The sequence below is a fragment of the Bidens hawaiensis genome, unplaced genomic scaffold (assembly GCF_021521415.1).
Source record: "Bidens hawaiensis isolate Kalapana, Puna unplaced genomic scaffold, B.hawaiensis_p1.1 tig00022872_1, whole genome shotgun sequence".
NCBI lineage: Eukaryota > Viridiplantae > Streptophyta > Magnoliopsida > Asterales > Asteraceae > Bidens > Bidens hawaiensis.
Genome location: NW_027493567.1, coordinates 50,022 through 194,200, shown reverse-complemented (window position 1 = coordinate 194,200; position 144,179 = coordinate 50,022). Strand labels below are relative to the sequence as shown.

The 144,179-nt window shown below is 37.5% G+C and overlaps 9 protein-coding genes, 1 non-coding gene and 5 pseudogenes across 13 annotated transcripts; 6 read left to right on the top strand and 9 right to left on the bottom strand.

The window, feature by feature from the left end:
* Nucleotides 1-31,031: 31,031 nt before the first annotated feature.
* Nucleotides 31,032-33,975, bottom strand: LOC143566348 (fructose-bisphosphate aldolase 1, chloroplastic-like; annotated as a pseudogene). Its single transcript, XR_013141219.1, has 6 exons — nucleotides 33,784-33,975; nucleotides 32,946-33,215; nucleotides 32,755-32,864; nucleotides 31,831-31,921; nucleotides 31,475-31,744; nucleotides 31,032-31,385 (listed from the first exon to the last, which is right to left on the bottom strand). The product of XR_013141219.1 is annotated as a fructose-bisphosphate aldolase 1, chloroplastic-like (transcript).
* Nucleotides 33,976-38,856: 4,881 nt separating this feature from the next.
* LOC143566347 (uncharacterized) lies at nucleotides 38,857-45,534 on the top strand. Its single transcript, XM_077053078.1, has 10 exons — nucleotides 38,857-39,424; nucleotides 39,573-39,652; nucleotides 39,766-39,944; nucleotides 40,020-40,848; nucleotides 40,921-41,048; nucleotides 41,114-41,173; nucleotides 41,247-41,297; nucleotides 41,751-41,821; nucleotides 41,916-42,067; nucleotides 42,144-45,534. Exons 1-10 carry the CDS (start codon nucleotides 39,153-39,155, stop codon nucleotides 45,356-45,358), a joined length of 5,037 nt encoding a protein of 1,678 aa, XP_076909193.1. The 5' UTR covers nucleotides 38,857-39,152; the 3' UTR covers nucleotides 45,359-45,534.
* A 1,357-nt stretch (nucleotides 45,535-46,891) lies between these two features.
* LOC143566327 (uncharacterized) lies at nucleotides 46,892-52,027 on the top strand. Its single transcript, XM_077053066.1, has 5 exons — nucleotides 46,892-47,121; nucleotides 51,003-51,172; nucleotides 51,251-51,311; nucleotides 51,483-51,552; nucleotides 51,662-52,027. Exons 1-5 carry the CDS (start codon nucleotides 46,926-46,928, stop codon nucleotides 51,831-51,833), a joined length of 669 nt encoding a protein of 222 aa, XP_076909181.1. The 5' UTR covers nucleotides 46,892-46,925; the 3' UTR covers nucleotides 51,834-52,027.
* Nucleotides 52,028-53,326: 1,299 nt separating this feature from the next.
* On the top strand, nucleotides 53,327-59,527 carry LOC143566326 (protein FMP32, mitochondrial-like). Its single transcript, XM_077053065.1, has 7 exons — nucleotides 53,327-53,568; nucleotides 53,756-53,887; nucleotides 53,984-54,043; nucleotides 54,631-54,707; nucleotides 54,809-54,865; nucleotides 58,915-58,981; nucleotides 59,080-59,527. The coding sequence occupies exons 1-7, from the start codon at nucleotides 53,377-53,379 to the stop codon at nucleotides 59,197-59,199; spliced, it is 705 nt and encodes a 234-aa protein (XP_076909180.1). The 5' UTR covers nucleotides 53,327-53,376; the 3' UTR covers nucleotides 59,200-59,527.
* Nucleotides 59,528-61,837: 2,310 nt separating this feature from the next.
* On the bottom strand, nucleotides 61,838-67,828 carry LOC143566346 (uncharacterized). 2 transcript variants are annotated; one of them, XM_077053077.1, is made up of 8 exons: nucleotides 67,540-67,828; nucleotides 63,138-64,370; nucleotides 62,941-63,057; nucleotides 62,798-62,846; nucleotides 62,559-62,707; nucleotides 62,400-62,486; nucleotides 62,183-62,308; nucleotides 61,838-62,109 (listed from the first exon to the last, which is right to left on the bottom strand). In XM_077053077.1, exons 1-8 carry the CDS (start codon nucleotides 67,609-67,611, stop codon nucleotides 62,026-62,028), a joined length of 1,917 nt encoding a protein of 638 aa, XP_076909192.1. In that variant the 5' UTR covers nucleotides 67,612-67,828; the 3' UTR covers nucleotides 61,838-62,025. The 2 variants fall into 2 exon arrangements, with proteins under 2 accessions (XP_076909192.1, XP_076909191.1); XM_077053076.1 differs by having other exon boundaries at nucleotides 62,559-62,846.
* Nucleotides 67,829-70,402: 2,574 nt separating this feature from the next.
* Nucleotides 70,403-72,073, top strand: LOC143566336 (monothiol glutaredoxin-S6-like). Its single transcript, XM_077053070.1, has 4 exons — nucleotides 70,403-70,569; nucleotides 71,528-71,601; nucleotides 71,681-71,779; nucleotides 71,868-72,073. Exons 1-4 carry the CDS (start codon nucleotides 70,403-70,405, stop codon nucleotides 71,921-71,923), a joined length of 396 nt encoding a protein of 131 aa, XP_076909185.1. The 3' UTR covers nucleotides 71,924-72,073.
* A 184-nt stretch (nucleotides 72,074-72,257) lies between these two features.
* On the bottom strand, nucleotides 72,258-77,433 carry LOC143566345 (uncharacterized; annotated as a pseudogene). Its single transcript, XR_013141218.1, has 12 exons — nucleotides 77,371-77,433; nucleotides 77,094-77,234; nucleotides 75,943-76,193; nucleotides 75,743-75,862; nucleotides 75,127-75,207; nucleotides 74,952-75,047; nucleotides 74,763-74,858; nucleotides 74,646-74,699; nucleotides 74,366-74,575; nucleotides 74,158-74,280; nucleotides 73,281-73,346; nucleotides 72,258-73,186 (listed from the first exon to the last, which is right to left on the bottom strand). The product of XR_013141218.1 is annotated as an uncharacterized LOC143566345 (transcript).
* A 3,413-nt stretch (nucleotides 77,434-80,846) lies between these two features.
* On the top strand, nucleotides 80,847-83,844 carry LOC143566325 (D-2-hydroxyglutarate dehydrogenase, mitochondrial-like). The gene is made up of 14 exons (XM_077053064.1): nucleotides 80,847-81,140; nucleotides 81,215-81,364; nucleotides 81,456-81,526; nucleotides 81,674-81,792; nucleotides 81,861-81,956; nucleotides 82,053-82,162; nucleotides 82,256-82,336; nucleotides 82,476-82,576; nucleotides 82,672-82,780; nucleotides 82,843-82,948; nucleotides 83,045-83,130; nucleotides 83,206-83,331; nucleotides 83,410-83,504; nucleotides 83,651-83,844. The coding sequence occupies exons 1-13, from the start codon at nucleotides 80,904-80,906 to the stop codon at nucleotides 83,497-83,499; spliced, it is 1,482 nt and encodes a 493-aa protein (XP_076909179.1). The 5' UTR covers nucleotides 80,847-80,903; the 3' UTR covers nucleotides 83,500-83,504; nucleotides 83,651-83,844.
* A 690-nt stretch (nucleotides 83,845-84,534) lies between these two features.
* Nucleotides 84,535-86,348, bottom strand: LOC143566324 (putative F-box/LRR-repeat protein At5g15620). Its single transcript, XM_077053062.1, has 3 exons — nucleotides 85,175-86,348; nucleotides 84,909-85,106; nucleotides 84,535-84,822 (listed from the first exon to the last, which is right to left on the bottom strand). The coding sequence occupies exons 1-3, from the start codon at nucleotides 86,333-86,335 to the stop codon at nucleotides 84,544-84,546; spliced, it is 1,638 nt and encodes a 545-aa protein (XP_076909177.1). The 5' UTR covers nucleotides 86,336-86,348; the 3' UTR covers nucleotides 84,535-84,543.
* Nucleotides 86,349-89,178: 2,830 nt separating this feature from the next.
* LOC143566335 (uncharacterized) lies at nucleotides 89,179-94,118 on the bottom strand (annotated as a pseudogene).
* A 5,151-nt stretch (nucleotides 94,119-99,269) lies between these two features.
* Nucleotides 99,270-107,962, top strand: LOC143566334 (TMV resistance protein N-like; annotated as a pseudogene).
* Nucleotides 107,963-108,980: 1,018 nt separating this feature from the next.
* On the bottom strand, nucleotides 108,981-112,133 carry LOC143566333 (folate transporter 1, chloroplastic-like; annotated as a pseudogene).
* Nucleotides 112,134-115,927: 3,794 nt separating this feature from the next.
* On the bottom strand, nucleotides 115,928-116,580 carry LOC143566323 (uncharacterized). Its single transcript, XM_077053061.1, has one exon. It carries the CDS (start codon nucleotides 116,491-116,493, stop codon nucleotides 115,939-115,941), a length of 555 nt encoding a protein of 184 aa, XP_076909176.1. The 5' UTR covers nucleotides 116,494-116,580; the 3' UTR covers nucleotides 115,928-115,938.
* A 19,599-nt stretch (nucleotides 116,581-136,179) lies between these two features.
* Nucleotides 136,180-137,351, bottom strand: LOC143566322 (uncharacterized). The gene is made up of 2 exons (XM_077053060.1): nucleotides 136,996-137,351; nucleotides 136,180-136,611 (listed from the first exon to the last, which is right to left on the bottom strand). Exons 1-2 carry the CDS (start codon nucleotides 137,212-137,214, stop codon nucleotides 136,405-136,407), a joined length of 426 nt encoding a protein of 141 aa, XP_076909175.1. The 5' UTR covers nucleotides 137,215-137,351; the 3' UTR covers nucleotides 136,180-136,404.
* A 1,920-nt stretch (nucleotides 137,352-139,271) lies between these two features.
* TRNAH-GUG (transfer RNA histidin (anticodon GUG)) lies at nucleotides 139,272-139,343 on the bottom strand. The gene has a single exon. It is a non-coding gene; the product is annotated as a tRNA-His (tRNA).
* Nucleotides 139,344-144,179: the final 4,836 nt, after the last annotated feature.

The following is a 144,179-nucleotide window of genomic DNA, read 5'->3' as shown; positions in this document are numbered from 1 at the left end:
CACATCCATTCAATTCTTCTAAAGTGTATGTATGTTTCTTCATACATTTTTAATGTAACAATTTATTATCTTTTTAACGTCCTTTTGAATCACCAACGAGCCACTAAAACACTCAATCATATTCATTACACTTTCAAGAAGAAACTACCATATATGAGAAAACCCACCCGATCATATACAATTTTTGTTTTTCACGTTTTTTTATTTGATATCAACCACTAAATTAGGGCCGTTTATATAGCTTTGGCTCTCAACTCGCTTTCGACTTGTATAGATTCTGGCTCAATAAATCTAGAATTGATTTGGTTGGATCTTACTGGCTCATATTAATGTCCAAATCAAGTACGGGCAGAAAATAGCTCGCTTTTTATAGTAACGCGGTCGATGGCTTGTAGTTGACCTTTTTTTTTATGATCCTTCGATAAAAAGATTCATTCTCTTCATAAAAAATAGGAAATAGAACCAATAAAACCAATAAAGATGTCGTTTTCCATTCATACCTGGAGTTGAACATAGTAAAATAAGAAATTGAAAGATTTCGTTGAAATTGTTCATTTGGAAATTTCCCGAAAAGCTAATCATAGGTTCCTCTCTCCATCAGAACAATAGGGCCGTTATGCTCATTACTAAACTTGTTGTAGAGATGAAATATAAACAAGGTATATCTTTTTGATCAGAGGTTGAATTGATCATCAGAAGAAGAATTAGGCCAAAAATTAGGATACATTCTAGGAAAATCAAACTTCCATCGAAGAGAAGCAAATGAAAGGCTTTCATAAAAATTCTCGTAGAATCGAGAATGAAGTTTTCATTCTGTACATGCCAGATCATGAATTAGTAATTGCATCCAATTTCTAATCTGTTGTCCGTGATCTGTAAATATCCATGTTATATGCAAGTAACCCGATGCACACATGTGCTGTCCTACATCCCAGTTTAGGATAAACAATAAGGAAATGGGGTATCAATTAAAGCTATAAAGAAATAAAAAGATAAACTCTTTGGTATCATCTTTTTGTATCACTAGGCAAATGAACTCAAAAATAGGTTAATGTTAATTGATAAAATGAATATAAAGAAATTATGATTGTTGTGTATACTACATTAAAATTTATGACATTATTATTACTGATCAATAAAATCAATATCTGCAAAAATGGGAGTATCAAATTATTTTATGGTAAAAAATTCATCTATTTCAGTTCTTTTGAATGAACAAGAAGAAAACAAATAAAACAGAAGATCTGTTGAATTTCAAGTAGTAAGTTTCACCAATAAGATACGGAGACTTACTTCACATTTGGAATTGCACAAAAAAGACTATTTATCTCAGAGAGGCCTGCGGAAAATTTTGGGAAAACGTCAACGGTTGCTGGCTTATTTGTCAAAACAAAATAGAGCGTGTTATAAAGATGGAAACCGAGCGTTTGGTGGTTTAAAATGCAGAATCTCGTCTCGATCATCATTTATCAGGACTCTTCGGCGTAAGTTCCTTGGCTTGGACAGGGCATTTAGTCCATGTCGCTATTCCTGCATCCAGAGGGGAGAACGTTCGATGGAATAATTTCTTAAATGTATTACCACATCCCCAAGGGTTAGGCCTACTTTTTACAAGTCAGTGGAATCTTTATGCTCAAAATCCCGATTCAAGTAGTCATTTATTTGGTACCTCCCAAGGAGCAGGAACTGCCATTTTAACCCTTCTCGAGGGATTCCATCCACAAACCCAAAGTTTATGGCTAATTGATGTGACTCATCATCATTTAGCTATTGCATTTATTTTTCTCATTGCTGGGCATATGTATAGAACACATTTTGGAATGGGGCACAGTATGAAAGATCTTTTAGATGCTTACATATCCCTCCGGGAGGGCGATTGAGACGTGGTCATAAGGGCCTTTATGACACAATAAATAATTTGATTCATTTTCAATTAGGCCTTGCTCTAGCTTCTTTAGGGGTTATTACTTCTTTGGTAGCTCAACATATGTACTTTTAGATAAACCTCTTAACGAATTAGAAGACCTAGTATACTGCGGTGTGTGATTTGATCGAAATTCTGATTTTACAGATTCGAAATGAGAAACTGTCATCCCATTTAATCCAATCGGGATGCCCTTACCTAACTTCTTTTTTTGAATATTTGAACGATTTTAAAAAGACTCAGAATAAATACTAATATAAAATGATTCAATAAGTTAGTGCATATCTTGATTTTTTATTAACTTTTTTCGAAATATGCAAGATCCGGTGAATCGGAAACAATTAATTAAGAATAATTTTTTTTATGGAACAGACATATCAATATGCGTGGATAATACATTTTCTTCCACTTCCAGTTCCTATGTTAATAGGGCTAGGACTTCTTCTTTTCCCGACGGCAACAAAAAGTCTTCGTCGTATATGGGCTTTTCAGAGTGTTTTATTGTTAAGTATTGTCATGATTTTTTCTATCAATCTGTCTATTCAACAAATAAATAGTAGTTCTATCTATCAATATGTATGGTCTTGGATTATCAATAATGATTTTTCTTTATAATTCGGATACTTTATCGACCCACTTATTTCTATTATGTCAATATTAATCAGAGGAATTCTTCCAGTAGTATCGGCCATTTCCGCCACTTCCCTCCACATTTCATCAAGTGGTCATGCTAGAGACATAAACAGGCATGGATAATTATGAGATGAGATCCTTTCGAATGGGCTAAGAGAGAGAATACCTAGAATGATTAGTCTATTATTTTAGTTCTTTCTCGTTTTCTTAATTGAAGAAATAATTGGAAAATAAAATAGCAAGTACAAAAATGAGTAATAACCCCAGTAGAGGCTGGTACGATTCAATTCAACATTTTGTTCCTATTATTCGTTGTTACTGGACGACTAACCAATTCCTTAAAAGATAAAAAAAGATTTCAACAAAAAGCGCTTATACAACTATGAATAACAAAGCTCAAATCTACTTACATTTGCGGTAACATTCTAATTCATTTCATGAATTATTAGAAACTCACTTATCAGATTCACATTTTACCTTATCCTTAGTTTATAGCCCTAAACTCATAATGGCGATAAATAGATTATTTGAAATTCAATAATTTTCTATTGAATGTGACATTATTTACATCGACAAACAACAAGTAAAGGAAGAAAGAAATTATTTAGCACCTTTTTCCAATACTTATTGAAAGTGCATTGCTGTGTCAGAAGAAGGATAGCTATACTGATTCGGTATACTCTAAAGACGCACTCGGTACAATATTGACGATCTCACAAAGATTTTTTTCAGTGAATTTACAGTTACTAATCCAATCTTTTACGGAATCGGTCCCCTTTTGACTGTACAAGAATATGTGGAGCTCAGCATGTCTGGAAGCACGGGAGAACGTTCTTTTGCTGATATTATTACTAGTATTCGCTACAACTCAATTCCTTGAATGTTGGTAGTTTGTTACTTTATCATTTGGGACTTGCATAATTTGGTAACATTTGGTATGACTGTTAAACTATTACTCATTTTTATTATGAAACGAAATATAAAAATCGAGAAAACTGTGCCATGAGCTAGAGCTAGCTAAAGCTATATACGAGCTCAGTTTAAAATAATCAAAATATCGAATCTTAGATCAAGTGTCTCGTTTAATAGCCCTACATTTCCAAAACTAGAATAGACACAATGGAGTTAATGGCCATTTTCGTCCCTGTGGTTTGCTACTTTCGCCACTTCAGTCCAAAATTTGTATTTTTGTCAATTTAGTCCTCATAGTTTTAAATATTAGCCATTTACATCCTATCCGTCTAACGGCATCCAGCTATGCCGTTAGTTTAAGGGTATTTTTGTCTTTCTCCTTTTTATTTTGAGTTATTGGTCATTTTCGTCCCTGTGGTTTGATACTTTTGCCAATTCAGTCCAAAGTTTGAAATTTTGTCAATTTAAGTCAGTTTTTTTCTATAACCCTTGAGAGCATTATCCAAGCCCAAAACAAGTCTGCATTTACTCTGTCGACAGCAGTAATCATACCCCCTCCTCTCGTATTTAGTTTCTAGACGGTTCCTAAACTCTCCCCCATGGTGGAATTCAATGGTAAAGTGGTCAAAGCAATTCCGTGAAACCGAATTGTACGGAAAAAACTAAAAATCGTTTCTTTGATGAATGCATAATATTTAGGGTTTAGAGATTAACATATCATAACGAAAATTTGGGTCGTAATCAACTTTTATACATTAATCAACAAAACAATTTTTAGTTTTTTGTGTATAATTCGATTTCAGGGAATTACCTTGACCACTTTACCATTGAATTCCACCATGGAGAAGATTTTAGGAAATGTCTAGAAACTAAATATAAGGGGGGGGTATGATTACTGTTGTCAACAGAGTAAATGCATACCAGTATTTGAGGTTGCTCGATGGTTTTGGGCTTGAATTATGCTCTTTAGGGTTATAAACAAAAAACATAAAAAATAAAAAAAACTGAATTAAACTGAACATTAAATTGACAAATTTTCAAACTTTGGACTGAATTGGCAAAGATATCAAACCACAGGGACTAAAATGACCATTAACTCAAAATTAAAAGGAGAAAGACAAAAATACCCTTAAACTAACGGCATAGCTGGATGCCGTTAGACGGATGAGACGTAATTGGCTAAAATTTAAAACTATGAGGACTAAATTGACAAAATTAAAAATTTTGGACTGAAGTGGCGAAAGTAGCAAACCACAGGGACGAAAATGGCCATTAACTCGACACAATGGACCAATTACTAAAAACAGCTAAACATAAAGGAAAGCGTATGTGAACTGAACGTGTACATTTTTGCTAGACCATTCCCATCCCTTTATATGTACTCTTGGTATTTTCCACAAATTAGCTATACGGATTCAAAACCAAGTATAATTTAATTCAAGAAATCATCTACTACAGCCTCAGGTGGCGAAGAGCCGACATCGAGGTGCCAAACCTTCCCGTCGATGTGAGCTCTTAGGGAAGATCAGCCTGTTATCCCTAGAGTAACTTTTATCCGTTGAGCGACAGCTCTTCCACCCGGCATCTATACTCTCTAATAAAAGACTACAAGTTGTGTCACTTGTCACTCCTGCATTAAACCTCATCCATTTTAACGAATTTATAATAATAAAATAATAGTTACCATTCTTAAAATTTATGGTTCAAAATTTGTTAATTTAATATATACTTCATATTTATTTTTAAACATTTGATATTTATAATTATATTTTACTTTAAAATTGTTTTAAAGACTATTGTACAACCAGTGTTTTAAAAACCGGTTCAAACCGGCCGGTTAAACCGGATTTCGCACAGCAGGCCGGTATTTTGAGTCCGGTATTTTTGACTGGTTTGCTAGAACATCGTACCGCCGGTTTTTGTCTAAAATACAAGTTTTTACCGGCAAACCGGTTTTGTGTCCGAGAAATTTTTATTTTCGCGGCCCGTATTTTTTCGAAATAACTTTTAACCCAACAATAAACATTCAAACGTGTAAACTTTATGACTATTTTTTAATAAACTAAGTGCTTTTGCATTATTTTTTTAATATGGATTAACTTTTTGATTATTTTTTGTTATGGAATCATTTACTTTTAGGTTATTTTTGGATGAAAATTATATTTATATAAAATTATAAGGTAAACTATTTAACCGGTTGAACCTTCCGGTATAACCCGGTTCAACCGGTTGTACCAGTTTTTAGCTTAATCCGGTACAAGTAAAATACCGGTTTTTAAAACATTGTGTACAACGACTGTATTAATAGTGTTTAACAAGTTGTTTATTGTATACTGATTATATTTATTAAATATAGTATTTTCAAGAATTACTCATATAATACACGAACCTCAAATTAGTGTACCTATAAAGTTAAATTAACTGACGATAGCCTTTTGCCCTCTTGGCCCAGTGACACTATGTGTGTAACATATTTTCCTTATTTTCCCTCGTAGACTATTAAATTGAATATTGGGTCATACATTTAAAAAGAAAGGGTGGTCTATAGTATTCACTAAATTAACCTCGTAAACTTACAAATAACTAGATGAAATATTTAATTATATAGTTTGAACTACAATATTTATATAATAAAAAAGTAAAGCTATAAAATTACTATAGTTAAAAAACTAAAAAGTAATAATAATTACTATGATACAAGCAATTAATTTGTACAATACGTTAATTAGTTTGTATTTGGTTATAAGAAAACCATCCATTTTCATAAATTATTAATTTGCTTTAAGTTATCATCATCTTTGTTTTCAAAATAGGGACATGAGGCTTTTGACTTTCCATGTGGAAGCCTTCCTGTTCACAATGAGCAAACCATGCATGTGGAGGGAACAAATGTTCCTTGGTATTACTCATGTTTCATGATTAGAGAAGAATATAATTTAAATCACAAATCATACAAATAATTGTATACTATGTATTTAAAACTAAAGAGAATATATATTACTAATGAGAACAAGTGAACAACATAGTTCTAACTTAACTCTTAGTGCAACATAGTGTTGTGATTCTACAAAAGACACTATGTCATCACTAGACAAATTTCATAATATATGATGTAATTTTTAATCGAAGATAATGTTGGTAAACGTAATTACTTGAAACATCTCAAGTTTTAATGAGTCAAATTGTGTGATAGTTTTATTAACATCCATTTAAACAATGCAAATGTGTATCACCCGTATTAGTTGAAGACTCAAGATTGTATATAAAATTAGTTATATACAATCTTCAGCTAATAACCCTTCATTTTGTAAATTCTAATGAAGTGTTTCAACATTAGAACCAGTTTCTCTTTAAACCCCTCGGTTTATATTTGAAAAATCATATCCCAAATTTTATAATGGTGAACTATAAGTCTATAATAGTGAATACTCAAGGAAGAATGTAATAAATGACGCACATGATTTTAGCTCGGGATTTTGACACACACAGAGATCGTTAGACAAACCTTGTAGTATTTGCCTTTTTGTTACGTTGTGTTAACTTATGTATATGTTTTAAACGACATGCAAGTACGCTTGTAAATTAATTATTGTTTTTCAAAATTTTAAGAGATATATTGATTAGTTGCGTTAATGATACAGGAATCCTCAATACGAATGCAACTTCACTAATTAAAAAGAATTTATGACTACTTGAACTCTTAGGCTATGCGTAGTGGAGCCAGTGGCGGCCCCAGAAGTTTTTTTATGAGGGGCAGGAATTTTTATATGTCGGTTGTTTTCAACTTAACGGTAAGTAAACTTCGATTCGGGTTGGATCATATAACAAAAATAATAAACTTAAATTAAATTTCAAATACATAACAAAATTTCATCAATCATCATATTATATATATATAATAGATATGCAGTATTCGTAACTATTAATTAACAATGTAACAAATGCAAATAAACAACTATTCTATAAACTATTAATTAACAAATACTAATATAAGTAAGTTAAATATTTTTTTCTTAAAATTGTGATTATTGAGATTAATTTATAAAATGATTAAAGTGTTTATGATAATTGATGAAACTGGTTGGATGAACCATCATATGAATTGGTTGTAGTTTCTTTTAAAGATACTTTTTTATATGAAATAATGTAAATGAATTGAAACTTTTAACGGCTAATTATATAAACTATAAGTGTTGTATTTAATTTTTTTTTTTTGAACGATAGCAAATGAATTAAGATATTCTAAAGCCAAAATCATATTAGCTACTAAAATTAAGTTAGCATACGATAATTTAAATCTTATCGGGTGCAAAGTATAAACTATAAAACTAAGAGGAGTATATGTGCATTTTTTAATCTTTTACTGATAGCAAGAAAAGTAATAAAAAACTGTCAGCAAAGTACACTATTACTTAAAAGTTATATGAGTGAAACTATTTTTCACTTCTTTCTTCATCTTCCACCACTTCTTTCTTCTTCATCATCTACCTTCACATGATAGTTGCAGAGCTCAAAGGTTTTGTTGAAAACTCAATAATTTATAACTTTTTATTCTCTTTTTCACTATGATCCTTTAGTAGTTCCGTTAATGGAGGCGGTGTCAAAATTTCAGGGGGGGGGGGGGGGGGGGGGGGGGTTGGGAAAAATCGCATATATACTTGAAGAAGTTTAGAATTTAAGGTGGGCGGCTGCCCACCCTCGCTACACACTGGGTCCGCCTCTGAGTGGAGCGGCTACAAATTGGGATGAATTGCGACATGTGGCGCCCAGTTAGCAAGGGATGAGAATTTGGTTTTGGGGTGTAACGGCGTAGGGACTACAAATAGTAATATATATATATATATATATATGATTTCTTTTAAGAACCACTCCCACTTATAAGAACTTGAGAACCAAATGTGTGATCCAAATTTAACCACATCATCCATACATAAAAAAAACTAAAGGGTACCATGGTCTTTTAAACATGTCTTCTCTCTCATCAATAATTACCTTTTTATTGTGCTAATTGATGTACTTACTTTATTGGTAGTATTATTTTTAGGCCATACGTAATGGGCGGTAATATGGGGCGAAATGGGCGATATTTTGGTTGAACACCGCCCACCCCCGGCGATAATTGGGCGAAAAGGGGCAGGGGCGGGGTATTATTATCGCCCGTTGAAGATGATAATAATAATAATATTTTAATAACATGACCGTTGTCAAACGGTCCATTTAAAAAAAATTAAACAATATATATATATATATATATATATATATACACCCTTCTTCTCCATTTTATATCCATTTTATACACAAATCATACCTAATTTCTTACAAAAAATAAACAAAATGAATCCTAGAAACAACCCGAACTACCAACTCCCTGCTTTCGGTCAAGCGTATGGTTCGCAATCGAGCCAACCGAACTACCAATTCACTGGTTTTGGTCAAACGTATGGTTCGCAATCGAGCCAACCAAACCAACCGAACTACCAATTCCCTGGTTTCGGTCAAACGTATGGTTCGCAATCAAGCCAACCGAACCAACCAAACTTACAATGGAACCAACTGAGCCAACCGAACCAACCGAGCTATCCGTATCAACTTTCCGACCCGAACCTAAACATGTATGCCAACTTTCTCAGCCCCCAAAACACAATGCCGGCGTTCGGGTCTACACCACCGGAGTCGGAGCCGGTGACGGTACCGGATACGCAAACGTCACGGGCCTCTGGTTCAAGCAAAAAGCCGCCCCGTAAACACAAAAAAAAAACAACCGGGGGAGACGACGGCGCAACGTGATCCATACAAGCATTGGAACGAGGAGTTGGAGGTGGCCCTTGCAAGGGCTTGGATCGTCATTTCGGAGGATCCCGACGTCGGTAAATTTTTTAATATTAAGTATTTATTAAAAATGTATTTAGAGTTTATTAAAATATATACTAACTGTTACAAATAATTTTAATTTGTAGCTAACTTTCAAGCCACCAGGGTGTTTTGAAAGAAAGTATTTGAAGCTTGGCTCGCGATAACCGGTAAACCCGAAGACTACCGGGGAAAAGAAGCGGTTCAAGCCTACTGGAAGGGGCTTAACGCCGATTGTCAAAAATTTGCCGGGATAATTAACCGGTTGCAGGGGTCCGGATGGCGTAGCGGGCATAACGACGTCGACATTATAGGTCAAGCCTTGAGCGACTTTCGACCTCAGGGTCACACTGTTGAGCGGCCCGGGAAACCGTTCAAGTTTTTGAGTTGTTGGGAAAAGCTACGTCGTTGCTCGAAATGGAATGTGGTACCAACCGTTCCGGCCGCCCGACGAGCCGGCTCATCCCGGCCTTCAAAAAGGTCGAAGACATCGTCGTCAACAAATCCGTGCACACCAAACATGTCACACCCCCCATACTAGGCCTAGGCGTGTGACTCGATAGTTGGTACCGCATTTGTAAATAAATCAGAGTTACGGTTAATTAGCGGAAGACTTATAAAATATAAGGATCAAAGTTATAAAATATTTACATTACAAAAGATGGAAACAAGTTCCATTTGTGTTTACTTGTTTTAAGTTTACAAAACCACCATTTTAGTTATATTAACATTTAACACAAATTATCCGAGCCATCGGATTCTTGAGCCTTCGTCCCTTAGCTCTAATCTTGGTTACCTGCAAAATGTTATAAAAATACGTCAGCAACGAATGCTGGTGAATATGCTGACGCGAAAACATTTTATTTTACTTTGTTACCCCTCGAGGGTTACGTGTGCCTCGGCCCATCTTGGCTTAGGAATAACAAAGTTAAAACAACATCATTATAAACTCGAGCCTTTACCTAGGTCACCCCAGCAAGACACCGCAGCGTCCCGACGTACTTAGGTACCATAAATATACACAAGGTCATTCTCTGTAACATCCTAAAATTTTAAAGTTGAATAAAGAAAGTTATGTTTATTGATTTCGCGTTATTGATTATTTAATATCGAGTAAGGAGCGGATCATGAACTTAAATTAATTGAGATGGGTTAAATGAGAATGGGCCTTAGGTCCATGGGCTTAAGGGATATAAATATCCCCTAAACCCTAAAACATCACTCATTCCATCTTATTCTCTAACACTCCAAAACACACCCACACCACACACACCGCCGGCGGCCGAGGGAGAGGAACGAGCATGATCCGAGAGAGAGTGAGCGATTAGTTGTGATTAAACAAGTTAAACGAGATCCAAACAAGCACAAAAAGGTATGATTCTTGATCTTTGAAGTTTAAAGATCCAAGCTTTATAGTGTTTATACGACTGAAAACGGTTGGGGAGCGTAGTAGGTGATGTCGAACCATAACAAGGGTGTTAAAATCGCCAAAAATGCTTGATAGAAACCAAACAGCGGCTGAACTGGGCAACTTCGCCTTCAAAGCGATAACTTCGCCTTCAAAGCGATAACTTCGCCTGAGGCCAAGTTCGCCTAATTGATAACTTCGCTTACGGCCAAGTTCGCCTAACTGGTAACTTCGCTTACGGCCAAGTTCGCCTAACTGGTAACTTCGCCTGAGGCCAAGTTTGTGACATCTGCCCTGATCCGACCCGACCCAGGTACCCGTTTCCCTTATCCGATCTCTTTCTTTTATGATTTAATATTTATTTATACTTATATTTTACTTTTAATAATAATATATATTTTCCTTCCCGCCTTTTTCTCTCTCTTTCTTTCCGCCGTCCCCTCCCTCTTCCTTCTCTCTTTCCGCCTTCTTTTCCCTCTTGTCGCCGTCCCGCCCTTAGCCTTGTTTCCCTCAACTCTTTGCTTGTCCTTTGGTTCTTCCCGCCTAAGGATGTCTGCAGCTCCACGCGCCAGACTCCTTACATGGAAGCCTGCGTGAAGACATCTTGTTCCTGCGATGCGTGAAGAGAACTCTTCTCGCAGCGCGCTAAGAATGCATGTTCTTCCCGCGATGCGCTAAGAATGTATGTTCTTCCCGCGATGCGCTTAGAATTCTAGTTCACACAGCACGCTAAGGATGTGATTCTTCCCGCAGTGCGCTAAGGATTGTTGTGCCAGCCTTCGCGCTCGCGCACTCAGCCTTCCCGCGCTTAACCCTCTTCTGTTTATTCCAGCCTGTATGCTTTTGTGTTGTCTTATCTGTTGTGCTGTTGACCTAACCTATCTAATGTCTGAATAGTTACTTTCGGCGCAGCATGCGTACCAACCCCCATTGGTTGGTAGAAAAAGTGACTGACATTATCTTTTGAGATCTGCTTTTGCCATGCTTGACCAGTACCTTTATCTGAACCGCCCATGCCTTTTTCTGAATCCTGTCAGCCTTTTTCTCTTTTTCCCTGCTACCATATCTTTTGATATCTTTACTTTTCAGAACTTTTTACCGTTGATATCTTTTCTTTTACTTTTTGAGATCTTTTCCCCTTTTTCTAGGGTTTATGTCTCCTAGGGTTTCTCTATAAGTAATAATAATATTTTCCTAACACTTCACACACAAAACACTTAATCTCTCTTATTATCTCTTCCTCCCTTTTTGCTCTCTGCCGTTGTCCTCCTGCCGTCTCCTCTCTTGCCTCCGTCTTCCTCCTTGTTCTTCCCTGCTTTTCCGGTAATATATATATATTATATATAATAATTTACTTATTAATTATGCTAACTTATAATCAAGACTTAAAACAGATCATTAAAACAATAATCTTATTTATAGGTTAACTTGTGCTTGTTTAAAGTTGGTTCTTGCTTTATCTTACACCGCATCGTTTATCAAGTGAGTTATCTCGTATCTAATCCCTTTTTATTTTAAATGCTTTGGGATGTTCATGTGTTCATACAAAACTTGAGTCTTAAACTGTTTATGAACTTTAGTCGCGCAGTATCCCATGTGTTGAGGACGTAGACTTGGCTGTTTATTTGTATGTGTGGATCATTAACCGTATGGACGGTCTATTCCGCAGTTTTCATGGTACCATTAGATGAACACGGGAGAACTATCGTTTATGATTTTCTCTTTTGTATACACTTGCACAGTTAGTCTTGTTTGTGAGCTCAATTGTGAGCACTGGCAGTCTTGTCTCTTAGAGTTGGTCCCGATCAGATTACACCCTTGTTGAAAACCAGACATACACATGTTGCGCGCAGATTTTATTGTTATCTATGTATTGTATTAAACTTGATTTCTCACCAACACGCAAGTGTTTGACGTTTATTTTAACACATGTTCAGGTTTGCAGTAGCTGTTTTGGAGCTTGTGGACACGTAGGACGTTTTTACTTTTGGACCTAGAATTAAAATGTATCAAGACAAGTTAATGTTGTTTGAATGTTATAATTTATAATATATTGATTTATGTTTGATTTATGTTCTTTATTTTCCCCGCTGCGCGTGTGCGATAAAATGTGTATTAATAAATATTGACACCAATAGTGTCGCGAGTAATGAAGCAATATGTGGCGCCCCGATGTATAATCCGCCTTTGGTCGGGGTGTTACAGATTGGTATCAGAGCTCGTTGACTTTAGGATAGGTGGTTAGACGTAACGGCCTAGAATACCTAAGAGTCTCTTCTCGCGCATGAGAGAAATCTCATGTTTGCGCGCTTATTGTTAATTACTCGTTATTTATAAATATGCTCGCACTTGCGCAGTATATGATTTTATGTTTTATTTCGCGATATTTCGATTTTTGTTGAATTTCGATTTTTATTGATTTTACTTACATATTCGTTTGTTGGGTTTGAAAATCCGAAAAGTCATGGTGATACATGAATAGTTGATTTTCAATTTCCATTTACGATTATGTTCTGAGGTTGGAGACTTGAAAAGTCATGGTGATACATGAATTGTCAACCTCCAATACTCATTTTCTTGTATGTTTTATATTGAAGATTGAAAAGTCATGGTGATACATGAATCGTCAATCTCCAATACTCGTTTACTCGTATATTTTAAATTGGGAATTCGGAAAGTCATGGTGATACATGAATTGTCGATTTCTGATTCGAATTTGTTACCTTTATTAAATCTGCATTTTGGGTCATTTATTTTACTTTAACTTTTGATAGCATCTAACTCCGTGAAACCAAGCTTTATAAAGTTATACTTTGCGATAAAACCAAGATATTAACTAAAATTAAAACTTTTATAGAATGCCTCCGCTATCTCGCCGATTTCAGAGAAGAGAAGCCTCGCGCATGCGTAGACAGCAACGCCCAAGCTTTGAGCCAAAACAATACCAACACCTCGAGTTATAACATTAAGTCCTTTAACGCGGGTAACCCTCCAAAGTTCACAGGTCTTGAAGGAGCCACCGTGATGCTCCAGTGGCTTGAGAAAATAGAAAACACTTTCCTCCATACCCAATGCCCCTCAGACAGACGAACCCTATATGCTTCCAGTGTCCTGGAATCCAGAGCGCTTACATGGTGGAATGGAGTAGCTCATGCGCGTGGCGCAGAGGCTGCTTCTAGCATGACATGGGAGGAATTCAAGGAAATTCTTACGCGAGAATTCTGCCCTCCCAACGAAGTTAAGCGCCTGGAGGAAGAATTCTGGAACTTGAAGCAATACAGCGGTGAAGCGCGCGAGTACGCGACGCGCTTCCATGAACTAAGCCTGCTTGTCCCTCACCTTGTTACCCCTTCACGCCGAGCAATCGAGAAATTCCTTGGGGGTCTCCCCATGGAAATTCAAGATTCTGTATGGGCCAGAAACCCAGTTACCCTCTCTGACGCCATTGAGTTGGCCGCTGTGCTCAGCGACAACCATGTCAGAGCAGGAACCCTGTCCCTGCGGGGAACTGAGAAGACCAAACCCAAGACTGTCCCTGAACCAACAGAAACCAAACCTGAACCCTCAAACCATAACCAGAAACGTAGGCGCAGACAAGCTTACGCGCTTACCAACCCACCCATAGTCCCGCAACCCGCTTACCAACCTCTAGCTTACGCCCCTCAACCCCTGTCAGCCTACCCAACACCTATAGGCCACAACTATGTCATAACCACTCCCGCACTCCCTGCCCCGCCTCCTAAGAAACCTTACACAGGAAACCATCCCTTTTGCCCAACCTGTAGATTTCACCACCCAACCCAGACCCCGTGTCGACTTTGTACCCGATGTGGCCGCACTGGTCACCTTGTAGAAAACTGTAGAGTCCCTCTCGCCAATCCAATTGCGCCAACACCACCAGTCTACCCGCAGAACCCACAATCAACCTACCAAAACCCACGACCCAGGTCGTGCTATAACTGCGGTGATCCCAGTCATTTCCGGAACGCGTGCCCGAGACTACAAGTTCAGATTACACAAGCGAATCCGGTAAACCAGATTTCAAACCAAGTGACGCGTGGACGAGCTTTTAACATAACCGCGCACCAAGCGCAAGCGAATAATGACGTAGTTAATGGTACATTTTTGCTTAACGGATTTTATGCTTCTGTACTTTTTGATACTGGCGCCGATCGAAGCTTTATCTCTCGCGCCTTCGAGCAGAAGCTTGCGCGACCGCGCAACGATTTAAAAGAAGATTTTTCAGTTGAATTGGCTAACGGTGAAACTATATTAATTAACTCTGTGATAAAAGATTGCACGCTTAACCTTAACGAAAACGATTTTCTGATCGACCTCATCCCTATGCCTCTTGGAAGCTTTGATGTTATTATTGGTATGGACTGGCTCTCGCATAATCGCGCCGAAGTTATTTGCGCCAAGAAATTGATTCGCCTACCTCGAGAAAATGGTGATCTTTACATTTACGGCGAAAAACCCTCCAGTGGTCTTAAACTTATGTCTTGCGCCGAAGCCCAAAGGCTCATGCGGAAGAAGTATATTGCATTCCTAGCCCATGTGGTTAAGCCTGCTGAAGAGAAGAAGCTTCGCGATATCCCTGTTGTGCGTGATTTCCCTGAAGTTTTTCCTGATGATCTTCCTGGTATCCCTCCCGCTCGTGAAGTCGAGTTTCGTATTGATCTTTTCCCTGGTGCTTCCCCCGTAGCTAAATCTCCTTATCGTCTTGCACCCGCTGAGATGCAAGAATTGGCCAGCCAACTTCAAGAGTTGACTGCTAAAGGATTCATTCGCCCTAGCTCTTCGCCCTGGGGTGCTCCGGTGTTGTTCGTTAAAAAGAAAGATGGATCGTTTCGCATGTGCATTGATTACCGCGAGTTGAACAAACTCACCATTAAAAACCGGTATCCCTTACCGCGTATTGACGACCTCTTTGATCAACTCCAAGGTGCCTCTTGTTTCTCGAAGATTGATCTCCGCTCTGGCTATCACCAGTTGCGTATCCGCGATGAAGATGTTCCGAAGACTGCTTTTCGTACTCGTTATGGCCATTTTGAATTCTTGGTCATGTCCTTCGGTCTAACCAACGCACCCGCCGTTTTCATGGATCTTATGAATCGGGTGTGTAGGCCTTTCTTGGATAAATTCGTGATCGTGTTTATCGATGATGTTCTGGTGTATTCTAAGACCAAGGCCGAGCACGAGCAACATCTCCGATTGGTATTGCAAAAGCTTAGAACCGAGCAACTCTATGCTAAGCTTTCCAAGTGTGAATTCTGGTCTAATGAAGTACAGTTTCTTGGTCATGTTGTAAACAAGATGGGTATTCATGTCGACCCATCCAAGATTGAAGCAATCAAGAACTGGATTACGCCATCCTCTCCTTCTGAGATCCGTTCCTTTCTGGGCTTAGCTGGTTACTACCGGCGATTCATTTCGAACTTCTCGAAGATCGCTTTGCCTTTAACAGCTCTGACGCACAAAGGCAAACCGTATATTTGGGGCTCGAAGCAAGAAGAAGCCTTTCTGACGCTCAAGCGTTTGTTGTGTGAAGCTCCTGTTCTTGCGCTACCTGAGGGTAATGATGATTTTGTCGTGTATTGCGATGCATCCAACCAAGGTCTCGGTTGTGTTCTTATGCAACGAGGCAAGGTTATCGCTTACGCATCAAGGCAACTCAAGGTTCATGAAAAGAATTATACAACTCACGACCTCGAACTTGGTGCAGTTGTTTTTGCCTTGAAGATCTGGAGACACTACCTTTATGGTACTAAGTGTATCCTTTACACTGACCATAAAAGCCTTCAGCATATCTTTGATCAAAAGGAACTTAACATGAGGCAACGCCGATGGAACGAACTCATCAGCGATTACGATTGTGAGATCCGGTATCATCCTGGTAAGGCTAATGTGGTAGCCGATGCGCTCAGCCGAAAACCCTGCCAACTTAACTGTATCTTGCCGCGCACCCAGCTTCACTTCGCGCCGATTCAAAGCAACCTTGAATCGCGTATTCGTGACGCGCAGCGCGCATCCATCAGTAATGGTAATCTTCGCGCCGAGTTAGCGTGTGGCGCGGAAGCACTCTTTGTCCCTAATCTGAGTAGAATTCTCTGCTATCTCAGTCGCATCTGGATCCCTTGTGATGAGAATCTTCGCGCTGATATCCTGAGTGAAGCGCACAAATCTCGGTATTCTATTCATCCCGGCACTGATAAGATGTACAAGGATTTGCGCATTACTTATTGGTGGCCTGGCATGAAAAAGGATATTGCTGTGTTCGTAGCTAAGTGCCTGACTTGTTCTAAAGTTAAAGCTGAACACCAACGCCCATCTGGTTTGCTCGAACAACCAGAAATTCCTACGTGGAAATGGGAAGGTATAGCGATGGACTTTATTACCAAGTTACCTTTGACAGCAAGCAAACATGATAGCATTTGGGTAATAGTGGATCGATTGACTAAATCTGCTCACTTTCTGCCCATTCGTGAAAACTACCGTGTTGAGCATCTCGCGCAGCTTTATGTCAAGGAAATCGTCTGCCGCCATGGTACTCCTTTGAGCATCATATCCGATCGCGATGGCCGTTTTATATCTCGCTTTTGGAAATCTCTCCAATCTGCGTTAGGAACTCGCTTGGACATGAGTACGGCATATCATCCTCAGACTGACGGTCAGTCTGAGCGAACTATTCAAACTCTTGAGGATATGCTCCGATCTTGTGTTCTTGATTTTGGAGGTAATTGGGATTCACACCTGCCTTTGATCGAGTTCTCTTATAATAACAGCTATCATTCCAGTATCGGTATGGCCCCATTTGAAGCACTTTACGGTCGTAAGTGCCGCTCCCCGATTTGTTGGAGCGAAGTGGGTGAAGCTCAAATCACAGGACCCGAACTTGTTCAAGAGACAACCGATAAAATCGCCAAGATCCGTGATCATTTGCTGACTGCCAGAAGCCGACAGAAGAGTTACGCAGATCGTAGGCGAAAGCCTCTCGAATTTCAAGTTGGTGATCTTGTTCTCCTCAAAGTGTCGCCTTGGAAAGGTGTTGTCCGCTTTGGGAAGAAGGGTAAGCTTGCTCCTCGTTATGTTGGTCCATTCAAGATTCTCGCGCGCGTGGGAAAAGTTGCCTACAGACTTGACCTGCCGCCCGCGCTCAGTAATGTGCATCCAACGTTCCATGTATCCAATCTCAAGAAGTGTTTAGCTGACGAGAACCTTCACATTTCACTCGATGAAGTTCGAGTTGATGAATCTATGCATTTCGTTGAGAAGCCTGTTGAGATTATGGATCGCGAGGTTAAGCAAACCAAGCGCAGTCGTATCCCTATCGTGAAAGTTCGTTGGGAGTCCAAGCGCGGAGCCGAGTTTACATGGGAAAGGGAAGATCAAATGAAGATCAAGTACCCGCACCTGTTCTCTGCGCAACCTACTTCGAGATAAATTTCGGGACGAAATTTCTTAAAGTAGGGGAGACTGTGACATCTGCCCTGATCCGACCCGACCCAGGTACCCGTTTCCCTTATCCGATCTCTTTCTTTTATGATTTAATATTTATTTATACTTATATTTTACTTTTAATAATAATATATATTTTCCTTCCCGCCTTTTTCTCTCTCTTTCTTTCCGCCGTCCCCTCCCTCTTCCTTCTCTCTTTCCGCCTTCTTTTCCCTCTTGTCGCCGTCCCGCCCTTAGCCTTGTTTCCCTCAACTCTTTGCTTGTCCTTTGGTTCTTCCCGCCTAAGGATGTCTGCAGCTCCACGCGCCAGACTCCTTACATGGAAGCCTGCGTGAAGACATCTTGTTCCTGCGATGCGTGAAGAGAACTCTTCTCGCAGCGCGCTAAGAATGCATGTTCTTCCCGCGATGCGCTAAGAATGTATGTTCTTCCCGCGATGCGCTTAGAATTCTAGTTCACACAGCACGCTAAGGATGTGATTCTTCCCGCAGTGCGCTAAGGATTGTTGTGCCAGCCTTCGCGCTCGCGCACTCAGCCTTCCCGCGCTTAACCCTCTTCTGTTTATTCCAGCCTGTATGCTTTTGTGTTGTCTTATCTGTTGTGCTGTTGACCTAACCTATCTAATGTCTGAATAGTTACTTTCGGCGCAGCATGCGTACCAACCCCCATTGGTTGGTAGAAAAAGTGACTGACATTATCTTTTGAGATCTGCTTTTGCCATGCTTGACCAGTACCTTTATCTGAACCGCCCATGCCTTTTTCTGAATCCTGTCAGCCTTTTTCTCTTTTTCCCTGCTACCATATCTTTTGATATCTTTACTTTTCAGAACTTTTTACCGTTGATATCTTTTCTTTTACTTTTTGAGATCTTTTCCCCTTTTTCTAGGGTTTATGTCTCCTAGGGTTTCTCTATAAGTAATAATAATATTTTCCTAACACTTCACACACAAAACACTTAATCTCTCTTATTATCTCTTCCTCCCTTTTTGCTCTCTGCCGTTGTCCTCCTGCCGTCTCCTCTCTTGCCTCCGTCTTCCTCCTTGTTCTTCCCTGCTTTTCCGGTAATATATATATATTATATATAATAATTTACTTATTAATTATGCTAACTTATAATCAAGACTTAAAACAGATCATTAAAACAATAATCTTATTTATAGGTTAACTTGTGCTTGTTTAAAGTTGGTTCTTGCTTTATCTTACACCGCATCGTTTATCAAGTGAGTTATCTCGTATCTAATCCCTTTTTATTTTAAATGCTTTGGGATGTTCATGTGTTCATACAAAACTTGAGTCTTAAACTGTTTATGAACTTTAGTCGCGCAGTATCCCATGTGTTGAGGACGTAGACTTGGCTGTTTATTTGTATGTGTGGATCATTAACCGTATGGACGGTCTATTCCGCAGTTTTCATGGTACCATTAGATGAACACGGGAGAACTATCGTTTATGATTTTCTCTTTTGTATACACTTGCACAGTTAGTCTTGTTTGTGAGCTCAATTGTGAGCACTGGCAGTCTTGTCTCTTAGAGTTGGTCCCGATCAGATTACACCCTTGTTGAAAACCAGACATACACATGTTGCGCGCAGATTTTATTGTTATCTATGTATTGTATTAAACTTGATTTCTCACCAACACGCAAGTGTTTGACGTTTATTTTAACACATGTTCAGGTTTGCAGTAGCTGTTTTGGAGCTTGTGGACACGTAGGACGTTTTTACTTTTGGACCTAGAATTAAAATGTATCAAGACAAGTTAATGTTGTTTGAATGTTATAATTTATAATATATTGATTTATGTTTGATTTATGTTCTTTATTTTCCCCGCTGCGCGTGTGCGATAAAATGTGTATTAATAAATATTGACACCAATAGTGTCGCGAGTAATGAAGCAATATGTGGCGCCCCGATGTATAATCCGCCTTTGGTCGGGGTGTTACAAAGTTCGCCTAATTGATAACTTCGCTTACGGCCAAGTTCGCCTAACTGATAACTTCGCCTAAAGCTAAGTTCGCTTAAGGTTTAACTTCGCTTAAAGCTAAGTTCGCCTAAGGTTTAACTTCGCTTAAAGCTAAGTTCGCCTAAGGTTTAACTTCGCTTAAAGCTAAGTTCGCCTAAGGTTTAACTTCGCTTAAAGTCAAGTTCGATTAGGAAATAAATTAAAAACCTAATGAAAAATGTGTTAAGACAGTTAATGGAAATAAAATTTTTCCAAGCTGACCTGGCAGCTCGACCCCAGCCAGGGGCTCTGCCCCTTGGACCCTGCTAGGGGCTGCCGCCCCTAGACCCCGCTGCCAGGGGCGCTGCCCCCGGACCCCCGTTCGTTGTGGGTCATATAAAGATAGAAATGCAATATGAGAAGTGATAGTTAATTGATACGTATACTTGTTATACAGTCAGCCGTGCACAACTGAAGAAAGGGATTACGATTAACGGTGAACGTAACCGTGTTCAGGTGAGTTTCTAGCCCCATTCCTTGTTATGTTTTCGGGGCTGTGTGCATACTCGATGTGTTGTTAATACATTTATCCTAAGTGATAAGTGTATGCCATATGTGATATATGTGATATGTATGAATGATTGCTTGATGGTACGTGAACGATCTTCGGGTATTGCACGTACTGTCAGGTTGTAACGCTATGTATAAGGTAAGTATGATATGTATGCTTATGTGTATGAACGTAATAAAGTTAATAAAAGAAGGAAAAGATGGTTGTATGGTAACAAAGAGGGAATCGAACCCTACGAATATTCGAAAACTAGGGACCAGACCCTTATAATATCTGTGATGTTAGGGACCAGACCCTTATAATATCTGTGATGTTAGGGACCAGACCCTTATAATATCTGTGAGGTTATAGGGCGAAAGGCTCTTTAAAACGTATGATTATGTATGTAAAGAAAGTACGAAGGTAAGAATGAAAGTATATGCACTTAGGTGTGTACGAAAGAAAGTTAAGAGGTTAGGTATGAAATGTAAGAATGTATTGTATGATTATGTGATTAACTAGAACTCACTCAGTAGCTGACTTTTAGTATGCACGCAGGTGAGTAGGATGAGGCAGCTTGCTTGAGGAGTCACGTGGCACTGAATAAGAGGCTGGCATCGAAAGACTCAAGACGTTTAAGTTTAATGTTTCGTTTATTTTGAAAGACGAAATGATGTTTTATGACAAGACGTGTTTTGTTATGAAATGTTTTATGAAAGTTTTTAAATTCCGCGAATGTTTTAATTAACTCTGATATTTAGAACTGCGTTTATGAGTAAATCCAACACGAAAGTAGGGTTACCGGTGACGGGGCCTTACATTCTCACTCGAACATACTTTGGTTCGGCCCATCGTGGCTGGAGGTCGTGACCAGGCGTGGTGCGATGTGCCCATCGCATTTTACCACATATGTAAGGATCCAGACAAACGTATACTACAGCCTGAGGGCTAGGCTTTTACTCTTATTAATAATGTTTTTAGAGATACTTAGTCTCATGTAAAGTTTTACACATAACACGTTTATTTATTTGAAAACAAGTTTGTAAAAGTGGGGCGTATTCATCTTTGATCGGGACCGGTTTCCAACACCGTCCTTGCGTAATCTTTCTTGCTATCTCGCACCTATAGTACGAGTATAACTTTTATTAGTCGGATATACAATCCGGCTTAAAAACTTTAGTCTTATTATCTCGATGAACCTTTAGTTCATTTCTTTTACTTTAAAACCTTTAGTTTTAAAAGCAATATTTATAAACCTTTAGTTTGTTATAAAAACCCGACGTTTCTTCTTTTCTAAGAAACGTATTCTTTTCTTTTATCATATAAGAACATCTTTATTACTTATATAATAATCATAACAAAGAATCATATATATATATAATCACATACATACATACATATATGTATACCTCTACTTTTATATTTCTTTTCTTTTCTTTGTTATATATTTTCTTTTCATAAGCATCGAGTATAATTCCGACTTAGGGCATTAAGCTTTATAATATTTTATTATTATTTTAGTCAGGTAGTAAGCCTTACCACTTCTCGGCTTATTATTCCCTAGATACTCGAGCAGCACTTCTACGCCGCTTAGCCTTTTCAAAACTCGCCTTGATCGTCACTTCACTTCGGCACGCAAATCGAGACACCCAATCTTCTCGGCACACACTTCGAGGTGATCGTCGGGTTGTAAGAACGACACCACCTTCTTGCTCGAAATGTCGTCGGGGAGTGGTACGAATATCGAGGTATGGCTCGTTTATCGAGGAATCGGGGCACGGTTTTCGAGGTGGATCGTTGGCACGAATTTCGAGGTTCAGAGAGATGTTTAGAGAGAGAGAGTTGTAAGCTGAGTTTGGTGTGAATTGTGAAGATCCCGGACCTGCTATTTATAGACAAAAATTTGGATCCTATCGCGATACGCGATAGGCTCCTTGTCACCCATCGCGTAGCGCGATGTAGCTTTGCATCGTCACCACGTAGGTCTGCCACGTGTTGCTACGTGGCAGACGGTGTGCCACGTGTTAACACGTGGCGGACGATGTGCCACGTGTCGGGACACGTGGCGAGAGATGTGCCACGTGTGGACGCGTGACAGTCTTGTGCTAGAGGTGTCGGGACACGTCATCGCGATACGCGATGACATAGGTTCAACCAGCGATCGCGTATCGCTGTTGACCCTTCCAGAAGGTTTGACCAAGCCCCATCGCGATACGCGATGGCTTGTCCCTTGTGCCCATCGCGTAGCGCGATAGGACAAGAAAACAGATTTTTCATTTTTAACTTTGGAGTTTGAATTTGGCAGAATTAGTCCCTTAACTTTGAAGAGTTGTCATTTTTGGCCCCAAATTCCCGTGATGTTACAAAACACACCCTCCGATGCTCGTAGCTTCTTCCTCGACGACACGGTCATTTTAGCCGACGATTTGAATACCCCCGACGACGAAGAGGTAGATGAGTTGCCTCGACCACGCGAGAGATCGAGGAAAAATAAGGGGGAAGGTTCGTCGTTAACACGATTCAATACGGAGCAAGTTGAAATAAACGAGTTGGTCGGTCGTTTGGAAACAAATGCCACCGTAATTGGAGCCGACCTTCGAGCATCCAACAAACAACAAGAAAAGCTGAACCAGACGTTCGAATTAAAACAAATGAACGACAACTACGAATCCCTCAAAGCGGAGGAGTTTCACGAGGAGGCCGCATTATTGATGCAACGCCGACGTGAAAAAATGCGCGAATATTACGGATATTAGTTTCTTTTTTAGTTATGTTTTTTTTTATTTTTTTCTTTAGTTATGTTTTTTAATATTTTTAGTTATGTATTTTTTTTGTTATGTTTTTTTTTTCGTATTTCTTTTTAATTTTAATGCATTTTTATTTAATTATTTAAATAAATTGGTTTTTATTTAATTAGTTTAATTATAAAAAGAAAATAATAAAAAAACACATTGTGGCCCCAACTTGTAGACCCTACACCATTACACCCCAAAAACAAATTTACACTCCATGCTAACTGGGCGCCACGTGTTACAATTCGCCCCTAATTGTAGCCCTCCACTACACATAGCCTTAGTTTGAATAAATTATTTTATGTTTGGAACGACATTTATATCAACTATTAGTTTTCTTATTTATATATATTTTATTTTCAATTCTATGTCTTTACGTAAATACTAAAGTTAGCATCTTTATTTTGATTTTTGGTTTTAATATTATATAATTTGGGAAATGTTTCTTTATCACAATATTTTTCTTGATTGGTTTTGTTTTATGAATTTCACGTTTATATATTCTATGGCTATGGGGGATTTTGATGTGTATCAAGCAAAATAATTATTAGTTTAATTTTTCTATATTATTATCATTCTATATTATTTAGAATCTTTGTTATGTACTAGTACATATATCATCAACATTTTTATATAATTTTTTTTTGGGTAATTGGTGTAGATATAATTGGGTAATTTTATATCATTTGTTAGTAATTGGTAATTTGTGTACCCGAGGTAATTTGTGTATCTTGGGTACTTTATGTACCTTTTGTAGTATATGTAATTGGTGTAATTTACGTAATTTTGTGTATTTTGTGGTTGCGTAATAAACGTAATTTGGGTAGTTGGTGTAATTAACGTTAATGCAGTTTGAGTAATTTAAGTCATTTGTGAATTGTGTAGTAGTTTGTGTATATTGACTGTAATTTATGTAATTTCGTAGTTTTGTAATTTGTGTAATTTATATTGTTCGTATGTTGAATGTAATTCACTACACTAGGTATAGAGCAAAAAGGAAAAAACATGGATCACTCAGAATCTTCCTAAACGGTTTTGAAAATATTGTTAGTTTTCTAGAATTTACAGTTTTCTAAAATTTGATCAAGAAATGCTGAATAATTAAGTTTTAGAAGTTATTTTCATTTTTCTTTAGGTTGTAGTATTTTTGGTCAAAAGATCTGATTTTGGATCAATTATGTAATAGGATATATAAATATATTACATAATTATAATAATAGTAATGTGATATTAATATGTTAATAAATTATGTGATGTTAGGATATTTACGTTATTGTGTGATGAGAATTACATAAATTTTTAAATAGATTTTTTTAACCGTTCAGCTTTCATAACAAGAATTTTTTTTTAACAATTAAAAAGAAAAGAAAAATTAAAAATAAGAAAAAAAATAAATTGATTTTATAGATGTATGGTATTTTTACCAAATAACCTTCTAGCATTTAATATTATTTTCTCTCTCTCATCTATTAATATTTTATTTGAGTTTAATCATAATCACTAATTCCTTAACAATTAACTAATTGTGTGGTTCAAAATCAATTTCTAAAGTTCTTAAAACTCAATGAGTTCTCAAAATATTTCTCTCCTATATATATATATATATAAATATTCCTCCCCTATATATATAGGGAATATATATAGGGAAGAATATTTTGAGAACTTGATGAGTTGTAAGAATTTTAAGAACTCAATTATGGATCACACATTTAATTAAATGAGTTTGAATATGTGGTTGAGATTAAATTTGATTAAAAATGAATCAGAAGAGAAAATAAGTATTTTTGATAATTATACAAGTTTAAATGTTAGTTACACATGTGTAATAAGTCGATTCGATGTGTAAAAAAATACTGTAATTTTTTGTACATTACTTACACTTACGTATTACACATGCGTAAAAAAAATTCGAAAAATCAATTTGTTACGTTGAGTTCTTTCGAGTTCTTAAAGCTTAAAGCGGTTCTTAAAAGAAATCAATCATATATATATATATATATAACACATTAGAATATAATATTAATATTCTTTTCCTTCATCCATGCGACGAGAGCCTCTCGCCCTAAGCCCTAATATCGCCCCCCAAATCGCCCCATTCGCCCATAACATTTCGCCCACTACGTTAAGCCTTATGATAAATAGTTCGAATTCATTCGACACGTGTAATTAATTAGTTACCGTTATTTAGTTGGAATATCCTCATATTATTTGCTTTGTCTCAAATTCAATAACATATTGTTTTCAATCCACTAAATTATTAAAAGATGACTTCTTGTTTGCTTCGATTACAGTTAAAAAGAGTGATGGATATGATTACATGTTAACAAGACAATTATTATGCACCCATTGGCCATTACAATGACTGTTATATTACATACAAACTAATACATGATGGAAGGAAAGAAATGTGGTTATTCTTTATAGCAAGCCGGTCCTGTTTCTATATCGTTGGAAGGAAATCAAGTCTTTGACTTATTTTTGAAAAAAATATATATATATATATATAGACCGTCCTTTATTTTTGTAAGTTGGCGTTTTTGGTTTAATTTTTCCTTTTAATTGTTTGTTTGTTAGCTCTCTCACTAGTTCGCTTTGTTTGAATGAAAGTTGTTTGAAAAAAAAAACAGATAAAATGTGGAGGCCGGTTCTAGCAAAAACTAACTTTAACTTGAATTTTTTTCCCAACTTTTTATTTGTTATTTATATTTGTGAAAATTAAAAAATTAAAAAAACATGTAGATCACAGAAGTACATATATTATATGTATCTTGCGAAATTACACACATAAATCTCAGATGAGGTAAATATATGTAGATTACGAGCTACATATAATAAAAAAATAAGATTAAAAAAATAAGTATTTAAAAATGGTTCTCACTATTTTTCAAATATCTTCTTGGTTGTTGTTTGAACTCTCCCCTGTACATGTATGTGTCTGGTATATTTTAAAACTCAAAATATTTTATGATATTAAATTAAATGAAATTGTGGATTGAGACTTGAGAGGACATGAATACATATGGATTCCTGAATTTGGACGGGAGAAAATGAGACAATTCACATTGTGGTAACCTTGTTGTTAACTTGTTGAGGTCCACCCTTAGCCGCTTGTGGGTCTATACCTATTCATTATTCAATGTTGTATTTCTATGGTGTACAATCAACTTCACTTTAGAAATTATTTGGAAACATTGAGTCCTAGCTTTAGGTGGAATGCCATTTCATATACTTAATGACAAATTTTCTATGAACATTGAACAACTAAAACATTACATGTGATCGTTTTTTTTTCTAGTCAAACATGATTTTAAGTAGTTTAACGTTATTTGTATTAATAGTATTTGAATCTATGATTATATATAATTACTTGTATTATTGAATGTTACATCCAAAATTCCCAACTTTCTTATTAATATCCTAATACTTTAGTTTCTCATGCTATAACTGGACTATAAAGAATAAAATTTTACCTCAATTATGATTAAAAGAGAAATCTAGACATATATGATGAAAGAAGTCATTATCGAAGGTTTCACCCTCTTCAGTATCCTCAAGCTCGGTGAATTGAAGCCATATCCTCAAGCTTGATGAATAAAGGCTTCAAATGTGGGAATTAGGGTTTCTTGAGGAGAACGTCAACTCCATAACATTGGAATCGATCCTGGAACAATTGTCCTATACTGCTCTCATTTTCACTTTGTACTATTTCACACTTTCAAGATTAGTCGATTGCTGACTCACAGTGTCAGCCACGTGAGTGTTTGAAAAACGTTGCATTAAAGATTTTTAAAAAATTAATGTATCATTGGTTGCAATGCAAATATGTAGCCATAGTCACTCATTTAGTGTATACGAGATTAGTATGTACTTGAGTAGACAAAGTGAAAAATGTCACATCTATTGTGCTAGGAATTGTTGAGAAGACTAAGAAATCATAACTGAAAGCATAACTAAAATAAACATGAAAAAGGACTAACCCACATTACTCAATCTTAAAAACATTAATTATGAATGCCTAGTGTAACTAGCTAGAAATCTAGTGACTTCATTATTACAATTAACATAATTGCGCATGCCTAATCAGCCAAGACAATTTGTGGAACATAGCGGTTAGACAAGAGAACCACTCTTTTCGTTTCTTTTTATTATAATTATGGAGACATTACATGTGGCCACAAATGAGTGCTTGCGAATTGGGGATCTTTAACGAGATAACAACGCTAAACAGTGAGCCATGTTTATCTCATTTATTCTATGCGGATGCTGTGATTTTTTAATTCGAAAATCAGTCCGCATCCACCTTCTAAAACTTAACAAGATTGAAATGCTTTTAATAATTGCCATCAGCGGTAAAGGTTAATACTTGTAGAATCAAGATAAAATTGTAATAAAGCTGACAGCGTACAAGTTGATAACATGGCCAACATCCTTTTATGGCAATAGACTTCCTTCCCTTTCGATTTACTAGCTTTCGTTAATCAAAGTCCATCAATGATTATAGAATAACTAGAAAGGACATGAAAGACATTTTCTTCGGAGGCGTAATAAATCCAACTCAAAGATTCATGGGTGACATAAGACAAAGTACTTATGCCCGGTCTCCCCCCCCCCTTCCCCTTCTTTCCCACGTTGTTTTGTCCAGTAGATTTGTATGTATTGGAAAGGTACCACAAAATTGAAACCAATCTAACCAAGTGATAGTATTATAATTGAATCTATTGGGAACATGTAAGTAAACAAGGGACTTTATATCTTCCAAAATATTCCTTGGATTTGCAACCGTGTTTGAGAAATGCGAGTCATTCCTAGCCTTTCAGATGCACTTACACGCTATGATCAAAATACCATAATTCTTGATCTTGTGTCCTTCCTTTGGTACCTGTTTATAGAATTCAAAGATATTTCTAGTCGAGAAAAAAAAAGATGGGGTTTAATTTACATCAATTACTAATGTAAAGCCAAATAACCGATATGTTGCATTTGCTAGGGATCCAATTGCATCATTTGAAAATGAATAACGTCATTGACCCATCCTCTTTGGCTAGGAGGTTTTACATGGACTTAACCGAGAAAGTTCGTGACAAGTGGGTTCCATCCAATTTTAATTTTTAAACCAACATGGCGATGTCATTCCAAGCCCCCCGTAAGAGACTTTTTAAGAGGGACCTAGATTCCTAGTATATTAAATTCCTATAACAAACATTTTTAAAAGAAGATACTCTCTCAAAATTAGTGAAAAGTCACATAGCAAATATGCATCGTCCAATAATTTTATCATTTTTAATAAATTTCAACCAAACTTTGCTCAATCTTGGCCTCAAATTTATAAATAAATTAGAGATTGTTTCAGTTCCTTCCATGTTCTTTGTTAATAAATTTGTTTTTTGTATTTATCTATACAACAAAAAACATGTGATCACATGCTTTTGGATTTCCTTTTAAGCCAACTAGATGCATGCATGAATTGCAATACTTTTTATATTTCATCTCGTAAAATCGCTCAACAATATATGCATCAACCGTTTGAACACGTGATCATTGATGATCATAACAAAGTGTTAGATGTGTACATGAATATATTGTACTACTTTATTAAAGTATTTTGTGTATTTAAAGTGGTGGACATGGATATTTTTTGGCATAATGCTTCGTATCAAAGATGGCAATCTAAGCGAATTAGATTACGGGTCAAAATATAATAAGGTTAAAACGAGTGATTTTCAATTAATCTTTAAGGAAAAAATGTGAAGCACTACGTTGTTAGAGTAGTAACGCTGTTAAATGAAAAAATGAAACCCTATTAATCTTTAAGGAAATTAATACTTATTACAAGTCACTAATCTTTCATGTTAAATAGGAAAAATATTATGACATGTGATATAAACATATATTATTTTCTGTTATTTAATCAAACCAAATTTTAAAAGTTTTTTTTTTTTATTTTTTATTTTTTAATTTTGTATTCTAGCTTTTCAATTATTAAAATTTTTAAATTGTAGGTTGAAGTGGATTTGGTGAACTTGGTTGCGTAGGATAAAGATATATATGGTTAGAGTGTCTAATTCGGTAGTAACAAATTAATAACTACACTTCATCATCGTATCCAAATTAATAACTACAAATCATCATCATATCCACCATAATCCAACTTTATTTTATTTAACTATTTTTCCTTTGTAATTAGACAACCAAAGGATTGTAATCCAGTTGTGTCAATACGTATTTCTTCTTAAGTGGTTGATAGTGGACATCAGTGTAGGTTTAAGACTAGATTTAGATGGCATGTAAGTTAATTGTTCCAAATTTGTACAGCAAACTGAAATAGTCGATTATACAAATAATAGCATCAAATTTGAAATATATAATTATATTAAGAGAAAATCACCCAATTAAACAAGTTGACCAAGCTATTTTAATAAAGCATGCATTGATTTATAAAACGTCGAGGTAAATCTTAGCGTCTAAAAGTACAATAAGGTCCAAAAAATAACAAATTAAAATAATACAAGTGTAAAGTGTGGCTTAGCTCATGGCTAAAATTTAACCAAACCAATACAAATTTATTTATTTGATTGTTGTTTTTTTTAATCCGCGATACTTTTCATGATTTAGTGCGTCGACTAATTTTTAGCATCTCTAGCTGACGGGCCTATCATACATTGTGTGATTGATGTATTGGATGTCTAGACTGAGTTTCCATGTTCGTTTTGGTATCTTTATTTTGTTTAAGCTGTCCATTTTGATAAGTTTATTTTATACTAATGCATATACTATTTTTGAAGAATTCAGTTCATGCATTTGTAAAAAATTTCAATTAAATTTTGTTTAAAGGTTTTACCATGCATCTCTAGAAAACATATATCCTAGAAACATCTAGTAGTATTGTATTTTTCCTTTTACTTTTATTGGACCCACAAAGCTAGCTTTCTCACGGAAATTATTTTATGAATATATAGGTTTGTTTGATTGTGGTGGTTTCCCGCCAACTCCTTTCAACTAAACCACTACACTTTTTACTTCATAAAGGAGTTAAATATAATGATGTAGCTTTTATATCAACAATACTTTCTTTTTTTAACAAAATATATATTAATAAAGTTTGGATCATTTAATTAGTAAGATGATAGTTCCAGACACAATTCCAAAACACAAATTGTTAACCTGAATTAAATGTGAAATGGGTTGGTACGAACCTGACCTGAAACTTAGGTCGAAAATAGATCGACGCGAAGTTAACAAAAAAAAAAATGGATCGAGTTTTTGTTAACATCTAACCTGAAATTGACAAGTTTGACGAATTTATAACACTTAGCCAAAACAAAACCCATACATATATTATAAGTTGAGTTGACATGATAAACGACCCAAACCTAACACGAATGAAACAACAAACCGAGCATAAGCTATCAATCCAAATACGACTTGATTTGTCACTTGCCATCCTTATTTTTAGAATAGTGGACAATGGATAGTGGGCTTAAAATCCCGAGTCCCAATCCTTAACTTTTGGGCCATATTCAAAGCCACATTAAACTTGATAGGATTGCTAGAAGTAGATATGCTATGAACAAAAAGTAGCAGTCTCAAATTTTCATTGGGCTTAAAACATTTAACACAAGTTCATAATTATTTTTTTAATTTAGTACACATAGCCCTTAACAAACATGCCCTTTTTCGCTTCCTCGGACTCACCCTCGCCGGTGTATTTCCCGAGTTGGGCCAGTGAGTTGGCACTGGCCCTGAGCAACAAAGCCTCTTGGGCCGCCTTAACATTCTCAGGCCTTCCTCCCCATGTCTTCAAACAAGTGTTTTGTAGGGCCCGCGCGTATGAAAACGACACGTGCCATGGGTTCGGGCTTTGGTTCATTGCATTCAAGTTGAGTGTAGCCTCCACCTCAGATTGTCCACCCGACAAAAACTGCATTAAAACGGGTTAGTTTTTAATTACATGTCAAAATGGGCCGGGCTGAGTTGGCCCGTTAACACTAAAGGGTTAGGGATACTTGCCATGATTCCAGGAACTGCAGGTGGGATTCTTCTCTCAAGAAGGCTAAGAGTGTAAGTAGCAACCTCTTCGGGGGTGGCCCGTTCTTTGCAGTCGGCTCTGGGTGTAACCATGCTCGGTTTCAAAAGAATGCCTTCGAACAACACGTTGTTTTCGGCTAAGTAAAAGAACACTTCAGCCCATACTTTAAGTGCAACCTCAAATGTCTTGTCAATTCCGTGTTCTCCATCAAGCAATATCTCAGGTTCAACAATTGGGACCAGCCGGTTGTCCTGCAAAACGGGCCACATAAGATAAATATTTCAGACCTGGAACCGTACCGAACCATGTGGTGTAATGGTGTATGTCAGTTTGGTACCTGGGAAATAGCAGCATAACGGGCTAGACCCCAAGCTGCTTCCTTCACTGCAAGCGCTGATGGGCCATTGGGAATGCTCACAACAGTGCGCCTACGTGATAGGGAAACTGAATTTAGAGGTTTTAAATTTAGCAAGTTTGGTTATTGATAGTTTATTTGGGTTAAGTTTTATCTCACTAGCCAAGCGGGCCAAATGGGTTAAATGGGTTGAAAGTGAATTTAAATGTATGAATTTTTACACATCTCAGTATCTCACTGGTCAAATGGGCCAAATGGGTTGAATGGGTGGAAACTAGATTTAGATGTTTTAAATTTGACCCGTTTGCTTATTAATAGTCTATTTGGGTTATGTTTTATCTCACTTGGTCGAACAGACTGAAACTGAATTTAGATGTTTTAATTTTTGACCGATTTGCTTATTAATAATCTGTTTGAGTCATACTTTATCAGTTTATCTCACTGAGTCAAACAGGCCCAGTGAAACTGAATTTAGATGTTTTAATTTTGACCCGTTTGCTTATTAATAATCCATTTGGGTTATGATCGATCTCTAGGTCAAACGGGCCAAATGCGTTGAACGGGTTGAAACTGAATTTAGATGTTTTACTTTGACCTGTCTGCGTATTAATAATCTATTTTGCTTATATTTTATATCACTGGGTCAAACGGGCCAAGTGGGTTGAACAGGTTGAAACCGCCCGAGAGGGTTTTTAAGTCCACACAACCTTTTTAACCGGACTATTTTATAATCCAATTGTAATGATATGGTTTTTTCAATCACATTAAAAACAGCTAATTATTTAAAAAAGTTCAAGAAAATGGACAAAAGGTGGTTGCGGGTCAACTGGACCCGGCCCATTAAGCCCCACACTATAAAGTTACCAATTTCCGCCCAAACCCATTTTAGCCCGTTTATGAATTTACCATTTGGCGAAATGGGCTCCCTGTTGGTAGTAAGCAGCAGAGCGTGATGCGAGCCCGTCAAGACCTTGGCACCATGACTCGTCATTTGAACCAGCCAACGGGACTAGACCCTATCAAACAAACATTTTTATTAGCCATTGCATCACTAGCTTGTACAACCCATAAATGCATGTCGGGTCTAGATACGCTACCTTGTCAACCTTGATACCGGGGACGATTCCTTGTTCCAAGAGGACATCAACGATCTTCTTGCCATCGGTTGTGGATTGGTACAAAGTTTCCTCAAAGAGGATGGCACCCGAGATGTAGTTGCCTAGGCCTGGTGCACTAACCAGGAGGGTCCGGTAAGCCTGGCGGTTAGCCTCAGTGTTCTCTAGCCCGATTGAGGCTAACCGCTTTCCACAAGTGGCGTTTGACTCGTCCATGGCCAGGATTCCTCGGCCCGGGGAGGCTATAGTATTCTACATTATACAAAACCACTCATTAGATATGTGTTTCATGTTATTTGTCATCTGACTTTAGTTAGGTTTCTAAACGGGTCGTGTTCGTGAGTTGGTGGGCCGAACCCGACACAAACCTGAAATTTTGACTTGCTAACAGAACAGTACATGAATATTCGTGGGTTGTCACGAATACCGGCCATTTAACCTTATTAAATATGTCAGTTTATTTTAATTCGAAATTTTTGGCATAAAGTACCTGGACATTCCAAGTTAGACCATGAGAACAACACATTTTAAAAGAATTAAAAAATAAATGAGTTAAACGGGCCAATCCGCCAATCAACCAACCCCAACCACTTTGGCTAAACATGCTCACAGGTTTGACCCGAAACTGGCCTAAACCTATTTAGCTTAAATTAAGCTCATGAATTTTGTGTTAAGTTTGTATCGTGTCATAAATCCACAGCCTTAAGGTTAGTAGAGTTGACAATGGGTCGAAAGCGGGTGCCTAAAGTTTTTATATTTTTCTATCCAATATTCTAAACAATGCATAAAAACATGAAAAAAGCAACACAAAAACACGAACCGCGGTTTTGACGAGCTCATCGCCGTATGAACTAGCACGAACAGTTAACGCAGAAGGTGCGGTCACGTTTGAACCGGACCGCGAACACGGGGGCTTGTCTAAGGGTCTGACCCTTGACCCATTCAGACTTATCAAGAACAGTTGCTGAAGTTGGTTTGAAAAGAGAAGCTGAGGCCATAATTAGTTACAATGAACTCACAACTTCTATGAGTCTATCCTATAGAATTATGCACCACTCATATGTGTTTGTGCTCACTGATTATATGCTTCTAGTTGGTGTCACTTGTGATATGCATTTTGAGGCCATAATGGGTTGGCCAATGACAGGTTGCCACGTGGGTTGATAACCTGCTGACATGGCAGTGGGGATTGAGTTGTTGACTTGTTGTGTCAAGATGATGTGCGATGAAGGGTTGAAGTTTGGCCCCTTGAGGGGACTTATGATTGCCATTAATTGGACTTGGATTTATGATTATGTTACATTTTTGTTTATTTGAATATTGTTGTTTGACGATGAACAGTCCCTTTATTAAACTGGGGTTTCTTCGCGTTCACTCGTTTAACTTAATAGACTAACAAACATGAACACTTAGATGTAGGATTGACAATTTATAGCACAACTTGCGAACAATATATTTTGTAGCTCTGTAAGCAAATAAATATACTATGATAAAACATGGAGTACAGATAATAATTATGATATAACTGTTGTTACTTTTTGATCAATAATCGTGTTAAACATTTCATGTGATGACGTCATCTTATATCATATTAAACTCATTTAGTTAGCAATTACAAAATCTTAGTGGGCTCAAACAAGCATAATTCTTGATTTAGATTTGGGCACCGGCCCAATGTGCATAAAAAACTGAAACAAAATGGGGGCAAGCCACAAAAACTTTAAATAACAACAAAAGTAATGGGTCATAAAACATTAAAACCCCTTGAAACAACATTATAATGTGCAAAAAAAATTACTCTAAAACTAACCTCTATAACATAATAACCACATTCTTATATCTTAAATACCAGAAATTTTGCTCTTCATTCCAACAAAGACTTGATTCTATTTAACATAAGGAGAAGAAACCCACAAAAGCACATAAGTCACCAATGTCGTCGTCACTTCAAAAATCATTGGCCCTTTAAGTATCGATGGGATAAGCGACATCATCAAAAACCTCCCTAACAACCACGACACAACCAAACTTCCAACCCTACAAGTCGAGTAATATACATAAATCATGACACAATAATACTATTGTCAAAGACTACAAAAGGTATGAAGCACACCCCTAAAGAAAAGCTTTGAGTTTGTTCTTGAGCCGAACATGAAGTACTAAAAACACAATAAATGTTTTGATAATAAAGTTAGTAGTAGTCTGGGTTTTAAATATGCATATCTATAATTTGAGCATGTCTTTAAACCGTTGTTGCATTTGAGCAAGAATCAATAGGAATGATGGCTTCAAATGTCCCAACTAGCTTCTTTCGTTAAGATATCTCAAGCTTAACAATTGGTTTATATTTAATTACTCATCCGAGATGGTGTGAGTTGCTACTATTACAAAAAAAAAATTAAACACAGAAGACATAAATTCATATATTCAAAAGTTAAGGCAACAAATCAGTTATAGAATATCAAAAATCATTATACTAGACGTTCATTACATTATTGCTAACTTTTAAATACGAAAACTTATGTGTATGATGTTTAACCCTCTTCATGTCTCGAATTCATCGAGACTTGTTTCGTATAAAAAAACGCCATTGAATCCAACTGTTGTAATGATTAGCGAGAGGCAAGCTAAATGAGCAAGATAACAATATGCATGTTGATCTAACACATAAGTACACCGTACATACATAACAAGCCAATAATGTACCCACCCTTTATGATTATATTGAACTAGTATTTTGACCCCCCGCAACTGAACTAGTATTTTCTCCAATGCTTAGCAATAGGAGAAAAAGAATGTAGGATAGACAATTAGCAACAATTAGTCAGAAGACTTAACTACTGACCATATTCCACAACACCCATGAAGGAAATAAGGAGATACAGAAAAAGGTCAAAAACTACAATACTAAAAATTATGGTAATAGTAGAAGAATAAGAAATTTGCCTCACTTCTTGAAGTAACCAAGTAGGCAACTGGAATACTGGCGACGTCAAACCAAACCGTTACCACGTATAGAAACCAATTTCTGAGTGAAAGTAAACACATGAAAACCCTATAAGAAAAGTAATCCAAAAACAAAGTAAACATGTGTAAAATAATGAAAAAATAGTGAATAGATTCGCTTGGCTGCACATTGATCGGTTGCCATGTGAATGCAAAGAAACTCACATGACCATCTCGATTTCCCTGCCATGTTTACAACAAATTTAATCTTTGTGCAAATTCAAATCATCACCTTTTTTTTTTTTTTTTTTTTTTGTTATAAAATTTTATTTATTTCTACTGATGAAACATAGATATTACATCAATATAGCAGGTAGGCGGGCAACAAGCTGCGCCGCCACCCCTTTCTGAATTGCAAACCCTAACCTGCTAAAGACATACCCCTGCCCCTTTGGAGTCGACACATTGCTATGCACAACCTGTTGGACCCTGGTTAGAAAACGGATAGCTTCCGGTGCCAAGGAGCCAAATGTATCAAAAGCCAGAGGGACAAAAACATGTTGGTTCTCTTCGCAGGCTTTAGCATGTTTCATCACATCTGAAAATAACATGTTTAAAGATAAACGCTACGTGATAAAAGAGAATTGATGGATGCAACAATAAGCTGTAAGCTTCAAAACTTGTACAACACAAAGCAATCAAACAATATTGTCACAAACATTATTAAAACCATATATGAGGCTCAAATACAACTCACACAACCATCTTGGCTGCTAGTGGTTGCCTTGTGAATGCAAAACTCAATTACATGACCATCACAGATGCCAAGAATAAACGACAAAGCGTTAACGCGCATAGCAAATAAAATGGTGGCTCAGATGAGGCAAGACCCATCATCATATCCCAAACCGTAGCGAACAAAATCACGGCTCACATGAGCCGAGGCCCATAATCATAGCCTTGAACACCCAAAAAAGGACAGGGTTTAGCAACGAAAAAGCTATCAAGTCCATATACGAAAAAATCCCTACACTCACCATCATTTAGATAACAGCCAAAATCCCAAGGCCATATGGTTTTCTGAAGACATAGACGTCGAACAACGTTTGAGCACCGCTAATCATCAACCACAATAGACAACTGCCCACAAACAATCCACCACCACCACCTATGGTTCCGATCATAACCCGACAATGAGCTACAACAAAAAATAATAATAACAGATGTGACCAACATTGAAAAGTAAATCACAGCCGTAACATATCATTCTGTCAAAATAGGTATCCAATAATTACAAAAAGAGCAAAATAAGACTTTGCAGATAACTTTGGGAATAATTTGAGACACCACTCCCCCGCCACCCACGGTTCCCAATCCGAAAACAGAGAAATAAGAGACACGACACCTCCCCAAGTAGAGAGAAATAATAGAGCCGGTAATGATCATTCGTCGGATAAAACCACTGCCACCAGACCAGGAGTCGATGTGAGAATACATAAGCTACTGAAGACATACACGTAGCAAGTGCAAGGACACACGAAGATGAGAAACACACAGTAAAAGGGATTTCATACTACATTAACTTCTTAAAAGACTGAAAATCATACAAACAATAACAATAAGTATAGAGGGTGTTAAATTAATTATGCATTGATTGTTCGGTTACTTGTATTTTTGGGTTCTTAATTACCTTGGAAAAAAACAAAGAAAATATGTTATATACTTCGAAAATCAAATCAAAATATTAATAAAGAGAAGAGCGAAAGAGTAATCTACATAAACTATAATTTTCATGTTCTAAACTGGTAATTTTTGTATCAATACGGCCATTCTCTTGAAAGTAAGAAGTTAGCATTGATTTATTCACGGCGTAAAAAGAAATAAATCGCTATGATCTTTACAGTTTTAGAAAGAAGTATATACACAATATTGACTTTATTGAAAATAATAAATAACCAATACCTTATCAGTGAGACATTAAACCTACGATGAAATTGGTTATTTATTCATTTTTACTAGTTAATGTCCATTTTTTGTTTGTATCATGTTTAATTCTAAATATCATTAATAAATGAGTTTTCTTGCCATTCAATCTCACTTCTTGTATCATACGTAGTGGCTCGTTTTAAACTCTAAAACAAGCTCAACACCTCCCCCACCCTAGGGTGAGCCAAGTTTTGTATTAGCTCGTTGTGTACACTAAGGAGAGTTGTGAGACAAAATGTAACTATTACAAGGGATATTGAGGTTTTTTTTATTATTATCACAACTTATTGCAAAACTTCTTATTGTTGTTTGGGACGTCTAGTGTCGTACAATGCCCCTGTGTGCTTAGTTATCACCATTCACCATACGTCGTCTCATACCATAATAAATATACGTCTTTAACTCATTTAATTTATATCTCTAATAACATGTGTACGTTAACTTCATAAAAGAAACTAAATACGTAGTTGTGCTTAATCCCCCTGGACATTCCAACATAAATTTAATTGAAAACGAGCTGCATTCACGATAAAGTATACTTTTGATAACACAAGTGCCGGTAGCGTACCGAACTACCGATACCATCCAAATAATCAATACCGACATGCATTGTTATCAGATGCACCACCAATATTTGTTTATATGGTTTTGTATTTTTGTAAAACACGTGTTATCATTCTTCTTTGCACATCATAACTTTACTTTTATGATTTCTCTTTCCAGTTACCACACCAAATGCCTATATCGTACCAATATTCTAACGATCCAAAACGAACCAAAACGATACTACAGTTTCATTGTTTAGGTCTTTCCTTTTAGTTGCTATACCGAGTGCCCGTGTTGTAACGAAACCATAACAAACCAAATCATATCTCGTTACATGTTTCTCTAAGTCCAATTTATGCCGTAACTATTCATCTCAATGTCATACTTTTATTATTATTATTATTATTATTATTATTATTATAACTAACCAAAAATCAGTCACCGTGTTTGCTGATTGAATAGAATACCATCATCATCAAAATCAGCTGCAGCTAACAACACTCACCACCGCTCCGGTGATCGGCGTTCTTCATATACTCCGATTAAGCTCACATATCTCCGGCCACCACAAATCCTTCAACCACCACCATTAATCACTCACTTCCCCCAATCAATTTCCATTTTCAACTCGATTTCAACTATTAGGGTTTCTTCATGACCTAATTAATTAATTACTTAATTAACTTCAACCTCAGCTTACTTAATCAACTTATGGAGCTTCGGAATTCTAGGGTTGAGACTTCAAACCTTGACCAGAGTCAACAGATTCAAAATCCTGACGGCGGCGTTGCGGCGGATGCTCCGGCACCGGCGGCGGATGCTGGTATTGCAAGTGGAGCGGTGAAACGGAAGCGAGGGCGGCCGCCTAAGGCTCAGGTGAAAGCTGTACAGCCTGCTGCTAAGAAGAGTAAGGAAGAAGATGAGGATGAGGATGTTTGTTTTATTTGTTTCGATGGCGGGAGTCTCGTTCTCTGTGATCGCCGGTTCGTCTTCGTTTTGGTTTGGATTGTGATTCTGTTTGTGTTGCATATTTTGGGGGTTTTATTAATGTGTGCATTTATTGAAGTTAATGTGATAAGTTTTATGTTATTTGAGCTGATTAATGAGTAATTAATGTTGCTTCTGGTATAGGGGATGCCCGAAGGCGTACCATCCGTCGTGTATTAAGCGGGACGAATCGTTTTTTAGATCAAAAGCTAAATGGAACTGTGGTATGTAGTATGTTGACTGGAAGATAGAATTATTACATATAAGTCCAAAAGTTAACATCTTGATATCTAGTGCAATCAAACTTATAGTATCTTGATGTTTATATGGATTTCAGGTTGGCATATTTGCAGCATGTGTGAGAAAACGGCACATCATATGTGCTTTACATGTACTTACTCATTGTGCAAAGGGTGCATTAGAAAGTCTGATTTTTTGTGTATGAGAGGTGATAAAGGCTTTTGTACAGTTTGCATGAAAACAATTATGATGATTGAAAACAGTGGAGATGCAACGGTAAGCTGATTTGCAAAATAATTATGTTTCTTTCTATGGTCTTGTTATATTTTTTTGCTTATGTGCCACACACAGGTGGATTTTGATGACAAGTCTAGTTGGGAGTATCTTTTCAAGGTGTATTGGGTGTACATAAAAGGAAAGTTATCTTTAACTGTTGATGAAATAACTCAAGCCAGGAATCCATGGAAACTAGCTTCCATTGAACCAACGAGTTCAAATATTATTGGTAGTGGTCGAAGAAGCATTACAGCCGACTTATCTTTAGCTAATCTTGAGGCTAATGAATCCAAAAGAAGAAAGACAGATGAACAGACCAATGGGCCTGCTAACGAGCCTTCTACAAACGGGCCCAGAGAATGGGCCAGCAAAGAGTTAATGGACTTCATTTCACACATGAAAGATGGCGATACATCCGTTTTATCTCAGTTTGATGTACAAGCTCTTTTGCTAGAGTACATAAAACGAAATAACCTCCGGGACCCACGAAAGAATACTCAAATTATATGTGATCTAAGACTAATGAATCTTTTTGGGAAACCGCGTGTCGGGCATATTGAAATGTTGAAGCTTTTAGAATCTCACTTTTTGGTTAAAGAGGATGTTCAGAAGAATAGCACTGTAAAACAGGGGGATACTGATGTTAAAAGTGAAAATATTGTGGTCGGTAATAAGGAACGTAGGACCCACAGGAAGAGTGAAAAACGCATAAAGAACAAATTGGATGATTATGCTGCTATTGACGTGCATAACATGAATTTGATATATTTAAGGCGGAACTTGATGGAGTTGCTTATTGAAGATAAGGAAAAGTTTAATGAAAAAGTAGTAGGGTCGATCGTGCAAATAAGAATATCTGGTAGTGATCAAAAGGATGATATGTACAGGCTTGTACAAGTAGTAGGTAATGCAATTTTAGTACTGTTTTCACCTTTTTAAGGCGTCGGTCGTTATTTACCGTTAAATTATTTTACAGGGACAACTAAAGTGGATGTACCATATAAAATTGGTGATAAATTAGTGGATGTCATGCTTGAAGTATTGAATTTAGACAAGAAGGAGACAGTGTCAGTTGATACAATTTCGAACCAAGAGTTATCTGAGGTGACATATTAAATCTTTGTAAAGCTATTGTAAAGGGATGATTTATGTTATCATTTACTTTTCAGGACGAATGCAGACGCCTGCGAGAGAGTATAAGATGTGGGCTTGTGAGATGTTTTACTGTAGTAAGTGTGCATGGTTTTAATAATAGTTATTTTTATTTATGCTTGCTGATGCTAAGTTTTGTGGTTGATTTAGCGTGAAATACAAGAAAAGGCAATGGCTTTGCAGTCGGTGCTGATTGATGATGTGAGTTACTCGGTTTTTTTTTTCTTATTTAAAATGGTTTATTAAATATGTAATGTCTTAACTAAGATTACAAAAACAATATTCTCTTGGAATAAATCAATTTAGAAGGTTATATGCATCAAAAATAGAATTTAAGGGACTTTCAAGTTTCAACCCGTTTAACCTGTTCCAAGTTAAAGCCTTTGAACTGATTTTATTTGGTACTATGATTGTAGCAAATTAAGCCTTTGATATAACTTAGTAAAATAATAAGTATTAGTCATCTTGAGGATTTCTTTTAAAACTTAGATAAAAAAGTTTATAGTTAAGTTTTCTATTTGACCTGTCTGAGATAAAGCTCATTCTAAGTCGACCCATTTATAAGCAAATGGGTGGAAATGCCACATCTGATAAATAATGTAGGTTTATTTATTGCTTTATTTAATTGGTATGAACCTTTCATATGTAAAACAGAGAATTGAAACCGAGGTGTTGCGGCTCAGTCAGCTTCGTGATCAAGCGAGTGAAAAGGGGCAGAAAAAAAAATATCCTTTGCTGACAATAGATACTTATTTTCAATTTGTTATTTTCTTATTGTTTATGGAGTATTATATATTTGAATTTCTTAACAAATTCCACTGTTAGAGACTGTGTGAAAAAACTCAAAATTCTAAAAACACCAGAGGAGCGTGAACGCAGGTTACGTGCAATTCCTGAGGTTCATTCGGATCCAAAAATGAATCCTGACTATGAATCCGATGACACTGAAGAGTACTTTAACAATGAACAAGGTCTGTTTTTTCTTTTTCTTTTTTTGTAGTTTTACAGCACATTCATTATATTGACTTGTGTTAGACTATTGCTCAGGAGAACAACATTTAAAGCCAAAGTTTCCTTGGGCCAGTGGCACAAACACAATCTCTCCAACGAAAAAAGTTGATAATTTAAATGATCAACCGATTGGCTCAGGTGTTGCAAATGTCGATAACGATTCTAGCAAATTAAACACGGAAAACGACGTTAGTGGACCGCAAAATGAGGCTGATTGTAACGGTTCTAGCGTCCCCAAAATCAACACCGAACCTGCTGTGGGCTCATCGTTATCAAACGTTGAATCAGGTTCAACCTCAACTCCTTCGTTTCTCTCAATGATGAAAAACGGGTCGGTTGATTATAATATGTGGCATTACCGGGACCCGGGTGGAAACGTTCAAGGCCCATTTTCTTTAGTACAGCTGCAGAAATGGAATACGAGTGGATACTTTCCTGTTGATATGAGAGTATGGGCGGGTCAAGAAGCCGACTCATTACTTTTGAACATTGTGTTGCGAGAGCGGTTTCACAATCCTGATGCTCAACGGGCCGAAAATGAACGAGTCAACAAAGATAATATTCAAGTTGAAATTCCATCATCTACCGTTCTTGCAACTTCATATAGTTTAAATAGTTCTGTTAATCTTGAGAAGATACCCGATGATTTAAACAGTGATCCCCAGAGTGTTGCATCTTTGACCAAGGTCAACAAGTCAACTGAACACTTTGGTATCCAAAACATGCCTGATATCAACCAGCATTTACTGAAAAAGGAAACTCCTGAAAACCAAAAAATTCAAGATTCTGTAAAGCAACGGGCAAAGATTCATGTTCAAGATTCCGGAATCCAGAACATGCCTGATATTAATCAACAGGTTTCTTCGGTTTTCACTGTTGCAGATGTACCTCTTGTGAATTTACCGAACTTGTTTCAGAAAAAGGAAAGCCATAAAAACCTGAAAATACAAGATTCTGTGGCCAAGGAACGGTCAAAGACTCCTGTTCAACATCCCGGGATCCAAAACATGCCTGATATCAATCAACACGTTTCTTCGGTTTTCAGCGTTGCAGATGTACCTCTTGTGAATTTACCGAACTCGTTTCAGCAAAAGGAAAGCCATGAAAACCTGAAAATACAAGATTCTGGAGTCAAGGAACGGTCAAAGATTCGTGTTAAAGATTCTGGGAACCAGAACATGCCTGATATTAATCAACATGTTTCTTCTGTTTTCACTGTTGCAGATGTACCAATTGTGAATTTACCGAACTCGTTTCAGAAAAAGGAAAGACATGAAAAACAGAAAATACAAGATTCTGGAGTCAGGGAACGGTCTAAGATTCCGGTTCAACATCCCGGGATCCAAAACATGCCTGATATCAATCAACACGTTTCTTCAGTTTTCACTGTTGCAGATGTACCTCTCGTGGATTTACCGAGCCCATTTCAGAAAAAGGAAAGACATGAAAACCTGAAAATTCAAGATTCTGGAGTCAGGGAACGGTCTAAGATTCCGGTTCAACATCCCGGGATCCAAAACATGCCTGATATCAATCAAAACGTTTCTTCAGTTTTCACTGTTGCAGATGTACCTCTCGTGGATTTACCAAGCCCATTTCAGAAAAAGGAGACCCATGAAAACCAGCAAATACAAGATTCTGTGGTCAAGGAACAGTCAAAGATTTTGGTTCAAGACCCCGTTATCCAAAACATGCCTGATATCAGTCTACATGTTTCTTCGGATTTCAGTGTTGCAGATGTGCCTCTTGTAGATTTACCGAGCCCATTTCAGAAAAAGGAAACACATGAAAACCAGAAAATACAAGATTCTTTGGTCAAGGAACGGTCAAAGATTGCAGTTCAAGATCCCGGGATCCAAAACATGCCTGATATCAATCAACACGTTTCTTCAGTTTTCAGTGTTGCAGATGTACCTCTTGTGGATCTACCGAGCTCATTTCAGAAAAAGGAAACCCATGAAAACCCAAGAATACAAGATTCTGTAGACAAGGAACGGGCAAAGATTCCGATTCAAGATTCCGCAAACCCGCCTAGCTGGAGTACAACTTTGAGTCTAGTGGTTGGTGGGACCCAGCTTCCCGAAACGGGTGACGAATGGGGTAGGTACCCTCCAACTGTAGACCACCAAGTTGCTACTACAAACCCGACCATCGACCAAATTACCAGTATGCCCTCATGGCACGGGCTCGGTGAAACGATTGAGTTTAGCACGTTGGCGGAGGAGTCGGTTTCAGATCTTTTAGCCGAAGTTGATGCAATGGAGTCGCGAAACTGTGCCCCATCACCTACTTCTAGAAGAAATAGTTTTCTTGAGGATTTGTTCAATGGTTCGATTGATGATTTTAGCCCGACTGCGGATCAGAGTACACGAAGTGACGGGTTTAGCTCCACTGCAGATATTCATTTAAGCCGTCAATCAACGGGCTTACAATTCTCTTTTGGGCTCGAGCCCAAGCCCGCTTGTACCGTTAGTATTCCTCACACATCCGAGTCGGATAATATCGGGTTTAAGTGGGCGGAAATGGGTGGTTCCGAGCTCCACCCGCCCCGCCAAGACATGATTGATTTGAATCATTCCACTCGTGCCGAAGCTGACGAGTCAGAAAGAGAAATGTTAATCGAAGAAAAGTCAAACCGCTCGGTAGGACCGAAGTCAAAAGAGAGAGTGAGTGAAAGTATAAAACCTGAGACAGCAAAGATTGCTCATGGGTTTTCAGTAATCGGTGAGGAAGAAGGCGAGTTTATCCAGCCAGAGGTGGTGGCACCGCCACCATCACCACCACTGCCGCCACCGCCACCACCACCACCACCGTCACAACTGCCCCCACTTCTACCGACTCCACCGACAATGGGATTGGACACGGTTGATTCACGAAGAGTGGGATCGGGAAGACCGGCTCAAGGAACCTCAAGTACGGGTCGCATTCATTCACACACGAGCGGTAGTCGAAGCGTGAATGTAGGGCGGGACCCGCATCACAGTCGGTCTGGTGGAGATAGAGATAGAGATAGATATTACAGTAGCAGTAACAGTCCGAGAGAGAGGAGTCATCATGTTGAAGATTCAGGATACAGTAGAAGCAGTAAAGCTGGATGGAGTCGGCAGTCTTCATTCGGTGGCGGCGGCAGTGGTGGTGGAAGTGGTTATTCAAGGCCGCCGTTGAAAGGGCAGCGGGTTTGTAAGTATTATGAAAGCGGGCGGTGCCGGAAGGGATCTGCGTGCAACTATTTGCACCCACAAGACAGGTAATTTGGGATGTGGTTGTTTTGATTGGTAACATGTTTTTTTGTATGATGATCAATATATAGTATGATGATGATAATGATGATGAATGATGCCTGTGATTCAATTTACCATATTTTGGGTTTATGAAGATCGATATTATGTTGATAACTGGAAAATTGAAATTGTAATAACTCATGATTATATTATTGCTTTATGAAGATGGGTTCTGTTGATACCTGGAACCCATGCTATATTAAATGAATCAACAATCCATGAAGCATAATCTGCAAAAGACATCATAATTGATACATTAGTTATTATTATTATTATTATTTTTTCAGTTTTATTGTTTCTTTTTGTATCTTAAAAGAGGATTGACTTTTACTAGATATTGTTTTCATTTACATCTTGTTATTTTAGCTATTGCTCTTAAAAACGTAATTCTATTGTAATACATGTTTTAGAAAATGAGTGGAAATAATCCTATTATTAAAAGTTCATACATGATCAAAATATATTGTTACAAAAACCTTATAAGGTACTTAAAATCAATTAGGTACTTAAAATCAATTGCCAAAATTATTTGCTTAACTCATTCTTTCCATCATAATTACATATCCGACTTTAATTGGTTTTCAAAGTGTTGTACATATATATTTCAAGGCCAAACATCCTAAGGTAAGAAGGTAAGACATCATCTACATAAAGTGTTGTAAATAGATAAACTGTACTGAATGTTGGTTAAAATGAGTAATTAGCTAGTACTAGTATGTTTGGCCACCATTTCCTAACTGATTGCATTACACAATGCCATTCACTTGATTGACATGACGAACAGACTATAAATGACAGCCGATCTTACCCTCCAATTATGCAATAGACTTTTTCCATCACTTGAAAACTATAACCTTCGAGTCACATGACAACAACATTACCTTCGCTTCAATGCCTTTCATTATTTCCTCGACACGATATACATGTTTATAAGGGTATCTATGTGACAACAATAATTAAACTTGATAAAACCATTATACATTTTAATGGTTCATGTCATTTTAGTATAACCGATATAAACCGAATGATTTGTTCTTTAACTTTTTCTATTTTTTTACGGTATAGTTTGTTAGGTATATGTAAATGAGTCGAGTACGAGCTCGACTAGGCTCGAGCTTGACTCGTTTCGAGCAATTTTTTAAAGCTCGAGTTTAGCTCGTGAGTTGTTTTTCAAGTTCGGGATCGACTCGTTTATCATTTATTAGTTAATTTATATATATATATATTTTAATTATATTTTATATATTTTGAGAAAAATCTTAAACGAGCTTAGGCTGGAGTCAAGCTCTAAAAAAGGTAAAATTTAGAAACATACAAAACAAACTTCTTTCAAACTTTTTATTGATCCGATCTCGAATAGCTCGCGGGTTCCCGACTCATTGCACCATTTGTGACTTGTTTCGAAGTTTTACAATTTTATTCTCTTCACCAACAACAATATCGTTAGCATCATCTCCTCTCCGACGAAAGTAATCGGAAGCAAAATCATTATATTATCAATAGCATAGATATAAATATACGGTTGGAGAAAGAATCAATGGCGGTAGAAGACGAACGAGCAAACCCTAGCTCCAAAAATCAGAGTAATAATAATAATAATCCAGAAGAGAAAGGTGTTGGTGGTGGTTCGAGATCAGGTAAATCATGCAAAGGATGCTTGTACTATTCTTCAACTCTCAAATCCAATTCTCGCAATCCTCTTTGCGTTGGCATCACTCGTTCTCTTCCCAAAGGTATTATTATTACTATTATTTGAATCCTGATCTGCGAGTCATGTTAGGTTTTAATTGTTAGCAATTGTTTATGTTTATTGTTATACTTGTTCTCGAAGAAATTAACCTAGGTTTTGATACATAATATTACTGTTGTGTTCGGAGGGTAAATAAGGCGCATAGATTTGTGTTATAAGCTAGTCTGAGTTTAGGCACATAGTTGTGTTCTTTTGTTTTCAAAAGATGATTTAATTGTAAACATGCATCAGTTTGGGGCTGTAAATGTTCGTCCGTGCTCCCAACATGCACATGAACTAGGAATTTCGTTTGATTGACTGAATTTACGAACACGAACAAAGGCCATGTTTGTTTAATTGTGTTCGTGAACGTCCGTTTATGTTCGTTGATATTTATTTGTTCATTAAAGGTTTTTCACTCTATGATTTGGATTGTTGTTCTGCGAATATGTTAAGTTTTGTGTTATCTGATTTTTGTGGAAGTCATACGCATCTAAATTATACTTGTTCTTGAAGAAATTAACCTAAATTCTGATATCATTATTACTCTGGTAGACCGTGTGCTCGGATGGTAAAGCATGAGTTTATCTGATTATTAAAGTTTCCTCTCACATTATCATGCAATTCTGAATAACAATTCTTCCTATATCAGATCACCACTTTTTAATTTTCTTATGAATTAGGGAAATGATTGTGCTATAATCTAATTTGAATTTAGGCACATAATTGTGTCGGTTTGTAGTTCAACTAATGAGTTCGTTGTAAACATTTATCAACTTACCGCTGTAAAGTGTAAACGAACCGAAACGCTTGGCAGGAAGTTTGTTTTTGTTAGTTCGTTTAATAAATGAACGAACATGAGCAAGGAGTTTTGTTTGATTAACTAATGGAACGAACACAAACTGTGCTACGTGTAACACCTCGGCTCAGTTAGGACTCAATACGGTAAATCAGAGTCCGAAATAAATATTTAAATTACAAAACAAGAATCGAAAGAAAATATCTTTCAATAGAAATCATACAGCATTAATAAAACCCTAACATAAAATCGACATCATTGATCATTTCATTTCCCTTATCCCTCAGCCCGATTCCCTGTTTCTCTTCCGGCTATCATCAGAACTACCCAGAAATGCTTGTCTTTCCATTTACACTTTCTTTACAGCTCTAGCAGCTTCTGCAACAGCAGAGAAAGTCGAAGAAATGATTGAACTACGAATTTGGTTTCATACAGCTTACTGTTATATCTTTGCTCGTTCCTCAAGTGTTCCAGAAAATGATTCATTGTTTCATTGACGGAGACTATGAATTCCCGAGTATAGGAACTCTTATGCATGCTAGTAAGTTATTTTTCAAAGAAAATAGAATGAAAATCTCCTTAAGGAAAGTCTTCCACAAATGGGTCTCCTCTTTCTTCTAATGCACCCTTCCACCAAGTATGTGCATCTTCTTCCAGCGTATACGATGCTAATCTCGACTTGTATAAGAAGACCAATTTTACCGATTGATTGGATTTCTTGGATCAGCTGCTAGAACACCTCACAAACAAGTAGAGAAATATCAAGCGGACTGTATGTGACCAAATCTGTAGGTCAATCATTCATTCTACTTTCTCTACCATTGCAGAAGTGCAAAGAAAGCTGATGTGGAAAGACAAACATTTCTAGGTAGTTCTGATGATAGCCGGAAGAGAAACAAGGAAACAACTGAGGGATGAGAGAATTGAAATGACCAAAGAAGTTAATTTTATGTTATGGTTTTATTAATGTATTAAGACTTCTATTGTAAGAGATTATTCTTTCGACTCTAGTTTGGTAATTTAAATATTTATTTGGGACTTTGGCTTACCGTATCAAGTGACACGTCAGCCCTAACCGGGCCGGGGTGTTAAACCGCGTTTGTTCAATTGTGTTCGTGAAATGTCCGATAATCTGTTCGTTGATGTTTGTTTGTTTAATAAAGGATTTTAATATTCTTTTCATGACTTTTCTATTCTTATCATATAGGTTTTAGCAAAATTATACCATAAATCAAAAGGATACATGAGTATTATGTGATTAATTTATATGCAAATTGACATATGAATGCTAAAACCAACACAAATTTGGAGGCCAGGCCGAACCGTTGACACTGGCCATTCTCGGTTTGCCAAATCAACTAAAACATTGTTTGTGATTGTGATTTGTTCATTTTCTTAATGAATGAACATGGACAAGAAATATCGTTCGGTTAGGTGTTCGTGAACCATTCGCTTGTCTGATTAAAGGTTAACGGATGAAAATGAACAAGGCCTGGTTTGGTTCGGTTTGTTTACTGCCCTATTCGTCATTGTTCGTCTTTGTTTGAAAACACAGTCAGTAAACAAAATATAACGAGACCACTTGAAGGATGAAATTACTTTTTAAATAATTCATAGATTCTTGTATTAAGAATTTCTTGCATCAATGAAACTTTTATTGCACCCACATATTATTATTATCATATCCATGACTTCAATCTCAATATATTTAGCTACTTTGATGTTTTTGATCACCTTTACTGCTCTCGTGGCAATAGGAGGAAGACGGTTAAACTTAAATCCGCTGCTCATTTTCTCTCCAAAATCCCTAGGTTCAAACTCTACCAAATCCCCAGCGATCAAGTTATAAGTTCTAACAACCTCATTGAATTCTGTGAAAGCATATTAGTTTTGAGGGACAAGTTATAAGTTGTAACAACTTCACCGAAGTGTGTGTGTGTGTGTATATATAGGTCTTGTATGTGAGCAAACTATACAGTGAAAGTCTTTCCATCTGTATCGTTTACCAGTTCAACTTCGATACGTTTACCTAATGTAAAGATCCGCCTTTGCAAGTCACTATTACCTACATGTGGCACATAGTTATTAAAAGCCCTCGCTTTCTTGCGCCTAGGCCCGGTTTCAGGTGAGGCTCAATAAATGCGCTTCTAGTTCCTAGGTGAACGCTTTGGCAATATCTACGACAAGAACATGTGAAGATAAAAGCCGAGCAAAAGAAACACAAGGAGTGCTACTGAAACTTAGATCTAGGAGAGGTCAAAGGCATTATATTGATACATTTTGTTATTCAAGTTTGGAATTACATTTGAATCTTGACTATTTTAAACGTTTTGGTACTAATTAGATGATATTAAATGCTATATAACAACTTTCTTTATTTTATTTGAAGAATAACATATATTTTTCATATACATAATATATTTTAAATTTTTTATTCTAGTGCACTTCTTTTCTTCATCCCTCGCTTTTTGTTGCGCCTTGCGCCTAGGCCCAAACGAGGCCTATGTGCCTTGAGTGCGCCTAGCGCATATGATAACTATGATGTGGCATTAATTTATCATTCACGCGTTGGTAAAATAATTTCAATAGAAGACGAAGATATCGATGCACATAAAACTATGTCAAGTATATAGGCACTATATGTCAAGTATAAAAGTTTAAACCATGCCTTGATCCTTATATAGGCACTATATGTCAAGTATGTGTTGGTGTCTATTTCATTGTCTCACAAATCCTAATTTGATGTGTCTTTATAGTTCATTTGATTTTAGGATTGTTAGTTTAATGCACGAAGTATAGCAATATAACTTTATTTTTTTACACTACATAAATATCATGGCAAATCGGCAATATTACCTTTCTACATCTGCAATTGTAATTTTGGCAGATATATAAGTTTTTCACACTAGCAACTTCTTTTGAGTTGTTGGTGCCTCGCTATATTAATGTGCGAACAGTGTGATGTATAATACAATATTATTGCTAGTCTATATTCTACTTATAAAGTGTCAGGATGCACCTTATATTACTAGTTAAAATGTTAAATTAAAAATTATGTAATGTTGAGTTTTAACTCGTGTGGCTAGTACCTCGATACTATGTTGGAGAATCTGAGATGGAAGCTTCAAAAGAGGGCAGGAGCCTTGCTGATTTCAGATACGGGTGTGTCGGTTATTCTGTTTATTCAGATATGAAAAATCACAGTGGCAATGTAGATGAAACACAAAAGGAGTTGCCAGTCTGTGTTGGCCTTGAGGTTCTCTCTCTCTCTCTATACACACACACACACACACACACACATAATAACGTCACTTACATAATCACCTGTTTGCAGGTTCTGGTAGACAGAAAAGTTACTAATGCTAAATCTGCTCCGATTCATGCTCATAACAAAGGTAAATTATTTAGTTAGCATCATGGTTTTTGCAAGGTTATAAAATTAATAATTTATTATTGAAAAATAATTTAAGTCAAGTTATTTGATCTTGATTTTTTTTTTTCTGTATATATCACAGGCATAACATAACAAAACTAATGCATTGTTTTTTTTTTGTTTTTGTGTGAAGATAACCATATAAAACCACAACCACGAGTAAACAGGCCAGCTCAATCTACATCAGATGATTTTTTTAGCAGGTAAGTAGTTATGTGTTACATTTTGACTTTTGAGGTCAAATAAGATAATGGGTTGGACCTGAAGTGTATGTATGACTATTGACTTTGATAAATTTCTTGTTTGAAACAGATTTACTAGAAACGCAAACATAGTGGCATCAGGTGTTGCAAAGAACGTACGCAAATTCGGGAATCATATAAAGGAAAGTGTTGATGATATATTGTATCTTTATCGAAAACCACCGAAGAACGAAAATTTTAGTAAGAAGATAAAATCAAGTTTACTGGAAGATCAAGAATGATAAGCAAGAACATGAACCGGAACATCAAGCAACAAGTTTAAGGATGCAAAATTTTTAGTAATTTTTCTTTTAATAATGGAATGTATTTCTGTTCCCTGATGAATCAAATTGACAACATATATATGGTCTTAATAGTTCGATTTTTGAGGAGTTCAAACCCATATATCCCATGTAAAATAAGAGATCGGGTACGTGGGTCGGGTGAGTTTTAGATTACTGGGTATTTGAATTTGGATTTGGATTTGGATTTGGTCTATTGAATCACTCAGATACCATAACTCACATTGTCATCTATATTGATTACAATTATCATACAATTATGCTTGCAATTGTCATTAAGTTGGTGTCATTTGTCTTTGCATAGCTGTCTCCATGTGAGCCTTTGACAACGTTTCTTGCGTGGATATAATGCATGAAATCTGCCACGATTATAAATTTATATTTTATCGTGTTTTAATTATTTATATTCTTTGATACTATAGCCATGCTATTGGTTCACTGGTTGGAACGAACTCAGTGACACTTGTTACAACCAAGTTGGGTTGGATATTACCACATCAAGTAACTGTTGTACAAAAACTGCACAACAAGCCCGTCTAGCTCAGTTGGTAGGGCGCAAGGCTCTTAACGGTGGGCGCATTACACTTTTTGAACTAGAAACTATTTTCAAAATCGTGTATGAATGGAGGTTTACTTACAGTCACCAAAAAACGATTAAAGTATTTTTTTTCCTTGGTTTAACTTGAACATGATGTTTCAAGATACAAGCATACAAGGTTTAATGAAAGCTGATTAACCGAATTATAACCGATAATTATATTTGCTTAACCATAACCATCAGTCTTGTTCAGTAATTATTAATTTTGATACACAGTTTGTTTTTCGGTTATTGTTCGGTTTTAACCCGTACTCCAAAACCTACTATTATTGAGCATGTTTGGGATTGAGTTTGGAAAATGCTTATTGGCTTATTGATGTTTTCAAAAAGCCAAAAATAAATGTGTTTGGCAATCACAAAAAACTTTCTTATATTAGTTTTTTGAAAGGTTAAAAAGCAGTTTTTCAAAAGCCTCAAATCCTGGGCTTTTTAAAATGACTTTTTGAAAAAACAAATAAACCAAGAAGGCATAAGTTGGTTCAATGGTAGAGCACTCACTTTACAAGTGAGAGGTAGGACGATCAAACCTCACTAGCACCAACTTATATGTGAGATATGAGGGATGACTCTGGCTTGCCAGGATTCGAGTCGATACCCGACGTTAAAAAAAAACGTCAAACTCAATCCCAAACATAATATTAATATATATTAAAATAAACGAAAATCAAAATCCAGTTCTTCACGGCTCCCAAAAACAAGCGATAAAAACCCAGAAACCGAAATTCAATCTTTCTTTCTTTCTTTCTTTCTTTCTTCAAATCAGTCTACATTCAATCAAGATTCTTATTCCTTTAATCTATCCATCTGGGTTTTCATTCAGTTCAGTTCAATTCAATTCAATTAAAAGCTTCTTTCTTGATCAATCAATCAATTGCTGTTTATCTAATGGCCTGCATCCGTGCCGGAACGAAGCTCCGATTCGTTCAGGCCACTAATTCAGCTCAATATTATTATTCTTATTATCATAATAATCCAATCTGCAGCAGCAGTAGCAGTAGCAGATTTGATTCAAGACAGATCTCTCAGCTCGTTCAATCCAACGGCAAGCGTTTGTTCCTCGTTGACACGCTAGCCCTTGTAAGCATCTCAATTTCAATTTAACGAAATGAATTAGATTCGAATTTTCCCTGTATAATTTAAGGGTGCTCTTCGGGTTTTCCGGGTCGGGCTCGGGTTATTTGGGTATTCTGGAATTCAGGTCTGGTTTTGGATTTCAGATAATGACAGCCCTACTAAAAGCTAGGATTTGGTTTGATCCTTTTAGGTTAGAAGATTAGAAGGACAAGGCGTGCCGTCGAAGCAAGCTGAAGCGATTACGTCAGCAATTACGGAAGTTTTGAATGATAGTTTGGAGAATGTGGCTCAATCGTTTGTTACAAAAGCAGAAATGCAAAGGGTTTGTTTTGTTTTCTTGTTAATTGAATTGAATTGGGGGTTTTTATATTTTGTTGCTTTTTGGTGATTGTTTTTTTTTATATATATATTTGTTTAGATTGAGATGACTCAAGATGGTAATTTGGGCAAGTTTAAGTCTCAAGTGCAGAGCTCTCAGGTGATTGATTAACTATTTTTGGTAATGTATATGGTAATTTTGAATGTTATTAGATCAAGTTGAAAACTTCAAATTATCAGTTTTACTGTATTAGGACTGACAAACGGGTCAGAACCGGTTGATTCAAAAAAGGGTTATTTTGGTTAATTGTTCGGGTTGAAATGGGTCAGCATAGAACGATTGGTTTAAAAAATGTTTTTTTTTTTGTGTTTTTTATTTCAGCTTTACTTCTTGTTTTCGGCACCGGTTACGCGCGTTCATGTGTCGGTTACGCGTACTGGGGTGGGAAAACACGCATAACCCGGCCATGGTACGCACTTAACTCAGCGCTTCGCGCGAGTATCAGGCGTTGGATACGTGTGTTTAATATTCCAAATTAAGTTGAAAACTTGATAATCGTGTGTTTAATATTCCAGATTAAGTTGAAAACTTGAAATTATCGGTATTTGGTTTGAAATGGTTTTGACTTTTGAACCTGTGTTATGGGTATTTATATGATTTTATCTCGCAATGGTACCAATGCATTTGTTTGAATTCTTAGAATTTGTTCATGCGGTTATTTGAAATTTTTTCTAAACTTTTTTTAGGAAAATCATTTCTCTTTATTGCAACGTGAGACGGAAAAGTTGAGGAATGATATAGAGAAGATGCGCAGTGAGTTGAGGTATTATCATGCTTTTGTGATAAACAAACTGTTACATTTTCATTGCAGTTTATAAAATTTTATGTACAACTTGAAAACTACTAACTTTGATTGTGACACAGGTATGAAATAGACAAAGTTACTGCTGGACAGCGTCTGGATTTGAATCTTGAAAGAGGGTAACAAGATCGTCTTTTTTTTTCCAACTTCGAGAAAAAACTAACCATTGTTAATAAGAATTGTCGAAGCACGAAATGAATCTTACTTGATCCATGACGATGTTTCCACGGATTTTCGAGATGAACGAACCACGTCTTGATCTTCTTCTTCTTCTGCGGCTGCGCCGGCGACCTGCAATGTCGAGACCTGCAATGGTTTCGGGGGTGTGGAGGCGACTGCTAAGATATCCTGAGGATTTCTTGTTCACAGACACAAAAAGTGGTGGTGGCTCTTACTGAGCATGACCCATGATAAGGAGGTGGAGACCTCCTTATATAGAGTCTCATGGCCACCATCATGGTACTCTAATGGGCCTAGCCCAGTTAGGGTTACCTCCACAAAACCCCCTCGGCCCAATAACATCGTATTAGTCCATGTAATGAAATAAGCCAAACATAATAGATTTAGGGTCGTAGAACCGGGTTTTAGTACCATACCCCTACAAGCCCCCCCAAGTCCAGTGTTGCTCCTGGGCGCGCAAGCGTCTAGGTGGAGCGCTGGACTTTATAAGGTGTGAGGCGGTTTTTTCCCTTTTCTTTGGCCTTGTCTTTATTGTCTGAGTTTTGAGAGGCTTTCTTCATGATGGTGACATGTTGTAATAAAAGCCTGCGCGCGAGGCGACTTACAAGCTATAATAATAATGAAGCTCGCGCGTGAGGCCACTTACGAGCTATAATAATAATGGAGCTGGCGCGAGAGGCGACTTACGAGTTATAATAATAATGGAGCTGGCGCGAGAAGCGACTTACGAGCTAAAATAATAATGGAGCTAGCGCGAGAAGCGACTTACGAGCTAAAATAATAATAATGCCTGCGCGCGAGAGGCGTCTTACGAGCTTAGAATAATAAAAGCCTGCGCGCGAGAGGCGTCTTATGAGTTTTGAGAATAATAATTGAGCTGGCGCGTGAGGCGACTTACGAGCTGTGAAAGTAATAAAGCTTGCGCGCGAGAGGCGTCTTATGAGCTTTGAAAATAATAATTGAGCTGGCGCGTGAGGCGACTTACGAGCTGTGAAAGTAATAAAGCTTGCGCGCGAGAGGCGTCTTATGAGCTATAAGAATAATAATTGAGCTGGCGCGTGAGCCGACTTACGAGCTGTGAAAGTAATAAAATTGGCGCGTGCGGCGACTTACGAGCCTGTAGAATAATGAGAGCCTGCGCGCATGGCGACTTACGAGCTGTAATAATAAAGAAGCTGGCGCGCGAGGCGACTTACGAGCTGTAATAATAAAGAAGCTGGCGCGCGAGGCGACTTACGAACTTGTAGAATAATGAAGCTGGCGCGTGAGGCGGCTTACAAGCTGTAAAATAATAAAGAAGCTGGCGCGCGAGGCGGCTTACAAGCTTGTAGAATAATGAAGCTGGCGCGTGAGGCGACTTACGGGCCGTAGAATAATGAAGCTGGCGCGCAAGGCGACTTACGAGCTGTAATAATAAAGAAGCTGGCGCGCGAGGCGACTTACGAGCTTATAGAATAATGAAGCTAGCGCGTGAGGCGGCTTACAAGCTGTAGCATAATAAAGCCTGCGCATGAGGCGTCTTACGAGCTAAGAATAATAAAGCCTGCGCGCGAGAGGCGTCTTACGAGCTGAGAATAATAAAAGCCTGCGCGCGAGGGGCGTCTTACAAGCTGTAGCATAATAAAGCCTGCGCATGAGGCGTCTTACGAGCTAAGAATAATAAAAGCCTGCGCGCGAGAGGCGTCTTACGAGCTTTGAGAATAATAATGCCTGCGCGCGAGGCGTCTTATGAGCTGTGAATAATAAAGGCCTGCGCGTGAGGCGACTTACGGGCTGTAAGAATAACAGCTTGCGCGCGAGGCGTCTTATGAGCTGTGTGAATAATAAAGGCCTGCGCGTGAGGCGACTTACGGGCCATAAGAATAATAATAGCTTACGCGCGAGGCGTCTTATGAGCTGTGTGAATAATAAAGCCAGCGCGTGAGGCGACTTACGGGCTGTAAGAATAATAACAGCTTGCGCGCGAGGCGTCTTATGAGCTGTGAATAATAAAGGCCTGCGCGTGAGGCGACTTATGGGCCGTAAGAATAATAACAGCTTGCGCGCGAGGCGTCTTATGAGCTGTGTGAATAATAAAGCCAGCGCGTGAGGCGACTTACGGGCTGTAAGAATAATAACAGCTTGCGCGCGAGGCGTCTTATGAGCTGTGAATAATAAAGCCAGCGCGTGAGGCGACTTACGGGCTGTAAGAATAATAACAGCTTGCGCGCGAGGCGTCTTATGAGCTGTGTGAATAATAAAGGCCTGCGCGTGAGGCGACTTACGGGCTGTAAGAATAATAACAGCTTGCGCGCGAGGCGTCTTATGAGCTATGTGAATAATAAAAGCCTGCGCGTGAGGCGACTTACGGGCTGTAAGAATAATAACAGCTTGCGCGCGAGGCGTCTTATGAGCTGTAATAATAGTGGAGCTTGCGCGTGAGGCGGCTTACGAGCTACTTTATGTCACGCGCCACGTGCAGATGTTGCATGCACGTGCGCGTAGACTTTGGTTTTGTGTTATGCGCCACGCGCAGATGTTGCGTGCGCGTGCGTGTAGACTGTGACATGTGCGAGCATGTGATACGTAAGCATGTGTAATATGCGTGAGCATATGTGATGCGTGAACATATGGTATGAGGATTCCCAACCCCTAAGTTTGGCGTGTAGCCATATGGGATCTTAGGAGGATTCCCAACCTTGCAGTTTGACGCGTAGCCATATGGGATATTAGGGGGATTCCCAACCTTGAAGTTTGGCGCGTAGCCATATGGGATATTAGGAGGATTCCCAACCTTGGCGCGTAGCCATATGGGATATTAGGAGGATTCCCAACCTTGGCGCGTAGCCATATGGGATATTAGGAGGATTCACAACCTTGGCGCGTAGCCATATGGGATATTAGGAGGATTCCCAACCTTGAAGTTTGGCGCGTAGCCATATGGGATATTAGGAGGATTCCCAACCTTGAAGTTTTGGCGCGTAGCCTGATGCGCGCATGCACGGCGATAGAGTGGTGACTCGCAAGTGCGTGTGCATGGCGGAGGTCTCTTGCGCAAAACCCAGATGGCGGTTTCCGCGGCGGCACATGCACGGCTGCGGAGTGAGAACCCCCGGGCGTGCGTACATGGCGGCGGAAGTCTAGTAACTTCTGGATCTGCAATTTAAGAGTCAGATCTGCAACTTTAGACCTAAAATCCAGGTCTGTAATCTAGACCTAGATCTGTAAATCAGATCTGGACAGATCTGAAGATTCGGAGCAGATTTAAAACCATCACAGATTCGGAGATCCTGAATCACAGATTCACAGATTCGGAGATCTGATCATTCGAATCACGGATTTTCCTTCTTGCCCAGATCTGGAAGCCTCTTTTTAGATCTATGGATCTTTTTGAGCTTTAAATAGAACAAGCTTTGAAGCCTTTTTCTGTAAACTTCCAGATCTGCGTTTTTCTTGGGAGAGATCTGACAGCCGAGATGAAGATCGAAGGGCAGTTCGTTGCCGTCCCACGGATGGCGCCAATGTCGAAGCACGAAATGAATCTTACCTGATCCATGACGATGTTTCCACGGATTTTCGAGATGAACGAACCACGTCTTGATCTTCTTCTTCTTCTGCTGCTGCGCCGGCGACCTGCAATGTCGAGACCTGCAATGGTTTCGGGGGTGTGGAGGCGACTGCTAAGATATCCTGAGGATTTCTTGTTCACAGACACAAAAAGTGGTGGTGGCTCTTACTGAGCATGACCCATGATAAGGAGGTGGAGACCTCCTTATATAGAGTCTCATGGCCACCATCATGGTACCCTAATGGGCCTAGCCCAGTTAGGGTTACCTCCACAAAACCCCCTCGGCTCAATAACATCGTATTAGTCCATGTAATGAAATAAGCCAAACATAATAGATTTAGGGTCGTAGAACCGGGTTTTAGTACCATACCCCTACAAGAATCATCATTTTTGTGACAAGTTTATGTAAAATTTTTACTTATTAGTGAGTGATATATGCAGGAGAATTCGGGATGAACTAGCAAACCAAAACCAAGAAACTGCTAACCTCACAAATAAACTTGACAGGGTGAGTACACGCCATCTTTTTTCTCTGCATTTGTTAAAAGGCTTTGACTTTGACCAAAATGCTGAGGTTTTATTTTCGGAAATGTTCAATAAAACCAGGAAATTCATTCATTAAGGGCCCAACTGGAAGCAGCAAAGTATGATGTGATCAAGTACTGCATAGGTACCCTTGTCTCGATTTCTGCTGTTGGTTTGGCGGTGCTGCGGATACTCATGTAAACTGCAATCTTGGTACTTGCAATGATTAGCATTAACACACATAGATAAAACCATGGTTAGCTTCACGCGTGTTTTATGTTGCTCGTGATCGATTGGTCAAATATGTAGCGTAAGTAAACCGATATAACCATGGTAGGTTGGTTATTATTGGTCTTTACTTCACTTATTTTGGCATGTTGAAGTAATTGCACCAATATGACCATAATGAGACAGTTATCACAGTGTGTTTGTTTGTTTGTTATGTTTGGTTTATTTATTTTTGTTATTTTTAAGCTTAATGTGAAGCTAAATGCCATTTTTTAGGATGTATCTGAGCATAAATGCTTAAGCTATAGACTATTTTGTAACGTATCAACTTAAAACTTTATTTATTTGTTGATTTATGCATAATAGATAATCATTCTCTCACTTTATGAGGATAACACGTATCTTACTACTTTACTTAAAATTGATTCTTTACCAGACACTAGCTTCATAAATTTGTCTTATTAAAGTAGTTTAATTGTGCATGACTCTTTACACACAATAAGCAAATATGTTGTCGTTTATCGTGAGTATTGTAAGAATAGTCTGCAATACATTGTGGATTATTATTGTGAATGGTTTTTTAAAAGAAAACGTAGTGATATTGTGAATGGTTTTTTAAAAGAAAATGCAGTGATATTGTGTATTATCGTGAATGGTTTTTTAAAAGAAAACGTAGTGAGACTGATGTCAAGTTAACGAGTATAAATGTGATTTTCATGGTATTATTCGTTTGATTAGTAACTTATCGACTAAGTTATATCTTAGAATAAAAAACGAGATACTTAAAAAGCATGATTATTCATTTTCATGATATTATTCTTATAATCAAACTTTTTAACTACAAGTATATACGTAATATCAAATTTGTGGTTTGATATTAAAAATTTTAGTTCACGCTTTGGTTCTTAATGCCATTATAAGTACTAAAATCAATCCATGTTTGACTGTATTATTAAAATTAAAAAGAAAAAGTAAAATAGGATTTTGTGATGGTTCAAAGGATAAAAATAAAAAGTTTATATGCACCAGCCGGGAATCGAACCGTGGCAGGGTACTATTCGTTTAGATAATACTGTTTTAATACTTACAACTAATAATAACTGTGTTTTCTTTGGTTCGTGGTATCAAATTTTTAAAAAAGAAGAGAAATTTTTAAGTTCATTCTGATTATTGTAAACTGGTTTTAATAAGTCATAATGATCTGAGTTTGTTTGGTGGAAAATCAGGAATGATCTAGCTAAGCGACCGATTGCCCTGGTGGCTAGGACCTTCGTCACAAGGTTATTGTTCAGTGATCAGTCGAAGATGGACAAGTCTGTTATGAATTATGATCATTGATCAATAACCCCAACTGAACATACAAAAATGTATCTTAGGAAAATGATATGCAAATGAAGAAGTTACTACATGTCTTGTATGAGACTATGAGAGGTGAAAGAAGAGTAAAATCATGTTTCCAAAACCTTACACCCTCCATGACAAGTTCACTATCGGTCGATAATTTGTTAAACATACCAAATTTGCGTGCTTTTTACGGTCATTTTTTACTTCTTCAATAAACGTTGACGTATTTGAAAAACCAAAGTTGACTGCAAGTGTAGGATATAATTCTCACATTTTGAATCTGTGTTTAAAACTCCATTCAACTCTTGACATGGTCGATTACAATTGACTATATACATTGTGCTTAGAGGTTCACAAATCGGGTTTTTTCTAATACCCGGGTTCAGGTGTGGAACCGGTTTCGAGTACGATCGGGTATTGAGAGAAACCGGGTAGGGTATTGAGGAGAAAAACTCAACCCTATGTACCCGGTAGGGTATGATCCGGTTCGGTTATTGGAACCGGGTACGACCGGGCATTAATACCCGGTTTTGAATTTGTAATTTTTTTAAACATTTTTTATTTGTTTAATATTTAAATTTGCTTTGTAATTTATAAAAATAATTAAACGATATTACAAAAACCATAAATCCACTTAATTACAAATTATTTACTTAATAATATGCATTTTACAAAAACTTAAACATAAAAGTTGTGAAGTAAACCTAAAAATATACTATAAAAACTCATGTATTATTTCGGGTATTAGAAAATTGGTATCGGGTATCGAGTATAGGGTATGACCGGGTCCGGGTATAAATCGGGTACGGGTATTGACCTCAAAATGCATACCCTATCCATACCCTACGGGTAGAGTCAGTTCCGATTTCGGGTATAGAATACCCGGGTATTAAAAAAACCGGTTCCGGGTATTTTTTTCGGGTCCGGTCCCGGGTACGGGTTTTTTGTGCACCTCTAATTGTGCTTGTTTGATATTTTGGACATTTTTTGTTATACGAAAAGGTAGGATACAAACACGTGAATAAGAAGCATGTTTCACAATGTATAACCGGCTTTAATCACCGTTTAAGAGTTTTTTTTTTCTAATCACATCTAAAATCAAACGTAACAATCTTAGTAAAAAAAGGATCAAGGATCCATGGTAAAAGAAGAGATCAAATTTGGAGTAAATAATAAACTTTGTTATAAAAACGAAGACATGTAATAACCATACTTATGTTATCTTCATAAAAAATATCAATAACCATATCATAGTTGTATTCAATTAATCACTTATGTCCCCAAAACTGAATAGAATGCAGCAATCATGATTATACATTACATATCTACACAATTGCATATTTATGGGGTAACATACATCCTAATAAAATAATAAATATGAGAAGGGCACACTAAAAATAGATACTCTTCCTCTCACGGTTCCAAAGTCATCCAAACAACCGGTCAAACATTCTTCTACTGAACTGCTTTTAACTTGTTAGCCAAGAAACGTCTCACATACTTGTCGTTAATCTCAAACATAAAAAACATCCCCCTCATCTACCAATTCAAAACATAAAACAAGTTAGTTTGATAAAAGAAAGAATGATGCAAAAGTAACTTTTAACTTTACCTCAATTAAAGAATTTGAAGCAAGTGCAACCACCTCACCGTGAGTAACTTCTATGCCGTTTAATATGATTGGATTGCCAAGGTTTTTGAGAGTGAATGATCCATCGGTTTCCATCTTAATAATAGCCTGTGAACATAAAAAAAATGTAATCTATATAATAAATAACATGCAGTAGCAACAAGATGCAGGGATAACATAATCTTTTCATAATTCTCACCTGTCGCCTGGATATCTTATTAGCACGACCTTCTTTTCTTAGATCAATATCAACCTCAATGTTTTCGGTAGATCTTCCAATTGTAACCTACATAACATAAATTGTCTTCAGTTGGTCATATATATTTTTTAAATAGTAATATATTAATAATCTGAATACCTCGGTTTTCTTGATATAGTGAGTCAAACGACGGCTGTAAAAGATGGCAAGGGCTTCATGCGATGACATGAATCTTTGAAACGAAGAATGGGCCGTTTGTTCCAGCCTCATTATCATCCTTTTAGCATCCTTGGTTTTATACTTTGCAACTGCAGATTGGAAAAACTGACAATAATAAGAAAATGATACCAAATGCAGATAAGAAGTTGTACACAACAGTACAACACCATAAGCATTACCTTCATTTGTGATACACTCACGACCATGAACCAACTCCTTTTCAAGTATCTGAAACAATACAATGAATACATCAACCATTAAAATGTGTAAAACATAAAAAAAACAAAATGATAATATGAACAATGGTGTTAGAAAAATTTACCATAGGTTCAACATCGGAAAAATAGGGTATGTCATCATCACTATCGGAGTTTTTCTCACTGACATAAGTATCATTCACTGATTTTACATCAGCCATTTTCACAGAGCTACTTAAACCCTGTTTACATGAGTTAAAAAACAAAATCAGATAATGAAAGCTTTAGTGTGATGAAATCATATGTATATATGTAATATTACCTTGTGTTCAACCTTACTAGCATCTTTCTCCATCATTCCATTCCTACTAATGTCGACATGCTTATGAATGGTCAAAGTTTTACTAGAAAGTGGACCCAGATATTGACAATCAGGTGGCCCACAGTTTGATACACTAGGTCCACCTGCAATTGACCGCGTGAGACTCGGTGGATCTTTCCCATTTGTTGCTTTATTAAGCACCTTTTCATCATCCTTCTTGTGTGATGACGAGGATAACGGACCAATAGAACTTGTAACAATTTTCCGACTAGACGCATGAACCAGCAAGAAAATATCATCATTGCATGGTATATCAGTGTCTTCCGTGTTTAAACTGCAAATAATCTCCCCTTCGTTAAGCTCTTGATTACTATCAAATTTGGGATCTTTAGATTCTTCAAGATTCACGCTTGCAACTGTCGGTGTGGCAGCATCAGCACTGCACAAATTAGCTTCTTTTGCATCAACATCCATGATACCAATATCATCTTCATTAGGGAAGTTGAGAAGAGAATCTGTATATTCTATACAATTGATTAAACCGTGGGCCTCATCAAACTCTGGCAAACTCTTATCCTCATAAAGTGCTGGCATGTCGTCTACAACCTGTTGATTTTCTGCATTGGTCAAATCAACCGGCATATCCGGTGCAGAAATATCTTCCATCACCTTCCACAGTGGCAATCTTGTTGATGAAGCACTATTATCTGAAATAGGGGAGTTATAATGGTGTTTCCCTCCAAATAATTTATCATTTTTCGTTTCAGACAGGCCCGGTTTATCATTTATAACATTATTAACATCATTAACTGGATTATCTACAATTGTGGTTGTAGCAACAGTAGCATCAGTAGGTACACTCATTAAAGATTCGGGAAAAACCTGGCGCAAGATCTCAAAATCCTTTTCCTCAAAACCTAAATCATTTGCAAGACAATCGTCTTGAAATTTAGGTTCTTGGAAAAAAACAACATTTTGAGAGTTAAAAAAGTCATTTTTTATTCTTTTTCGCATGGTGTAATACTCTCTGCGTATGCTCTCGTTTTTTCTCTTTTGAGATTTTGATGGTGGATCAGAACCAGATAGTGCAAGTATAGCCATGTGTGCTGAAGATTGATTGGCAATATCAGGATCATAGAGAAGCGAATGCCAGCGATCTCGAATTTCACGTAACGTGTATTTACGTGAAAACTTTACTGCCCCTTTAGCGAGTGATATGAGAGAAGATCCGCGCTGTGATAAAAAAAGCACAAAGTTAACAGCAAATATTAGTGTGGAAATATTTTTTTGCTACACGCGTTTAGGAAGGGTCTATGAAATAGTTTACGTTCCAAGAATAGATATGCGATCTAAGGCGTATATGCGTATCCGTGTATTTAAGATTAACCTTTTTGAAGAATCTTATATTATTGACAGGAGGACTACTCCCATAAGAAACAACATGTATACTTCTCAGGATGGAAAGAGCATGCATGCACTAGATATATGTATTCCTATTATTTATGACTTATGAATATACTATCTTCACGCTATTTTAAAAGATCGAAGATATAATGATTTTAAATAAATATGAACAAAGTAGAAACACTCAAAGAATAATGGAATCTAATATCCATTTTGTCTTCCGTGTGTGTGATTCGACTCGCGAGGGAACTAACGTAGCCTAACTATATTAAAGCAACTAGAAAACACTAAATTTTTATCAACCATATCCTATAAGACATAAGATGAGAACAATAAGCAAATGCCACATGAAGCAGATGAAATTCATAAAAGATAGTTAAAAACACACAATGCACAAAGTTAACAGAAAATATTGGTGTGAAAATATTATTTTCTAAGCGCCTTTAGGAATGGTTTGTGAAATAGTTTACTTACCAAGAATAGATATGCGATCTAAGCTGTATACGCGTATCCGTGTATTCAAGATTTAACTTTTGTGAAGAATCTTGTAGTACTGAAAGGAGAAAAGCTCCCACCTTAAGAAACTAACCGTATGCTTCTCGGAATAGAAAGAGCATGCTTGCGGTATATATATGCATTCCTAATATTTATGATTTATGAGTATTCTATCTTTACACTATTTTAAAAGATAGAAGATATAATGATGAGTCAATGACCTTAATAAATATGAACAGAACAGCAAACACTTCAACCTTCTGGTCAAAGAAAACTGGAATCTAATATCCTTTTTGTCTTCCATGTGTGTGGTTCGAATCGCAAGGAAACTAAAGTAGCCTAGCTATATTAAATCCATTACAAAACACTAGATTCTTTATCAACCATATCCTAGAAGACATAAGATGAAATAGAACGATACGCAAATGTCACATGAAGCGAATGAAATACATAAAAGATAGTTTAGTTCGGAGGCCCTAAATAGTTCTAAAGATGTGATTGGTTCACCACTCAAGGTTTCGCCACATATTATCAATTAATTATGCTAATCTTCATCGCATTGTTACCACACGTGAAGCTCGTGTTCCACATCAATAAATTAAACATGCTAACGAAGATCAACAATCTAACTAAGTTAGGTTACAATATGCCTACAAATATGCTTTCATGGACATTGCATACATCCATTAAAACCTAGGCTTTTTCTCGTTCATTTTAGTCATATACCTAAACAAAACCGAAAAGGAAGCATATATGTCTCGTAAACATAACACACACACACACACGAATACGCGCATATATGTATTTAGGCAAGTAAGCAATCATTGTATACACCAAATATATGCTTTCATGAACATTGCATGCATCCATAGACCATAAAACTAGGTTTTGTCGTTCATTTATCGAGATAAACAAAAACGTAAAACGGTCATACAACTAAACAAAACTGAAAAGGCAGCATACATGTCTCATAAACGCAACACAAATACGCGCATATATGCATATGTTAGGCAAGTAGCCAGTCATTCTATGCACCAAATATCAATCAATCTGAACATCAATAAACCGGAACAAACTTGTGTTACGTGAGTTACAACTTACATCTTACATCTTACATCAACTTAAACATAGATGAATCAAACTTTTATGAGCAAAATGCACACAAATGGTTTTGTATGAGAACATAGGGCCACTAGTATATAGCAGCTAACTGTATAAACCATACATGAATTATTCCTAACATCAGTAAATCAAATCAAAACTGTGTCACACAAGTTAATTGCAGCATGCAATCAGTATCAATTTTCACACAATCCAATAGCTAAAGACAAATCGCAATCAGCACCAAATTCAACAAACGGAGCCTTAACTAACCTCTTAACATTAACATAATCACCTATCGCAATCTTACATACGAAAAATCCACCAAAAACAATAGCAGTTATAGAAACGTATCCAAATGTTCATTTATCGAGATAACAAATTCACGATCATATAACTTAACAAAACCGAAAAGGAAGCATGTATGTCTCATAAACATAACACAGAGTCACAGACACAAATACGCACGTATACACATATATATATTTAGGCAGGTAATCTATCATTCTACGCACCATTACACCAGAGATATCAATCACTCTGAACATCACTAAACTGGAACAAATTCGTCTTACGCAAATTACACGTTTCATCAACTTATACATAAATGAATCTAACGATTATGAACTAAATACGCTCATATATTTTTGTATGAGTATTTAGTGCCACTACTATATAACTAAATGTATCCACCATATATAAGTTCTTCCTAACATCGGTAATCAAATAAAAACTGTCACACAAGTTACATCAACTTATACATACATGAATCAAATGTTTACAAACAAAATACACAAACATTTTTGTATGAGAAGTTAAGGCCACTAGCTTCAACCGGTTCTGATTCGATAAATCAAATCAAAACCGTGTCAGTGTGTCACACAAGTTAATTCCAGCATATGATCCAATAGCTGAAAACATATTGCAATCAGCATCAAATTCAAAAAACCGAGCCCTAATTAATCTCTTAACAATAACAGTTATAGAAACGTATCCAAACGTTCATTTATCGAGATAACAAAATTCACAATCATATAAATAAACAAAACTGAAAAGGAAGCATACATATCTCATAAACATAACACAAACACACACATATATGCATATATATTTAGGCAAGTAATCTATCAATCACTATGAACATCAGTAAACTTATACACAAACAAATCTAACTTGTACGAACAAAATACACACAGATATATTTATATTATACAATACAGGCCACTAGCATATAACTAACAGTGTCACACAAGTTAATTCGCATCAAATATAACAATCCGTGCCCTAATTAATCTGCTAACACTAACATAATCACAAATTACAATCACACGTACGAATAATCATCCAAATCAATCCAAAATCAATTCGAAAAGCAATAACAGTTACAGAAACGTATCCAGACCTGCATAGCATTCTTCAGCAAGAGATCGTCTGCAGGATTCCACGTAGAACGAAGAGTATCCGTTGCCGTCATCTTCTCCGTCGAATACAAGCCCTAAATGTATCAAATAAGTGATTAATTAACGAATCGAAAGCAATTGACGATCAATTGGAAGGTGAATGTGAATGTGAATGTATAAGAGAGTATATAGTGAAGAATTTGGGGAAGGCGGGTAACAAAACCCCATGGAAATTGCAGGTTTTAAATTTGTTAGTATGTTTGTAATTCATTAATTAATTAGTTAATGTGAAGATATTTTGAATTTAATTTTATTAATGAAAGTATATTAAATACATGGAGAATTCATTATTATTTGAATTAAATTAAATATATACAGCTTACAACCGTCAGATACTTTGACTGAATAATTTAATTTATTTAATGGCATTTTGAGAAAGTTTTTGAATAAATGAATCGTTTAAATGTAAGCAAACGGTTTTTTAGTTTTTATAAAAGTTTAATTAATAGTTAATAGTTTAACACATGGCTAAAATGTGAAAATGAGTCTGGAAGGTAGAGGTCCGGCTGAACAAGATTGATTAGTATGGTATTGACGTCTTTTATAAATTATAAGATACCAAGGTAGCGTTTGGTATGCAATAATCATAAAGGGAATGGAATGATTCATTGCTTAGGAATGAAAAATATGGTGTTTAGTTGCTTAATGAAATGGAATCACCCATTACACATGGAATCACATTCCATCAAAACCATTCATTTCCACCCACCTTCTTTTTTTCCATTCCATTTTTTTTGTAAAGTAACTTACTCTGAGAAAAAAGTGTTTTTATTATTTATATTTCATTTCTATAATTTTTTTGGATACCAAATAACATTAACTATGCATCAACGGTGATATTTTTTTATAATAAAAATACAATGTTAGATAAAAAATTTGTTAATAATTATTTAAAATATTATTTGTTTTGAATCATACTATCCACACTTAAAATCAATTTTGCTGAGTTGTCGTATACTTTTTAGAGAATCCTATATAAGATTAAGCTGTTAAATATAAAATAATATTTAAATGGTTTTACATAATGCCATTAAGGCTATTGTTGATTTTAGTATCTTACCAAATTTGAAAAATATCATTTTATGTTTAATAGCAATTTTTTCCATCTAAATCCCTCAAACCTTATACTTATATCTCATAGGTTAACCAAACAAGATAAATAAATGGTAACGATCCATTTCAATCCCTTGTTCATTCCACTCCTTCTCCCATTCCATTCTCCCTTCATTCCATTACCTCCAACCAAACATACCCCAAGTCATTATGAAATCATAATATATTTACATGGTAAAGGACGAAGCCATATTATTTTATATGTTTACGTCACACCTTTTTTAATCTGTTTGATAAATTACACGGTAAAGGACGATTCTCACGGTTTTAAATTTTATAATAGTAAGTCTAAACGAAAAGTTTTCTTTTTGGGCTAAGATACATGTTTATTACATGCATCAACGGTGATATTTTTTTATAATAAAAATACAATGTTAGATAAAAAATTTGTTAATAATTATTTAAAATATTATTTGTTTTGAATCATACTATCCACACTTAAAATCAATTTTGCTGAGTTGTCGTATACTTTTTAGAGAATCCTATATAAGATTAAGCTGTTAAATATAAAATAATATTTAAATGGTTTTACATAATGCCATTAAGGCTATTGTTGATTTTAGTATCTTACCATATTTGAAAAATATCATTTTATGTTTAATAGCAATTTTTTCCATCTAAATCCCTCAAACCTTATACTTATACAAATTTGAATACTCTTTTATTTGGAGAGACAAGCACCATACAAATAAACCACCATTAATATTGTTTTTATGTTTATTTGACATATGATGGACTTTTATCCTCTTATCTTTAACCTTAAATTTCTTTTAATTTCATTTTAAACAACCCTTTTGTTTTTTAAACGTCGATAACTTTTTCATACATTAGTTTTCTTTAAAATAATAGACCATAAAAACGAATATATGTTCTTTAATTTGCATATAATAAATGCCTAGAATACTTTTTATTATGTATTAAATTGTCACGTTTGGTGTTTTTTTATTAAATTATGCACAAAATTTTAAAAACAACATATATATATGTTCTTTAACGGGTTTCTCATTTGATTGGATATAAAAAAACCTTAACTTTATAGCTAAATAGAAACTGTCTTGATTGTATTCAAGCTTGAACCTAAAAACAATCAAAGTATCACAAAAGGTGGGCTCCAAGGGAAGAACACGCACATGCAGATCACCATCAAATGCCTAGAATACTTTTATTTTGGGCCCCGTGCCTCCGCACGGTTTGCACCGCCCCAAAACCGGGGCTAACGTCTGCAAAAAGGACAAACGAAATATTTCCTCAAACACATGACCTAATAAGTTGTCCACACACTCCACATCATTACGCGACTCCACCAAACGGTAAAGTATTTGGTTTCTCACTCTCTCAAACCACAACACTATCTCTTTGTGATTTACACACTTGTATCATAAATGCGACTTTTCTGAGCTGGAAGCGTCTCTCCCTTCTAATCACCACCACACGATAGTTTTCCTTGCATCTTTGTATTTGCAGATCGTAACATACCACGTCTTCTTATGAATGTACCGGTTAAACTCGTGTTTCTTTCGTAACTAGTTAATTGTACATTAAAAAAGAAAAAGGAAAAAAAAATATAATTATTAAGGCGTCAGTACAACAATATTAACCAACCCACACGTTTGTTTCTCGAATAGAAAGAACTAACATTCCATTCCCTGGCCTAATAACAATAATAATAATACCTGCAAACGCAACAGAAAGATGGAGCTTGGGTCAGATAATAGGCGTAGATTGGTAATATCAGCAGTCGGAATCATGCTGTTGATGATTGCGCCTATGAAAGTCGTAGCATCGAAATCTCCGTCGGCTTTTGTTCAAACCGTCATCTATTCCAATAAGATCGTCATTTTCTCCAAATCATACTGCCCGTTAGTATTCTCTCTATTCATATTCATATAATAATCAATAGCAATTCATGTTCATGCTTTTATAAATTGTTATTCGTTTTAATCGATTGATGCAAATCAATTTATTAGATCTTCTATGCTCAGATTCATTAGTAATTACATTTTAGGGTTTGATCATCTTATCTTCACCTCCCATAATATAAACATGTTAATTTATTTGAATTAAAAAAAACTATTGCCATGTCATACTCGTTTTTATGATGTATATGTTTTATAAAAATACGGACGCATGACCGTTTAAAAATTGTGGGGCAGTTAGTTTAAAAGGTCAACAATATTGTAGGTGTAAACGAGCCAAGCTCGACGAGGCTTGAGCTTAGCTCGTTTTGAATTACAAGAGCTCGAGCTCGGCTCATTTCGAGCTATCTTTCTAAAGCTCGAGATCAGCTCATGAGTTGTTTTTTCAAGCTCGGGCTCGGCTCGTTTGTTAGTCATTATAAACGTTTTCAAATATTTTTATATATTCTGAGAAAAAACCTTAAACGAGCCAAAGCTCGGCTGTGCAGTGTGAAATTAATACATAGAAGTCCAAAAGAGGTAAAACTTACAAATGAACAAGGCTCAAGCTAGGGTTCGATAACTAAACAAGCTTTATTTGAGGCTAGGGCTCGCCTCGAGCCTGAAAAAGTGTCGCTCATTTCAAGCTCTTAATCTATCCGAGCTCGAGCAGCTCGGCTCGTTTGCGCCTCTAACAATATGTTTAAAAGGATTATACCATATGTTTTAAAAAAGTTTCAATTACTTAAACTCCCTTGTATGTGTTATAACTAATTATATAGTATAGATTAGTAGCTTTATGTCACAACATGATTAATGTATATATAGTTATCATCCTTAATAACTTAATAACCGAATACATATTCATATTTAGCATGTTAAAAGATAGTGGATGTTAATGTGTTATGTGTCATGAATTCAGATTCTGTCGACGTGCAAAAGGCGTCTTTAGTGAACTAAAAGAGCAACCTTATGTCGTGGAGCTTGATCACCGAGGTACTTGACTACTTATCATCTAATCTTTATTTTTATAAAATGTTTGATGATTGAACACTTGAATCAATGTTATTTTCAGACGATGGGTATAAAATCCAGGATGTGCTTTTGGACCTGGTTGGGCGTCGCACGGTTCCTCAGATATTTGTGAACGGGAAGCATGTAGGTGGCGCTGACGGTTAGTGTTTCTTCTGTTTCTGTTTGTTATGGTGTTTGGGTACTTTAATGTTTAGTTATTAAGATTTGTTGTCTTTTTTGTCTGGTAGATCTTGATGTAGCTGTCAGGAATGGTGTGTTGCAAGATCTCCTGGGTACTAATTGAATATGAAGAGACTATTGGCATTATGTTTTGATTTAGTTTTTAATCTTTTAGTGCATGTAAAGTGTGAATCATTTACTGGTTAAACATAATTTGGAGGAGACTGATGTCTGTTCCTGTTTCTAATAGTTGGCTTTATTCTATACAAATAGTCGCGTTTGGTTCACAGTATTTTACGAATAACTGGATTTTATGGCGGCGGTTGTCGTGGGTGTAGGCTTTTACTCAGTGGGGCAAGAAACAGGCAGTTCAAAACTTGTTTCACAAAACGAAAGGCAATCAGAAAACATGTTCCAATAGTTATTATTTTTTTTTATATGAGAATAAAATGCTCATTTGTTTCTGTTTTATAACTATATTAAAACAAGAATACTAATTTTAAGGGTACCAATGATCAGATATCCTCAATCACTATCACTCCTACTTAAAAATAAAATATATATGTATATAAACAGAGCTCTACCAAATTATAAAACGAAACACTTGATCTTTAAATGTGACCAGAAGAAACTCGCGGTTTACCCTTCATTGAATTCAAGTGGTGAGTGACGAAAATAACCACCATCACAACGAGCAAACACCCAACGAGTGCACTAAAGAAAAACGCACCCGGTTGCCTGGTTTGAACGAACCCATAGACCCCATTGTTAGTCACAACAATGAGATCGGTTAATCCATCGTTTGAAAAATCGGCATCAATCAATGCATGAGTCGGCGGTGCAGGAAGGTCAACTGATGCCAGTTGACTTCCACTGGGAGATAGCACCACTGCTTCTTGATCTCCAGCTGCCAATATCAAAAACCGATCATCATGCATCCGCAAATTAAACGGTTTTAAAGTGGGGACCACATAGCCTGCACGCATCATCCCCACCGGAGACGGAATATTTGTCCATGTCGCACCAGTCACATCTGCCATTGCCAAACCGCGCCATGCCCATGCAAACCAGGTGTGTAAGCGGTTACTTCCCCACGGTTTGTTAAAAACACAACATCTCCATGGCTTCCTTTCCTATGTTTATGGCCATCGTTAGTTGGAATGAGGATCGGTGTTGCTACCTCGAGTGAATTTACATCTAAAGCTCTTGCAAAGCTTCTAGAATATTCTCCATGAGGGAAGAAGTTGAAAGGAGAGTGATGACATATAGAAACATTAAAAAGTTGTTCACGTACGGGTACACCTGATGTTGCAACCGCCCAACATGGTTTTAATACTTCCATTAATCCGCTAACAACCGCTTGCTCACCACCATTCCCCCCAATAGCCTGCAAAAATCAAATAAACCGTTAGTTTTTTAGTTTCTATAAACTAAACTAAGAACGTAAAAAATAGTCAAACGAAGGGTTATAATTTATAAACCTGGACATGATCAACTACTCCATCTCCATTAATATCAGCATGCAAGCCACCTTCTAGAAGATGAAGCTACAACATAATTACAAAGTATAATCAAATATAAATATACGGGTCGGTATAATTAATATACATGGGACAATTTCATACATACCCCTATAAACTTGGAAAATATCATATACATATACACCCAGGCAAAACTATAAATATCATACATGCCCTTGCTAAGTAATTGTATATATCAAATATATATCCAATTTAACAAATGATCATTTTGCCTTTATTTTATGGAACTTTAAATTTACTATATCCCCGTCTTATTTCAAAACTTAATGAAGTTGGGTATACATGATATTTTTAGTTTTGATTGGATATAAATGAAATTTTACAAGTTTGTAAGGGTATATACGAAATTAATGCTTATTTAATTACATGATAATGAAAAATCACGTTACCTTGCATAGTGTCGAAGCACGAAATGAATCTTACCTGATCCATGACGATGTTTCCACGGATTTTCGAGATGAACGAACCACGTCTTGATCTTCTTCTTCTTCGGCTGCGGCTGTGACCTGCAATGTCGAGACCTGCAATGGTTTCGGGGGTGTGGAGGTGACTGCTAAGATATCCTGAGGATTTCTTGTTCACAGACACAAAAAGTGGTGGTGGCTCTTATTGAGCATGACCCATGATAAGGAGGTGGAGACCTCCTTATATAGAGTCTCATGGCCACCATCATGGTACCCTAATGGGCCTAGCCCAGTTAGGGTTACCTCCACAAAACCCCCTCAGCCCAATAACATTGTATTAGTCCATGTAATGAAATAAGCCAAACATAATAGATTTAGGGTCGTAGAACCGGGTTTTAGTACCATACCCCTACACATAGTTTGCGACCGGATGCCAAATGCAAAACCTCAATCCCCTCCTTTTCATGAGCCACCACGACATTCGGTACCCACCATAGCTGTGTGTAGTTTGTAATTGTGGGAACATAAGGTGAAGCCTGCATTAATCATAAAAAAAACTTTTAATTTGTTAAAGGTCCTGTTTGTAATTTGTTACTTAATACACCATTATTAATATTTTACCTTCTTACTCTTAGCTGAATTAGCAAAATTTGCAGATTTACCAATCAAATTTGAAATCTTTTTTGACCAGTCTTTTCCCGGAGGATGGTTTTCCTCTGGCTTGTGATTGTGAAACAGATAATTTGAAGTTTTTCCGGGTGTTCTTTTCACCGACTTCCTTTTGTGCCGCCTAAAATGAGCCAGTTTTAGCAGTGTATCGTCGCGCCTATCCTGCTCAAGACGGGCATGTTTTAAAAAAGAAGTTGAAAAATAAATCTTGAAAAAAAGGTTGTTTACCCACCCAGTGATGTGGCATAATTCCAAGGATTGATTCTCTAAACTCTCTGCATTCAAACTACATTTGAAAAATAATATCAGAAATCTTTTGTATATCAAGCTTGTGTTGTGAAATGAGTACCTCTCCTGGTCGGCGCGTATTAAGAGTGTGAACATCAAGCTTATAATTATGTTGTGAAATTAGTGTCGATTCATCTGATGGAGCTGTTTCAATTTTCTGTCATTACATATATTAATTGGTAAAAACAAATTCTCATTTAAACAGTATGCTAGATACCGAAGTCTAAACTTTAATAAAACTTTAAATTACCTCGTTTTTTCTACTCCAGCGAAGAGTACCAGTTCGTCCTGCAAAAGTATAAAATGCAAAAAGGTGCAAGTCCACAGCTCCCGAGGCATCTGCAGACTACATGCTAAAACTTTATCCTTTATTAATATTAAAATAATTAAATTATACATACAAAAACTAAGTTGCAATTTCTTACTTCTTTCTCGGCCGCGCTTCTTCTATGCTGATTGAAACTTTCTTCAGCCATTTTAATATCTTCAAAAGGATCGAGGTGCATCTGAAACAATGCGACATAATATGAATAGGCTTGTAAACAAATCAAACGTTCATTTGGCGGAAAGTTTGTTTATAAAATAAACGAACGAACATGAAAAAGAACATTTTGTTAATTTAGTTAAACAAACAAACATGAACACATATCACGCTAGTTCATTTACATTCGTTTATTTATGTTCGTTAGTTTACATTTGTTTAAGTTTGTTCGTTCATGTATCCATTTAAACTGCCAGGCCAATAAAATTTAGTCTAGTTTTATTATTTTTCAGGCCCAAGAAATTGACATTCATGTTTACTTTTAATTAGTGTTTGCTTAGTTATGTTCGTATTTTTCTGTTCATCTGTGTTAAGTTATATTAGTTTGTTTACGTTCGTGAACCGTTCATTTATACTATTAAAAAGCGAACATAGACAAACATGAACACATTCATTTTCTTAACGAATCAACACAAACAAAAAAAAAACCCACTTATCTAACTGTCCGTGTGCGATCATTTGTTCGGTGAAAGTTAAAGCGAATAGATAAAAGGACATACATGTGGTTGCATTTCCATTCGTCCTCCAACAATTACAAGCCCAACATCTCCATGTTTTAGCGTATAATTACTCACAGAAATAGATATTTCCCTATGATGAGCATTATGTGGAAAATCCTCCTGGCATTACAAAAATAAACCAAGTAAAGCTCAGAGAATCTGAAATTCCAAAATTGTCCTTTATGCTCTTACAGTCTTACTTGAACATTTGTCTCCATAGTTTTTTGAGGTTGTGATCAAAGCACATAATAGACCAGCCTGATGTCACAACAACCAAGACCTGCTTTTGTACTTGGCCGGGTTTGAATGTTCGGTCAACCACCCCTGCTGACATGGCCACTGCCCGTCTTCCGGAAGCAACGCGGATCTTATCTGGTAACAGGCTCACCTCTGCAAGAACCCGAGCCTCACTAAACCTTTCATCCACTCGCCTCGAGTGAGGCTCCAAAACCTATAATCGTACGAGAAAAATAAGTATAAATTTCAAGATATGAAGCTAGATTAACAAACATTAAGATGGTTTGCAGGATTTGCGGATGGAACACTGAAAACAAATTGTTTTGAGTGAATCAGAGTGTGTGAAAATCGTAAAGACTCAGATGTGTTTATAGCTTCAACCAACTTCAACTTGTAAACATCAAACATAGAAGTGCAAACGAGCTGAGCTGCTCGCGAGCTACTTGAGATTGGATTGTTAAAAGCTCGAAACGATCCGAGCCTTTTCAACCCTAAGCCTCAAAGAACGCTTGTTTAGTTATCGAGCTTTGTATGGGAAGCTCGTTCAGGCTCATTGAGCCTTGTGCATTTTTAATTTTTACATATTTTAGACTTGTATGTATTAATTTGACACTGCATAGCTAAGCTTTGGCTTTTTTAAGGTTCTTCTCAAAACATATAAAAACTATCAATTAAAAATATATATAATTTAATTAATTAATAAATAGGAAAATTGGTTTCAATAATCTCAAATATGCTCTATTGGCAAATAACAGTCCCACCTTCACTCTTGGCTGGTGGCGGTCCCAAGTCCCAACTAAAGGTGTATTTTTTACAAACGGTCCGCAACTAACGGAGTTACCCATCCTTTAGTCTGGTACTTACGTGACACACCTAATTGTCAATAAACATCTATGTGGCAATAATCATCTGTTTGTTTTTAAAAAAATTGATTTTAAATAATCCCAACTAAAAGTGTAATTTGCCAACAAGTGATTATTCAATTTAAAACCAATTTTCGTAATAAATAATACGAAATGAGGCCAAGCTAAATAAAACGACTCACAAGCGGAGTTCGAGCATGCATACCTAAATGAAGTGTAAGTTAAACAAGCCTATATAAATAAATAAGTACCTGAATTTTGGCGTCATGTGTCGTGACAAGCACCTCTTTGTTCCCATCGCCGTTAAGATCAGTGAGAATCGGTTCGTATTGAATCGGATATTCATCTAATAGATGATACCACGCCTCCTTAAATGAAAAATCGCCTTCGTGCTAATAATGTTAACAATTACAGATCAATTAGACGAAAGTTTAACTAATCATGTAATTAGAGTTAGAATAATATATAATTAAGAGTTCTAGGTGGATGAATTGAGATAATAAGTTAATATATATATATATACCTTACCTGAAGGGAGAAGAAAATGGCCAATGCTGCTAGCATAATCATTGCTAAATCTCGTTTCCTCATTGATTAATTTGGGGGAAGAAGAAGAAGTGTGAACAGTAAAACTAAATTATCAACTTATGATTTTAACCAACCTATTATGTCTTTCTTTTTTACCCCTTGATGCATGTGTTTGCTGAGTCCTTGTGTTGTTGACTTGTTTTTTTTTAATTATGGGTTTGCAGTTAACTTGCTTAATTTTTTTAAATTATGTTTTTATGTTATAACTTAAAATGATTATTAGGCTTATGACTGAATACCTTAAATATGTTGTAAACATAAAATTATATGCTTGTCACTAATTACCTTAGCTAGTGTTTGATATGAAATAACGAAAAATAAAAGTAATGAAATTGAGTATGTTTGATTGAAGAATATAAATAGATTATATTATTTTTCTGTTAAAAAAGATATGTGATTACCTATCAAAACAACACAGCTATTTTCCCATGAATCAATCGATGATTTATTTTTTCCGATTGACAAATGTGAACTATTTTATTTTTTCTAGTTGGCAAAATATAGATGACAGTTATTTTTCATTATAATGGGTGATAAAGTTTGAATAATTTTAAGTTTATTTAGTGAGAAATTTTGAATGATTATAAAATTTTATTAGTTAAATATAATTTTTTATTGTACAAATTTATAATAAATTAAAGTAGGATAATGTTGTGAAAATTGATAATAATTTTTTTATGTGAAGGTATTTTTGTTTTTTTTAATAAAATGTATTCAAGTCTTTCATTGTTTCTTATTTACCAAATAACACAAAGTAATGATTTATTTCATTCTCGTAAGGTAATCAAATAGGTTAATGGAATAATTCCATTACTGCATACCCTTATGGCGCGTCTGCTTCTCATAATTCGTGGGAATTCAAAGAAATTGAAATTAAAGTCACATGACATAGCGGGTTCGTTTAGTTGGAATTGGAATCTTAATTTCATTTTGGTACGTTCAGTTGTCAAAAATTGGAGTTGGAAATTGGAGTTGGAATTCAATTCCTTCAAATTATTTTAAATAAAGAAATTCCAAATCCTTCATTTTTTAGCGAGAAAAACGAATAAAACATTTTAGTTTTTATTTTATTTTTTTTGTTTTTTTATTTATATTTTAAGTTATGAACTTATTATTATTATTTTTGAATAACTTTTTGAGTGTTTAAAGTTATTCAAAAATAATAATAATAAGTTCATAACTTAAAATATAAATAAAAAACAAAAATTCTAAAATGTTTCCGCTGTTATCATCGTTAAAAAAACTCAATTCTAATTCATTTGTGGTGATAGATTACAATTCGCTTGTCAAACGAACACATCAAGAATGAATTTGTATTTCAATTCATTCCAGTTCCAATTTCTGTTGGAATGTTCAGATTCCAAATCCAATTATTTTCAATTCCAAATTCTATGCAAATTCCAATTCCAATTCCAATTTCATGTCATTATGTGAAACGAATGCGCCCTTATTTATTATCACTAAAGGGGTGAACTTTTGGTATGGATAAATTTGATTTGTGAGTTTGGATTTTTCTGGAACGATTTTTTTTTTGTGTTATGCCATCGTACTTTCCAATTTAAATAGTCATGTTGCCTCACTATGGGCCGACTATGTTTTCTTAACCGGGCTCACGCTGACTTCAGAGTTTAATTTAGACGTTCTCAAAAGAAACCACGCTTGGTTGGTTCTGGATTCACAATAATAACCAATCTAGTTCAAATCATTCATTTCCCGAGTCTTATTGGAGGGGAAGGAAAGGAGAAGAAAAGGTGAAGGAATCATGTTCCAGAGATTTTTTAAGGGTGGGAGGGGAGGGGAAGGGAGATAAAATACTAGAAAATTTAAGTGTATAATAATCTTTCCAAATTGGAGAGATTAGGAGAGAAAATGTGTTTGCATCATTAATTGCCTATTAACTCCTACATTTTCTTTCCATTTCCTTCCATTTTCATTAAACTCGGGAATACAAAATAAAGTGACACATTTTCCTCCCCTCTCTTTCTTTTCTCTTTTGAATATCCTCCTTTTCTTTTTTCTCTTTAACTCTGTGTTCCCGAGTTTCACTTATGGGGAGAAAGGAAAGGAAAAGAAGGGAAAAAGTAGATAAAGTGTGTTCCTGAGTTTTTTATAAAGAGAAAGATAATTTTGGTGTGTTCCAAGGATTCATTTAACAAAAGAAAGGAAAGAAAGTAGTGTATTTTAAAGAATAAAATGGGATGGATAACTTTCCTTCCAATTTGGAAGGAATTGAAAAGAAAAGAAAAGAAAGAGAAAGAGAAAGAGAAAGGAAAGGAAAGGACAGGGAAAAGAAAGGAAAATGATTCTTTTTTCCTTTCTTGAATGAAATGAACTTGAAAACACATTTCGCTCTGTTCCCGAGTTTTATTAAATGAGAGGAAAGAAAAGATTTGGAATGATTTGCAAAAATTTTGTGTTCCAGAGCTTTTTTTATGAAGAGAAAGGAAGAAATGGAAAAGGGAAGAATGGAGTTTTAAATGAAACTCGGGAACACTTTGCAAATGTGAGAATCCGATTTGAGTCTAGAACTAAAGCCATTTTATGTGTATATTATTTTAATAATTTATTAATTATGTTTTTAATGTTATAACTTAAAATAATAATGATTAAGTATTTAGTTTAGTTGTGAAATTGATCAAAGTGAGTATATGCATGAAGTGTTGATTGTTAATTCTGGTATATGTTTCAAGATCAGTAAACAAACCATTGAAAGAAAAAGGCAAATGAAGAATCGCATGGCGGCTGCGTTATATCTAGTAGTCAACCGGACAAAGCATTATCAACGGCGATTAATCCCCAAAGTCAACCCATCATCATCATCATCATCATCATCAAGCTCAGGTGTCATTTCCATTACTATTATCCCCAATTTGCATCTCCACTTGCAATTCGCCTCTGTTTGTTTATAGTGTGTGAATTCTTAATTTGTTAACACTTAACTGACATTAAATAAACGAAATCCTTCTGCTTAATTTTACTGGAAACATATGTGGCCACGTTAACCATCGCTTATGGGTCGGTCACTTTCCGTTAATGTTTAATTAATTTATCTTTATTTTTCTATCCAAGCTCAATTATGAAGTTTCGAAGCTGAAATATGCAGTTTTTTCAAGCCATGTTATACATAGTTGCAGCATTAATTTAAATGTTCTTAGCTAGTAATGGAGGTATACAATTTGGAAAACACACAAACATACAAGGTTCGGTTCGGTTTTGGTTAAAGTCAGTTAATTAACCAAGACACATTAACTGTAACCATAACCGAATGGTCGGTTAATTAGTTTCACTTAACCATAACCGTCGGTTTTGTTCCGTTATGAATAATTCCCGTTAATGTTTTCGGTTATGGTTCTGTATTTGCTCACCCCTTATTGACAGCAGTTGCAGGTTTTACACATCATTGTGCGCCTGTACCTATAAACCAGTGTCCTGCAAGTCGTAGATGGAATCTTCAGTCGTTATCTTTAATTCACATGCACGATATGTCTGCAATTTACAACAGGAAGTTTGGATCAGTGGCCTCCACCATAGTTCAAAGAAACCCCAGGTTTTCAACTATTAATAATGATGATTTGATCCATTTTGAGAAAATATTAGGGGCGAAAAAAGTTATTCAAGATCATGAAGAACTGCAGACTGCAAACACGGATTGGATGCATAAATATAAAGGCTCAAGTAAGCTTATGCTTCAACCTGAGAACACCACAGAGGTTATAACTTTTTACTTTTAGAAAATAGATATATATGTTAGTCTGTGAGTCTGAATCGCGTGTAATGACTGCAGTTATCTCAAATTCTTGAGTATTGCAATTCAAGACGTTTGGCAGTTGTTCCTCAAGGTGGAAACACGGGTCTTGTTGGAGGAAGTGTGCCCGTGTTTGATGAGATTATTATTAATACTCGGCGTATGGATAATATTATTTCCTTTGACGAGGTAGATAGGTCAATTTTCTCATATTATTAGTCCGAAGCTTTTAATTAGTCATATGTTTTGTCAAAGTATGCGACTTTTAATATTTTTGCAGGTCAGTGGTGTACTGGTATGTGAAGCAGGATGTATACTGGAAAATCTCATTTCTTTCCTAGACAAACAAGGGTAAGACCGTACTTTGCAGTATGAAAAGTCATCCACTTATTATTATTATTATTATTATCATCATCATCATCATCATCATCATCATCATCATCATCATCATCCTTCTAAACAATATGGTGAGGCATTTTAGTTTGTTTCTTGTTTCAGATTTATTATGCCATTAGATTTAGGTGCAAAGGGAAGCTGCCAAATTGGTGGAAATATTTCTACGAACGCTGGAGGGTTGCGTTTAGTACGCTATGGATCTCTTCACGGAACCGTTCTTGGTATGCTTTTTTCATTTAATTCCATTCAAAGTTTGATAATTTTGTAGAATTAAACAGTTATGTTTCAGGGCTTGAGGTTGTTTTGGCGAATGGTAGTGTGATTGATATGCTCGGGACTTTGCGAAAAGATAATACTGGTTATGATTTGAAGCATTTGTTTATAGGTGTGACTCAACTTTAATACTTTATATATAATCATAATTATAGTGTATAAGTATATTATTATTTTGCTGATACAATGTTATTGCATCTATTTACAGGAAGTGAAGGGTCTTTGGGTATCATAACAAAGGTTTCAATACTCACACCTCCAAAGTTGTCTGCAGTAAATATAGCTTTTCTTGCTTGCGAAGATTATATCAGTTGCCAGGTAAAATATTATTTTTTAATTTTTACTGATATATTATACATGCTAAAACTAAAATATTTACAGATCTAATCAGTTACTTATGTTTGTTGTCAGAAACTTCTATTTCAAGCTAAAAGAAGGCTTGGTGAAATATTATCTGCATTTGAATTTCTTGATGCCCAAGCAATGAATCTGGTAAATCATCACCCAAGTGAATTTCTTTAAATTGTCTGGTATTTTTGGCTAAAGCTATCACATTTAACTGTAAAATGCAGTTGTTTATATCTTTATTATTATTATTATTATTAATACTACTATTATTTGTGTTTTATAGGTTCTTCACCATCTAGACGGTGTCCGGAATCCATTACCATCCTCAATTTATAACTTCTATGTTCTCATTGAGACGACAGGCAGCAATGAATTAAATGACAAGTAATTTACTGCTATATAATTTCAACTGCTTTAATTTGACCGGTCAACAAACTTTGAAGTAATATTTCTAAAGTGATTTGAACTCACATTTTAAGGGAGAAACTCGAGGCGTTTCTTCTTCACGCTATGGAAAGTGGTCTGGTATCTGATGGTGCCCTTGCACAGGATTTTAGCCAAGCATCATCATTTTGGCATATTCGTGAGGTTTGAGACCCGATGATTATATTTTATATCTTCACTTTTAATATTTATACACTTGTGTACAGGGTATTTCAGAAGCATTAATGAAAGCTGGAGCTGTATACAAGTATGATCTGTCAATACCTGTTGATAAGATGTATGATCTTGTTGAGGAGATGCGCACACGTCTCGGTAGCCATAATGATTTAGTTTGTTATATATATGCTAATAAGTTATCTCAGTCTGTTATTATATCCAAATTTAATTTTGAATAACATAAATGAATAGGTGATGCTGCAAATGTAGTGGGATATGGTCATCTTGGAGATGGTAATCTCCATTTAAACGTGTCGGCTCCAAAGTATGATGATGATGTAAGATTCATTTTCTTGCTTCATAAAAGCATAAATATAATATATTTTTTTCTCAATTTTATATAAAATGTGCAGATTTTAGCACAGATTGAACCTTTTGTGTATGAATGGACATCCCGACATCGTGGGAGTATTAGTGCTGAACACGGGCTAGGTCTAATGAAAGCTGAAAAGATCTACTACAGCAAGTCTTCTGAAACTGTAAGTCTACTTTATTATTATTATTTTTGTATTAGAGTATAATAGATAATTAGTTAAAACAAAGTTTCACTTGTACAGGTACAACTTATGGCTTCAATCAAGAAATTGTGGGACCCTAATGGAATATTGAATCCTTACAAAGTTATTCCATCATCATTGTTATCCTAATTCAGGTTAGAGACTTTATTATTATTATTATTATTATTATTATTTTAGTTTGTGTTTTACCGAAGGGTGTTTAGATACTTGAAAAATAGTTTGAGTAGTTCTGTTGAAGTGTGACAATGAAGGTCTGCTTACTGGTTTTAGAAATGTGCAGGATGTACATACGAAAGCACAACCAACCATCTGCAAGCTTCCATTGAGCACATGTTAGATTTATAAGTTAAATGATAACAATTAAAGATGGTTCTTCTTAAAATTATTTTTTGTTTGTTTTTTTATTTTTTGCTTTATTTTATTTTATTTTGAATCCTGTGAGGGATTGTGTTAGACATTGTTTGTGAACAGAAAGGAGACAAAAACCATGATATAAATGGATATTAACCCAAATTTGTCGACGGTCCAAGTATAAGTAAAGAGAACCACATAAACACTTGTACATATTTCCTTAACTATGACATATGAGGTGGTTATGCGCTCTCTCACTTTATTTGACAATGCGTTATGGTTTAACTAAAAGTGCTTAACACTTTGCCACATAGGTGGGTGAACTTTAGCTAACTCACCCTTTAGCAAGCTTGTGGTTTAACTAAAAAATAAATAAAAGAAAAAAAAAGTGTGGCTGGTTGGTTTGGGGTGAATCTCATCTCAATAGTTCTTTACCTATGTTAATGGGCTAGCATCTGCTATCATGGCGTCCAACTTTTAACACCTTGATGGTGATGGTGTCGCCTTTAGCGGCGCCTATGGGTTTGACGCCCACAACAACCAACTTTAGTTTGTGAATATCTTAGTAAGGTCAATGATCTTGTAGACCATTAGTGAGGAATCAGTACATTATTTACCCGAGGATTTGACAAGAATTGCTCTCCAGCACAACTTGATGGATACTGAAGGTCTAGATTGGTAATTTTCTTTTCAAGATATTGCATACTACATACATCATGCACTGGTACGCTTACTACTAAGTATCTGATAGCATATAATAGACTTAAACTCCAATTAGTTCAAATTAATTTATCAGTTTCCAACATAAAGTCTAAATCATTACTACTTTTCATGCCTTCGTCCGAACCGCCTAAATCCAAAGCAACATAAATTCTTCGTATCCTGATCAAATGTTTGATTGCCTGCTTCTTCTTGGACGACTGGTTTGATATTAACAAGTGAGGTAAATGATGTGCCTATAAAATTAGGACCTTCTTTCTTTACGAAGCTAATTGCTTTTTCTCCACGAGGTAATGCTATCAACAATGAAGAAGAAGGCGACACAATCTGAATATTGGTATGGCCTTGGTGTTCTTGTTTAAGTAGCTTCTCGTATGTAAACTGAAGAACATTAATAAATAACGAGTCATCTTAGCTAGAATAAATCCAATTAAGGATAATGAATATTTCACACGTGTAAGTCTTACCTTGACAACATCATTTTGTTCTTCAACAGGAAAGGATGATCTTAAAGTTAGAGATCGAGGACGACAACACCAAAGTACCGCATTCACAAAAGCTATATGAGCCAATGATTGTTCATGGCTTTCAAGTTGTAGCTCAACATGCTCCAAATCATAAGGCGCCAACACGGTCGTCTTTAGCTTCGCTAACTCTCTGAATTTCTGCAAGACAATTAGAATGAATATATATATATATATATATTTACAACAAAGTAATACATAAAACGAACCTGACTATATGTGGCGTGAATATACAAGTTCAAAACTTTGAATTCATCGTTCTTGTCCAAAAAATGCCTCAACTTCCAGAACCAACGAGTGCCTATACAGTCGTCAGAATAACACCGCATACATGCTTTCAAACAGGTTGGATCGCTTACCCGAGGCTCGTTTATATGAAAATTACCAAATAAATTAAACGAAACCAAATTGGGTGTGCTCAACTCAATTTCTTCCAAGTCACAATTTGATACCAATGTCCTCAAGGAAGGGCTTGACAACTTGAGATTGTTGTATTTACAACCAGTAGCCAACAACAAAGTTTCAACAAAGGGGAAGTTGGATAAGAAGTCGGTGAAACAATTCGAGCCTGTTATGGGACATCCATAGTAAGCCACGGTTGTTAGTTTTTTGCATGAAGCCAGGTTCATTTGCGGTGCCCCTCTTTCGGCTAATATCCCAAGAATACATAGATTTGGAGCTTCAATATCTATTCTCTCAACTCGTGTTTTATAGTAAATCATAACCCTTTGAAGATTCTGATGCCCGTAAACACAAAACCTTTTGAAACCATGACAATTTGTGATACGAAAATCTTTCAAAAGAGGGCAACTAGCGGTGAGATACGTGATGGCTTCATCATCTAACGAAACGTTTTCAAGTTTCAACCAAATCAAAGACTTAAACTTGACAACATCAACCATCAAGGAAGACGGCAACTCACACCCACATATGGTCAAAGATTTCAACGCGGACACAGTTAAGAGTGCGTTAGGCAAACGATACCTAAACCATCTAGGAACATCAATCTCCAACGCTTTCACGCCTTTCTTAGAAAGTAACTCAAGGCATCTGTTAACAATATCTATTTCCGCTTGCTCGTGGATATCTGTAACGAGCTTGAGCGTGCTCGCAGTGACAACATCTTGACGGCAAAATCTAGACGTGGTATACTCAAGATACTTGAAAAATGTTTCTCGAGATTTAAAATCATCTATCTTGAAATATAAAAGCGGGAAAGAAGCGGTTAGGTGAAGCCAGGGCTTAGACAATACACTCATCCGAACAAGCTCTTCAGGAGAGCCATTAATACAAGAGAGTATATAATGAATAATCAAATCAGGAAGCTGTGTAATCCGGTCCATCTCTCGGGTTTCGATTTCAGAAGGCATGGGAGTAAATATTTATATTTAAGGATAATTTAATATAAACATAATATGAGTAACTTACTCTTCGAAGAAGAAGATCGATTTTTACTCTGTCGCCGTTTTGTAGAAGATCATGATGGGAATAGTAGAATAATAATAATAATAATACTACGTACGTACGTGAAGGTTTAGGGATTTAATTGAGAACTAATGACTAGTGGGCCCACATGTAAACATTTACCAGCCATATTCGAGTTAAATAAGATTTGGTTTGGGCTTTAACATGTTTTAAACAGGTAAACGCGTGCTTAAATTCGTGTTTATACACGTTAACTACGTGCTAACTTATTAATGGCCTGTTTAAACATGTTTATATTATTTATTATTTTTTTAAAATAAAATATATGTCTTACTTAGTGGATGTTATGATTTTATTTTAGACAATTATAAGTTTTTGTTTCAAATACTATAAGGATTACGTACTAAGTAGACTTTTATGAACTTTTGTCTCACCACATATGTGATATATGTGGTGTCTCATGTAATCTGTTTCTAAACATATTGGTGCTTGAAAACAATGGCACAGTTAGCTATCATATCGTATTCGTATTTAGCATCATAAGTAATCGTGTCGTGTCTGACCTAGTCTATATAGGTACTTTTCTTTTTTCATAAGATATTGAATTATATTATGCTTTATCTTCTAAATAGAACTTTGAAGTTCATTAATATGGTAATTATGATATTAGCACATCGCATTACATACATTATACACTAGTACAACACTCACTATTGATTCAATTCACAGGCTCGTTCATCCAAGTGCTCTCAAGCTCCATTACACATGTATATATATCTATACCATACATAATACATTTAACTAATCTAGACAGGACGGTTTAGCAAGGATTGCAATAAAGTAAGGGGTTTTGAGCCAACTCTAAATCTAACACTTTCGTTATAAGTTGTCCAATTCTCGTAATTACCACTTCCATAACATATATTTTTATCATGTATAATAAAGATTTACAAATTAATTTCCATATTAATACAACTTCTAAATTCTTTAGTTGGTGACGTACTTCCACTACAAAGATTAGTTATACTGACGTTTTCAGAAGAGTCATGGATATATGGGTTACATTTATATTACGAACAAAGTAAATAACTAGATAGAAACTATTTTGTGAAGTTTGTAAGATAACTCAACTCTTATTTTTATCAACCATTTTGCTTCTGAATGCTAAAATCTAAACATTGAACATTAAACGAGTGTGAGTCAAAAACATTACTCACTACTTTTGCAGTATTATAATTCATAAGATTTGTTTAGAATTTAATTTCAACAAAGTGGCTGTAGTTTAGTGGTAAGAATTCCACGTTGTGGCCGTGGAGACCTGGGCTGGAATCCCAGCAGCCACACTTTTTATTTCGTTTTTGTCTTCTATTTTATACTAATTATTTTTTTATTAATTCAGATTTTATAGTTTAAATACATAATAACCACCTTTACAAAAATACCATACAGATTGTTATTGTTATAACTTATAAATAAATTATAATATTTTATGAACTTTCAAATGTAAAATAGGTAAGTACAAGAATCAATGTCTGACAAAAGATTTAAATAAGCTTGCTAATATACTTGTAATGTATTGCAAGAAATAGATATGCAAACATTATGTTTTGCATGAACATATATATATAAACTTCAAGTTTTCTTTTCAATAATCTTTCACCAGGTCGAATCGTCATTAATCTGCAAGATCGATGCACCAAATGGTGGATAATGAACAACTAAATTGTTGTGTGAGCATTTGTGTTTTGGAGAATTTAGAAGCAACGGATCGAGGTGATCAATCGTTGGTTAATAATTTTATATAGGGATTTTAGAAGCAACGGAAGTGACTGTTACGTACAGGGGACGAAAGATTTACAAAGAATAAGGTACTTGACTTGCAAAGGGAGTTGATGGTGACAATGTAGAATTATTTGTGGTATCGTTTCGAATTATTTATGTTTAGACACTCGAGAAATAGTTGTGTGGTTTCATTGAAGTATTAAGTATATGTATGACAATGAAGGTGTTCTTACTGATTTTTAAAATGTGCAGTATGTACATATGAAAGCCCAACCAACCATCTGCAAGCTTCCATGGAGCACATGTTAGATGTTATTAGTTTGGTTGTTCATGGCACACTTACCAGTGTTTTATAATGATAACAATTAAAAGATGGTTCTTTTTTAAAGTATTTTATTTTGAATCCTGTGACATTGTGTTAAGACATTGTTTGCAAACACAGGTGACCAAGGAGACAAAAACAATGATAAAAATGGGTATTTTAACCCAAATCCGTCAACGGTCTAAGTTTAAGTAAAGAAAACCACGTACATAAACACTTGTACATATTCCTTTAACTATGATACGCACATCACAGTATTTCTGATATTAGCACATCACATTACATACATCATGTAGGCCAGATTACATATATCATAAACAAGTACGCAATACTGATAAGTGTTTGATAACATAATATTTAAAAAAGAGTAACCGCAATTTGTTCAGATTTATCAGTTTCCACCATAAACTCTAAATCGTTACCACTAACTTTCATAACTTTACCTATTTTTGCAATAATAGATTGGTCCATGGCGGGATTAACAACATTTTATATGTGTCAGATCTATTTACTTACTTTTGAAGGACATTTAAACGTTCATTTTCAAAATTACAGTGGAAAAGGGAATACCCGCCTAAACCCAACGCCACAAAATTTCTCCATATCCACATCCTTTAATTGCCCGCTTCTTCTTGGATGACTGTCTAGATATTAACAAGTGAGATAAACAACGGGTCTATAAAACTAATTAGATAAAATAAGTGTACCTTCTTCCTTTATGTATCTAATTGCTTTTTCGTCACGAAGTAATGCCATCAACAATGAAGAAGAAGGTGACACAATCTTAATATTTGTGTGTCCTTGATCTTCTTGTTCAAGTAGCTTCTCGTATGTAAACTGAAGAACATTAACAAATCGTGGATCGTCTTTCTAGAATAAATCCCATAAAGGGTAGTGAATATTTCATCAAATAATAAATCACATATGTATTAAGTCTTACCTTGACAACATCACTTTGTTCTTCAAAAGAAAAGGATGATCTTAAAGTTAGAGATTGGGGACGACAACACCAAAGTACCGCATTCACGAAAGCTATATGAGCCAATGATTCTTCATGGCTTTCGAGTTGTAGCTCAACATGCTCCAGTTCATAAGGTGGCAACTCGATCGCCTTTAGCTTCTCCAACTCTTTGAATTTCTGCAAGACAGTAGGAATTATTATATATAAATCATCATCATCATCATCATCATCATCATCATCATCATCATCATCATCATCATCATCATCATCATCATCATCGTACTTAGTATATCCCACCAATAGCAATGCTATGGTAGGGTCTGAGGAGGGTAAGATGTAGACAACCTTACCTCTATCCCATAGGGATAGAGAGGCTGCTTCCGGTGAGACCCCCTGCTCGATAGTAGTTTTGCATCAAGCCTTGGACATAAGGCACATAGCACTCAATCATCGGGACACCGGCTGATCGGTGCATGTGCCCTTGTCTTTCGGCTATCAACGCCACCACATGATGCCTGATTAACCTTCCGCCACTTTTAACGTTATTTTCACGAGATTAGTAAAATAACGTCAAAATTAGTGCAATGAATATATATAAATGTTCAAAACAAAGTTATACATAAACGATTGATCAAACAAACGAACCTGACTATATGCGACATGAACATACAAGTTCAAAACTTTGAATTCATTTTACTTGTCCAAAAAACGCCTCAACTTCTGGAACCAAATAGCATCTATACACTCGTTGGGATAACATCGCATACACGCTTTTAAGCAGGTTGGATCGCTTATCTGAGACTCGCGTATACGAAGATTACATACGTAATCAAACGAAACCAAATTGGGTGTACTCAACTCAATTTCTTCCAAATCACAATGTGAGTCTAACACCAATGTCCTCAAGGAAGGGCTTGACAATTTGAGATTGTTGCATTTATAGCTAATAATCAACACCAAACTTTTAATAAAGGGGAAGTTAGATAAGAAGTCGGTGAAACAATTCGAGCCTGGGAAGGGACATCCATAGTAATCCACAGTTGTTAGTTTTTTGCATGAAGCTGTTAGGAACAAAGCGGCGCGCGGAAGCGAAACAACACACACATGCACAACGATAAACACGCATAAACGAAAATTTAAACGACACAAGAATTTAACGTGGTTCGGTCCCCGCGAGGGGACCTACGTCCACGGGCTGCAACTAGGTTTTCTTATTAGCTCAGAACAACGATTACAATTACATGATGGGATATATATAATAAACAGTATTAGGGTTAAACATAATTAGGAACCAAAACTGGGCCTCCTAATAAAACCGGCCCAAAGGCCTTCATAACCCAACAATCTCCCACTTGAAGGCTTTGCGATAAATTCCAGCCTGCCATCCAAGTAAATATAACAATCTCATTCATCCAGTAACTCTAGTAATCTTTAGTAGTAGAAATCTACCAAGCCTCCAGTTCTAAGAACAAGCTAAAACTTCAACAAAAGAAGTTCTCCAAGCCTCCAGTTCTCTAGGAACAAACTAAGATTTCTACCAATCCACACCCTGGTTGCATCCGCCCTTCTCATCAGTTACCTGAAAGGCCTATTGAAGCTCCCGAGAACTCCAATCCGGTCATCCCAGACCCAGCCATGACAAAACTCGCCAATGACTCATCCTCAATCTTAACCAACCCTCACTTACTCACACAACCGGCTTCAAAGACTTCCAGAGGATAAACACTCTCCAAATCAGCAGACTATACCAGGAGAGATTTTCACATTCGGATTCCTGGTCCTCCGAACCCAACGTCCCTTTGGAAACAAACCTAGAACACACCTGCGTGCTCCCACTGTTACCAAAACCCCGAACATGTTCAGACCTCCTCCGAATACGCTCAAACTAACATCACTGTGGCTCCAGGCTTCATGTCTGCAAACTGAAACCCCTTAGCTCTACCCGATTCAGCGAGCCAAGACCTTATAACTCGGAAGTTGGTTCACTTCTTCCGACGATACAAAGAAAAACTCGTATCTTCCAAAAGTCTTTAATTAAAAGATTCAACAATGCTTCATTGAAGTGAGTAACAAATAAAGCATACCATAATCTTGAACCCAAGAGTCGTCACCGCCTTCACTGAGTCCCAATGCATCAACCCCAGATACATTCTCAAAAGCAGAATTCCAAACCTTTCGACATCGACCCTTAAAATGTCTCACCTCTACGCAACCTACCAAGTCGACTATGCCCAGCTCCCATTGTCTCTGTTATCCCAACCCATGCCACACCAACACTCCATGACCCCACTCGTACTATCCCGGCAAATAACTTTACCCAACACGAGATCCTGAACCTCTCAAATGGTGTACCACTGATCACCAGCAAACAAGATATAACTTCACAATTCCAAACGAACAAAAAGTAATAATCACAGTTCCGAACCAGCTAATAGGAAAACAGTTATAACAACAGTAGAACTTTCATGGAGAACAAGCGGTACCAAGGGTTCTATGACCGTACACCCGATCAGTTAACACAAACCCTAACCGAAAAGTCATCCAAACGAGCAATAGTTTACATGACTTGCCACTAACCTCATTTTTTTTTCATTTATGCCGTCACCAGCACACCCGCTGGTTCCATTTTCTCCAAGTTTATCCATCACCAGTACTATATCCAAGTTCACATGACAAACCAATCAACCAAAATCCATAACCGTCAACATTCCGATCACAACTATCTCGTCTTCAGTTATAACAATAACAAACGAGAACAAATCGAAAACAGTGAACAGACACAACAAGGGCACGGGCCTAAACTTGACGATTGTTCAACAGAACACTGCCAAATAAACCGATTTGCTCTTGCAATAACCGATAAATCAACTAACTGTAAATAAGCTATATAAAGTTACCTCAGACTAATCTCTTGCAAACAAATCTGAACCCGAACCTAAATGGTCTTCACAAAACCGGGTTAAAATAATAATGGTTGATAATAACGCCAAAACACGAACTTAAAATAATTCCAAAACAGTGTTTAGGCTAAAGAACCGGCCCAACAAGTTGTTACATTTGGCCCAACCAGTCTTGAAATAAGAAAATCACAAAATCCAAATGCTGGCCCAAAAACCAACAATGGCCCATCAACTTAAAGTAGCCCAGTAGAAATAAGACCCACCCAGGGCTTCTTTTGAAACTTACTGGTCAAATAAAACAAAAAACAAGTCAAAAGCGTGTAGGTCACCTTCTTGTAACAAGAAACCGTCAACATGCAGCAGCTAAAAGAGAAGCTCCGGCCACGCTTTTCCGGCCAAACAAACCAGCACGCAAAACGCTACCCGGTGACCAAATCTGCTCTTCGCAACAACAAAGCCAACCACATGTCTCGACATCCAACAACATCCAAGGATCCTTTGTCAATCGAACCAGATTCTCGGTTTTTCGGCGACATCATCACCCTTAAAACCGATGAACATTTGAGCCTTAAAACCTTTTGACCTTCAACCGAACCAATAAAAAAACAGGCGACCTCCAAGAGTTATTCACGGTGACGGACCCACCCAACCCTAATCACCAAAAAACAGATTCGAACCAAAACCTTCTGCGAAATCGTTACCAGTGCAACGAACCGTGTGTCCAACAAGCCAAAGCTCTGATGCCACTTGTTAGGAACAAAGCGGCGCGCGGAAGCGAAACAACACACACATGCACAACGATAAACACGCATAAACGAAAATTTAAACGACACAAGAATTTAACGTGGTTCGGTCCCCGCGAGGGGACCTACGTCCACGGGCTGCAACTAGGTTTTCTTATTAGCTCAGAACAACGATTACAATTACATGATGGGATATATATAATAAACAGTATTAGGGTTAAACATAATTAGGAACCAAAACTGGGCCTCCTAATAAAACCGGCCCAAAGGCCTTCATAACCCAACAGAAGCCAGGTTCATTTGCGGTGCCCCTCTTTCGGCCCAATCTATTACCCCAAGAGTACATAAATTTGGAGCTTCAATATCTATTCTCTCAATGTGTGCTTTATGGTAAATCGCAACCTTTTGAAGATTCTGATGCCCGTAGACACAAAACCTTTTGAAACCATGACAATATCTAATATGAAAATCTTTCAAAAGAGGGCAACTAGCGGTGAGATACGTGATCGCTTCATCATCTAACGAAACGTTTTCAAGTTTCAACCAAATCAAAGACTTAAACTTGACAACATCAGCCATCAAGGAAGACGGCAAATCACATCCACATATGGTCAAAGATTTCAATGCGGACACAGTTAAGAGTGCGTTAGGCGAACGATACCTAAACCATCTAGGAACATCAATCTCCAACGCTTTCACGCCTTTCTTAAAAAGTAACTCAAGGCATCTGTTAACAATATCTATTTCCGCTTGATCGTGGATATATGTAACGAGATTGACCGTGTTCGCAGTGACAACATCTTGACGGCAAAATCTAGACGTGGTATACTCGACATACTTGAAAAAAGTTTCTCTAGATTTAAAATCATCCATATTGAAATATAAAAGCGGGTAAGAAGCAGTTAGGTGAAACCAGGTCTTAGACAATACACTCATTCGAACAAGTTCTGAGGGAGAGCCATAAATACAAGAGAGTATGTCATGAAGAATAAATTCAGGAAGCTGTGAAATCCGATCCATTCGGGTTTCAAGTTCAGAAGTTATGGTTTCCATGGGAGTAAATAAATATTTATATTTGGTGAGAATGTAATATGAACATAATATGAGTAAAGATTAGAGTAAGTTTTACGCTATGAAGAAGAAGATCGAATTTTACTCTGCCGCCACTTTGTAGAAGACGGGAATGGTAGATAATAATAATAATAATAATAATAATAATAATAATAATAATAATAATAATACGTGAGGGTTTAGGGATTTAATTGAGAACTAATGACTTGTGGGCCCACATGTACTCATTTACAAGCAATTTTTGAGTTTGGGTTTGGGCTTAGCAAGATTTATGTTTTAAAACAGGCTGATACATTCAAGAACGTGTTTAAACAAGTATAAATACATGTTAACTTGTTAATGACCTGCTTAAAGCTGTTTATATATTATTTATTGTTATTTTTTAAATAAAATATATGTTCTACGTAGCGGATGCTATGATTTTATTTTAGATTGTTATGTATATTTGTTTCAATATGTTAAGGGTTATGTATAAGTTACGACTTTTATGAACTTTTGTTTAACCACGCATATATGTGATATTTGTCGTGTCCCTAAACAAGTCATATCGTGTAACATGTTTTTAAGCGGGCTCGTGTGTAGAAAAATGGCTCGGTTAGTTATCGCGTCGTTTTCATGTCTAACACCACAAGTAATCGTGTCTTATCTTGTTATGTCAACCCAAGTTTAGATAGGTGTTTTTCTTTTCAAGATACAGAATTATATTATGCTTTATTATTTAAATAGACTTTTGAATTTATGTTAGTGTCATAGTTATGATATCGTCCATCACTACGATATTAGCACATGACATTACACAATCCAAACCGCGCGGCTTAACGAAGAAAGAAATAGAGTAAGGGTTTTGGGTCACACTTCCCTCGGATCTACAAATTCAAAAATAAAATAAAAATTAATTGTAGGTAGTTTGGGCTTTGGGATTGTTGGCAATGAGATTTGTGCTCTATTCAGGCCTAATGCATTTAATTCCAACACATTTACTTACGAATGAGTAGATTTGGGTTGTTTTATTCGGACCAAATACAAGCTTCTAATAAGCTAATAGCAAGACAATTGCATATTTATATACTAAAAGGTACAGTTTTTCTTTAGTAATTTTTAAGCAGTATGCTCATTTATTGATAGTATGAGTGGAGCATAACGCGTAACCTCACCTCGTTTGAGAATGAGAATATGAGATACAGTAAGTGGAGGAGATTTATAAAATTTTCGGCTTTTATACTGCTACATGGTTTGTGGTTGGATATATATATATATATATATAGGGTAAGGATCCTAAGAGAACCCTTTGCAAATTGAGAACTTTGAGAACCATTTTGAACCACTAAAAATACATTTAAAAAAATATTTAAAAAAACCATAAAACAAAAAATAATAAAAATTTTAAAAAAGTAAAAAAACCAAAATTCTTATATTTCATTCAGGTTTCAATAAAAAAAATAAAAAAAATACAAAAAAAATAAAAAAAACGTCGTATTATACACATATGTATAATTTTATATAATCTTTAGTTACGTAATATACACATATGTACAGTATCATTTATCTTAAATTACACGTATGTGTACAAAAAAAACATGTAAATATACATATATGTATGTATTATACATATGTGTATATAATTTAGCTAAATCGAGTTTTTGTTTTTTTTATGAAACCGAGATGATAAAATAAGAATTTTGGTTTTTATACTTTTTTTGATTTTTGTGTTTTTTATATTTTATGATTTTTTTATGTTTGGGTTTTTTGTGATCCAAAATGGTTCTCATAGTTATCAATTTCAAAAAGGTTCTCTTATGATCATGATCATATATATATATATATGAGTTTCAATTATATTACAAAGTAAATAACTAGATAACAACCGTTAGTTATTAGTTTTATTTGCTATTTTGTTTTTTAATACTAAATTCTAAACCTTAAACATTCAACGAGAGTTTATTATCATTAGGTTTGCTGTATCATAATTCACAATATATGTATAAAATTTATTTCCAACAAGGTGGCTGTAGTTTAGTGGTAAGAATTCCACGTTGTGGCCGTGGAGATCTGGGCTCGAATCCCAGCAGGCACACTTGGTTTTTTTGTTTAATATATTAAATAAAAACTCCTTATAAAATCGCATGAACATAGATAATGAACCGGTAAAGCCTTTTCGTTTTGGAGAAATTAGAAGCAACCGAAGTGATAAATAGTTAATGTATTTATTTGGAGAATTTAGAAGTAACAGCCAACAGGAGCAAGAGACATGAGACGAAAAAGTTGCAAATCATAAGGTACATGACTTGCAAATAGAGTCAATCGATAGGGCTTTAATCAGGTAAAACCGACCAAAATCGGAGACTAAGAGATAGAGTCAGTTAAAGTTGTGAGTTTAGTGATATTCCCAATTTGCAAAATGAAAACTCGATGATAAATGTTTTCCTAGGTTTTGTTTAGTTCAAAGGATCATAATGATCAAGACCACCACCAAATGTTGAGAAAATGCATTATATATACATATGTTTAGTAAATAAGTAAACATTTGGTTACATGTCATAGACAATAAAAGTTATAGAAGTGGCAGGAAGAGTTTTGAGAAGGTTTGCTGTAAAACCTCCATAAAAACCTTTAATACCCTCCAACCTAAACAAGTGTGAACCAAGTTTTTAGTTTATTAGATCAAATAAGAAGTTTTATACCCTCCACCATTCATCTCTTAATATTGTTCTTAAAAAGGCCCGGCTCCGAGAACGGTTAAAAATTTTGGTGTCGAAGGCAAAAAAAATTTTTGGGCCTTAATAAAAAAGGGGTATCTTGTTGGGTTTACAATTTAATTTTTTTAAAAAGCCTTAATTTTTTGGGCCTTATGATTTGGTTGTGTAAAAAAAAGTTTTATATAAAAATATAGTCAAAATGCCTAAAGTGAGGTTAGAACCCATAACGTTTTGGTTGAAAGTCATACCCTTTACCACTAAACCAAGCTAGTAGTTGTGATATTAAGTTTAAACATTATATATACATATTGTTTTTTATTAAAATATATATATAATTTTTTTTTAAATAAAATCCGGGCCTATCGAGATGTCGGGCCGGGGTCCGTCGAGCACCCGGCCCTCCCTTATAGCCGGGTCTGTTCTTAAAGCATTTGCAATCATATAATAATGGATAATGTTGTTACTGGCATCCATACAGAAATAAGGGTCCAGTTTGACTAATAAACCATTAGTAAAATTACTGAGCTAATTAAACAACATTTAAGTGAAAAGTACATAGTTTAATGTTCAACATATATACCATATTGAGCACACCATTAAACCAGAATATGTACGACGTACACGTCCTTGATGTTGAGGAGTTCAAAGTTGTAATTTTGTGTTAACAACCTCAAAAGCAATGATTTGCTATTATAACAAGATAAAGTTGAGCACATTCAAATCTACCTCAACAATCAACATAGTCAAATTAAAAACAAATTAAGGCAAACAACATATATCAGAAGAACCTACTGCAACAAACTCACAAGTCCTCCTGCTTCCGCAGCTGAAGCGAGATGAATATACGTGCTTGTCTCGTCTTTGTTTTCCATATATCTTTGTTTGGCCATGTTACAGCTATAAACAAGAAATATATATGATATGCCAAGAAGTCGAATATGCATTAAGAAACATAAAAATCTTACAAATTAATGAAAATAATAATAGTAACGGTATGGACCATGTACTCAATCAATCGTGTTAAGAAAACTAATAATTGGATGATACACAGGGCCGCCCCATACTTATACTACGTACGTACACTGTACGCTCTCAGAACCACCGATGCTCCTTGTTTCAGTTTGACAACTATCTAAATTATATATGAGTTATTAAGTTTATAATTTTGGACCCACTTCTTTTACAAATCCCAACCTTGGATTTTTATTTTTTTTTTCTTGTATTCTTTTGGACTGCATCGTGATAAATAATAATACAAATAATAAACCAAGCAACTGATATGTCTGGGAAGCATCGCCTAAGTTTTATAATTGTTTGTGGCCGTCTCAAAACCGTTATAAATTCCGTTAAAAAAACCTTCTATGTAAGCTTGCATTGTATTTGACTCCATCGCCCCCTTGGCGGCATTCTGGTGACACAGTAGAAGCTCCTGCGAGACTTGTCCTACCTTTAATCAGCTTGTATTCGATCACAGGTTACTACTACCAACCTTGTGTCTCACTCTCTCTTTTTTATTTTTTTGAACGACGAGTTTCTTTTAATTTTTGTCCCCTTGCCCTGGAACGAAATAGATACCCGCATGCCAAGTATATATGGTTCGATCGATACTTTTGGTTCCATCATACCCTGATGAATCTTTATTAAACAACGTCATGAAACTCTGGCACCGCTGAAGAATTTGAAATCCATTTATTTATATAGTTATTAAACGAAGGATCGATTAAAGCTACTAGTTAACACTGGTTGGAAAAAGCTTGGTGAATATATTAAATATTAATCATTTTAGATGATCAATATTTATGTTGTCATGTTAATAGCAATTAGCAAATGCAATTTCCAAGCATTACAAAAGTTAAAATTCACAATAACACATAAAACTTTTGATAGATGTTGCATATACACCTAAGCTACAATTATAATGCTTGTTGGTGAGAAACTTCTTCGGTAAAGCAATTATGCCCCTTTTGGTTTTCCCGACTTTTTAGCTTCGGGTTCAAATTGCGTTTCTATGATAAAATGAAGCAACGTGTGATCTTTTTTTTTTCTTTTCAAAATGATGTTATTACGAGAATGCTTTAAAGAATGGTATTGATTTTTGGTCTCACTTTAGTTGTAACTGCGGTCTTAAACCATGGTTTGTGGTTTTCTGCCAAATCTCTAGTGGTGTATCAGGTCCAAATGATTGGAATAAGCAAAACGTACGTTTTCCTAAGCAGCGAAGTGGCACAATTTTATAGCAAATCATTTTTGAAAAAATTCTGCAACGTGTGTAGATTTTTAACTAGCTTGCTTTACGAGTAGAGATGTTAAGCTGACAAACTAGTGAATGCTACAACATAAGATTCCATATATAGATCTTCATTTACTTTGGTTTCTATTTATCATACAGATCCCAAATACATCAATGTCATCTTCATGGTTGTCTTCTCACTCCGTGCTTGCCTCTTCTTCTCGATCTTGTAAATATGATATATTTCTTAGTTTTAGAGGAGAAGATACTCGCAAGACCTTTGTAGATCATCTCTATTTTGCTCTTAAACAACACCTAGTCAGCATTTACAAGGACGATGAAACACTTCCTCGGGGTGAATCCATTCGTCTATCTCTCTTCAAGGCTATCGAGGAATCACGAATTGCTATCATAATATTCTCCAAAAACTATGCAAAATCTTCATGGTGTTTGGAAGAACTTGCACATAGAAATGTAAGGATGAGAAAGAGCTAATTGTTATGCCCATTTTCTATGATGTGGAACCCTCAGAATTGAGAAAACAAACCGAGGACTTCAGAAAAGCATTTTCTAAAGAAGAAGTAAAGAATATCAACAAAGCTCAGTTATGGAGAAACGCACTTGTTGATGCAAGTAACATTGCTGGATGGGATCCCACACAAATTGCCAGCGGGTAGCTTTTTCTTTCTTTTTTTTCATTTGAAATCTATATATATAGGATTAACGTACGTGTTTCTACAATGCAATTCTTATATATATCTATGTTGAAGGCATGAATCAAAAGTCATCAAAGAAATTGTCGAGACGATATTGGATAGATTGTCTCCCATTAATTCGAACGCTAGTGAAGATCTTGTTGGGATGACGACTCGCTTACAATATGTGAAATCACGTTTAGAAATTGGGGCAAGTGGTGTTCGCATGGTTGGGATATGGGGGGTTGGTGGTAGTGGCAAGACTACACTTGCGTCTTCTCTCTATATGGATATCTCTTGCTATTTTGAAGCTCACCATATTATTGAAAATATCCGGGAGGAATCAAACAAATATGGTTTAAAAAAATTGCAAGAAAATAGTTTATCAGCTTTTTCCAAAAAAACGGTGGAAGTACATAGTGTTGTGCAAGGAAAAAGCAAGATAAAAGGTATGTTACATTGTAGGAACGTGTTACCGATTCTTGATGATGTCAGTGATCTTGACCAACTAGATGCTTTAGCTGGATCAAATAATTGGTTTGGTAGTGGGAGCCGAATAGTAATCACAACTAGAGATGAACACTTACTAAGAGCCCACAAGGTAGATGAGGTCTGTCCTGTCACATTATTATCACACGGCGAGGCTGTCCAACTCTTTAATAGACATGCATACAATGAAAAAGACCGTGTAGAAGATTATGAGACGCTTTCATTACGTGTGGTTTCTTATGCTGCTGGGCTTCCATTAGCACTTAAAGTTTTAGGTAGTTTTTCTATATGACAAGTTAAAAGACATCCCAGATCTCAAGGTCATGGATATACTCAAAATCAGTTATGATGGACTTGAAACTTACCAGAAAGAGCTATTCTTGGATATTGCATGTTTCTTCAGATGGTGGATCATAGATGATGCAATGGAGAAACTTGAAGCTTGTGGTTACCATCCTAGAATAGGGATAAAGGTGTTGAGACAAAAAGCTCTCGTAACAATTGTGGGGGGTTATTTTGATATGCATGATCTCATTCAAGAAATGGGACGCTACATTGTTAGAGGAGAATATCCTAACAATCCCGAAAAACATAGCAGACTTTGGAAACATGAAGATATCAAGAACATGTGTTTTAGGGATGCTACAAAGATAAAGGTTAAGCTAACGTACTTTCTTTCAAAATATAACTTTTGTGAAATGAACATTACTCAACTTGTACATTTTTCCTTACATATTGCAGGAAAACAAAGTTGAGGTGATAGAATATCATGGTCATGATCATTCATCATGGTTTAGTAAATTTGTTTCAAATATGAAGAAACTAAGGCGACTTAGTGTAACTCTCTATGATGGTGACGAAAACGCCAACGGGCCTAAATTTCTTTCAAATGACTTGCAGTATATTTACTGGAGCAAGTATCCAGCAAGTCCATTCCCGAACAGTTTCCAACCAATAGAACTTGTTGTTCTGAAATTGAGTTTTAGCATGCAAAAAGAAGTTTGGAAGGGTTGCAAGGTAATTCAGCTGTTCATTTGATTATCATATAAATTTAGTGGTCTAAGACTAGTTTAGTGTCTTAACGGCTTAACTTTGTCCTAGATTTATGCAGACAACTCTTTTGTAGTTTCATTAGTTTGTGACTTTGTTTGCTTCATCTAACTTTGAAATATTCAAAAACAACCGTTCATTTCTTCGATTATGTTTTGAATTAATTTAGACCTCTTCTGAGAGGAAAACAGAAAAAAAATAATGGAAGCTAAAGCATCACCCGAGTATATAAGAAAAGGTAAATAAACAAATAAATAAACAGTTTGGCATCTTTTTGTTTGTGTTGTGTTGGCTCACTTTTGCTTTAAGCGATTTTTCTGTATCATACTAATTGCCATAAACTCTGATACTTTAGTGTCTACCGCATTTAAAAGTTCTTCAACTCTGTTCCATGAAGAAGCTACTCAACACACCTGATTTTGATGGACTCCTGTCTCTTCAAAAGTTGACACTCTATAACTGTGATGAGTTGGAAGAGATTCATCAGTCCCTTGGAAATCATACAAGTCTTGAATACATAAGTGTATCACGTTGTCTGAAGCTTAAAATGTTTCCAACTCTTATCCACTTGGAAAAACTCAAGGCTCTTGAAATAGAAGATTGTCATAAGCTTTTAGAGTTCCCAGAAATCCAAGCAAACATGAAAAGCCTGGTAAAGTTGTCATTGGTAGAGATTGGGTTAGAAGTATTGCCTTCATCAATCGGAGAAAGTTAAACTTGATAATTGTATATTGTATTTTTTTGAATGAGAGTACAAGATGAATATAGGGATATATAAAGGGATTACAACTGAAACCTACAGACTATCCATATCCCTTGACTCTACATATTCATTTTCCTTATGACTACACATATTCTGTCTAATATTCCCCCGCAAGCTAAGGCCGGGAAGCGACCTGTAGCTTGGATCTTAAGATATCAAAACGAAGTACTGGTAGTGGCTTTGTAAACACATCAGCAATCTGATCGGTGGTAGATATGAATTGAACCGATAGCCTCTTTGCAGCGACCTTCTCTCTGACAAAATGAAAATCAACTTCCACGTGCTTTGTGCGGGCATGAAACACAGGATTCGCTGATAAGTATGTTGCTCCAAGATTATCACACCATAGAACAGGTGTTGTGGCCATACGAACACGCAATTCTCGTAAGAGAGCTTCAAGCCATGTGAGTTCAACAACAGTGTCAGCAAGGGATTTATATTCAGATTCTGTTGAGGACCGAGATACAATCTCTTGTTTCTTTGCTGACCACGAAACAAGGTTTGAACCAAGGTAGATTGCATAGCCCCCGTGGATCGACGGTCATCAGGACATCCAGCCCAATCCGCATCAGAATAGGCATTAAGAACAGGAGAATGCGCATCAGTATAGGCGTGTAGAGTCGAGCTGGAATTCTGTGCAAGTAGAAGACCATAGTCAACAGTACCTTGTAAATATCGGAGAATTCGTTTGACGGCCGACCAGTGATCTTCGGCCGGAGAATGCATGAACTGGCACACTTTGTTAACCGCATAAGCGATGTCTGGACGTGAGAGTGTGGCATATTGAAGTGCACCAACAATCTGACGATATTTGACCGGATTCTTAAACGGAGGACTGTCACCAAGAGCCAAAGTGGCACTCGTAGCCATTGGTGTAGGCACCGGGCGAGCCTGTGAGAGACCCGCTTTGTGGATGGTCTCCAAAATGTATTTCTTTTGAGAAAGGAGAAGATCAGAACCGCAAGGAGCCACCTTGATCCCAAGAAAATAGGACAGAATACCCATGTCTTGGAGAGCAAATGTTTTGCTCAAGCTGTGAATAATACTATCAATGGCATGAGGATTATTACCTGTGAGAATGATGTCATCTACATAAACCAACATGTAGAGAAGAGTACCACCAGAGGCATAGATGAACAAAGAAGGGTCAGTTTTGGACCCCTGAAAACCCAAGGAATGTAGGGCTGTAGAAAGCCTGTGAAACCAAGCTCGCGGTGCCTGCTTGAGCCCATAGAGGGACTTATGAAGGAGGCAGACATGATCGGGCTTCTGTGGATTAGAGAATCCAGGAGGTTGCCTCAAATAAACGGTTTCATTCAAATCCCCATGTAAAAAAGCATTTTGGATATCCAACTGTTGTAGAGGGCATCTTTGAGAGACGACAAGAGAAAGCACAACCCTAACCGTTGTGAATTTGACAACAGGACTGAAAGTTTCATGATAGTCAATACCAGGTTGTTGATTGAACCCCTTGGAAACTAACCGAGCCTTGTATCGTGTGATAGCACCTGTTTTGTCTCGTTTGAGCCTGTAAACCCACTTACAATCAACCACGTTGGCATCCGGGACAGGTGGTACAAAAGACCAAGTTCCGGTTCGAAGCAAAGCAACATACTCCTCAGTCATGGCATTCCGCCAACGAGAATCTTTGTTGGCAATGGCAAAGGATGTGGGCTCGGTTTCAGGTGAAGTAGAGGCATGAAAATCATATGGATTGTATGGCACCCACTGTTTAGGATTAGGGCGAAGGTTAGAAGGTCGAGGGAGGGGTTGTGGAGTAGGGTCTGGTTGAGCTGGTTGTGTAGATGAAGAGGGAGATGCTTGGGCCGATTGTTGGAGTGGGCTGGGAACAAGAGACGAGGCGGGTATGTGATGGTCCGGTGAGGTAGGTGGCACCGTAGGTGTAGGTGAAGTAGGAGGAGGTGTTGGTGAAGGTGGAGGTGTAGGGGAAGATGATGGCAGATCATTAGCCGGCAGTTCTGTGACCGGATTAGTAGAAGGTGAAGGCGGGGTGGGGTAGGTGGATATATAAGGATCGGGTTGAGAAGTGGTAGGAGAATCAGGAGTGGATGGTGAGGTTTGACACGGAAAGTAGCGCTCATTGAAGCGCACATGGCGGGCAATGTAGATACGATCAGATGAGGGATCAAGGCACCTATAGCCATAATGTGATGGGCTATAGCCAAGAAAAATACAAGGTGAGGACCGAAAGTCCATTTTGTTCTTGTTGTATGGTCGGAGGTGGGGATAACATTGACACCCGAACACACGCAAAAAAGAGAAGTCAGGTTTGCGTTTAAAGAGGTGTTCAAAAGGTGAGAGGCGATCATTGTTTCGAGAGGGCATGCGGTTAAATAGATAAACAACGGTGTCAAATGCAAAGTGCCAAAAATGTTAGGGGACACAGGATTGAGCAAGAAGAGTGAGGCCAGTTTCAACTACATGTCGATGTCGTCGTTCGACAAGGCCGTTCTGTTCACTCGTGTGTGGACACGAGAGGCGGTGTAAGATGCCAATGGAGGAAAAGAAACCAGATAGATTCCGAAATTCACCCCCCAATCAGTTTGAACAGATTTAAGTTTGGTGTTAAATTGTCTCTCAGCTACAAGAACAAACTGTTTGAAAACTTCATATACATCAGATTTGTGTTTCAATGGAAAGAACCACGTGTAACGGGAAAAATCATCAACACACAACAGAAAATAATTTTAACCATCAGAAGAAGTAACAGGGGCAGGACCCCACACATCACAAAACAAAAGATCCAAGACATGAGTACTTTTAAAATTAGATGATGACAAATGAAGTTTGGATGATTTCCCAATGTGACAAGAATTACAAAAGGAATCAGAATGTTTATTTAAAACAGGAAGACAATAAGTAGATAGCATGGTCTTCAAAACTTGAGGATGAGGATGACCAAGCCGTTGATGCCATATGTTGGAGGAAGCACGAACAGCAGTGAAGGCAACTCTGGGAACAGTTTGAATTTGAGGAAGACGGATGGAGTAGAGCCCATGTTCACTTGGACCCGTGAGGAGGGTAGTGCGTGTCCTTCACAGCAAAAAAAGTAGAGTGAAATTCAAAGAAAACTTGATTATCATGGCAGAATTTTTGAACTGAAAGTAAATTTTGTTTGATTTGTGGGACATGAAGAATATTAGAAAGATTGAAAGATTTAGATGGTGAGTGAAAGGTGGTGGAACCAATGTGTAAGATGGGTAAGCCTTTACCATTACCAACATGTAAAAAATCCTCACCATAGTAGGGTTCTTGATTGTTGAAGGTAGATGTGTCTTGAGCAACGTGACTATTAGAGCCGGTGTCGGGCAGCCACGTGGTGGATGTTGAAGGGCGAAGATCAGCAAAGTTAGCAGATGGCTGCGGTGATCTTGGCCGGATGGTGGCAGGGTCCCGGTTGGGGCATTGAGAGGGAACATGCCCTATACCACAACGATTACAAGTTCCGTACACTGTATTTTGGTTGGATGCCCAACTGAATTGGTTGCGAGTGCCCCCAGAAGATTGATTGTTGAAAGATCCTCGTCCTCGACGGTTGTTGTTGAACCTGCAACCACGAGAATTTTGGGAACGAGAAGCAAAAAACGCCTGATTTGAAGGGTTATTTGGTTGTAAATTGAAACCAAGCTGAGTGGCTAACTGTTGGAGAGCCTGAAGAGCATCCGGCTGCTGTCCAACAGTAACAGAAGTTGCGGAAAGTGCCGGTTGGGAGCTGGTCACAGCCGTGAAAGCCTGAGCAGTTGGGACAGCAGGAAGAGACTTTTTGATCATGAACTCATAATCATGAACAAGTCCAAGAATCTCATTGAATTGAACAGGAGGTATACGGCCAAGAAAGGAGGGCTTAAGTCCATTGTATTATTCACGAAGCCCGGAGATAACAACCATCACAACATCTTTAGGTTTCATTGGCTCATTGATATTGGCAAGTGCATCAGCATATTCTTGCGCCCTTGTGAGGTATGCAGATGGAGTTTCATCACCTTTCATCTCTATCTTGAGAAGTTGTGCCTTCAAAGTGTATTCTCTTGATGCAGAGTGGGGCGCGTACGCACGTTCAAGAGATAACCATAGATCTCGAGAGGTGGTACCCTGAACATGAGAAAAGGTTGCCTCAGATATGGTTGATATAAGGATCATTCGGACGTGTGCGTCATTGTTTATCCATATTGGATAGTTTTGATTAGCAGCGGGGTCGGCTGGGGTTGTACTTTTATCAGAGGATGCAGTTGCAGCAGGAATGGTTGGCGATGGGCAGGGGATTGTACCATCGATGTAGCCAATGAGATTGTTTGTAACCAAAAACGGCTGAATCATTGTTTTCCAGAAACCGTAATTAGTAGGGGATAGGGTAAAGGCAAACTTGTGTGAGTTGTGTGATGTTTTCTCTGCTGTAGTAAAGGCTGTGATCATCGCCATGATTGTCGAAGACCGAAACAGCAGAAAGAGAGAAGAAGGATCGGAACAAGGCTGTAGCCTGCTAGGGTTTGTGTCAGCAGAGATGAAGCTTTGATACCAAGTTAAACTTGATAATTGTATAATGTATTTTTCTGAATGAGAGTACAAGATGAATATAGGGATATATAAAGGGATTACAACTGAAACCTACAGACTATCCATATCCCTTGACTCTACATATTCATTTTCCTTATGACTACACATATTCTGTCTAATAGAGAACGTTGTACCGGCCTATATTCCCTATGCTTGTTTTATTTATGGAACTTAAAGAGCATACAATTTAACTTTGATACCTTAAAACATCTAAAAGAGTTCAAATCAAAAGGATTAAAGCAACTAGAGAAAACAAGGGGTCGATTGATGTTCCGTCATTTTCCAAGAAGCTTACGAGAGTTGGATCTCAGTGCATGTAGTTTAAGAGATAGAGAAATCCCATCTGATATCGGTGACTTATATAACTTACAAGAGCTAAATCTAAGCTGGAATGATTTTTCACGATTAGATTTTAGCCTCTCAAGACTTGCTCGGCTCAAACTTCTCAACCTGTCACATTGCATATGGCTCGTGGAATTGCCCGAGCTCCCATCATGTTTAACTATTCTGAAAGCGGATGGTTGCATCTCGCTAGCAAAAGTTGGATATTTTCACAGAAACTGTAAAGGCTTATGTCAAGTCTCACTTACAGGAAGGAGGATGATATTTGATGGCTGCAAATTACTACAATCCATGATTGAGGTATGCATGACTCGCTTGCTCTCAATGAGTTTGACAGTTTGAATATCAATTATTTAAGCTTAATTCATATATACAAAGCATATTAATGGTAACTATAGAATAATGATATTTTGTTAATTAATTAGGGAAAGGTTATCGAAAATCACTCTATGATTCTCCAACTTGAAAATCTTGAGATTCCAAAGGAGTTTACACCGCCTCTGCTTAAAGGAAGCAGATGTAGGTTGCAACTTCCTGATAACTGGTGCAATGACTTTTCTGGATTCTTAATGTGCACTGTTTCGACAAATAATAACTACTTAAGTGATTTTTTTATGATAAGTATGAAACATGTGATGAGTGGTAGCGGCGATGATTCTCTTCATGCTACGGTTTGGGAGGAGAGTGGGAATGATAAGTATACATTGGTGTGGTATGTTTCATTTAGTTCATTGAGAAACACTGCATGGTGGGATCAAACACACAAAGCTCTTTCGTTTAACATCCACGATAATTACTGCAGTGCTTTTGGAGTTAGGCTTGTTGACAAGAAATGTACAAGCGGTCTATTGGATTCATCAATAAAGTCATATCGTAATTATACACCTCACATCGAGATTCAACATGATTCGGCGACTGCTTTAACAGTCTACTTAAATTTTTATGATCAATAACTTGTAAACATGAATTATATATGTCAAATTCAGAAAGGAAAACATAAAGATTAACTATCCAGAAATATTATTTTCCAACATTGCTTTGTGTTTGTTAGCAACAAATTTTTACAAAAATATGTGAAGCAGGTGCCAGTTTCAACCTATTTACTTACAAACGCGTAGATTTGAATAGTGTTTTTATCCTGAACGGTTCAAATAAAAAAATTTAGCTGAAAGAGGCGTATGACTGAAGTTTTTCAGAGTCTATGTTAACGCATAGGACCTTTGAAAATATTTTATCACAAGATATAGAATATGGTTGTAATGATGTTGTTTTTGTAGTCATTATAACCAACACATCAATGAGATTTAAAACGAAAGCCTCTATGGGTCAACTCAACCCAGTCCGTTTGAACCATTAGTACAAATGACCCGTTTCAACAAAAATCCCTTTTGATCCATCACAGCAACTCACCATGTCCTTACTTTATCAATGATTGTTCGAATCGGCTGTCATCACAAGATTAAAGGTACTCTATATAACCTTATAACTTATTTTGATGGTGTACGCAATACAATTCGGAACGAACAACGAGCCGGTCCAACTAGCCTGAGTTTGCAAGGGGTCAACCTACGAACTGACACCTTGGTCTGGTTCACGGTTAGTGGATTCAGGCCAAACAAAACGGTCGGATATTGTTGGTTGGTTCTTTTCTATTTTCATTTTTATCCACTCCTACCCACCAAAATTTACATTTAACTCGAAACAACCTGTCCGCTTAGATTAAAAGCCCGAATAAAGATTTTCACCTTGTATGTTCATCCTATCTGCATTCGAGACTTATTCCAAGCATGAATGGGCTCACCAAAGACCACTTTTTCCTGGTTTTAATCAGGTCAAAGGATCATAATGATCAAGAACACCATCAAATATTGAAAAAATGCATTATATTGAGTACACAAGTAAACATTTGGTTACATGCCATGCATACACATCTAAGATTTCATGTTAATTTATACCAAATTGATATATCAATCAGTCCCTCATCTTTGTCTGTTTGAGGAATTTAAGAACGTTTTCATACACGATGAAAGTTATAGAAGCTGCAGGAAGCGTTTTGAGAAGGTTTGCTGTAAAGCCTCCATAAAAGCCTTTAATACCCTCCAACCTAAACAAGTATGAACTAATTATCAGTTTATTAAATCAGAATAAAACTTTTAATTTTAGCCCGAGACACTCACCGAGCTGTTTTCTCCAAGGCCTGCCCACTACTGTGTATCTTGAAACCCCATACTTATTCGGTCGCTGCTACACTTCAAAAAATAAAATCTTAGATACCCGCATTTTCATTTTCAAAACCGTGTAAAACATTTTTAGAATAATTTAAGAAGTAGTTGAATAATGAAGTAGAAAACACATAGATTTAAACGTTTGCGTTACCTGTAGTCGAGCACGAATGACCTGATAAAGTTAACATGTAACATATGAAGAACAATTAGAAAGTTTAGAGTTGTAAACAATAAGAAATTTAAGCTATGTGATAGTTCCTAATTATGCCTTTAAATGAACCAAACATTCATTTGGTTGGAAGTTCGTTTATTTTATAAACGAACGGATATGATCAAAACTAATGGTTCATTTCGTTAAACGAGCGAACATGAACACGTGTCTCATTCGTTCATTTAAGCTCGTTTATGTTCGTTTGTTTACATTCATCTATTTTCTTTGGCTTACATTTGTTTAAGTTCATTCGTTTATATACATATCAAAAGGTCATAGGCTCATCACATTTTAGTCAAGTGTCGTGAAATTAAAATATCAGATATTACATATTAGTCTAGTTTTATTAATTTTTAGGCTCAACAAATGATGCTCAAGTTAACTTAGAGTTAGTATTCGCTTGGTCATGCTCGTTCTTTTATGTTCATGAACCGGTAGTTTATACAATTAACAAACAAACATAAACAAACACGAACACACTCTTTTTCTAAACGAGCAAACATGAAAACTGTGTCCGTTCGGCTCCTTTACAGGCTTATTCTTAATCCCACCTGGAACGGATATGTTGCAAGTATGGCAGCCAGTTTAGAAGAAGCTCCTAAAGTTGCATAATCAACTGTAGTCTGCAAGGAAAATTTAACTAGATTATCAGTAGAAAAAGGTACCAGATATACATATTCAATATTATTGAAGTTCGAGAAATCATTCACCGGATGAACTTACCAATAATTTAGAACTTTTAGCAACGGACGGGTTTTGTTTATGCCTAAAATCAATTATAAGTTTACGAAGCTCCTCGTATGCTGTAAACTGAATGGCACCATGAGTGACCTGCAAGAGAAATAGCACAAGCAGATTACACACACACATAAACAAGAGAATGTAACATGTCTCGTATAACACATTGACAGAAATAACGATACCAAATCTAACCAGAAAAAGTCCAGGTAAAAGCCCTTTGTATAACGCCCTCCATCCTTCATCTCTCAATATTGTTTTCAAAGCATCTGCAATCATATAATGGATAATATTATGGTCCAGTTTGTGACAAATGAAATGAAAAACGAGAAATCGAGCGCACCATTAAAACCAGAATATGGAGGGCCCTGATGTTGAGGATTTTGAAGTTGTAATCTTGTTTTAACAACCCAAATAGGATTGGTAAGAAGACATACCTGAAAAAGTAATCATTTTTATATTATAACAAGATAAAGATGAAACGCAACAAACTCACGAGTCCTCCTGCTTCTGCAGCCGAAGCAAGATGAATATATGTGCTTGACTTGTCTTTATTTGCCATATATCTTTGTTTGGCAGTGTTATAGCTATAAACAGGAAATACGATTGTTAAGAAGTAAAAGCATAAACATCTTGAAAATATAACAAACAGTATTGACTCGTCTAAGTTAGTTACGGGCTCATACTTCACTTACAAGTAGAAGTATAGACCCCATGAGATAGTTGAACCTAAGACTGCAGGATTAAAGCCGGCATATAACCCTCTCAGACCCTGTAAAAATGCATACTGTTTAATAACAAATATAACACTTGAATGACTTCAAAATTTAGATTGATCAATTAGAGATGCGCGTTGACAGTCGTAATCGAATCTGTTCATTGAATCCAAGATTTGAATATTTGAGACTAGAATGTTAAAGAGCATATTATTCTTCTTGTATATGCAGGGGCATTTATGTCCTTCTGATATACTAGTTTGTTAGAGTTTGCTACACTTTGTATCTATTGTTCCCTTTCTTCATGCTCATGTATAGGCCTAACAAGGCGAATGTTTGGTGAACTGCTTGTGAACCGTTGGGTGAAGTTCGTTTATTTAATAAACGAACAAACACAAACAAAATTTTTTTGTTGGTTTAATAAAACGGACGAACACGAACACCACATTTCGTTTGTTCAATATGTTCATGATTATGTTCTTTTATTTGCATTCGTTCGTTCACTTGTGTCTGTTCGTTTATGGTCGTTTAAGTATTTAACTATGTAATTTTATAGATTTTAAAAACAAATAAATATGTTAAGTAAATAAGAACCCATATACGTTAATTATTTACTTAAAGTTTTATATTTGTCATTTGTGTTCATTTATGTATGTTTGTGTTCGTTTACGTTTGTTCATATACGCTCGTTAATTTTTGTTTATTCAATTGTGCTCAATTATGCCCGTTTATATTTTTAACGAACGAACATAAAGAAACATTTACACGCTCATATTCTAAACGAACGGACATAAGCACACATATTTGTTCGATTAACTGCCCATGTTCGTGTTTGTTCATTTCGTATAATAGGAAGCATTGCATTGTATGCATTCATGAATTCAACATACAAGATATTACAATATATATTAACATATTAATCAACGAGGATATATATGTTTTACGGACCTCTAAACGACCGATGGTGAAGAGAGCATGAGGAGTGTGTTTGTAGCTGGGAAGGTTAGGATTCCGACCATCATAAACTTTAGAATGGACAAATAAAATCTAAATCAACCACTAATAAATAAAGGAAATAACTAACAAGATGAATTATTATTATTATTATTATTAATTAAGACCTTGGAATCTGGTACGGACAACATCAAGGGGATGAGAAAAGGTGACAGTAGCAAGTCCGGCGACGGAGCCCGCCACCCGCGTTCTCCCATTTCCATTCCAACGTCGTCGTCATTGTTGTTTACTTTTGCCGTCAACCGTTACGTTCGTTGCATGCATCCATGCATTTGGGTCACACCCATCTTGCTGTTATGTAACGGTATTTAATTTAGGAAAATCATATGATAGATTGCATCATATCATATCAAATCATATATATCATATATTACTAACAAGGTAACATCATGTTCGTTACCGTACCCAAAAACAAAATTGACAGATGTCCAAAATAATATTGTCACTTGTATAGCTTATGATAAAATAAAAATATTTAAGTAAAACATGTACTTGGTAGGTGTAAAACCCATGTGATATGGCTACAAGTCAATGCGAATGTGATGGTATCATGTTATGGCACTAAAACAAAACGAAAAATTAATTCGTCAACATCAAAATACAACACTTTAACTTGTTTAAAGAAATGTGCATTATGGTAGCGAATCGACACGAATTTGGTCGGTACAGACAAAAAATCGTAAAATATAAATTAATAAATCCCCCCCCCCCCCCAACCCCACCACAACACGTGACACCACCATAGCCTGCCACATGGTCCAAACAAACAAGGATCTCTTTTGTGGCACCGACCATGTACTTTAATCTTGTAGATACAATTAAGCTCTTTTGAGTGGTGCCTTGAGTCAAGTATTTTGGCTAGGGCTGTTCACGAGTCGAGCCCGAGTCGAGCCAGGGTGGTTTCGAGCTTGGGCTTGAAATTAAACGAGGCATCTCAGCTAAGGCTTTAGCTTGATTTTGAAGCTAAACAAGATTTAAATCGAGCCAACGAGCCGAGCCATGATCGAGCCGAGCTTGATTACAAAAATGAGCCAACTTAACTCAGAATGTTTCAAATCAAGTATTTTAGCTAGTTTTATTCGAGCGAGCCACGAGCCCGAGCTTCGAGCTTTTTGAACAGCCCTAATTTTGGTGAATAAATTTGTCAAATTCTTGCTAGAACAAACTTTTTGGATGATGATACCTTCACTTGTTATACAATATGCTTGGCTCGCTCGCCTTTGATGTACCATTTGTAGAATAGTGAGCCCGAGGAACCAAAGATTTATATTTAGTAGAATAGGCTTTGCGATTCAAAGGGGATAGCGTCACAGCTTGTTGCTCGCTTACCCGTTATCCAGATGTAGCTCGGTTGGTGTTTATAATAAATAAATTATTTGTTAAGTAGCGATTCATGTTACATTGAATGTGTTGTATTACATTCAATGATCAAATATATTCTTGACTAGTTATATGATCGTGGAGAATTTTGCATGGTAAGATGATGTGTTTGTTACCAAATGCTACAAATTTGAAATGCTTCCACTTGTGACTAGAAGGTTGAGGATTAAACATACACACTGCATATATGTTACCAACCAAACCTGTTTTCGATATCGATACTATATCCAACATGATAAGTATAGTTTTTACTACGCTTTCGCAAACACCTATTTAAATCCAACATGTTTTACGCCTACATTTGTATAGACTATAGATCAAAATTATTTGACCAAGGGTGTGTTTTAAACCATGATTGTTGCCTGTTAGTTAAATCAAGTTGCTAACACTAGTAAAAAGACAAATGTACTAAAATGTTAAAACGATAGATTTTAAACAAATTAGACCAAAAGTAGCAACAATTATAAAAAAAGCTTCAGATGATCAATCCATATTTCCAGGTACAAAACTGTTCAAAAATCTGCAACATAACGCGAGGAACATCACCTGCACTTCGTTACAATTATTCTGGAGGGGGCGACTAACCTCCGAAATAAATCATCGTAAAAGAAGACCATGATAATTCCTACAATAAAAACTTACGAGCTTACATGATGCTTTTCGCACATATAAATTTGACTAAATGCTTCTATAAAGAGAAAAAACGCGTATGTGAATCTGACAGGAGCTATGTTTGAAGATGAGGATAAGCATGCAAATGAAAACTTGCATTGTTGACAAAAAAAAGCTTGCATATGAAACAAAGTAATTTCTGTTAATAACATGTAAAATGGTTAACGGTTAGTTTGGTTTTAAAAGGCGTGAAGGTCCTCAAAGCCGAGGCACGAGGCAAAAGAACTAGCCTCACGTACACGATACGACCTGGCCGTTAAATGACTCTTAAAATTAAAATAATATATATATAGATATATATATAGTGGCACTTGAGGCATCTTGTGTAAAGAGTAGTGTTCAGGGTGTAAGGAGGTGAGAATTATGACCCGTTATAGGTAATGGCATACAGGTCAACTTGGATAGTCGAATAATATTTTATCTTAAGTATAACGAAAGAAGGTCAACTTAATCGGGATACCCCAAAGTATATTCAAATGAATAAACATCTCGTAACAGTATGGTTTTCCAATCATATTCAACATAACAAATCAACATAGAACTCAACTAAAAATACAAAGCAATAGGTCAACCCATTCCACTCAAACACACACTAAAAAAGTACCATGTTCTACCCTAATCTTGTTATCGAGCACGATACCTTTTTTTACCATAACCATGAGTACCACTAAAGAATCATCAACAAGAAAAATGCACATTGGGACCGCTATAGAACATAAAAACCGACCATATTGTTAACTGAATTATAGATACAAAGAAAACATATATGAAATCGCCTTGAACATTATACAAAAGCACTAGTAAAATTATCAAACCTCAACTTATCATAATAACGTGGGTTAATAAGTCTTTAACATACCAAAAAACCATGGATTCATTTCAAAACCCTAAAACTAAAAGTATTCACGGTCTGATTTTGACAATAATCCTAAACCGAACCGTCAACTACAATTTCAGAAAATATCCGATCAAAAACCGACCGGGTTGGGTAAAATCCTATCAATGAATTCATTTCAAAACCCTAAAGACTAAAATTAGGAGTGTGCACAATCCAGTTTTAACAAAATTCTAGACTAAACCGTTAACATATATCCAATCAAACCGGTGGGGTTGAGTAGAAAACCTCTAAACCGACTATTGCATAATGTAATCCCAATCATCACAACTCTTTCAAACAACTCAAATAGTCAAATCCCACATAAACATGATACTTCAAAACCAAAAATAACAAAATTACCGCATTCCGGTTTTGACAAAAATTCTAGGCTGAACAAGTAACTACAGTCTTGGGAATCGACAAACGAAACCGGCCAGGTTTGGTGGGTGGGTGAGCATGTGTTTGGCAATTTAACAGTTCTGTTTGGGCGGTTTGAACTCCTTTTTTTTACTTTTTGAATCATTCATTTGTATTAAAAGTTTAAAAAATGATAAAGATGCTTCATGAATATAATAGACATGCATAATTGCAAACTCTAAAAATAAAAAATAGCAATAACAAGAATAAAAAAAATTTGATTCAAATCCAAAAAGTTAAGACCAAGTGACCAAGTGAGGGTGGTCTTCCAGTAACGAGTGCGAGGCCTATTTTCCAACCATTCAAACCACATCTTCCGTATTTTTACAAATATATGTATATTAAAAAACATTTTTTTTAGTTAAACCATTACGCATTTTTCACAAAAAAGTTAGTGAGAGGCCTATGCATATGTGGCAGTGACGTGGCGGAGCATTTTTCCCTTTTTAGTTAAACCGCTACATATAGCCTAAACACTCTTACCCCCCAAAGCTAAACAGTCACCCTTACACCAAACACTATGGGCGCGGTGGGCAGTTCGGTTGGTTTACGAGAGCACCCGAACCTAAAACTACACACAACTATAAAACCTATGATGCAGCAATGTATCAACAAGATAGTTCTACTGTAATCCCAATTATCACATATCTTTCAAACAACATAATATAATATTATTACCTCATTCCATGACAACTTTGGCCCCGAGCGCCTTCATCTTCTCGATAATCTTCTCCGCCTCTTCTTTCGGCACGCCTTTCTTCAACATGGTCGGAGCTTTCTCCACCAAATCTTTCGCCTCCTTCAAACCCAAATCCGTAAACGTTCTCACCTCCTTAATAATCTTAATCTTCGACCCAGAATCAAACCCACCTTCAAGCTTCAAATCAAACGCCGTCTTCTCGGCCTTCACTTCACCACCTTTCGCCGCCGCACCACCACCACCGCCGGATCTTACTCCGACCTTCATCCCCGGCATCATCACCGCCATTACCGGCATCTCGTTTATACCCATCTTCTTCCGCATTACTTCCGTCAAATCGGCTGATTCAAGAAGCGTTAGATTCATTAACTCGTTGACGATTTCGGAAACCCGATTGGATGGTGTTGGATTTGATTGTTGGGTGTTTGGATTCGAACATAATTGACGGATTGTACGGAAATTGGGTTCGATTAAATTGGGGGTTTTGAGTGATGAGTGAAAGTGGGTGATACGGTGGAAGATGTGTTTGTTCATGATTGGTGTGTGATCATGGAAGATGGTGATCGGAAATGAATTAAGGGTTTTAGAGGGTGACGGCGATAGGGTTTCAAGGTTATAAAAAGTTTAAGGGTGAGTTTTGGACTTGGGATAAAGACTAGGGATGTTTGCGTACTTTTACCAGGACTGTTACTAAGGCTATGCGTAGTGGAGAGGCTACAAATTGGGGCGTTTTGCGCCGTGTGGCGCCCAGTCAGCAAGGGGTGAGAATTTATTTTTAAGGTGTAATGGTGTAGGGGCTACAATAGTAATATAATATATATATATATACATATATATATCTCTTACACACAAATATATGTAATAATAATAAAAACAACACAACACAACAAACATGCAGGGCGAGAAATAGTTACCGCCCCTGCCCCTTTTCGCCCCAATATCGCGGGGGGGGGGGGGGTGTTTTTCTAGTTTGTCGCCCCTTTTTGCCCAAATTACCGTCCCACTACACTCAGCCTAATAAGAAGCCAGACAGTTCAAAAACAAAGTCGAGTGAGCAATAACCGGACTGCTAACTGAAAACCAACGAAATTGAACTGAAATTAACCAAAAGTCGGTTATCAGTTAAATTTGGTATCATTGGTTAACTGAAATGAAGTATTCATAGTTTCATATATTTCTAGCTTTTTACCTTCATTTCATGTATTTTATGTTGGAAAATTGAATTTTAATAATCTCAAGTTAGAAAATAGTTGTCACCCGGTCCCAACTTTCAAGCTATTTATTTTCATTGGATCTCCGTTATAAAAAAGTTAACAGTGTTATGTTTTTTACAAATTTCAAATTGATGTTTTAAGGCTTTTGATTAGAATGAGAATATGAATCAATTGATGTAAAACTTAACTCGAAATGGTGTTTCAAACAACTTGATTTTTGTTAATTAAAATTTTAAACACCGGAATTGAAGCATCCTTTAGTCGTTTGGACCACCGTTTCGAGTTATGTTTTAAATCAATCGATTCGTATTCTCATTCCGATCAAAAGCCCTAAAACATCAATCTGAAACTTGGAAAAAAAAACTTAACGCCGTTAAGTTTTTTTAACGGATGTCCAATGAAAAAAAATAGTGTGAAAGTTGGGACCGGTGACAAGTACTTTCTAAGTGAGGGTTATTATCGGTCAATTGCATTAAGTTAGGGATTATTAAAATCCGATTTGCCTTTTATGTTTTATATTTCCATTTCATGTATTTATATCTCCACTTTATGTATTTCAAAGTAAAAAATTTGCACCTTAAATATGATGTTGGATATTAACCAAACCGAACCAAAATTTATAACATTAACCGAATAAATCGAACCAATTAACCAAAAACTGATAGGTTAATTTGGTAATTGAACTAAACCATGCACATGAGTCTCGGACCATGAATGAGTTTAAAGCCAAGCCACCATCCTACAATCCCTATTCACATACCACGTATATAGAAATCTTTAACATGATAAGGTTGGTTTGTCTTCTCACGCACATTATTGTTCCTGAAATGCCAAATCACCTAGAAGGTTGTCATAACTCGTAACAATGGCATGTAACATTCATTTCTACTCTTAATTACTCTTAAATATGTTTACAATATAGCTTTTTAATACTTTTGTGTTATGATGCTAAAAAAAATTCTTACCTTTTGTTATGTTATTAATTATGATTCCTTGTGTCACAGACTTTATGATTTATGGGTGGCATACGCTTCATGACAAGAAAGGTTTTTGAAGTTGAGGGTCTCAATGAGAACAATCCATCTAACTCATAGCTAGAAACTCTTTTACCAATTTATTAAGTTTTCTTTATTTAAAAACAAACAAAAGTAGTAAACCATAATATTTGATTTTTAACATAAAAGAATGTTTATTTTATAGGAGACAAACTATAACTATTATTAGTTTATCTAAGTTAGAAATAACCTTAATCTTAAGCAAAGGTATGTTATAATTTTGAAGAACGGATTTGTGGAGATTGCCGACATAGTTTAGTATACTTGTTACTTAAGTGTCCTTCAATTCAATGTTAGTTAAACCTGCCACATACTTGTCACACCCACATAGGGGTTGCAATAACGTTAAAATCAATGTACAGTCAGACGCTTTTGGTCCATAGCATTTTAATTTTTAATACAACTTATAATATGATATAGTAAATGGTTTGAAAACAGAATCGTTTATTACTTGGATAGTTGGACCAGTCTTAATTACCGTTTGAATAGGACTAAATAACATTATCATGTGATTATTAATTTTAGAAAGAGTTACTAAGGTTTAACGTTTAATAGTAACAATATAAGTGTATATTAAGAGATTGCTAGATAACGAGATATCAGATGATGTCCTTACCATTCCAAGGTGTTGGAGTATTTATAGCCGAAGGTAGGTTTCCTAGAAGGTACAGCCGGCTGAATAGTATTCCTGTTCTACCAACAGTGGGCTACGCACAAGCCATGCTGGTTGGTGGATAGACTGCGGCCGACAGTGACAAGGTCGGCTGTATACTGTTCCTTTACTGCCGGCTATGCACTGTTCCACCAACTGTAGGCTGCGCACGTCCCACAGTAAGGGTTGGTGAGTAGGCAGCGGCTAATAGTGACAAACAGTACTAGAGGGTGGACCTCCTCGTACTGTTGTCGGTGAGCTGTCACCCTGTGATTGGTTCATGGGCGTCTGGCCAGATCGTCTGTTTTGCCCATACCTTGGTAGGTATAGTACAAAAGATCTTCCAGAAGCATACGGACTGGCTCATTTAGGCGGGAGTATTCCCGCCTTGCTCACTCCTTCAGGTGACTACTGAAGTAGCAAGAGTTAGTGCCTTGTGCGTGTAGCCTTGCTATCAGTGCGGGTAGCCTTCCCTGATGGCTTGTATCCGCAGCTGGGGGACAGGCGGAGTACTTCACCATTGGGAGGCTTTTCCTGCGGGAACAGCTTGCGTACTGCGCGTAAGGACGTCACGTCTCTGAGCATGGTGGGTCCTGCGGATCCAGTTGGTTTCTGCGCAGACGTCTCTCTTCAAGGTGAGTCCTGCGGGTCCAACTGGGCTCTGCTGGGACCTACCTCTTCAAGTCCCCCCAGTCCAATGTTCTTCTCATGAATGTTTAATAAAGTGAGGTGAACTTTTGGACTAAGCAAAGGGTTTTGAAAAGGGTTTAGTTTTAAGGTTTTCCATGGGGATTCTTCCCGCGGAAGTCCTAATGTCACTTGCAGAAATTCCCGACTTTCCTGCTTGATCTTTGGGTATGATGCGGGTAGGTCTGTAACCTCCTCGCAAGTCAGGAGCGTTGAGTCCCACTTGTGTGGATTCTCCATGAGGTTTTGGTAATTTTGAACATAGTGATCAATTATGTTAAAACCACCAATTCCATCTCGGAGCTTCAAACAATGTAGTTCTCGACGTTCCCGCTATGCGGGGATGTTATTCCCGTTTCCGCAAGCGTGGCCCAGAAGATCCTTCCTGGTTTGAATTCCCTGCGGAGTGCTAAGTATGTGAAGGGTTTTGCCTTGACACTGTACCCGCACTCGTCTTACGGTTACTTTACTTCCAAGGTATTTCTGGCGTCAATTCCCTGCGGGTGCTAAGTATGTGAAGGGTTTTGCCTTAACACTGTACCCGCACCTGTCTTACAGTTACTTGGTTGCCAAGGTAAGGGGTATTTTCCCGCTTACTTTTGAATTTTTTTTTTTTTTTGAAATTTTTGAAATTCGAAGAGTTGGTGAAAGGATAAGAACAGTCCAAACTGCTGAAACGTCGTGCGACGGTTTCTTCTGACTGTGTCAGGACGTGCAGGAAGTTATGGTGACGTGACAGTACCTGGTCATTCCAGACGCTTTTTTCAGGCGCGTGGGCGCGATTTTTCGGGCGCGTAGCCGCGAAATTAATGGTACGCGTCCTTTCAACAGCTGTTGCCAGCTTGCTTTTTGCCACGTGTCATAGTTTCATTGCACCTGCGATTTCTCTCGCTTCCGCATTAAATTCATCGCATTAATTGCGATTAGTATATAAAGGGGGAGAGGGCTCTTTGTAATCTACACTTTCACTTCTCTCTTCATCTTCCAAACGATTTCCGGCGAATACTCATCTTTTCAGTCGACCATTCTCTTGAAATCGTTTTCTTCTTTCATATCTGCAAGATGTCGTCTCACGATCTTGAGGCTACAGCCCAGGAGGCTGGGGTGTACGCCGATGACAAGAGTACTGCTGGCGAGTGCCAGTGTGCTCTGCCTGTCGATCTATATCAGTACATCGTCAGGAAGTTCATGCTCGAGTCTCTCGAGCCTGAGTTTCCTGAACCCCACCAGACGGTGTATGTGACACCCGGTAAATTCCCAATCCCTTAAACTAAGTAATCAACCTAATAATTAGGTGATTGTAAATATTATGCGCGCCATATAGAATCAGCGCGGGCATTTGTTATGTTCGCCCTGCGCGAGCGCGCTATGTTAGAATCAGCGCGGGCATTTGTTATGTTTGCCCTGCGCGAGCGCGCCATGTTAGTCAGCGCGTGCATTTGTTATGTTTGCCCTGCGCGAGCGCGCCATGTTAGTCAGCGCGTGCATTTGTTATGTGCAACCTGCGCGAGCGCACCATGTTAAGAACCAGCGTGAGCATATGTTATATGCGCCATGCGCGAATGTTTTGGATTTATGTTTTCATGTAACTTAACGTTATGTTGTCTATGGGTTGACCATCCCGCATGATGCTAAGGCGGGTGCATCCTAAATCGTTTATGCGCGTGCGGAAGGGAACTAACCTCCCCGCATGGCGGGAACATTGAGAGCTAGTTTGTCTGAAGCTCCAAGATGGAATTGACTTCAACATGACTGATCACTATGTTGAAATACCAAGCCCACCTGGAGAATCTACAAATGAAACTCAATATCCCTAACTGCGAGAAGGTTACGCACCTACCCGCAGCAAAGAAATGTCCTTCACGCAGAAAGCTATGCGCACAAAGTGATGCGCACAGAACACTTAGTCTATTCTCCAGACATAAGGAGATTACTCCCGCCCAAAAGGAAACAGTAGCGTGTTTCAGAGATTTTCCACTTTTTACTGTACACTGACAAAAGTACCTGAAAAAGCACACTGTAACATGAAATGTCAACTGTCAGCCACCCTATTCTCACCAACCCCAGACCTGCATGTCCTGTCCAAATCAAATCAAGATCTTTTGTCCACTCCTCCACTTTTAAATAAACAATAAACAATAATAATTTCCATACTTTATCATCATTACACCTAGATATGAAAAGATTACAATCCCCTAAAGCAAGGGATTGTGTTCCCTTGAGTTTGCCTATAAATATGTAACCTAAATTATCACTCAAAACGCACTTCAAAGAACTGCAAACTTGCACTAATCATCTCCCGAGCATCCGTTATTTTCGATTCCGTTCCAGTTACTAGGTAAGCCGAGGTTATAAACTTGAGATCTACTTTCCAAACCTTATATTCTCCTATTTCTTGATCTTAATATATATACTTCTTGTTATTTAATCGTATTCTAGACCTTCGATTCCGAGGCCAACACCAAGAAAACCCGAATCTCGATTAATCCCTTAACAAGAACCACAGGTGAGTCTCACAGCCCCTATTTTCACTGTTTTCACTATTTTTAAACTGTTTTCGGGGCGAGGGACACGTACTTAAATAATGTTTTATCATGGTATACTTACAAGCTATGCAAGCGATTATGTGTTTAAGTTATGTTTCATGATGAGCAATGCAAACGGTTATCTAAGGTTTTCGATGTATGTGCGCTAGAACTCGAGTAAGTGATCACTTTACCATTGGAACTCTAAGGGTAGGGACTGCTGGTTTGATCCACCCACTCGTAGGGGTCGCACCTCTTTGCATGGACGAGTGCCTAGTATGGTCATGGGGCAGTACTATGGGTTTGAGCCCGCTCGTAGGGGTCGCACCTCTTTGCATGGACGAGCGCCTTGTTTTCCGGCACAACGTCCGCGCGTAACCCGCGGGACGGAATTATTGATTAGCTCGTAGTGGCAGCGCCACTTTGCATGGACGAGCACATTTTCCTGAAACGTTCGCGCGTAACCCGCGGGACGGTATTACTTATTTTAGCTCGTAGTGGCAGCGCCACTTTGCATAGACGAGCACAGTTCCCAGAAATGTTCGCGCGTAACCCGCGGAACGATTTTATCAGAATATGTTGATAGGACTATGTTTTACCAAGCATGTGTTTTAATGATGCTATCAGAATTATGTTTCAGAATGATTTGTATCAAGATTATGATGCAATACGATTTATCAAGTTACTAAAACTTGTGAACTCACTCAGTTTATACTGATTCAAATGTTTTTACGTGTCTTTCAGGAGATAACTAGGTAGCGCATGGAGTCACACTTAGAGCACCTCACGCTGAACATCTAAAACTAGCTTTTTGGAAGATTTTAGTTCTATCCCTTCGATGCGCGTGGTTGTTCCCGCCGCGCAAGGGGATATGGCGTGGAAATCTTCAACAGTTTTTATACTTGGATGTTTTTATGTAATTTTTAAACAATGTAATGTATTTGTATTAAACATTTCATGCGCAATAAAAATCTTTGAATGTTTGCAATGGCCCGTGCTTAATTATCAATCCCCACTCGCGCGCGCCCGGCTGTTTCCGCCGCTCAGGGCCGGGTGTGACAGATTGGTATCAGAGCACTGGTTATAGCGAACTAGGAAAAGAAGTTTTAACCTAGACTATAACCGTTGGGGAATCGCATGAAATATTTTTCAAAGAAAATATTTTCAAAAGAAACTATACACACACTTAGGAACACGGGTCACACAGTGTAGTAAATAAAGAAAAACATTATGTGCTCAGAGTACATGCGCTAAGTTTAATATATTTTCACTCTTTTAAAGCGAGAATGCCTCCAACTAAAGCCAAAGGAATTACCATGACACCCGAGGAACTCGCGGAAATAATCGCGCAAGCAATCGCAACACATGAGGCCAGCAAGGCCGAATCAAGTCAGGGTCGTCAGAATGAGACCCCAGAACCCGAATCAGGAGCCTTGGACAAATGATGCTCCTATAAGACATTCATGGCCTGTAAGCCTTGGCCATTCAAGGGTACCGAAGGGGCCATTGGGCTCTACAACTGGATTGACAAGATGGAGACAGTTCTCTCCATTAGCGGATGTAGTGAGAACCAGAAGGTCCTTTACGCGACCTGCATGTTCCAAGAGGCAGCTTCGTCTTGGTGGAAGCTTCAAACGAAAACATTGGGGCGAGAAGTTGCTCTTCACAAGACCTGGGAGGAACTGAAGGAGATGATGATGAGAAAGTTCTGCTCTCGCGCAGAAATCCAGAGTCTGCAGCAGGAATTCTGGAACCACACCATGGTAGGAACGGATATCGACGCCTACAACAACCGGTTCAACGAGCTTTGCCAGTTGGTGCCAGACATGGCAAACACGGAGGAAAAGAAGATCGAGAGGTATATTTTTGGGTTACCTCCTGTTGTTAGGGTTCCGCTCAACGCCGCAGCGCCTCCAACCTTTGATGAGGCGGTAGCGCGGGCCATCACCCTTACAAGGGATACGGTCCGTGCGGGTATGTTGACTACGCGCGGAATCGAGCAGCGAACCTCTGATCCCAAGAGGAAATGGAACTCTCACCACCGAGGGTCCGACTCCAAGCAGCCACCGTTCAAGAAGCAGGAAAGCGCAAGGGTTTACGCGATTCAGGCCGCGGAGCCACCACGAAAAGGATACAGCGGGCCTCGCCCATGGTGCAGCAAATGCAAGTATCACCACGAGGGTGAATGCGCAAGAATCGAATGTGCCAAATGTGGCAGACCAGGGCACAAGACGATGAATTGCCGTGTCAGAGAAGCTGGAGCAAGCGACAACTGCTACGCATGCGGGAAGCCAGGGCATTTTAGTCGGGATTGCCCGCAAAAGGGGAACCAAGCTCGCGGGAGAGCTTTTGTGATCGGCGCAGGCGAAGCTAAAGAAGAGCCGAATGTGGTAACCGGTACGTTTTTGCTTAACGGACATTTTGCATCTGTCTTATTTGATACTGGCGCTGACCTAAGTTTTATATCCGCTGAGTTTAAAGACTCCCTAGGCCTAGCAACCAGTAGGCTAGACACGCCTTATACTATAGAACTAGCCAATGGTAGGCAGTTATGCGCGAACGAAAGAACTGAACAATGTGTTATAGTCATGGGAGGTCACGGGTTCAATATTAACTTGTTGCCAATAGACTTGGGAAGTTTTGACATTGTGGTAGGTATGGATTGGTTAGTCGAGAACCGCGCGGAAGTTATTTGCCATGAGAAGCAGGTTCGGATCCCACTGTTGAACGGAGAAACCTTGGTAATTCAAGGGGAAAGAAGGGGAGTTGCGACGAAACTGATTTCGTGCCTAAAGGCGCGTAAGTGCCTAAGGAAAGGGTGCTACGCCTTCCTGGCGCATGTAGTAGAGAAGAAAGGAGATGAGCGAAGAATTGAAGACTTACCAGTAGTGCGCGAATTTCCAGAAGTTTTTCCTGAAGATTTGCCCGGATTGCCGCCGCCGCGACAAGTCGAGTTTCGTATTGATTTAGTCCCAGGAGCTGCGCCAGTAGCTCGAGCGCCTTATCGATTAGCTCCATCTGAGATGCAAGAGCTATCCAATCAGTTACAGGAACTATTGGATAAGGGTTTCATACGCCCAAGCTTTTCACCTTGGGGAGCTCCAGTACTGTTTGTTAAGAAGAAGGATGGTTCGTTCAGAATGTGTATTGACTACAGGGAGCTGAACAAGCTGACAGTCAAGAATCGGTACCCCTTACCGAGGATTGACGACTTATTTGACCAGTTGCAGGGATCCAGTTATTATTCGAAGATAGATCTACGGTCAGGATACCACCAACTTAGGGTCCATGAGGAAGATGTGCCGAAAACAGCCTTCCGAACTAGATACGGCCATTATGAGTTCTTAGTGATGCCTTTCGGGCTAACTAATGCGCCGGCTGTGTTCATGGATCTGATGAACCGCGTGTGCAAACCATACTTGGACAAGTTTGTGATTGTGTTTATAGATGATATTCTGATTTACTCTCGGACCAAGGCCGAGCATGAGCAACACCTGAGATTGATTTTGGAATTGTTGAGGAAAGAAAAGTTGTATGCGAAGTTTTCCAAGTGCGAGTTTTGGCTTAGAGAAGTTCGCTTTCTCGGTCACGTTGTAAACGAGAAAGGAATACACGTTGATCCTTCCAAAGTCAAGGCCATCGAAAACTGGGAAGCGCCAAAAACCCCAACTGAGGTGAGGCAATTCCTAGGACTAGCTGGCTACTATCGACGCTTCATTGAGAACTTCTCCAAGATAGCTCTACCTCTGACCGCGCTAACTCAGAAAGACAAGAAGTTTGTTTGGGGCAAAAATCAGGAAGCAGCATTTCAAACGTTAAAACAGAAGTTATGTAGTGCGCCAATTCTGTCTCTGCCCGAGGGGACGGATGACATTGTTGTTTACTGCGACGCTTCACATCAGGGACTCGGATGTGTCCTTATGCAGCGAGACAAAGTCATAGCGTATGCCTCACGCCAACTCAAGACCAATGAAAAGAACTACACAACGCATGATTTAGAACTTGGAGCGGTTGTCTTCGCGCTAAAGATTTGGCGCCATTACCTCTATGGTACAAAGTGTATAATCTTTACGGATCACAAGAGCCTTCAACATATATTTGATCAAAAGGATTTAAACATGAGGCAACGAAGATGGGTGGAGTTGTTGAATGATTATGATTGTGAAATTAAGTACCACCCTGGAAAGGCGAATGTGGTAGCAGACGCGCTAAGTAGGAAGGAGCGAATAAAAACGCTACGAGTCAAGGCTCTAAGGTTGACCATTCACGCAGATCTCTCTACCCGCATCCGAGACGCTCAGCAAGAAGCCTTGAAACCAGAGTTTGTTAAAAACGAATGCCTTGGGGGTATGGTTAAGAGTTTGGAACTTAAAGAGAACGGCAATCTATATTTCGCTAACCGCATATGGGTCCCTCTCAAGGGAGGATTGCGCGAGCAAGTATTAAACGAAGCTCACAAGACGCGGTATTCCGTACATCCTGGCGCAGACAAGATGTACCAAGATGTTAAAACGCTGTATTGGTGGCCCAATCTTAAAGGCGCCATCGCGACGTATGTCAGTAAGTGCCTGACGTGTTCGAAGGTGAAGGCTGAATACCAGAAACCATCAGGGTTGCTTCAGCAGCCAGAAATTCCCATGTGGAAGTGGGAACAAATCTCTATGGACTTCATCACCAAATTGCCAAGGACACCTGGGGGTTACGACACGATCTGGGTTATTGTGGATCGGCTAACTAAGTCAGCGCACTTCCTGCCGATCAAGGAAACCGATAAGATGGAAAAGTTAGCCCGATTGTATATTCGAGAAGTAGTTTCAAAACATGGAGTCCCAGCGTCCATCATTTCTGATAGAGATAGTCGGTTCACATCAAGGTTTTGGAGATCGTTACAAGGAGCTCTAGGTACTCGCCTTGATATGAGTACAGCTTATCATCCTCAAACGGATGGGCAAAGCGAGCGAACAATCCAGACGTTGGAAGATATGCTGCGCGCGTGCGCGATCGATTTCGAAGGTAGCTGGGATACTCATCTCCCATTGGTTGAATTTTCTTACAACAACAGCTATCACACAAGCATTAAGGCTGCGCCGTTCGAAGCTTTGTATGGGCGCAAGTGTAGATCCCCACTGTGCTGGGCTGAAGTAGGTGACAAGCAAATGACTGGTCCAGAATTGATCCAAGAAACAACAGACAAGATTTTTCAGATAAGGGATCGCCTTAAGACAACGCGCGACAGACAGAAGAGCTACGCAGATGTGCGAAGGAAACCATTGGAATTTCAAGTAGGGGATAAAGTACTTTTGAAAGTCTCTCCATGGAAAGGAGTCCCCCGTTTCGGCAAGCGAGGAAAGTTGAATCCGCGCTTCATTGGACCATTTGAGATCCTGGAAAGGATCGGTCCGGTTGCTTATAAACTCCGTTTACCCGCCGAACTCAGTGGAGTTCATGATACGTTTCATGTGTCCAACCTCAAAAAGTGCTTATCTGACGAAACGTTGATTTTGCCGTTGGAAGAGATTCACATCGACAAACAGCTGCACTTCGTAGAAGAACCTATAGCAGTAACCGATAGGAAAGAACAAAAGTTACGCAGGAGCAAAATCAAGTTAGTAAAGGTTCAATGGAACTCGAGGCGTGGGCCTGAATTCACTTGGGAAAGAGAAGACCAAATACGCAAGAAATACCCACACCTCTTTCAGAGCATGGCTTCTGCCAGCAACGTCTCCTAAATTTCGGGATGAAATTCGTTTAACGAGGGGAGAATGTGACACCCGGTAAATTCCCAATCCCTTAAACTAAGTAATCAACCTAATAATTAGGTGATTGTAAATATTATGCGCGCCATATAGAATCAGCGCGGGCATTTGTTATGTTCGCCCTGCGCGAGCGCGCTATGTTAGAATCAGCGCGGGCATTTGTTATGTTTGCCCTGCGCGAGCGCGCCATGTTAGTCAGCGCGTGCATTTGTTATGTTTGCCCTGCGCGAGCGCGCCATGTTAGTCAGCGCGTGCATTTGTTATGTGCAACCTGCGCGAGCGCACCATGTTAAGAACCAGCGTGAGCATATGTTATATGCGCCATGCGCGAATGTTTTGGCTTTATGTTTTCATGTAACTTAACGTTATGTTGTCTATGGGTTGACCATCCCGCATGATGCTAAGGCGGGTGCATCCTAAATCGTTTATGCGCGTGCGGAAGGGAACTAACCTCCCCGCATGGCGGGAACATTGAGAGCTAGTTTGTCTGAAGCTCCAAGATGGAATTGACTTCAACATGACTGATCACTATGTTGAAATACCAAGCCCACCTGGAGAATCTACAAATGAAACTCAATATCCCTAACTGCGAGAAGGTTACGCACCTACCCGCAGCAAAGAAATGTCCTTCACGCAGAAAGCTATGCGCACAAAGTGATGCGCACAGAACACTTAGTCTATTCTCCAGACATAAGGAGATTACTCCCGCCCAAAAGGAAACAGTAGCGTGTTTCAGAGATTTTCCACTTTTTACTGTACACTGACAAAAGTACCTGAAAAAACACACTGTAACATGAAATGTCAACTGTCAGCCACCCTATTCTCACCAACCCCAGACCTGCATGTCCTGTCCAAATCAAATCAAGATCTTTTGTCCACTCCTCCACTTTTAAATAAACAATAAACAATAATAATTTCCATACTTTATCATCATTACACCTAGATATGAAAAGATTACAATCCCCTAAAGCAAGGGATTGTGTTCCCTTGAGTTTGCCTATAAATATGTAACCTAAATTATCACTCAAAACGCACTTCAAAGAACTGCAAACTTGCACTAATCATCTCCCGAGCATCCGTTATTTTCGATTCCGTTCCAGTTACTAGGTAAGCCGAGGTTATAAACTTGAGATCTACTTTCCAAACCTTATATTCTCCTATTTCTTGATCTTAATATATATACTTCTTGTTATTTAATCGTATTCTAGACCTTCGATTCCGAGGCCAACACCAAGAAAACCCGAATCTCGATTAATCCCTTAACAAGAACCACAGGTGAGTCTCACAGCCCCTATTTTCACTGTTTTCACTATTTTTAAACTGTTTTCGGGGCGAGGGACACGTACTTAAATAATGTTTTATCATGGTATACTTACAAGCTATGCAAGCGATTATGTGTTTAAGTTATGTTTCATGATGAGCAATGCAAACGGTTATCTAAGGTTTTCGATGTATGTGCGCTAGAACTCGAGTAAGTGATCACTTTACCATTGGAACTCTAAGGGTAGGGACTGCTGGTTTGATCCACCCACTCGTAGGGGTCGCACCTCTTTGCATGGACGAGTGCCTAGTATGGTCATGGGGCAGTACTATGGGTTTGAGCCCGCTCGTAGGGGTCGCACCTCTTTGCATGGACGAGCGCCTTGTTTTCCGGCACAACGTCCGCGCGTAACCCGCGGGACGGAATTATTGATTAGCTCGTAGTGGCAGCGCCACTTTGCATGGACGAGCACATTTTCCTGAAACGTTCGCGCGTAACCCGCGGGACGGTATTACTTATTTTAGCTCGTAGTGGCAGCGCCACTTTGCATAGACGAGCATAGTTCCCAGAAATGTTCGCGCGTAACCCGCGGAACGATTTTATCAGAATATGTTGATAGGACTATGTTTTACCAAGCATGTGTTTTAATGATGCTATCAGAATTATGTTTCAAAATGATTTGTATCAAGATTATGATGCAATACGATTTATCAAGTTACTAAAACTTGTGAACTCACTCAGTTTATACTGATTCAAATGTTTTTACGTGTCTTTCAGGAGATAACTAGGTAGCGCATGGAGTCACACTTAGAGCACCTCACGCTGAACATCTAAAACTAGCTTTTTGGAAGATTTTAGTTCTATCCCTTCGATGCGCGTGGTTGTTCCCGCCGCGCAAGGGGATATGGCGTGGAAATCTTCAACAGTTTTTATACTTGGATGTTTTTATGTAATTTTTAAACAATGTAATGTATTTGTATTAAACATTTCATGCGCAATAAAAATCTTTGAATGTTTGCAATGGCCCGTGCTTAATTATCAATCCCCACTCGCGCGCGCCCGGCTGTTTCCGCCGCTCAGGGCCGGGTGTGACAGTGTATGATGCCCCCAGAGGCAAGATCGGGGTATATGCTGCATTCTTTGTCTATGGGAATCTTAAGTTCCCATTGACAAAGTTTGTTTACCGTGTCCTTGAGAGGCACGGTGTACACCTGACCGAGGTGCACCCGATGGCGATCGCGAAGATTCGCCACTTCGAGTGGGTGTGCCGGATTCTGGGCATTGAGCCCTTCGTCGACCGCCTGATGACCTTCTACTCTTGGAGGTGCATCCAGGGGTGGTATACCCTGATAACCCGTATAAAGGGTTTGAAGATTTGCGCAACCGAGCGCAGTCTTCGTTCGTGGAAACGGGAGTTCTTTTTCATCTCCGCTCGCGCCATCCCCATTGCCATGAAATTTAAGAATGGGCAAGCTCTCCCCAGCCTTCACGCCTCCAACTACCAGGAGGCGGAATGGTTTTCAAAGATTTCCCGAGTCCAATCTCCGGTTTACCGGTTTGCGGAGTCCGGGATGGTGATGCTCGGGATGAGCCGGGTGTGGAAGGATGCGGATGCGCAAAAGATCCCGATCGTCCTCGAATACGGTTTGAACTCTGTTCCTTACGGTATGCTCTGTTTACTTTGTTTATATAGGTTTGTCTTCTAACTGCTTTTCTTTTATTTCAGAGGGGAACGACTTGCAGTCGCTCCTGTACCCGCGGGAGGCTGACAGTCCCGCTCGGATGGGTACTCGTGCTCTAGATGAGAACGTGTTGCCCATCCTTGAACAAACGGCGGATCGGTTCGTTGAGGTCTACCCGCTAGGCCACGGGATCCTGAGCGCCAGGCGGCCAGGTAAGGCGTTATTCAACCCTCGACCCCTCAATGCTGAAACCTCTGCTGGCATTCCTCTAATCTTATGTTCTGATGAGGAATCCGCAGATGGTCCTCCGTTGGTGCGGAAGAAGAAGGCTGCCGGCGGGAAGGGGAAGGAGAAGGTGGCCTCCACTGCCGATCCAGTGCCTCGGTCTGACTCAGAGGCCGAGAGCGAGGAGGTGGCGGGGAACCCCGGTGGTGAAAAGACCACTGCTCCGGAGGCTGAGACGATTGTCACCTCCGGAGAGCCCAGGATGACAACGGTGACCGGCGTGAAGAGGCCGGCTCCATCGGGTTCATCCCCGCCTGTCCGCACTTTTAGGCTCAAGAAAACCCGTAAGTACAAACTTTATTTTTAACTTCATAGCTTTCCATCATTAATACTTATCTTCTTTGTGCAGGCGTGGATGTTGACGCATTCCAGGGTGGAGCGGGGAGGAGTACCTCCCCGCCCATGACGGTAGGCTTGGTCAGCCTACCTGAGGCGACGACCCAGGCGGCTGCGCCTACGCCTGCTTCCGCTGGTTCAGTTGCTCACTCCGTTGAGCCAACTGTTCCAGCTGTGATGACATCACCGCCGGCTGTCAGTGCCATATTTACCGCATCTTTCACTGAGCCGGCGGTTACTTCTGCTGCGGACTCCGCAACGGCGACCGCGGCGGCCGCGGCGGCCTTCACCATGCCTCCTCCGTAATCGGCGACGGCGGCCGATCCTTCAGGTATGCACGGGGCTTCTCGCCAACCTCTGCCTCCTTCCCATCTACCTGACCTCTTGGACGGATTTCCCTTGGGTTCAGGTGATGGGTTTGGCGGCTATCGGCCTGTTATTGACCCTACAGGTGCGTAGGGTTCTTTTGGCCTATTTTTTTTTTTTTATATATATCATCTTTTCCTAACTGCTTTTTGTTTTTTGCAGTGTCGGATTCCAATGAAGTGTATGTTCCATGATGGAACATCCGCCGAGGAACAACCTTTCGCACACCTGTGGAGTGCGTGGAGTGGGCTCGTCACGCAGCTCCCAGTGGTGCGTTGGGGGAAGCCATGGCTAGCTACCAGGAGGGTAGGCTAACCAATGAGCTTCGGGTTCTCCTGGCTCGGATGCAGCCGCGCGTCGAGCTGCTTTGTCGTGAAAACGACAAGTTAAAAGCAGCTCGCATTCAAGAAGTAGCTCAGGCGCGGGATGTCCGGGAGGAGAATAGGAGGCTCTCCGCCGCGGCCGCGGAGAAGGAGAAGGCGTTCAAGGCCCTTGAAGTTGAGGTTCAGGCCCGTCTCGAGGCCCGTTCCAAGGCTGCCCAAGCTGTTAACGAACAGCTTCGGCTAGCTAAGGAAACTGCTAGGAACGCAACTGAAAGGGCCACCAAGGCTGAAGCTGTTGCTGAGCCTCTACGCCTCGAGAATGAGGAACTTAAAGCTAAATTAGAGGCGCTCCAACAGGCTCATGATGCCTTGGCGATGGAGGACGCGAAGAAGCTCCAAGAGATCCTGGACCAGAGGGGCGTGCTTGACCACACTGAGCGGAAGCTAAAGGGCGTCGAAGAGACTGCTGCAAAGGAAGTGTTGCTTGCCAACCTCAATAAAAGTGAAGCCGAACGCGCCTGTAACCAAGCTCAAGCCGCCCTCCAAGAAGCTCTGGTTGCCAAGGAATGGCTTCTTCGAGAAGCGTTGTCTCAGGTAAGCTTTTCATGTCTTTAAGCTTTTCTTTGTAAATAGAAAAGGTTTTGATACTTGTATTTTTTTTTCTTTTTGTAGGTTGTGCATCGGGTCTTCACGGAGACGTCTTATGACGATGCTATGAGCACAGCCCTCAACGCTTCTCATGAGGATGGGGAAAAGGCCGGCTTCCTGCTTGGTCTAGGGTTTGTTGAGAAAGGCATCCCGCCTTCCAACTTCCCTTTGTATGATGTGGATACTGAAGCTGTTTATGACCAAGCAGTGAATCAGTATGCCGCCTTCCCGCATCCGGTGGTGGAGAAGGTAAACGAAGTCGCTGCTGCTGATGATGGGCTAGCTATCCTTAAAGCTTTCCTTGAACCGCCACGCTCTGCTGATGGTGCGGGTCCAAGTGGAAGTGGTCCTGAAGCATGATCCTGAAGATCCCTTTCCACCATTAGCGTAGATTTTTGCTTTTGTATAGCTTCTTTTGTATGCGGGTATGCACCCAGCAATCTTTGTAATATTTGAATTTTGATGGAATACAGATTGTGTTAATTCTTTGCCTTGTTTATTTTACGCATGTTTTGATCTAACTTAGCAATTTCTTTAGTACTTAGATAAGTTAACTTTTTAACGTGGCAAATTATAAGTTTGTTTCGCTTCCTCTTTCATGATTGTGCGGGTATGACCGTCACTTACACTTAGTAGGATGGCTTAACTTTACTTATATCTGACCTGCGTGGAAGTTTTTCTCATCTTTTCCTTTGAAATTTTCTAAGTGTTCAGAATAAGTTAACCTTTGGACGTGGTAGATAATAGGTTGAAGTTTTGCCTCCTTGTTCGTGATTGTGCGGGTAAGACCGTCACTTGCACTTACAAGGATGACTAAACTTTACTTACATCTGACCTGCGTGGAGGTTTTCCTTAAAACTTGAAATTTTTACCGTTGTGTTTATGCGGGTTTTGCCGCCTTCCACACATAACGACTTACTTCTTCCCCTATTTATGCGGTGAATACCGGCACATCAGTGTGGGAAGTTCATAAGTTTAAAGGTAAGGCTATCAACACATTGTGAAAGGAGAATCATTTCCATTAGAAGTGGCTCTAGGCCTTTTCTTTACAAGTTTGGAATTGATCTACATATAACATTTGCGTAATTGAGCTCCATTCCATGTTCTTGGGATGGGAGTGCCATCGAGCCTTTCGAGCCGGTATGCGCCGTTTCCCAGAACTTCTTTGATAATGTATGGCCCTTCCCAGACCGGGGCCAGCTTTCCTGGGCGTTCTTGGTTCGAAGCCTCGTTGTTACGCAGTATGTAGTCTCCTACATACTTAGCACCCGCAGGGAATTGACGCCAGAAATACCTTGGAAGTAAAGTAACCGTAAGACGAGTGCGGGTACAGTGTCAAGGCAAAACCCTTCACATACTTAGCACTCCGCAGGGAATTCAAACCAGGAAGGATCTTCTGGGCCACGCTTGCGGAAACGGGAATAACATCCCCGCATAGCGGGAACGTCGAGAACTACATTGTTTGAAGCTCCAAGATGGAATTGGTGGTTTTAACATAATTGATCACTATGTTCAAAATTACCAAAACCTCATGGAGAATCCACACAAGTGGGACTCAACGCTCCTGACTTGAGAGGAGGTTACAGACCTACCCGCATCATACCCAAAGATCAAGCAGGAAAGTCGGGAATTTCTGCAAGTGACATTAGGACTTCCGCGGGAAGAATCCCCATGGAAAACCTTAAAACTAAATCCTTTTCAAAACCCTTTGCTTAGTCCAAAAGTTCACCTCACTTTATTAAACATTCATGAGAAGAACATTGGACTGGGGGGACTTGAAGAGGTAGGTCCCAGCAGAGCCCAGTTGGACCCGCAGGACTCACCTTGAAGAGAGACGTCTGCGCAGAAACCAACTGGATCCGCAGGACCCACCATGCTCAGAGACGTGACGTCCTTACGCGCAGTACGCAAGCTGTTCCCGCAGGAAAAGCCTCCCAATGGTGAAGTACTCCGCCTGTCCCCGCAGCTGCGGATACAAGCCATCAGGGAAGGCTACCCGCACTGATAGCAAGGCTACACGCACAAGGCACTAACTCTTGCTACTTCAGTAGTCACCTGAAGGAATGAGCAAGGCGGGAATACTCCCGCCTAAATGAGCCAGTCCGTATGCTTCTGGAAGATCTTTTGTACTATACCTACCAAGGTATGGGCAAAACAGACGATCTGGCCAGACGCCCATGAACCAATCACAGGGTGACAGCTCACCGACAACAGTACGAGGAGGTCCACCCTCTAGTACTGTTTGTCACTATTAGCCGCTGCCTACTCACCAACCCTTACTGTGGGACGTGCGCAGCCTACAGTTGGTGGAACAGTGCATAGCCGGCAGTAAAGGAACAGTATACAGCCGACCTTGTCACTGTCGGCCGCAGCCTATCAACCAACCAGCATGGCTTGTGCGTAGCCCATTGTTGGTAGAACAGGAATACTATTCAGCCGGCTGTACCTTCTAGGAAACCTACCTTCGGCTATAAATACTCCAACACCTTGGAATGGTAAGGACATCATCTGATATCTCGTTATCTAGCAATCTCTTAATATACACTTATATTCAGAGCAATCTAGCCTGATTCTCACGCCGGAGGGTGGTCACAAGGAGGAACCCCCCCCTTCTCAGTGACGAGCTTACGGTGTGTTTTGCAGGTCACCTGAAGAACAATCTTCTCTGCTGGACCTCATTCTCGTGGGAAACATTACTTAACCCCCAGATTATCTGTAATCTGCCCCGGGTCACTTAGTGTTTCTTCAGTTACTAAGGTTTAATGTTTAATAGTAACAAGTTTAAAATTTGTAATTTTGATTTTGTAATAAGTTTGTGTTTAAAGCTAACTTTTACTAAAAATGTTGTCAAATCCGTATGAAATAACAGTACCACTTGTATAATTTCAATCTTACTCACGAAATTAAACCCCCAAAATCATGGTTTCAAATTACTAACAGGTCACAAAAGTGTATTTTTTTTATGTTAAATCATGTGATTTATATTTTAAATTAAAAAGTATAAATGCTGTACCACACCCCATCACTGTCATTTTTCTTACCTAGGTTTTTTTTAAATATTTTTTCTTCTTTGTGTCACTATTTAATTTGAGTTTTTTGGTCGGTCTTAAAGTTTTAGCATTTTTTGGAATTTTTTAAAGTCCGCATTTACTTTTATTTTATTTTTTATCAAGTTCCCTTATATATTTCTTAATATACGTCTTCACGCTTCACTTTTCCGTGGTTTTCATATTTATTTGTAAATACATCGATCGTTTCAAGAAGTGTTGTCTGGTTCATAAACCTAACTAGTCAGAAACCGACTGGTCTAGGTGGTTAAACTCATTCTAGCTAGCTCCATTACCACCTTTAATTAGTTCATTAAAAAGCTTATTTGATGTTATTTTTTTCTCCAAAATATAAGGAATAAAAGAGATGAGACAAACATATGTATATAACACTTCACTTCATCATATTAACACAAACCACAACCCAAACATACAAAAGTAACCACCAAATTAAAAGTACCAAACCATGCCTTGTGTGTCACACAACCAAACACAAAGCAGATTATTATAGCATCATGCATATATATATATAACACATATATATACAACATAGTTTATAACTATATATATTTCATGTGTATAATATATATGCAATGCAACAAAGATCACTAGTGACCCCCTGGCAACTTCTCCTTGATCTTGTCCATAATCCCTTTCTTCTCATGTCCTTCAGTACTGCCTTGATCATATCCATACCCGCCACCGCCGCCTACGTTGGATGTATCCTTGTACTCATCGCCGCCGGGCAGCTTCTCCTTGATCTTCTCCCCAAGTCCTTTCTTCTTCCTTCTTCCCCCCTCTCCATCACTCTCCGACTGCACAATTAATATATCATAACAATCGTTTAGTAATATAATAAAATCACTACTCATTGATGGGGTGTGAAATCAGAAAAAGGTGATAAAAGGTAACGTAGCTAGCATGACTCCTTTAAAAGCCACTACTTTTAGCTGTAGTGGTTAAAACTACAAATTATCATTACTTATGTAACATGTGATCCGACTTAAACCAAAACGAATATGCAAAAATAATTTAGCTATAGCATGACTACTTCAAAAACACAACTTTTAAGTTTTAGTTAATGAAACTATAAATTAATTATCTTTATTTATGCATCATGTGATCCGACTAAACCCGAAACAAATATGCAAAACATTATTCATATTATAGACTATTAAGATAGATCTTAATTCACTTACAGAGCTAGAACTACCACTTCCAGTACGGTGAAGGAAACCACCACCACCATGCTTCCCTTCTTCATAATTACCCTGACCGGCAGCTGAGTGATGATTGCCCCCTATACCACCAACATTATAACCTTCAGTGGACGAGTAACCAGGTTTCTGACCATGCTCACCACCATGGCCGTACCCCTCCTCCTTTCGGCCGTATTGTTCGCCTCCGTATTGCGCCATTTTTGGAACTACAAGTGATGATTGAAAGTGTATGTAGTAAATGTTTGTAAAGGCAAAGGATGAGAAATGAGATGGGATTCAAAGGGGGTTTTATAGGGTGGAGATGGGGTCATGTACGTGGAGGATTGAAGCTGCATGGCATGAGGATAACCGTACACGTGCGAGATTGTGTGATCACGTGCCACGTTATCCCTTGGAAGGTTCTATTTAAGGATACAATGGTAGGTCGACATTTGTAAATTAATGTCGGCAAAGGATATTTGTGGAGCAGGTTTTTACGATAACGTGGCATTTTTTTAGATTTAATCACCGAAATAGCTTTACTGATAATAATAATAATAATAATAATAATAATAATAATAATCTTTTTTTTTTTGAACAACCAACTAAGTAATGCTGGGTACTCCGGCGGCTCCCATTGGCTAAAGGTAGCCCGATCCGGCCACTAGTCCGGACGGACGGAGCTCCTAGCGTCCACCTATTGAGGGATTCACCGGATAAAACCCGACCCCCACGCCCGCCAAATGGCACGACAACGAGGAGCCGGTAAAACCGGGTGAGATCAGGACTCGAACTCTGGCAAGCCAGGGTCATCCCTCATATCTCTCATATAAATTGGTGATAGTGAAGTTTGAACCCCCTACCTCTCACTTGTAAAGTGAATGCTCTACCATTGAGCCACATCCAATTTAGGTATAATAATAATAATAATAATAATAATAATAATAATAATAATAATAAACGTGTTTGTATTTTTGAATTAACAACGTAGCCTTGACTTTACAAATTTCTATACCAACTACGTCACTATTTTCCTTTTATTTTGATGGCCCAAAGTGGGTTCGTGTATTAAATTTTGTAAATGAACAGGTTATATTTAAAACTAAAATGATTTCACTTCTCTTTAAATATTTTATTTTAAATATTCTATTTATAATATAAGCTGGTAAATATATTGAAAAACATCTTGCTAAGAAAACACACACATTGGTAGGGTCCAAGATAGATGTTTACATTTATAATCACATATATAATCTTTATTCGAGAAAAGAATATCCAAATTAATTAATGATAATTAAGATAATTTTAAGCTTATAAACTTGAAACAAGTTTTGATTGCATACTAGCTACTGATGCTCAGGCTTTTTTCTTTCTCTTTTATACGTATATGCTCATTGTATTGAATTAATTTTTAGTATAAAAAAATGAAATGTACTTAAAATATTAAAAAAATACTATTAAACTAGTTCTTATTGTGAGAAACAAAAAATGTTTAAAATCCTAAAATAAAATAGATATTTTTATGTGTTGTTTTGGGCTTTTAATTTTCTTTTGGGGTTGGGCCTAACTTTGATTCAAACATTTAGATTTGTGTCAAGTCCAAATAAGTCGGGTTAAAAATTACATTAAATCATACCAAGAGTTTAAACTCCCAAGATATGAACTAAAATGGTTACATATCCAATCTATTTTACATCCAAACTGTTATATTAATCTTGACCGGAAAATGAGAATTACCACATTCACAAAGCTTCTTGAGCATTCAGTCACTACTGGTAAAATACTAATAGTTACTAAATACAATTTGTTACTGAAAGCGCTCCTTCTATATTTGTGTGTTTTATAAAGACTAAAATTGTAATATTTAAAATTTACTAGAAACTGAAATCTGAAATGATTTCTCGAATACAATTTTATTGCCTCGTGAAGTAAATAAAAAAATGGCATCATAACTGTTAATATGATATTTTCATTATCTATTTGAAACAATTACAATATCATTCACAAGGTCGACCGAACTTATTTGATTATCCAAATGATTGTCCGATAGTGGCATCCCATACTATAGTAACGTACAATTATTCATAAGGCTGGCCAACTTAATACTTGATTTTTTAGTTGTTAATATGAGAACTTGAAAAACAATGTATTTCGTAATGAGAAACCAGATCCAAAATTACGTTGTAGTTAATCATCACTATATCCCTTTATGTTTTCCAGAATTATTAACATAAAAGTTGAATAGTACAAAAATAGAATCTAGATCTATAATGCCGTGTGGCCGCTGGGATTCGAGCCCAGGTCTCCACGGCCACAACATGGAATTCTTACCACTAAACTACAGCCACATCTATGATTAATTATCTTTACCAATAAAACATAATAAATATATAATAAATTGAGAAGGTATGGCTCAGTTCTGGACTCCTGGTAAAACAATACATTTTGTACAATCAGTTAAAATTAAATTGTTAAATTACTTCATTATAATCTTTTTTATCGTCTAAAAATATTAATTAATAATATTCTTTATAAAACAATACATTTTGTGAATTATGATACAACTAAACAAAGAACAGTAAAGTTGTTGGTCACTTATTAGAGTTGTAATATAAAAACTTAAGAGAAAGACAAAAGACAATTCTATTCAACTTCAACTATGACTCCAGAGATTCATGTCATAATTTATAACAAGTATTATAAGGTGCATTAATCTCAACATAAATATTTTGTTAGGGTTGCTATCTATTAAACGATGGGAATTTACAAAACTCCTCTCTCTGTATTTAACTATTTTTACAATATAGGTGCATTGACTTAAATCATAAATTACTCTTTATTTAAAAAATAAATGCAAGAACACTCTAACCCAGCCCAACTTTTTTAATATTTATTTGGGCCAAGAGTAAGACAAAACAAATCCAAATTTTGATTACTCGTCAATCATCATTCATCAAGCATAAAGAAATAGACATATAACTCCGAATTTAGTAATGTTAGGTATGACACTACAACAAGCCGATGGGATCGAAGAACGCAAGGAGATGCCAAATAGAATTAAAGTTACCTCTACATCAAGCAGATGAAGCAAAAAACAAAATAATTTAACACTTATAATATTTGAGGTAGGTTCATTAAAAAGAAATTGACCAATTGGTATATGTATCAATTGAAGTAAAGAAGACAATCAGTGACAAAACTTTACTCAATTTTTTTGTGCACTATAAAACTTGAAAATGAACCTGGATTGACTTTCAACAGAAAAATATTCCTCTTCTAGCAAAGCAAATGCATTTAAGATAGCCTCCTCGCGACCTCATGGGGTTTTTGTACCCATACGCCAAAGAAGGAATCTGGTGACTTGGGCAGCAAGTAAGATTTCAGACCTGGAACAAGCTCCAACAATTCCCTCAACAACCTGCATGGGCGTTGGAAAAACAAGCATGGATTGCGAAAAGATATAAGACGCAGCTTCAAACACTTCAACTTCGGGAAAGGTGGTGAGGATCCATTTAGAGGAAACAGTGCGAGTAAATGAACAACAGGCGAGAATAGTGTAAGCCATCTGGCATTGTGTAAAGAATTAAACAACATCAGCAGATCATCAAACATCATCCTCTCTTTCTCTTGCCGGCAATAACCATTGTAGTCGATGAACACTGTCTCAAGAACAGGAAAACTACCCGTCAAGTGCGGAATATCCCTCCCATGCCAATAGAAATATTTAAGTTTTGGAGTCGTGAATTCACAGCGACGTACAGACTGCCCTCTGTCGTACAAGATGGTAAATTCTGAAAGTTGCGGTGCGTGTATGTTCAAAGCATTGCCCTCCGTTGTAAGAGGACAAAAGTTCAATCTTAACTTTTCTAGCGCAGGAAACCCTGAGAAAGGATCAAGATCCCCAATAGTTACCTTTGTGAGATATAACTTGGTGAGATTCTTGAATGATCCTACCGATCTTGGTTCCAAAATCGTGCAACCCGCAATACTTCCACTCGTAAATTTCAAGCTTGTTATTGAATCCGATGACCCGGTCGACCAACTCTTGATGTCTTGGATGTTTCCTTCCTCTTGGCGCCGACAACCATTGTAGTCGATGGACATTGTCTCGAGAATAGGAAGACTACCCGTTAAGTGCGGAATATCACTCCCCTGCCAATCGAAATATTTAAGTTTTGGAGTCGTGAATTCACAGCGACGTACAGACTGCCTTCTGTCGTAAAAGATGGTAAATTTTGAAAGTTGCGGTGCATGTACGTTCAAAGCATTGCCCTCTGTTGTAAGAGGACAAAAGACCAATCTTAACTTTTCTAGCGCTGGAAACCCTGAGAAAGGATCAAGATCCCCAATAATTACATTTTTTAGATATAAATTGGTGAGATTCTTGAATGATCCTACTGATCTTGGTTCAAAAACGTGCAACCTGCAGTACTTACACTCATAACTTTCAAGCTTGTTAGTGTATCCGATGACCCGGTTGGCCAACTCTTGATGTCTTCGATGTCTGCTTCCAGTTCTTCGACACCGTGTGAAAACGTGTAATCGAAAACTAGTTGTGAAATCTCGTCGCCCCTGTCTCCAAAATGTTTGAAGGTTAACTTATCCAACTTCACGGATTGACGACCAGATAAAGCATTGATGACAAAGTAATCGTAACCATAGGAAGTGAAATTGAGAACCGGAATACAAGTCCATGTAGAGAGCCATGATTTGGATAACACCAATGTTCGAACAGCTTGCCTAGAGTCAAGACAAGAAAGAATGCGAAGCCGCAGGGATTCTGGCATGTTTGATAGCCTGTCCGTCATCGTCATTGTTTCTTCTTCTTCTTCTTCTTCTTCTTCTTCACATAACCTTTTGAATCTTTTAACAGGCATGTCTCTCGTTCTGCATGCATGCAATGTCCAAGGTAAAATTGTTGTCCTGAAGTTGGAAGTAACATCCAATTACATTATAAAAAATTAACGTTTATTTGTCCTCTGTTAAATAAATACCCCTAAAGAGCCCTTAATCTTCTTATTGATTGTTTAGCATCCTTTTTAAGATTTTTTTTTTATTACTAAAATTTGTAACATCATTAATAAATAAAAAGAGAGCACCATTACAATAAGACGACGAGCAACAACTTGCACCACAACCCCTTTTAAATGGTAAACTAATAAAAAGGCTTTAAAGTTTGAAAGTATTTAAACCCGCTGAACCCTATTTAAAAATTCCACGGGGCTAAGACACCAACAAATGTATTATAGGCAAAGGGAATAAACACATGTTCGATTCCTGGGCTAAGACATCAAACTCTAAAGATCTATAAGGATAAAATCTTTCAAATAAATAATAATAATCGCCGATTATGAAGAAAGGATTAGCAATTTCTGTCAGTGACAAGTGAATTCGAAAGATCTAAAAAGATACAATCTATAAAATAATAATAATTGCCGATTAGCAAATTTCGATGACAATTGAGTTGTAAAGATGCAATTTTTGAAAGAGTTAACTGTGAATTCTAACCTCAATCGCAGATTCAGGGCTCCAGTTTTCAGCAATTTCGTTTTGTTAGTGGTCGATGGATGGCCGTATTTATATTAACGAAAGAAAAGGTTGAGTCGGTTTAATTGAAAAAAGAAATTAAAAAATGAAAAATACAAGTTTTATCCTTTATATTTACGGAACTGGTGCTTTTTTTTCTTCTTTAATAAAAATTGCATTTTCATTCTTTACTAGGTGTCATACCCCGTATAGCATATCAACCCGTGTGGAATGGTTGGAGTCGAGATGAATTCGATTTGTTGTTGGTTACGACACTGAAAATAAATCAAAAGGAAATTTTGTTAATGGTTAAATACAACAAATTAATATAATAAAAACTGCGTGTTGTGGTGGCGAATCCGACGCGAATTTGATCGGTATTGACTCACGGTACTGAAAGTAAAGCAACAATATAATTTTGTCTACACCATAAATACAACAAATTAACATGTTAAAAACAAAAAAGAAAAAAACTAAGGTGAAAAAAAACCACAGGATCGACTAAAGAATAGCCCCCAAAAAAATAGCACAAAATAAGTTCGTCTTACGACGAACTAATACAAGTTCGGTCGGTTTCGACGGTAAAAAAACCTACGCCATGTGGTGGCGAATAAAGAAAAATAACTTAATCTGTGCGTCACGGTGATGAACTAATGCGAATTCGATCAATGTCGACGTTAGTTAATAAGCTAAAAAGTATAGCATATAATTCTAGTTTTAGTTTTAGAACCAAATCACCAATACAATTGCGTCCAACAACGTATTGAAAACAAAGCCAAAAAAAAGTATGTCACCACCCAGAGCAAGCATGAGTCGAACATGTGTAGAAGAAGTCACTAAAACTTAATCTACACTCTATAATAAAGGAAACTATGATGGGATATGTGTCCCCTTCTCAATTACCCCGTCTTTTATTTTCCCGCTCATACCTTATATATGGTTTATTTTTCACGGGTGATTAATACTACAAAGTTCCTATTCTCCCGCAAAGGCTTTATCGGCTCAGGATTCATATTTTTCAGCCCCTTCTTTGTATCCAAAATATTTATCACGCAAAACAACTCCTCCGATCCATTACACACAAATTTAACTTTCCCAGTTGTTGGTTATGTATCCTGACAAAGCAAAATCAGGGTTTCCAATAGCGAGATATACAATCACAGTTATGTGTTATACTTCTCAAGGTAAGTCATATCTGTGATTGTGATTACAAATTACCTTCTTTGTTTTTTAGAGGGAAATTGGTTTTTATTGGTCCTAACTATTGCCTTTTGGTCATTGCCGGCCCCAACTATCGAATTGTTCACTAATGGTCCCAACTTTTAATGTATTTGTTCCTAACGGCCCGTGGCTAACAGAATCTTAACGCCGTTAGTTTCAAGTCGCCGGAAAAACGTTTTTGGCCGGGAAAGTCAATTTTTTGCCGAAAAACACCACCTGTGTCACACCCCAACCTATGGCGGAACATGCCGGGGTGCGACACTGATTGTATCATAGCTCAGAAGACACTAAGTAAAATACACGTGTCAATATCTAAATTATTCATTCATTTATAAAGTTCAAAAGCACAAAACATAGTTTCAAATGAAATACCGTTACATTTAAATATTCAAAACATAAATAACTTAAAATAAAGTTTTCTTCAACCATCAAAGCAA

Excerpts from the sequence above, each read along its gene's own strand:
- LOC143566336 (XM_077053070.1), top strand. The coding sequence starts at position 70,403 with ATGGAGCTTGGGTCAGATAATAGGCGTAGATTGGTAATATCAGCAGTC. Across the intron at positions 71,602-71,680 it reads CGTGGAGCTTGATCACCGAG|ACGATGGGTATAAAATCCAG; the intron begins GTACTTGACTAC and ends TGTTATTTTCAG. Across the intron at positions 71,780-71,867 it reads GCATGTAGGTGGCGCTGACG|ATCTTGATGTAGCTGTCAGG; the intron begins GTTAGTGTTTCT and ends TTTGTCTGGTAG.
- LOC143566327 (XM_077053066.1), top strand. The coding sequence starts at position 46,926 with ATGGCGGTAGAAGACGAACGAGCAAACCCTAGCTCCAAAAATCAGAGT. Across the intron at positions 47,122-51,002 it reads CACTCGTTCTCTTCCCAAAG|TACCTCGATACTATGTTGGA; the intron begins GTATTATTATTA and ends TCGTGTGGCTAG. Across the intron at positions 51,553-51,661 it reads TCAGATGATTTTTTTAGCAG|ATTTACTAGAAACGCAAACA; the intron begins GTAAGTAGTTAT and ends TGTTTGAAACAG.
- LOC143566322 (XM_077053060.1), bottom strand. The coding sequence starts at position 137,214 with ATGGCGCAATACGGAGGCGAACAATACGGCCGAAAGGAGGAGGGGTAC. Across the intron at positions 136,612-136,995 it reads GAAGTGGTAGTTCTAGCTCT|TCGGAGAGTGATGGAGAGGG; the intron begins GTAAGTGAATTA and ends TTAATTGTGCAG.
- LOC143566324 (XM_077053062.1), bottom strand. The coding sequence starts at position 86,335 with ATGCCTTCTGAAATCGAAACCCGAGAGATGGACCGGATTACACAGCTT. Across the intron at positions 85,107-85,174 it reads TTCACGCCACATATAGTCAG|AAATTCAGAGAGTTAGCGAA; the intron begins GTTCGTTTTATG and ends ATTGTCTTGCAG. Across the intron at positions 84,823-84,908 it reads AACAAAATGATGTTGTCAAG|TTTACATACGAGAAGCTACT; the intron begins GTAAGACTTACA and ends AATGTTCTTCAG.
- LOC143566323 (XM_077053061.1), bottom strand. The coding sequence starts at position 116,493 with ATGAACAAACACATCTTCCACCGTATCACCCACTTTCACTCATCACTC.
- LOC143566346 (XM_077053076.1), bottom strand. The coding sequence starts at position 67,611 with ATGACGGCAACGGATACTCTTCGTTCTACGTGGAATCCTGCAGACGAT. Across the intron at positions 62,847-62,940 it reads TTTCCGATGTTGAACCTATG|ATACTTGAAAAGGAGTTGGT; the intron begins GTAAATTTTTCT and ends GTATTGTTTCAG. Across the intron at positions 62,487-62,558 it reads ACTATATCAAGAAAACCGAG|GTTACAATTGGAAGATCTAC; the intron begins GTATTCAGATTA and ends TATGTTATGTAG.
- LOC143566325 (XM_077053064.1), top strand. The coding sequence starts at position 80,904 with ATGCACGATATGTCTGCAATTTACAACAGGAAGTTTGGATCAGTGGCC. Across the intron at positions 81,141-81,214 it reads AACCTGAGAACACCACAGAG|TTATCTCAAATTCTTGAGTA; the intron begins GTTATAACTTTT and ends TAATGACTGCAG. Across the intron at positions 83,131-83,205 it reads CTCCAAAGTATGATGATGAT|ATTTTAGCACAGATTGAACC; the intron begins GTAAGATTCATT and ends TAAAATGTGCAG.
- LOC143566326 (XM_077053065.1), top strand. The coding sequence starts at position 53,377 with ATGGCCTGCATCCGTGCCGGAACGAAGCTCCGATTCGTTCAGGCCACT. Across the intron at positions 53,569-53,755 it reads TCGTTGACACGCTAGCCCTT|GTTAGAAGATTAGAAGGACA; the intron begins GTAAGCATCTCA and ends TGATCCTTTTAG. Across the intron at positions 54,866-58,914 it reads GATTTGAATCTTGAAAGAGG|GAGAATTCGGGATGAACTAG; the intron begins GTAACAAGATCG and ends TGATATATGCAG.
- LOC143566347 (XM_077053078.1), top strand. The coding sequence starts at position 39,153 with ATGGAGCTTCGGAATTCTAGGGTTGAGACTTCAAACCTTGACCAGAGT. Across the intron at positions 39,653-39,765 it reads AAAAGCTAAATGGAACTGTG|GTTGGCATATTTGCAGCATG; the intron begins GTATGTAGTATG and ends TATGGATTTCAG. Across the intron at positions 41,298-41,750 it reads AGTCGGTGCTGATTGATGAT|AGAATTGAAACCGAGGTGTT; the intron begins GTGAGTTACTCG and ends TATGTAAAACAG.